Source organism: Oncorhynchus gorbuscha, linkage group LG22 (genome assembly GCF_021184085.1).
Source record: "Oncorhynchus gorbuscha isolate QuinsamMale2020 ecotype Even-year linkage group LG22, OgorEven_v1.0, whole genome shotgun sequence".
In the NCBI taxonomy this organism is placed as follows: domain Eukaryota; kingdom Metazoa; phylum Chordata; class Actinopteri; order Salmoniformes; family Salmonidae; genus Oncorhynchus; species Oncorhynchus gorbuscha.
The window spans coordinates 49,925,854-50,070,032 of NC_060194.1; the positions used below are offsets into that span (position 1 = coordinate 49,925,854).

The 144,179-nt window shown below is 47.4% G+C and overlaps 3 protein-coding genes across 9 annotated transcripts in view; all 3 read right to left on the bottom strand.

Moving 5' to 3' along the window:
• The window catches only part of LOC124009243 (major facilitator superfamily domain-containing protein 12-like), a 53,633-nt gene extending 9,593 nt beyond the window's left edge, over positions 1–44,040 (bottom strand). Inside the window, 11 exon segments of the mRNA XM_046320840.1 lie at positions 2,712–2,780; positions 2,954–3,084; positions 22,340–22,434; positions 23,430–23,600; positions 23,757–23,849; positions 30,461–30,553; positions 33,825–33,926; positions 33,929–34,051; positions 35,634–35,766; positions 38,083–38,293; positions 43,179–44,040. Of these exon segments, the coding sequence (XP_046176796.1) occupies positions 2,712–2,780; positions 2,954–3,084; positions 22,340–22,434; positions 23,430–23,600; positions 23,757–23,849; positions 30,461–30,553; positions 33,825–33,926; positions 33,929–34,051; positions 35,634–35,766; positions 38,083–38,293; positions 43,179–43,449 (1,492 nt within the window). The 5' untranslated portion in view covers positions 43,450–44,040.
• A 6,218-nt stretch (positions 44,041–50,258) lies between these two features.
• LOC124009248 (casein kinase I-like) lies at positions 50,259–117,175 on the bottom strand. Of its 7 annotated transcripts, XM_046320848.1 has the most exons (13): positions 116,996–117,163; positions 95,593–96,420; positions 86,194–86,263; positions 81,401–81,549; positions 69,813–70,047; positions 67,077–67,162; positions 65,468–65,552; positions 64,507–64,655; positions 59,050–59,133; positions 56,005–56,106; positions 52,033–52,139; positions 51,792–51,821; positions 50,259–51,759 (listed from the first exon to the last, which is right to left on the bottom strand). In XM_046320848.1, exons 2-13 carry the CDS (start codon positions 95,821–95,823, stop codon positions 51,738–51,740), a joined length of 1,350 nt encoding a protein of 449 aa, XP_046176804.1. In that variant the 5' UTR covers positions 95,824–96,420; positions 116,996–117,163; the 3' UTR covers positions 50,259–51,737. The 7 variants fall into 7 exon arrangements, with proteins under 7 accessions (XP_046176804.1, XP_046176802.1, XP_046176806.1 ...); XM_046320846.1 differs by having other exon boundaries at positions 50,259–51,821; positions 117,047–117,175; XM_046320850.1 differs by having other exon boundaries at positions 50,259–51,821; positions 64,507–64,652.
• A 14,334-nt stretch (positions 117,176–131,509) lies between these two features.
• Positions 131,510–144,179, bottom strand: part of LOC124009244 (MAP kinase-interacting serine/threonine-protein kinase 2-like) — a 33,766-nt gene continuing 21,096 nt past the window's right edge. The window contains exons 10-12 of the mRNA XM_046320841.1: positions 134,607–134,801; positions 133,475–133,639; positions 131,510–132,775 (exon numbers count right to left, since the gene is read on the bottom strand). Coding sequence (XP_046176797.1) covers positions 132,386–132,775; positions 133,475–133,639; positions 134,607–134,801 — 750 coding nt within the window. The 3' untranslated portion in view covers positions 131,510–132,385. The remainder of the gene's footprint in view (positions 132,776–133,474; positions 133,640–134,606; positions 134,802–144,179) is intronic.

The window sequence follows — 144,179 nt, forward strand, 5'->3', positions numbered from 1 at the left end:
TTATAGTCATTCATTACAGTTCAATCTTATTATTATAGTCATTACAGTTCAATCTTATTATTATTATAGTCATTCATTACAGTTCAATCTTATTATTATTATAGTCATTCATTACAGTTCAATCTTATTATTATTATAGTCATTCATTACAGTTCAATCTTATTATTATAGTCATTACAGTTCAATCTTATTATTATTATAGTCATTCATTACAGTTCAATCTTATTATTATAGTCATTCATTACAGTTCAATCTCATTATTATAGTCATTCATTACAGTTCAATCTTATTATTATTATAGTCATTCATTACAGTTCAATCTCATTATTATAGTCATTCATTACAGTTCAATCTTATTATTATTATAGTCATTCATTACAGTTCAATCTTATTATTATTATAGTCATTCATTACAGTTCAATCTTATTATTATTATAGTCATTCATTACAGTTCAATCTTATTATTATTATAGTCATTCATTACAGTTCAATCTCATTATTATTATTATAGTCATTCATTACAGTTCAATCTTATTATTATTATTATAGTCATTACAGTTCAATCTTATTATTATTATAGTCATTCATTACAGTTCAATCTTATTATTATAGTCATTCATTACAGTTCAATCTTATTATTATAGTCATTCATTACAGTTCAATCTTATTATTATAGTCATTCATTACAGTTCAATCTTATTATTATTATAGTCATTCATTACAGTTCAATCTTATTATTATTATAGTCATTCATTACAGTTCAATCTTATTATTATTATAGTCATTCATTACAGTTCAATCTTATTATTATTATAGTCATTACAGTTCAATCTTATTATTATTATAGTCATTCATTACAGTTCAATCTTATTATTATAGTCATTCATTACAGTTCAATCTTATTATTATAGTCATTCATTACAGTTCTGAGAACCTATATCATCCACCATTTGATTCAATCAAACATACAATCCTACCTCTCACCAATCAAACATACTGATGCTGAATGTAATTGTAAATTGAGAATTTCTTTTATCACTTTTATTTAAATATGATAAGGCCGACACCGGCCCCTCACCGCCAGACCTACCGGCCCCTCACCGCCAGACCTACCGGCCCCTCACCGCCAGACCTACCGGCCCCTCACCGCCAGACCTACCGGCCCCTCACCGCCAGACCTACCGGCCCCTCACCGCCAGACCTACCACTCCCTCACCGCCAGACCTACCACTCCCTGACTGACAGACCTACCACTCCCTCACCGCCAGACCTACCACTCCCTCACCGCCAGACCTACCACTCCCTGACCGACAGACCTACCACTCCCTGACCGACAGACCTACCACTCCCTGACCGACAGACCTACCACTCCCTGACCGACAGACCTACCACTCCCTGACCGACAGACCTACCACTCCCTCACCGACAGACCTACCACTCCCTGACATACAGACAGACCTACCACTCCCTCACCGCCAGACCTACCACTCCCTCACCGCCAGACCTACCACTCCCTGACCGCCAGACCTACCACTCCCTCACCGCCAGACCTACCACTCCCTCACCGCCAGACCTACCACTCCCTGACTGACAGACCTACCACTCCCTGACTGACAGACCTACCACTCCCTCACCGCCAGACCTACCACTCCCTCACCGCCAGACCTACCACTCCCTGACCGACAGACCTACCACTCCCTGACCGACAGACCTACCACTCCCTGACCGCCAGACCTACCACTCCCTCACCGCCAGACCTACCACTCCCTCACCGCCAGACCTACCACTCCCTCACCGCCAGACCTACCACTCCCTCACCGCCAGACCTACCACTCCCTCACCGCCAGACCTACCACTCCCTCACCGCCAGACCTACCACTCCCTCACCGCCAGACCTACCACTCCCTCAGTGGGGGGGGGGGGGGGGGCAACCTTCCACCTCAGTCAGGGGCAACCTGCTACTAACAGGTGTCTGTATGTAGCCTTGCTACTAACAGGTGTCTGTATGTAGCCTTGCTACTAACAGGTGTCTGTATGTAGCCTTGCTACTAACAGGTGTCTGTATGTAGCCTTGCTACTAAGAGGTGTCTGTATGTAGCCTTGCTACTAACAGGTGTCTGTATGTAGCCTTGCTACTAACAGGTGTCTGTATGTAGCCTTGCTACTAACAGGTGTCTGTATAGAGCCTTGCTACTAACAGGTGTCTGTATAGAGCCTTGTTACTCTTTTTTCAAAATGTATTTCTACTGTTGTTTTATTTCTTTACACACACACACACACACACACACACACACACACACACACACACACACACACACACACACACACACACACACACACACACACACACACACACACACACACACACACACACACACACACACACACACACACACACACTTGTTTTTGGCACCATTGGTTAGAGCCTGTAAGTAAGCATTTCACTGTGAGGTCTACTACACCTGTTGTATTCAGCATTTCACTGTAAGGTCTACTACACCTGTTGTAGTCAGCATTTCACTGTGAGGTCTACTACACCTGTTGTATTCAGCATTTCACTGTAAGGTCTACTACACCTGTTGTATTCGGCGGCGCACGTGACAAATAAACTTTGATTTGATTTGAAATTGGATATTTACTTGATTTAGATTTGTTTAGTAAATGTTATAAGGCCCAGCACCAGCACTAACCCCTAACACTAGCACAATCACCCTGCCCCGCTTCCTGAGTGTAGTCAGGGTTGTCTATGTTCTCCTTGTGTTGGTTCTTCTTGCCAGAGTCTGGAAGGAAAAACAGCACCACACCTGAAAGCATTAGGGTTGAAGCCAGGTTTAAAACACATCTACTGACATACTGGACGGACACTAGCCCTTCGTTAGGCTAAAAAGAGATCCTGAAAAACAATAATATCAGAGTTTACTTTATAGTTCTAATGTAGTGTGATGTAACTCACGGCGGACGATCCTGATAGGCCAGACAAGGATGGTACAGAGACTGAGAGCCGCTATAACGGCCACACCCCCTGTTGCTATGACCATGACATAGTGGTAGTACCACACACACGCTGGACAGCAGACCTGAGAACTGATGGACAGAGAGAAAGAGAGAAAAGAAAGAAAGGAGTTTACTACAGAAGAATTTCTATTGATTTCTTAATTTCTATTGATAAACTTGGTGAGTATAGATGTAGTCTAGGGTCTATTCACAACACAGGTGAGTATATATGTAGTCTAGGGTTTATTCACAACACAGGTGAGTATATATGTAGTCTAGGGTTTATTCACAACACAGGTGAGTATATATGTAGTCTAGGGTCTATTCACAACACAGGTGAGTATATATGTAGTCTAGGGTTTATTCACAACACAGGTGAGTATATATGTAGTCTAGGGTCTATTCACAACACAGGTGAGTATATATGTAGTCTAGGGTCTATTCACAACACAGGTGAGTATATATGTAGTCTAGGGTTTATTCACAACACAGGTGAGTATATATGTAGTTTTGGGTCTATTCACAACACAGGTGAGTATATATGTAGTCTATGGTCTATTCACAACACAGGTGAATACATACAGTGCCTTGCGAAAGTATTCGGCCCCCTTGAACTTTGCGACCTTTTGCCACATTTCAGGCTTCAAACATAAATATATAAAACTGTATTTTTTTGTGAAGAATCAACAACAAGTGGGACACAATCATGAAGTGGAACGACATTTATTGGATATTTCAAACTTTTTTAACAAATCAAAAACTGAAAAATTGGGCGTGCAAAATTATTCAGCCCCTTTACATTCAGTGCAGCAAACTCTCTCCAGAAGTTCAGTGAGGATCTCTGAATGATCCAATGTTGACCTAAATGACTAATGATGATAAATACAATCCACCTGTGTGTAATCAAGTCTCCGTATAAATGCACCTGCACTGTGATAGTCTCAGAGGGCCGTTAAAAGCGCAGAGAGCATCGTGAAGAACAAGGAACACACCAGGCAGGTCCGAGATACTGTTGTGAAGAAGTTTAAAGCCGGATTTGGATACAAAATGATTTCCCAAGCTTTAAACATCCCAAGGAGCACTGTGCAAGCGATAATATTGAAATGGAAGGAGTATCAGACCACTGCAAATCTACCAAGACCTGGCCATCCCTCTAAACTTTCAGCTCATACAAGGAGAAGACTGATCAGAGATGAAGCCAAGAGGCCCATGATCACTCTGGATGAACTGCAGAGATCTACAGCTGAGGTGGGAGACTCTGTCCATAGGACAACAATCAGTCGTATATTGTACAAATCTGACCTTTATGGAAGAGTGGCAAGAAGAAAGCCATTTCTTAAAGATATCCATAAAAAGTGTCGTTTAAAGTTTGCCACAAGCCACCTGGGAGACACACCAAACATGTGGAAGAAGGTGCTCTGGTCAGATGAAACCAAAATTGAACTTTTTGGCAACAATGCAAAATGTTATGTTTGGCGTAAAAGCAACACAGCACATCACCCTGAACACACCATCCCCACTGTCAAACATGGTGGTGGCAGCATCATGGTTTGGGCCTGCTTTTCTTCAGCAGGGACAGGGAAGATGGTTAAAATTGATGGGAAGATGGATGGAGCCAAATGCAGGACCATTCTGGAAGAAAACCTGATGGAGTCTGCAAAAGACCTGAGACTGGGACAGAGATTTGTCTTCCAACAAGACAATGATCCAAAACGTAAAGCAAAATCTACAATGGAATGGTTCAAAAATAAACATATCCAGGTGTTAGAATCTCCAAGTCAAAGTCCAGACCTGAATCCAATCGAGAATCTGTGGAAAGAACTAACTGAAAACTGCTGTTCACAAATGCTCTCCATCCAACCTCACTGAGCTCGAGCTGTTTTGCAAGGAGGAATGGGGAAAAATTTCAGTCTCTCGATGTGCAAAACTGATAGAGACATACCCCAAGCGACTTACAGCTGTAATCGCAGCAAAAGGTGGCGCTACAAAGTATTAACTTAAGGGGGCTGAATAATAATAATGTCGTTCCACTTCATGATTGTGTCCCACTTGTTGACTCTTCACAAAAAAATAGTTTTATATCTTTATGTTAGAAGCCTGAAATGTGGCAAAAGGTCGCAAAGTTCAAGGGGGCCGAATACTTTCGCAAGGCACTGTATGTAGTCTAGGGTCTATTCACAACACAGGTGAGTATATATGTAGTCTAGGGTTTATTCACAACACAGGTGAGTATATATGTAGTCTAGGGTTTATTCACAACACAGGTGAGTATATATGTAGTCTAGGGTCTATTCACAACACAGGTGAGTATATATGTAGTCTAGGGTCTATTCACAACACAGGTGAGTATATATGTAGTCTAGGGTCTATTCACAACACAGGTGAGTATATATGTAGTCTAGGGTCTATTCACAACACAGGTGAGTATATATGTAGTCTAGGGTTTATTCACAACACAGGTGAGTATATATGTAGTCTAGGGTCTATTCACAACACAGGTGAGTATATATGTAGTCTAGGGTCTATTCACAACACAGGTGAGTATATATGTAGTCTAGGGTTTATTCACAACACAGGTGAGTATATATGTAGTCTAGGGTTTATTCACAACACAGGTGAGTATATATGTAGTCTAGGGTTTATTCACAACACAGGTGAGTATATATGTAGTCTAGGGTTTATTCACAACACAGGTGAGTATATATGTAGTCTAGGGTTTATTCACAACACAGGTGAGTATATATGTAGTCTAGGGTTTATTCACAACACAGGTGAGTATATATGTAGTCTAGGGTTTATTCACAACACAGAGTATATATGTAGTCTAGGGTCTATTCACAACACAGGTGAGTATATATGTAGTCTAGGGTTTATTCACAACACAGGTGAGTATATATGTAGTCTAGGGTTTATTCACAACACAGGTGAGTATATATGTAGTCTAGGGTCTATTCACAACACAGGTGAGTATATATGTAGTCTAGGGTCTATTCACAACACAGGTGAGTATATATGTAGTCTAGGGTTTATTCACAACACAGGTGAGTATATATGTAGTCTAGGGTCTATTCACAACACAGGTGAGTATATATGTAGTCTAGGGTCTATCCACAACACAGGTGAGTATATATGTAGTCTAGGGTCTATTCACAACACAGGTGAGTATATATGTAGTCTAGGGTCTATTCACAACACAGGTGAGTATATATGTAGTCTAGGGTTTATTCACAACACAGGTGAGTATATATGTAGTCTAGGGTTTATTCACAACACAGGTGAGTATATATGTAGTCTAGGGTTTATTCACAACACAGGTGAGTATATATGTAGTCTAGGGTTTATTCACAACACAGGTGAGTATATATGTAGTCTAGGGTTTATTCACAACACAGGTGAGTATATATGTAGTCTAGGGTCTATTCACAACACAGGTGAGTATATATGTAGTCTAGGGTCTATTCACAACACAGGTGAGTATATATGTAGTCTAGGGTCTATTCACAACACAGGTGAGTATATATGTAGTCTAGGGTCTATTCACAACACAGGTTTATTCACAACACAGGTGAGTATATATGTAGTCTTGGGTCTATTCACAACACAGGTGAGTATATATGTAGTCTAGGGTCTATTCACAACACAGGTGAGTATATATGTAGTCTAGGGTCTATTCACAACACAGGTGAGTATATATGTAGTCTAGGGTTTATTCACAACACAGGTGAGTATATATGTAGTCTAGGGTTTATTCACAACACAGGTGAGTATAGGGAGTGTATGAATGTCCTGAGTTATTGAGCTGGCTGATATCATAAGACATAATCATGTGAGTGGAGCTGAGATGATGCAGCCCAGACTCCCAGGCTAGCAGTGAGTTAGTAGAGCTAACATGATGCAGTCCAGACTCCCAGGCTAGCAGTGGGTTAGTGGAGCTAAGACTCCCAGGCTAGCAGTGGGTTAGTGGAGCTAAGACTCCCAGGCTAGCAGTGGGTTAGTGGGGCTAACATGATGCAGTCCAGACTCCCAGGCTAGCAGTGGGTTAGTGGAGCTAAGACTCCCAGGCTAGCAGTGGGTTAGTGGAGCTAAGACTCCCAGGCTAGCAGTGGGTTAGTGGAGCTAAGACTCCCAGGCTAGCAGTGGGTTAGTGGGGCTAAGACTCCCAGGCTAGCAGTGGGTTAGTGGAGCTAAGACTCCCAGGCTAGCAGTGGGTTAGTGGGGCTAACATGATGCAGTCCAGACTCCCAGGCTAGCAGTGGGTTAGTGGAGCTAAGACTCCCAGGCTAGCAGTGGGTTAGTGGAGCTAAGACTCCCAGGCTAGCAGTGGGTTAGTGGAGCTAAGACTCCCAGGCTAGCAGTGGGTTAGTGGAGCTAAGACTCCCAGGCTAGCAGTGGGTTAGTGGAGCTAAGACTCCCAGGCTAGCAGTGGGTTAGTGGGGCTAACATGATGCAGTCCAGACTCCCAGGCTAGCAGTGGGTTAGTGGAGCTAAGACTCCCAGGCTAGCAGTGGGTTAGTGGAGCTAAGACTCCCAGGCTAGCAGTGGGTTAGTGGAGCTAAGACTCCCAGGCTAGCAGTGGGTTAGTGGAGCTAAGACTCCCAGGCTAGCAGTGGGTTAGTGGGGCTAAGACTCCCAGGCTAGCAGTGGGTTAGTGGGGCTAAGACTCCCAGGCTAGCAGTGGGTTAGTGGGGCTAAGACTCCCAGGCTAGCAGTGGGTTAGTGGAGCTAAGACTCCCAGGCTAGCAGTGAGTTAGTGGGGCTAAGACTCCCAGGCTAGCAGTGAGTTAGTGGAGCTAAGACTCCCAGGCTAGCAGTGAGTTAGTGGGGCTAAGACTCCCAGGCTAGCAGTGAGTTAGTGGAGCTAAGACTCCCAGGCTAGCAGTGGGTTAGTGGGGCTAAGACTCCCAGGCTAGCAGTGGGTTAGTGGAGCTAAGACTCCCAGGCTAGCAGTGGGTTAGTGGGGCTAACATGATGCAGTCCAGACTCCCAGGCTAGCAGTGGGTTAGTGGAGCTAAGACTCCCAGGCTAGCAGTGGGTTAGTGGAGCTAAGACTCCCAGGCTAGCAGTGGGTTAGTGGAGCTAAGACTCCCAGGCTAGCAGTGGGTTAGTGGGGCTAAGACTCCCAGGCTAGCAGTGGGTTAGTGGAGCTAAGACTCCCAGGCTAGCAGTGGGTTAGTGGGGCTAACATGATGCAGTCCAGACTCCCAGGCTAGCAGTGGGTTAGTGGAGCTAAGACTCCCAGGCTAGCAGTGGGTTAGTGGAGCTAAGACTCCCAGGCTAGCAGTGGGTTAGTGGAGCTAAGACTCCCAGGCTAGCAGTGGGTTAGTGGAGCTAAGACTCCCAGGCTAGCAGTGGGTTAGTGGGGCTAAGACTCCCAGGCTAGCAGTGGGTTAGTGGGGCTAAGACTCCCAGGCTAGCAGTGGGTTAGTGGGGCTAAGACTCCCAGGCTAGCAGTGGGTTAGTGGAGCTAAGACTCCCAGGCTAGCAGTGAGTTAGTGGGGCTAAGACTCCCAGGCTAGCAGTGAGTTAGTGGAGCTAAGACTCCCAGGCTAGCAGTGGGTTAGTGGGGCTAAGACTCCCAGGCTAGCAGTGAGTTAGTGGAGCTAAGACTCCCAGGCTAGCAGTGGGTTAGTGGGGCTAAGACTCCCAGGCTAGCAGTGGGTTAGTGGAGCTAAGACTCCCAGGCTAGCAGTGGGTTAGTGGAGCTAAGACTCCCAGGCTAGCAGTGAGTTAGTGGGGCTAAGACTCCCAGGCTAGCAGTGAGTTAGTGGAGCTAAGACTCCCAGGCTAGCAGTGGGTTAGTGGGGCTAAGACTCCCAGGCTAGCAGTGAGTTAGTGGAGCTAAGACTCCCAGGCTAGCAGTGGGTTAGTGGGGCTAAGACTCCCAGGCTAGCAGTGGGTTAGTGGGGCTAAGACTCCCAGGCTAGCAGTGAGTTAGTGGAGCTAAGACTCCCAGGCTAGCAGTGGGTTAGTGGGGCTAAGACTCCCAGGCTAGCAGTGAGTTAGTGGAGCTAAGACTCCCAGGCTAGCAGTGAGTTAGTGGAGCTAAGACTCCCAGGCTAGCAGTGAGTTAGTGGAGCTAAGACTCCCAGGCTAGCAGTGAGTTAGTGGAGCTAAGACTCCCAGGCTAGCAGTGAGTTAGTGGAGCTAAGACTCCCAGGCTAGCAGTGGGTTAGTGGGGCTAAGACTCCCAGGCTAGCAGTGAGTTAGTGGAGCTAAGACTCCCAGGCTAGCAGTGAGTTAGTGGAGCTAAGACTCCCAGGCTAGCAGTGAGTTAGTGGAGCTAAGACTCCCAGGCTAGCAGTGGGTTAGTGGGGCTAAGACTCCCAGGCTAGCAGTGAGTTAGTGGGGCTAAGACTCCCAGGATAGCAGTGAGTTAGTGGGGCTAAGACTCCCAGGCTAGCAGTGGGTTAGTGGGGCTAAGACTCCCAGGCTAGCAGTGAGTTAGTGGGGCTAAGACTCCCAGGCTAGCAGTGGGTTAGTGGGGCTAAGACTCCCAGGCTAGCAGTGGGTTAGTGGAGCTAAGACTCCCAGGCTAGCAGTGGGTTAGTGGGGCTAAGACTCCCAGGCTAGCAGTGGGTTAGTGGAGCTAAGACTCCCAGGCTAGCAGTGGGTTAGTGGAGCTAAGACTCCCAGGCTAGCAGTGGGTTAGTGGAGCTAAGACTCCCAGGCTAGCAGTGGGTTAGTGGAGCTAAGACTCCCAGGCTAGCAGTGAGTTAGTGGAGCTAAGACTCCCAGGCTAGCAGTGGGTTAGTGGAGCTAAGACTCCCAGGCTAGCAGTGGGTTAGTGGGGCTAAGACTCCCAGGCTAGCAGTGGGTTAGTGGGGCTAAGACTCCCAGGCTAGCAGTGGGTTAGTGGAGCTAAGACTCCCAGGCTAGCAGTGGGTTAGTGGAGCTAAGACTCCCAGGCTAGCAGTGGGTTAGTGGAGCTAAGACTCCCAGGCTAGCAGTGGGTTAGTGGGGCTAACATGATGCAGTCCAGACTCCCAGGCTAGCAGTGGGTTAGTGGAGCTAAGACTCCCAGGCTAGCAGTGGGTTAGTGGGGCTAAGACTCCCAGGCTAGCAGTGGGTTAGTGGAGCTAAGACTCCCAGGCTAGCAGTGGGTTAGTGGGGCTAAGACTCCCAGGCTAGCAGTGGGTTAGTGGGGCTAAGACTCCCAGGCTAGCAGTGGGTTAGTGGAGCTAAGACTCCCAGGCTAGCAGTGAGTTAGTGGGGCTAAGACTCCCAGGCTAGCAGTGGGTTAGTGGAGCTAAGACTCCCAGGCTAGCAGTGGGTTAGTGGAGCTAAGACTCCCAGGCTAGCAGTGGGTTAGTGGGGCTAAGACTCCCAGGCTAGCAGTGGGTTAGTGGAGCTAAGACTCCCAGGCTAGCAGTGAGTTAGTGGGGCTAAGACTCCCAGGCTAGCAGTGGGTTAGTGGAGCTAAGACTCCCAGGCTAGCAGTGGGTTAGTGGAGCTAAGACTCCCAGGCTAGCAGTGGGTTAGTGGGGCTAAGACTCCCAGGCTAGCAGTGGGTTAGTGGAGCTAAGACTCCCAGGCTAGCAGTGGGTTAGTGGAGCTAAGACTCCCAGGCTAGCAGTGGGTTAGTGGAGCTAAGACTCCCAGGCTAGCAGTGGGTTAGTGGAGCTAAGACTCCCAGGCTAGCAGTGGGTTAGTGGAGCTAAGACTCCCAGGCTAGCAGTGGGTTAGTGGGGCTAAGACTCCCAGGCTAGCAGTGGGTTAGTGGGGCTAACACTCCCAGGCTAGCAGTGGGTTAGTGGGGCTAACACTCCCAGGCTAGCAGTGGGTTAGTGGGGCTAACACTCCCAGGCTAGCAGTGGGTTAGTGGAGCTAACACTCGCAGGCTAGCAGTGGGTTAGTGGGGCTAACACTCCCAGGCTAGCAGTGGGTTAGTGGGGCTAACATGATGCAGTCCAGACTCCCAGGCTAGCAGTGGGTTAGTGGAGCTAAGACTCCCAGGCTAGCAGTGGGTTAGTGGAGCTAAGACTCCCAGGCTAGCAGTGGGTTAGTGGAGCTAAGACTCCCAGGCTAGCAGTGGGTTAGTGGAGCTAAGACTCCCAGGCTAGCAGTGGGTTAGTGGAGCTAAGACTCCCAGGCTAGCAGTGGGTTAGTGGGGCTAACACTCCCAGGCTAGCAGTGGGTTAGTGGGGCTAACACTCCCAGGCTAGCAGTGGGTTAGTGGAGCTAACACTCCCAGGCTAGCAGTGGGTTAGTGGGGCTAACACTCCCAGGCTAGCAGTGGGTTAGTGGGGCTAACATGATGCAGTCCAGACTCCCAGGCTAGCAGTGGGTTAGTGGAGCTAAGACTCCCAGGCTAGCAGTGGGTTAGTGGAGCTAAGACTCCCAGGCTAGCAGTGGGTTAGTGGAGCTAAGACTCCCAGGCTAGCAGTGAGTTAGTGGAGCTAAGACTCCCAGGCTAGCAGTGGGTTAGTGGAGCTAAGACTCCCAGGCTAGCAGTGAGTTAGTGGAGCTAAGATGATGCAGCCCAGACTCCCAGGCTAGCAGTGAGTTAGTGGAGCTAACATGATACAGCCCAGACTCCCAGGCTAGCAGTGAGTTAGTGGAGCTAACATGATGCAATCCAGACTCCCAGGCTAGCAGTGAGTTAGTGGAGCTAACATGATGCAATCCAGACTCCCAGGCTAGCAGTGGGTTAGTGGGGCTAACATGATGCAATCCAGACTCCCAGGCTAGCAGTGAGTTAGTGGAGCTAACATGATGCAATCCAGACTCCCAGGCTAGCAGTGAGTTAGTGGAGCTAACATGATGCAATCCAGACTCCCAGGCTAGCAGTGAGTTAGTGGAGCTAACATGATGCATCCAGACTCCCAGGCTAACAGTGGGTTAGTGGAGCTAAGATGATGCAGCCCAGACTCCCAGGCTAGCAGTGAGTTAGTGGAGCTAACATGATGCATCCAGACTCCCAGGCTAACAGTGGGTTAGTGGAGCTAAGATGATGCAGCCCAGACTCCCAGGCTAGCAGTGAGTTAGTGGAGCTAAGATGATGCAGCCCAGACTCCCAGGCTAGCAGTGGGTTAGTGGAGCTAAGATGATGCAATCCAGACTCCCAGGCTAGCAGTGGGTTAGTGGAGCTAAGATGATGCAATCCAGACTCCCAGGCTAACAGTGAGTTAGTGGAGCTAAGATGATGCAATCCAGACTCCCAGGCTAGCAGTGGGTTAGTGGGGCTAACATGATGCAGTCCAGACTCCCAGGCTAGCAGTGGGTTAGTGGAGCTAAGACTCCCAGGCTAGCAGTGGGTTAGTGGAGCTAAGACTCCCAGGCTAGCAGTGGGTTAGTGGAGCTAAGACTCCCAGGCTAGCAGTGGGTTAGTGGAGCTAAGACTCCCAGGCTAGCAGTGAGTTAGTGGAGCTAAGACTCCCAGGCTAGCAGTGGGTTAGTGGAGCTAAGACTCCCAGGCTAGCAGTGAGTTAGTGGAGCTAAGATGATGCAGCCCAGACTCCCAGGCTAGCAGTGAGTTAGTGGAGCTAACATGATACAGCCCAGACTCCCAGGCTAGCAGTGAGTTAGTGGAGCTAACATGATGCAATCCAGACTCCCAGGCTAGCAGTGAGTTAGTGGAGCTAACATGATGCAATCCAGACTCCCAGGCTAGCAGTGGGTTAGTGGGGCTAACATGATGCAATCCAGACTCCCAGGCTAGCAGTGAGTTAGTGGAGCTAACATGATGCAATCCAGACTCCCAGGCTAGCAGTGAGTTAGTGGAGCTAACATGATGCAATCCAGACTCCCAGGCTAGCAGTGAGTTAGTGGAGCTAACATGATGCATCCAGACTCCCAGGCTAACAGTGGGTTAGTGGAGCTAAGATGATGCAGCCCAGACTCCCAGGCTAGCAGTGAGTTAGTGGAGCTAACATGATGCATCCAGACTCCCAGGCTAACAGTGGGTTAGTGGAGCTAAGATGATGCAGCCCAGACTCCCAGGCTAGCAGTGAGTTAGTGGAGCTAAGATGATGCAGCCCAGACTCCCAGGCTAGCAGTGGGTTAGTGGAGCTAAGATGATGCAATCCAGACTCCCAGGCTAGCAGTGGGTTAGTGGAGCTAAGATGATGCAATCCAGACTCCCAGGCTAACAGTGAGTTAGTGGAGCTAAGATGATGCAATCCAGACTCCCAGGCTAGCAGTGGGTTAGTGGAGCTAACATGATGCAATCCAGACTCCCAGGCTAGCAGTGGGTTAGTGGAGCTAACATGATGCAATCCAGACTCCCAGGCTAGCAGTGGGTTAGTGGAGCTAACATGATGCAGCCCAGACTCCCAGGCTAGCAGTGAGTTAGTGGAGCTAACATGATGCAGCCCAGACTCCCAGGCTAGCAGTGAGTTAGTGGGGCTAACATGATGCAGCCCAGACTCCCAGGCTAGCAGTGGGTTAGTGGAGCTAACATGATGCAATCCAGACTCCCAGGCTAGCAGTGGGTTAGTGGAGCTAACATGATGCAGCCCAGACTCCCAGGCTAGCAGTGAGTTAGTGGAGCTAACATGATGCAGCCCAGACTCCCAGGCTAGCAGTGAGTTAGTGGGGCTAACATGATGCAGCCCAGACTCCCAGGCTAGCAGTGAGTTAGTGGAGCTAAGATGATGCAGTCCAGACTCCCAGGCTAGCAGTGAGTTAGTGGGGCTAACATGATGCAATCCAGACTCCCAGGCTAGCAGTGAGTTAGTGGGGCTAACATGATGCAATCCAGACTCCCAGGCTAGCAGTGAGTTAGTGGGGCTAACATGATGCAATCCAGACTCCCAGGCTAGCAGTGAGTTAGTGGGGCTAACATGATGCAATCCAGACTCCCAGGCTAGCAGTGGGTTAGTGGAGCTAAGATGATGCAATCCAGACTCCCAGGCTAGCAGTGGGTTAGTGGAGCTAAGATGATGCAATCCAGACTCCCAGGCTAACAGTGAGTTAGTGGAGCTAAGATGATGCAATCCAGACTCCCAGGCTAGCAGTGGGTTAGTGGAGCTAACATGATGCAATCCAGACTCCCAGGCTAGCAGTGGGTTAGTGGAGCTAACATGATGCAATCCAGACTCCCAGGCTAGCAGTGGGTTAGTGGAGCTAACATGATGCAGCCCAGACTCCCAGGCTAGCAGTGAGTTAGTGGAGCTAACATGATGCAGCCCAGACTCCCAGGCTAGCAGTGAGTTAGTGGGGCTAACATGATGCAGCCCAGACTCCCAGGCTAGCAGTGGGTTAGTGGAGCTAACATGATGCAATCCAGACTCCCAGGCTAGCAGTGGGTTAGTGGAGCTAACATGATGCAGCCCAGACTCCCAGGCTAGCAGTGAGTTAGTGGAGCTAACATGATGCAGCCCAGACTCCCAGGCTAGCAGTGAGTTAGTGGGGCTAACATGATGCAGCCCAGACTCCCAGGCTAGCAGTGAGTTAGTGGAGCTAAGATGATGCAGCCCAGACTCCCAGGCTAGCAGTGAGTTAGTGGGGCTAACATGATGCAATCCAGACTCCCAGGCTAGCAGTGAGTTAGTGGGGCTAACATGATGCAATCCAGACTCCCAGGCTAGCAGTGAGTTAGTGGGGCTAACATGATGCAATCCAGACTCCCAGGCTAGCAGTGAGTTAGTGGGGCTAACATGATGCAATCCAGACTCCCAGGCTAGCAGTGAGTTAGTGGGGCTAACATGATGCAATCCAGACTCCCAGGCTAGCAGTGAGTTAGTGGGGCTAACATGATGCAATCCAGACTCCCAGGCTAGCAGTGAGTTAGTGGGGCTAACATGATGCAATCCAGACTCCCAGGCTAGCAGTGAGTTAGTGGGGCTAACATGATGCAATCCAGACTCCCAGGCTAGCAGTGAGTTAGTGGGGCTAACATGATGCAATCCAGACTCCCAGGCTAGCAGTGAGTTAGTGGAGCTAACATGATGCAATCCAGACTCCCAGGCTAGCAGTGAGTTAGTGGGGCTAACATGATGCAATCCAGACTCCCAGGCTAGCAGTGAGTTAGTGGGGCTAACATGATGCAATCCAGACTCCCAGGCTAGCAGTGAGTTAGTGGGGCTAACATGATGCAATCCAGACTCCCAGGCTAGCAGTGAGTTAGTGGGGCTAACATGATGCAATCCAGACTCCCAGGCTAGCAGTGAGTTAGTGGGGCTAACATGATGCAATCCAGACTCCCAGGCTAGCAGTGAGTTAGTGGGGCTAACATGATGCAATCCAGACTCCCAGGCTAGCAGTGAGTTAGTGGGGCTAACATGATGCAATCCAGACTCCCAGGCTAGCAGTGAGTTAGTGGGGCTAACATGATGCAATCCAGACTCCCAGGCTAGCAGTGAGTTAGTGGGGCTAACATGATGCAATCCAGACTCCCAGGCTAGCAGTGAGTTAGTGGGGCTAACATGATGCAATCCAGACTCCCAGGCTAGCAGTGAGTTAGTGGGGCTAACATGATGCAATCCAGACTCCCAGGCTAGCAGTGAGTTAGTGGGGCTAACATGATGCAATCCAGACTCCCAGGCTAGCAGTGAGTTAGTGGAGCTAACATGATGCAATCCAGACTCCCAGGCTAGCAGTGAGTTAGTGGGGCTAACATGATGCAATCCAGACTCCCAGGCTAGCAGTGAGTTAGTGGGGCTAACATGATGCAATCCAGACTCCCAGGCTAGCAGTGAGTTAGTGGGGCTAACATGATGCAATCCAGACTCCCAGGCTAGCAGTGAGTTAGTGGGGCTAACATGATGCAATCCAGACTCCCAGGCTAGCAGTCAGTTAGTGGAGCTAACATGATGCAATCCAGACTCCCAGGCTAGCAGTGAGTTAGTGGGGCTAACATGATGCAATCCAGACTCCCAGGCTAGCAGTGAGTTAGTGGGGCTAACATGATGCAATCCAGACTCCCAGGCTAGCAGTGAGTTAGTGGAGCTAACATGATGCAATCCAGACTCCCAGGCTAGCAGTGAGTTAGTGGGGCTAACATGATGCAATCCAGACTCCCAGGCTAGCAGTGAGTTAGTGGGGCTAACATGATGCAATCCAGACTCCCAGGCTAGCAGTGAGTTAGTGGGGCTAACATGATGCAATCCAGACTCCCAGGCTAGCAGTGAGTTAGTGGGGCTAACATGATGCAATCCAGACTCCCAGGCTAGCAGTGAGTTAGTGGAGCTAACATGATGCAATCCAGACTCCCAGGCTAGCAGTGAGTTAGTGGGGCTAACATGATGCAATCCAGACTCCCAGGCTAGCAGTGAGTTAGTGGGGCTAACATGATGCAATCCAGACTCCCAGGCTAGCAGTGAGTTAGTGGGGCTAACATGATGCAATCCAGACTCCCAGGCTAGCAGTGAGTTAGTGGAGCTAACATGATGCAATCCAGACTCCCAGGCTAGCAGTGAGTTAGTGGAGCTAACATGATGCAATCCAGACTCCCAGGCTAGCAGTGAGTTAGTGGAGCTAACATGATGCAATCCAGACTCCCAGGCTAGCAGTGAGTTAGTGGAGCTAAGATGATGCAGTCCAGACTCCCAGGCTAGCAGTGAGTTAGTGGAGCTAAGATGATGCAGTCCAGACTCCCAGGCTAGCAGTGAGTTAGTGGGGCTAACATGATGCAGTCCAGACTCCCAGGCTAGCAGTGAGTTAGTGGAGCTAACATGATGCAATCCAGACTCCCAGGCTAGCAGTGAGTTAGTGGGGCTAAGATGATGCAATCCAGACTCCCAGGCTAGCAGTGAGTTAGTGGAGCTAACATGATGCAATCCAGACTCCCAGGCTAGCAGTGAGTTAGTGGGGCTAACATGATGCAATCCAGACTCCCAGGCTAGCAGTGAGTTAGTGGAGCTAACATGATGCAATCCAGACTCCCAGGCTAGCAGTGAGTTAGTGGGGCTAACATGATGCAATCCAGACTCCCAGGCTAGCAGTGAGTTAGTGGGGCTAACATGATGCAATCCAGACTCCCAGGCTAGCAGTGAGTTAGTGGGGCTAACATGATGCAATCCAGACTCCCAGGCTAGCAGTGAGTTAGTGGAGCTAACATGATGCAATCCAGACTCCCAGGCTAGCAGTGAGTTAGTGGGGCTAAGATGATGCAATCCAGACTCCCAGGCTAGCAGTGAGTTAGTGGAGCTAAGATGATACAGCCCAGACTCCCAGGCTAGCAGTGAGTTAGTGGAGCTAAGATGATACAGTCCAGACTCCCAGGCTAGCAGTGAGTTAGTGGAGCTAAGATGATACAGTCCAGACTCCCAGGCTAGCAGTGAGTTAGTGGAGCTAAGATGATACAGCCCAGACTCCCAGGCTAGCAGTGAGTTAGTGGGGCTAAGATGATACAGCCCAGACTTCCAGGCTAGCAGTGAGTTAGTGGGGCTAACATGATGCAATCCAGACTCCCAGGCTAGCAGTGAGTTAGTGGGGCTAACATGATGCAATCCAGACTCCCAGGCTAACAGTGAGTTAGTGGGGCTAACATGATGCAGCCCAGACTCCCAGGCTAGCAGTGAGTTAGTGGAGCTAACATGATGCAGTCCAGACTCCCAGGCTAGCAGTGAGTTAGTGGAGCTAACATGATGCAGCCCAGACTCCCAGGCTAGCAGTGAGTTAGTGGGGCTAAGATGATACAGCCCAGACTCCCAGGCTAGCAGTGAGTTAGTGGGGCTAACATGATGCAATCCAGACTCCCAGGCTAGCAGTGAGTTAGTGGAGCTAACATGATGCAATCCAGACTCCCAGGCTAACAGTGAGTTAGTGGAGCTAAGATGATGCAATCCAGACTCCCAGGCTAGCAGTGAGTTAGTGGAGCTAACATGATGCAATCCAGACTTCCAGGCTAGCAGTGAGTTAGTGGGGCTAAGATGATGCAGCCCAGACTCCCAGGCTAGCAGTGAGTTAGTGGGGCTAACATGATGCAGCCCAGACTCCCAGGCTAGCAGTGAGTTAGTGGAGCTAACATGATGCAATCCAGACTCCCAGGCTAGCAGTGAGTTAGTGGAGCTAACATGATGCAATCCAGACTCCCAGGCTAGCAGTGAGTTAGTGGGGCTAACATGATGCAATCCAGACTCCCAGGCTAGCAGTGAGTTAGTGGAGCTAACATGATGCAATCCAGACTCCCAGGCTAGCAGTGAGTTAGTGGAGCTAACATGATGCAGCCCAGACTCCCAGGCTAGCAGTGAGTTAGTGGAGCTAACATGATGCAATCCAGACTCCCAGGCTAGCAGTGAGTTAGTGGAGCTAACATGATGCAATCCAGACTCCCAGGCTAGCAGTGAGTTAGTGGGGCTAAGATGATGCAATCCAGACTCCCAGGCTAGCAGTGAGTTAGTGGAGCTAACATGATGCAATCCAGACTCCCAGGCTAGCAGTGAGTTAGTGGAGCTAACATGATGCAGCCCAGACTCCCAGGCTAGCAGTGAGTTAGTGGAGCTAACATGATGCAATCCAGACTCCCAGGCTAGCAGTGAGTTAGTGGAGCTAACATGATGCAGCCCAGACTCCCAGGCTAGCAGTGAGTTAGTGGGGCTAACATGATGCAATCCAGACTCCCAGGCTAGCAGTGAGTTAGTGGGGCTAACATGATGCAATCCAGACTCCCAGGCTAGCAGTGAGTTAGTGGGGCTAACATGATGCAATCCAGACTCCCAGGCTAGCAGTGAGTTAGTGGGGCTAACATGATGCAATCCAGACTCCCAGGCTAGCAGTGAGTTAGTGGGGCTAACATGATGCAATCCAGACTCCCAGGCTAGCAGTGAGTTAGTGGGGCTAACATGATGCAATCCAGACTCCCAGGCTAGCAGTGAGTTAGTGGAGCTAACATGATGCAATCCAGACTCCCAGGCTAGCAGTGAGTTAGTGGAGCTAACATGATGCAATCCAGACTCCCAGGCTAGCAGTGAGTTAGTGGAGCTAACATGATGCAGCCCAGACTCCCAGGCTAGCAGTGAGTTAGTGGAGCTAACATGATGCAATCCAGACTCCCAGGCTAGCAGTGAGTTAGTGGAGCTAACATGATGCAATCCAGACTCCCAGGCTAGCAGTGAGTTAGTGGGGCTAAGATGATGCAATCCAGACTCCCAGGCTAGCAGTGAGTTAGTGGAGCTAACATGATGCAATCCAGACTCCCAGGCTAGCAGTGAGTTAGTGGAGCTAACATGATGCAATCCAGACTCCCAGGCTAGCAGTGAGTTAGTGGAGCTAACATGATGCAGCCCAGACTCCCAGGCTAGCAGTGAGTTAATGGAGCTAACATGATGCAATCCAGACTCCCAGGCTAGCAGTGAGTTAGTGGAGCTAACATGATGCAGCCCAGACTCCCAGGCTAGCAGTGAGTTAGTGGGGCTAACATGATGCAGTCCAGACTCCCAGGCTAGCAGTGAGTTAGTGGGGCTAACATGATGCAATCCAGACTCCCAGGCTAGCAGTGAGTTAGTGGAGCTAACATGATGCAGCCCAGACTCCCAGTGCAGGATAGCAGTGGGTTAGTGGAGCTAACATGATGCAGCCCAGACTCCCAGGCTAGCAGTGAGTTAGTGGGGCTAACATGATGCAGTCCAGACTCCCAGGCTAGCAGTGAGTTAGTGGAGCTAACATGATGCAGCCCAGACTCCCAGTGCAGGATAGCAGTGGGTTAGTGGAGCTAACATGATGCAGCCCAGACTCCCAGGCTAGCAGTGAGTTAGTGGGGCTAACATGATGCAGTCCAGACTCCCAGGCTAGCAGTGAGTTAGTGGAGCTAACATGATGCAGCCCAGACTCCCAGTGCAGGATAGCAGTGGGTTAGTGGAGCTAACATGATGCAGCCCAGACTCCCAGGCTAGCAGTGAGTTAGTGGGGCTAACATGATGCAGTCCAGACTCCCAGGCTAGCAGTGAGTTAGTGGAGCTAACATGATGCAGCCCAGACTCCCAGTGCAGGATAGCAGTGGGTTAGTGGAGCTAACATGATGCAATCCAGACTCCCAGGCTAGCAGTGAGTTAGTGGAGCTAACATGATGCAGCCCAGACTCCCAGGCTAACAGTGAGTTAGTAGCGCTAACATGATGCAGCCCAGACTTCCAGGCTAGCAGTGAGTTAGTAGAGCTAACATGATGCAGCCCAGACTCCCAGGCTAACAGTGAGTTAGTAGCGCTAACATGATGCAGCCCAGACTTCCAGGCTAGCAGTGAGTTAGTGGAGCTAACATGATGCAGCCCAGACTCCCAGGCTAGCAGTGAGTTAGTGGAGCTACCATGATGCAGCCCAGACTTCCAGGCTAGCAGTGAGTTATTGAAGCTAACATGATGCAGCCCAGACTCCCAGGCTAACAGTGAGTTAGTAGAGCTAACATGATGCAGCCCAGACTTCCAGGCTAGCAGTGAGTTAGTGGAGCTAACATGATGCAGCCCAGACTCCCAGGCTAGCAGTGAGTTAGTGGAGCTAACATGATGCAGTCCAGACTCCCAGGCTAGCAGTGAGTTAGTGGGGCTAACATGATGCAGTCCAGACTCCCAGGCTAGCAGTGAGTTAGTGAAGCTAACATGATGCAGCCCAGACTCCCAGTGCAGGATAGCAGTGGGTTAGTGGAGCTAACATGATGCAATCCAGACTCCCAGGCTAGCAGTGAGTTAGTGGAGACAACATGATGCAGCCAGACTCCCAGGCTAGCAGTGAGTTAGTGGAGCTACCATGATGCAGCCCAGACTTCCAGGCTAGCAGTGAGTTATTGAAGCTAACATGATGCAGCCCAGACTTCCAGGCTAGCAGTGAGTTATTGAAGCTAACATGATGCAGCCCAGACTCCCAGGCTAACAGTGAGTTAGTAGAGCTAACATGATGCAGCCCAGACTTCCAGGCTAGCAGTGAGTTAGTGGAGCTAACATGATGCAGCCCAGACTCCCAGGCTTGCAGTGAGTTAGTGGAGCTAACATGATGCAGCCCAGACTCCCAGTACAGGCTAGCAGTGAGTTAGTGGAGCTAACATGATGCAGCCCAGACTCCCAGTACAGGCTAGCAGTGAGTTAGTGGAGCTAACATGATGCAGCCCAGACTCCCAGTACAGGCTAGCAGTGAGTTAGTGGAGCTAACATGATGCAGCCCAGACTCCCAGTGCAGGATAGCAGTGAGTTAGTGGAGCTAACATGATGCAGCCCAGACTCCCAGTGCAGGATAGCAGTGAGTTAGTAGAGCTAACATGATGCAGCCCAGACTCCCAGGCTAGCAGTGAGTTAGTGGAGCTAACATGATGCAGCCCAGACTCCCAGGCTAGCAGTGAGTTAGTGGAGCTAACATGATGCAATCCAGACTCCCAGGCTAGCAGTGAGTTAGTGGAGCTACCATGATGCAGCCCAGACTTCCAGGCTAGCAGTGAGTTATTGAAGCTAACATGATGCAGCCCAGACTCCCAGGCTAACAGTGAGTTAGTAGAGCTAACATGATGCAGCCCAGACTTCCAGGCTAGCAGTGAGTTAGTGGAGCTAACATGATGCAGCCCAGACTCCCAGGCTAGCAGTGAGTTAGTGGAGCTAACATGATGCAGCCCAGACTCCCAGTACAGGCTAGCAGTGAGTTAGTGGAGCTAACATGATGCAGCCCAGACTCCCAGTACAGGCTAGCAGTGAGTTAGTGGAGCTAACATGATGCAGCCCAGACTCCCAGTGCAGGATAGCAGTGAGTTAGTGGAGCTAACATGATGCAGCCCAGACTCCCAGTGCAGGATAGCAGTGAGTTAGTAGAGCTAACATGATGCAGCCCAGACTCCCAGGCTAGCAGTGAGTTAGTGGAGCTAACATGATGCAGCCCAGACTCCCAGGCTAGCAGTGAGTTAGTGGAGCTAACATGATGCAGCCCAGACTCCCAGGCTAGCAGTGAGTTAGTGGAGCTAACATGATGCAGTCCAGACTCCCAGGCTAGCAGTGAGTTAGTGGAGCTAACATGATGCAGCCCAGACTCCCAGGCTAGCAGTGAGTTAGTGGAGCTAACATGATGCAGTCCAGACTCCCAGGCTAGCAGTGAGTTAGTGGAGCTAACATGATGCAGCCCAGACTCCCAGGCTAGCAGTGAGTTAGTGGAGCTAACATGATGCAGCCCAGACTCCCAGGCTAGCAGTGAGTCAGTGGAGCTAACATGATGCAGTCCAGACTCCCAGGCTAGCAGTGAGTTAGTGGAGCTAACATGATGCAGCCCAGACTCCCAGGCTAGCAGTGAGTTAGTAGAACAGGCACGGTTCTCTATAATAAGGGGCTGGCTGTGCTGAAAGACACATTTGATTTGATCCGTGACACATTTGAAAGAAGTACTGACCTTAACACAAATTTCAGTACCAAACCGTTTTTCATGTTGTAGTATTGAAAAAGTAGAGAAGCGTGGGTATTGCACACAACACTAAGGCAGACACACACACACACACTCACTGGCAGGGGTGTAGAGTCTGTATCATCATAACAGCTACTCCGTTGGCCACCTTGTCAGTGAAGCTCATGGCCCCATAAACAAACGCTCCACTTTGCTGTGAAATACAGGGAAAGTTTCACAAACATGAAAACAAACTCCATCAGTCTCACACATTAACTCATCGGGCCCTAAGATTCTCCTGACCACAAAAAAATACTATAACTAAGGGTCTAGAGTCTAGTTGAAGACGATCGCTACGGGTCTAGTTGAAGACCGTAACTACGGGTCTAGTTGAAGACCGTAACTACGGGTCTAGTTGAAGACCGTAACTACGGGTCTAGTTGAAGACCGTAACTACGGGTCTAGTTGAAGACCGTAACTACGGGTCTAGTTGCTAGTTGAAGACCGTAACTACGGGTCTAGTTGAAGACCGTAACTACGGGTCTAGTTGAAGACCGTAACTACGGGTCTAGTTGAAGACCGTAACTACGGGTCTAGTTGAAGACCGTAACTACGGGTCTAGTTGAAGACCGTAACACTACGGGTCTAGTTGAAGACCGTAACTACGGGTCTAGTTGAAGACCGTAACACTACGGGTCTAGTTGAAGACCGTAACACTAAGGGTCTAGTTGAAGACCGTAACTAAGGGTCTAGTTGAAGACCGTAACTACGGGTCTAGTTGAAGACCGTAACTACGGGTCTAGTTGAAGACCGTAACTACGGGTCTAGTTGAAGACCGTAACTACGGGTCTAGTTGAAGACCGTAACTACGGGTCTAGTTGAAGACCGTAACTACGGGTCTAGTTGAAGACCGTAACTACGGGTCTAGTTGAAGACCGTAACTACGGGTCTAGTTGAAGACCGTAACTACGGGTCTAGTTGAAGACCGTAACTACGGGTCTAGTTGAAGACCGTAACTACGGGTCTAGTTGAAGACCGTAACACTACGGGTCTAGTTGAAGACCGTAACTAAGGGTCTAGTTGAAGACCGTAACTAAGGGTCTAGTTGAAGACCGTAACTAAGGGTCTAGTTGAAGACCGTAACTACGGGTCTAGTTGAAGACCGTAACTAAGGGTCTAGTTGAAGACTGTAACTTTATTAACACCAACCGTCTGGTCCCCGATGAGGTCAGCGGTCATGGAGAGTGACATCACCAGGATGGTAGCTGACCCCACCCCTAGAAGGACGGACGCCCCGTAGATCCGGTCACCCATCTGGTCGTCTATCAACACCCAATAAGAGAAGGCCATGATCAGCAGCAGGCCCACAAAGTAGGTCATCTACCAATCAGAGACCAGCAAGACACAAATATTAGTTCAATAATGTAATGTCAGAGATGTACTGAAAACCTAATCCATAAAATCTACTGTGTTATGTGTATTACAGTTTGAGACAAACTACTGAACAGATCGTAAATAGACCAGACAGACACTCACACATTTGCCGATGAGTTTGCTGATAGACTTCATGATGAAAGAGGAAGCGAAGCCACTGACGTACATCACCAAGGGAATAGTGGCAATGTATTTCTGGAACAGGGGACAGAACGTCTAAGTAACACAGTTTCCTAACAGGTACAGCCAAGGTCCTGGTTCTATATCAATAACAGGTACAGCCAAGGTCCTGGTTCTACATCAATAACAGGTACAGCCAAGGTCCTGGTTCTACATCAATAACAGATACAGCCAAGGTCCTGGTTCTACATCAATAACAGATACAGCCAAGGTCCTGGTTCTACATCAATAACAGATACAGCCAAGGTCCTGGTTCTACATCAATAACAGATACAGCCAAGGTCCTGGTTCTACATCAATAACAGATACAGCCAAGGTCCTGGTTCTATATCAATAACAGATACAGCCAAGGTCCTGGTTCTATATCAATAACAGATACAGCCAAGGTCCTGGTTCTATATCAAGAACAGATACAGGTATAGTTATAATTGTAGGTACAGGTATAGTTATAATTGTAGGTATAGGTATAGTTATAATTGTAGGTATAGGTATAGTTATAATTGTAGGTATAGGTATAATTGTAGGTATAGGTATAATTGTAGGTATAGGTATAATTGTAGGTATAATTGTAGGTATAGGTATAGTTATAATTGTAGGTATAGGTATAATTGTAGGTATAGGTATAATTGTAGGTATAATTGTAGGTATAGGTATAGTTATAATTATAGGTATAGTTATAATTATAGGTATAGTTATAATTATAGGTATAGTTATAATTATAGGTATAGTTATAGGTATAGGTACAGGTATAGGTACAGGTATAGTTATAATTATAGGTATAGTTATAATTATAGGTACAGGTATAGTTATAATTATAGGTACAGGTATAGTTATAATTATAGGTACAGGTATAGTTATAATTGTAGGTACAGGTATAGTTATAATTGTAGGTACAGGTATAGTTATAATTATAGGTACAGGTACAGGTATAGTTATAATTATAGGTATAGGTACAGGTATAGTTATAATTATAGGTATAGGTATAGGTACAGGTATAGTTATAATTATAGGTATAGGTACAGGTATAGTTATAATTATAGGTATAGGTATAGTTATAATTATAGGTACAGGTACAGGTATAGTTATAATTATAGGTATAGGTACAGGTATAGTTATAATTATAGGTATAGGTACAGGTATAGTTATAATTATAGGTATAGGTATAGTTATAATTATAGGTATAGGTACAGGTATAGTTATAATTATAGGTATAGTTATAATTATAGGTATAGTTATAATTATAGGTATAGTTATAATTATAGGTATAGTTATAATTATAGGTATAGTTATAATTACAGGTATAGTTATAATTATAGGTACAGGTATAGTTATAATTATAGGTACAGGTATAGTTATAATTATAGGTACAGGTATAGTTATAATTATAGGTACAGGTATAGTTATAATTATAGGTATAGTTAAAGGCATAGCTAAAGTATCGGTATAATTATTGGTATAGTTATAAGTATAGTTTTTTCCTGAAAGAAATTGATTTAAAAAAATACCCTGGCCCTGATGAACTAGACCCCCGCCTCCTACACCTAGCTGCAGACATCATTGCTCCACACTTCTTTGGGACTGGGGGGCAGTATTGAGTAGCTTGGATAATAAGGTTCCCAGAGTAAACTGCCTGCTACTCAGGCCCAAAAGCTAGAATATGCATATAATTAGTAGATGTGGGTAGAAAACACTCTGAAGTTTCTAAAACTGTTTGAATGATGTATGTGAGTTTAACAGAACTCATATGGCAGGCGGCAAAAACCTGAGAAACAATCCAACCAGGAAGTGGGAAATCTGAGGTTTGTAGTTTTTCAAGTCATTGCCTATTGAATATACAGTGTCTATGGGGTCATATTGCACTTCCTAAGGCTTCCACTAGATGTCAACAGTCTTTAGAACCTTGTTTGAGGCTTCTACTGTGAAGGAGGAGAGAATGAGAGCTTATTGAGTAAGAGGTCCGGCAGAATGAATTTGGATTTGTGAACTAAACACGTGAATAAAAAGGAGGTATTTGGCCATAAATTATAGACTTTATCGAAACAAAACAAACATTTGTGGAACTGGGATTCCTGGGAGTGCATTCTGATGAAGATCATCAAAGGTAAGTGAATATTTATAAAGCTATTTCTGACTTTTCTGACACCTCTCCTTCTTTGGAAAATGCCTGTATGTTTTTCTGTGGCTAGGCGGTGACCTAACATAATCGCAAGGTGTGCTTTCGCCGTAAAGCTTTTTTGAAATCTGACACAGCGGTTGCATTAAGGAGTAGTTTATCTATATTTCCATGCATAACACTTGTATCTTTTATCAATGTTTATGATGAGTATTTCTGTAATTTGATGTGGCTCTCTGCACTTTTACCGGATGTTTGTTTGAGACAATGCATTTCTGAACATAACACACCAATTTCAAATAAGGTTTTTGGACAGAAAGATTAACTTTATCGAACAAAACACACATTTATTATGTAACATTGAGTCCTGGGAGTGCCATCTGATGAAGATCATCAAAGGTTAGTGATGAATTTAATTGCCATTTCTGACATTTGCGAGGGCTCTCCTTGGCTGACCTAACATAAGCGTTTGGTGTGCTTTCTCCGTAAAGCCTATTTGAAATCGGACACTGTGGCTGGATTTACAACAAGTTTATCTTTAAAATGGTGGATAATACTTGTATGTTTGAGGAATTTTAATTATGGGATTTCTGTTGTTTGTATTTGGCGCCCTGCAGTTTCACTGGCTGTTGACAGGTTGGACGCTACCATCCCACATATCCCAGAGAGGTTAACATGTATTTTTAACCTCACGCTTGACGTTCAGGAAATCCCCAAGTTATGGATATCTGCTTTTGAACTGCCTCTCCTGAAAGGTGGAGATCCTTCGCTACTTGACAACTATCAACCCATATCAAAATTGTCTGTACTTGTCAAAGGTACCGGAGTCCTTAGTTAGTAAGCTAAAGGTTTACTTCCAAGAAAACAACATCTTAAATGGAATGCAATCAGGTTTTAGGTCTGGCCACAGCACTGTTTCAGCAACATTGAAGGTTTTAAATGACATCCACTGTGCTCTTGATAAAGAAGCTACATTGTTTTTATTGATTTGTCGACGGCTTTTGACACCATGGACCATGCTGTGTTAGTGCAAAGGTTAAAATGTTGTGGATTTACTGAGATGATTGTAAATCTGGGCCCATAGAGGTGTGCTCAGGTGTTCCACAAGGTTCTATTTTGGGCCCACTGTTGTTCATTTTGTATATCAACAACATTGGGGATCTTATTGAAACTGTGGGTGTTTGTCTTTATGCAGATGATACTGTTCTTTATTCAAGTGGTAGTAGTTTATCCTTAGCTTTTGAAAATGCCAAAAGAGCATTTAATATCATACATCTGTATGATTTAAAGCTGATTCTAAATTCGGTTAAAACAAAAGGCATGGTATTTCCAAATGCCAGTCATGTTACTAATCATGCCATTGCTACATCGGGTGGACATACTATAGAGCAAGTTAAAGTAAAAAATATTTGGGTGTGTGGGTTGATGACAAGCTGAGCTTCACTGTGCATGTAGAGGACTTGATAAGGAAGCTCAAGCTGAAAATAGGGTTTTATTAACGGCATAAGGCTTGTTTTTCTTTTGAGGTCAGGAAGGAGCTGGTACGATGTACATTACTGTCGGTTTTAGATTGTAGTGATGTTATATATATGCAGGCCTCAGCCACGACCCTGAGAGCCCTTGATTCAGTGTATCATACAGCCCTCAGGTTCATTACACATCAGAAACGTCTAACACATCATTGTGATGTCAACAGCGCTGTTGGCTGGTCATCATTGACCTCGCGTAGGCTTAAACACTGGTATGCACTGATTTATAAGGCCATATTGGATAAAATGCCATTTCATCTGAAGTTCTTTTTTAGTCAGGTCAGTAAATAAATATCAATTACGTTCCCATTCTGATTTGCTTCTAACTGTACCAAAAATTACAACAGGTCATGGTAGAAATAGTTTTAGTTACTCAGCTCCGTGGTCCTGGAATTCTCTCCTGAACATTTTAAAATGTGATGATATAGTTTCGTTGTTGGAGTTTAAACACTTGATCGATGTATATATCATAGAAGAGTGTAATTGTCTTTAGGTCAGCTGTTTTTAGTCAAGATGTTTGTGTTTTTAAACATAAAATGTTTTTGTTGTACTGTATGTGTGTTTATAGTTTTGTTTAATGTTGTGTTAGTGTACGTAAGTTGTTTTGTCTGAAACGTTGTTCTCCCTGCTGCTATTGGACCAGGTCTCTATTGGAAAAGAGATGTTATCTCAATGAGAAAACCTGCTGCTATTGGACCAGGTCTCTATTGGAAAAGAGATGTTATCTCAATGAGAAAACCTGCTGCTATTGGACCAGGTCTCTCTTGGAAAAGAGATGTTATCTCAATGAGAAAACCTGCTGCTATTGGACCAGGTCTCTCTTGGAAAAGAGATGTTATCTCAATGAGAAAACCTGCTGCTATTGGACCAGGTCTCTCTTGGAAAAGAGATGTTATCTCAATGAGAAAACCTGCTGCTATTGGACCAGGTCTCTCTTGGAAAAGAGATGTTATCTCAATGAGAAAACCTGCTGCTATTGGACCAGGTCTCTCTTGGAAAAGAGATGTTATCTCAATGAGAAAACCTGCTGCTATTGGACCAGGTCTCTCTTGGAAAAGAGATGTTATCTCAATGAGAAAACCTGCTGCTATTGGACCAGGTCTCTCTTGGAAAAGAGATGTTATCTCAATGAGAAAACCTGCTGCTATTGGACCAGGTCTCTCTTGGAAAAGAGATGTTATCTCAATGAGAAAACCTGCTGCTATTGGACCAGGTCTCTCTCAATGGAAAAGAGATGTTATCTCAATGAGAAAACCTGCTGCTATTGGACCAGGTCTCTCTTGGAAAAGAGATGTTATCTCAATGAGAAAACCTGCTGCTATTGGACCAGGTCTCTCTTGGAAAAGAGATGTTATCTCAATGAGAAAACCTGCTGCTATTGGACCAGGTCTCTCTTGGAAAAGAGATGTTATCTCAATGAGAAAACCTGCTGCTATTGGACCAGGTCTCTCTTGGAAAAGAGATGTTATCTCAATGAGAAAACCTGCTGCTATTGGACCAGGTCTCTCTTGAAAAGAGATGTTATCTCAATGAGAAAACCTGCTGCTATTGGACCAGGTCTCTCTTGGAAAAGAGATGTTATCTCAATGAGAAAACCTGCTGCTATTGGACCAGGTCTCTCTTGGAAAAGAGATGTTATCTCAATGAGAAAACCTGCTGCTATTGGACCAGGTCTCTTGGAAAAGAGATGTTATCTCAATGAGAAAACCTGCTGCTATTGGACCAGGTCTCTCTTGGAAAAGAGATGTTATCTCAATGAGAAAACCTGCTGCTATTGGACCAGGTCTCTCTTGGAAAAGAGATGTTATCTCAATGAGAAAACCTGCTGCTATTGGACCAGGTCTCTCTTGGAAAAGAGATGTTATCTCAATGAGAAAACCTGCTGCTATTGGACCAGGTCTCTCTTAGAAAAGAGATGTTATCTCAATGAGAAAACCTGCTGCTATTGGACCAGGTCTCTCTTAGAAAAGAGATGTTATCTCAATGAGAAAACCTGCTGCTATTGGACCAGGTCTCTCTTGGAAAAGAGATGTTATCTCAATGAGAAAACCTGCTGCTATTGGACCAGGTCTCTCTTGGAAAAGAGATGTTATCTCAATGAGAAAACCTGCTGCTATTGGACCAGGTCTCTCTTGGAAAAGAGATGTTATCTCAATGAGAAAACCTGCTGCTATTGGACCAGGTCTCTCTTGGAAAAGAGATGTTATCTCAATGAGAAAACCTGAGAAAACTGCTATTGGACCAGGTCTCTCTTGGAAAAGAGATGTTATCTCAATGAGAAAACCTGCTGCTATTGGACCAGGTCTCTCTTAGAAAAGAGATGTTATCTCAATGAGAAAACCTGCTGCTATTGGACCAGGTCTCTCTTGGAAAAGAGATGTTATCTCAATGAGAAAACCTGCTGCTATTGGACCAGGTCTCTCTTGGAAAAGAGATGTTATCTCAATGAGAAAACCTGCTGCTATTGGACCAGGTCTCTCTTGGAAAAGAGATGTTATCTCAATGAGAAAACCTGCTGCTATTGGACCAGGTCTCTCTTGGAAAAGAGATGTTATCTCAATGAGAAAACCTGCTGCTATTGGACCAGGTCTCTCTTGGAAAAGAGATGTTATCTCAATGAGAAAACCTGCTGCTATTGGACCAGGTCTCTCTTGGAAAAGAGATGTTATCTCAATGAGAAAACCTGCTGCTATTGGACCAGGTCTCTCTTGGAAAAGAGATGTTATCTCAATGAGAAAACCTGTATAAATAAAGGTCAAATTAAATAATAGTTATCGGTATAGTTACAGGTGTCGGTATAATTAAAGTGATCGGTATAGTTATAGGTATCGTTATCGCTATAGTGGTGTTACCTTTGGCAGCATGAGAGTGTTGGTAAGATACATGATGTTGTCACCTTTGGCAGCATGAGAGTGTTGGTAAGATACATGATGTTGTTACCTTTGGCAACATGAGAGTGTTGGTAAGATACATGATGTTGTTACCTTTGGCAACATGAGAGTGTTGGTAAGATACATGGAGATGTACGTCTGAGACACGTTCACTATCAGCCTGGTGGACATGTAGAGAAACGCTACCTGGACAGGACAGAAGGAAAATACAGGAACGATTAACATGGGCTGAAAACACCACTATTAACATGGGCTGAAAACACCACTATTAACATGGGCTGAAAACACCACTATTAACATGGGCTGAAAACACCACTATTAACATGGGCTGAAAACACCACTATTAACATGGGCTGAAAACACCACTATTAACATGGGCTGAAAACAGAAAAAGCAGTGTTGTTTTGCAAAATGTCAACAAAAATATATTCAGTTTATTTGTCATATGTATATACACAAAAAGCTTTAAGTAGAGCAATCCTACTGCCTGAGATTGAAACAAAACAACCCTGATTGGAAATACACTGAGCATCGAATCCAGAACGGATGCTGAGTATCAGATCAAAATGCTGTTGAATCGGACTTAAAATCTCTCGATTTCAAAATGGCAGGAGTGTGTCAGTGTTACCTGGTAAATGGCAGGTGTGTTTCAGTGTTACCTGGTAAATGGCAGGAGTGTTTCAGTGTTACCTGGTAAATGGCAGGAGTGTTTCAGTGTTACCTGGTAAATGGCAGGAGTGTTTTAGTGTTACCTGGTAAATGGCAGGAGTGTTTCAGTGTTACCTGGTAAATGGCAGGAGTGTTTCAGTGTTACCTGGTAAATGGCAGGAGTGTTTCAGTGTTACCTGGTAAATGGCAGGTGTGTTTCAGTGTTACCTGGTAAATGACAGGCGTGTTTCAGTGCTCCTAGACCTTAGTGCTGCTTTTGATACCATCGATCACCACATTCTTTTGGAGAGATTGGAAACCCAAATTGGTCTACACGGACATGTTCTGGCCTGGTTTAGGTCTTATCTGTCGGAAAGATATCAGTTTGTCTCTGTGAATGGTTTGTCCTCTGACAAATCAACTGTACATTTCGGTGTTCCTCAAGGTTCTGTTTTAGGACCACTATTGTTTTCACTATATATTTTACCTCTTGGGGATGTTATTTGAAAACATAATGTAAACTTTCACTGCTATGCGGATGACACACAGCTGTACATTTCAATGAAACATGGTGAAGCACCAAAATTGCCCTCGCTAGAAGCATGTGTTTCAGACATAAGGAAGTGGATGGCTGCAAACTTTCTACTATTAAACTCGGACAAAACAGAGATGCTTGTTCTAGGTCCCAAGAAACAAAGAGATCTTCTGTTGAATCTGACAATTAATCTTAATGGTTGTACAGTCGTCTCAAATAAAACTGTGAAGGACCTCGGCGTTACTCTGGACCCTGATCTCTCTTTTGAAGAACATATCAAGACCATTTCGAGGACAGCTTTTTTCCATCTACGTAACATTGCAAAAATCAGAAACTTTCTGTCCAAAAATGATGCAGAAAAATTAATCCATGCTTTTGTCACTTCTAGGTTAGACTACTGCAATGCTCTATTTTCCGGCTACCCGGATAAAGCACTAAATAAACTTCAGTTAGTGCTAAATACGGCTGCTAGAATCCTGACTAGAACCAAAAAATTTGATCATATTACTCCAGTGCTAGCCTCTCTACACTGGCTTCCTGTCAAAGCAAGGGCTGATTTCAAGGTTTTACTGCTAACCTACAAAGCATTACATGGGCTTGCTCCTACCTACCTCTCTGATTTGGTCCTGCCGTACATACCTACACGTACGCTACGGTCACAAGACGCAGGCCTCCTAATTGTCCCTAGAATTTCTAAGCAAACAGCTGGAGGCAGGGCTTTCTCCTATAGAGCTCCATTTTTATGGAACGGTCTGCCTACCCATGTCAGAGACGCAAACTCGGTCTCAACCTTTAAGTCTTTACTGAAGACTCATCTCTTCAGTGGGTCATATGATTGAGTGTAGTCTGGCCCAGGAGTGGGAAGGTGAACGGAAAGGCTCTGGAGCAACGAACCGCCCTTGCTGTCTCTGCCTGGCCGGTTCCCCTTTTTCCACTGGGATTCTCTGCCTCTAACCCTGTTACGGGGCTGAGTCACTGGCTTGCTGGGGCTCTCTCGTGCCGTCCCTGGGGGGGATGCGTCACCTGGGGGGTTGATTCACTGTTGTGGTCGGCCTGTCTGGGTTTCCTCCCCCCCCTTGGGTTGTACCGTGTCGGAGATCTTTGTGGGCTATACTCGGCCTTGTCTCAGGATGGTAAGTTGGTGGTTGAAGATTTCCCTCTAGTGGTGTGGGGGCTGTGCTTTGGCAAAGTGGGTGGGGTTATATCCTTCCTGTTTGGCCCTGTCCGGGGTGTCCTCGGATGGGGCCACAGTGTCTCCTGACCCCTCCTGTCTCAGCCTCCAGTATTTATGCTGCAGTAGTTTATGTGTCGGGGGGCTAGGGTCAGTTTGTTTATCTGGAGTACTTCTCCTGTCCTATTCGGTGTCCTGTGTAAATCTAAGTGTGCGTTCTCTAATTCTCTCCTTCTCTCTTTCTTTCTCTCTCTCGGAGGACCTGAGCCCTAGAACCATGCCCCAGGACTACCTGACATGATGACTCCTTGCTGTCCCCAGTCCACCTGGCCATGCTGCTGCTCCAGTTTCAACTGGCCTGGGCCCTAGGACCATGTCCCAGGACTACCTGACATGAGGACTCCTTGCTGTCCCCAGTCCACCTGGCCATGCTCCTGCTCCAGTTTCAACTGTTCTGCCTTACTATTATTCAACCATGCTGGTCATTTATGAACATTTGAACATCTTGGCCACGTTCTGTTATAATCTCCACCCGGCACAGCCAGAAGAGGACTGGCCACCCCACATATGCTCTCTCTAATTCTCTCTTTCTTTCTCTCTCTCGGAGGACCTGAGCCCTAGGACCGTGCCCCAGGACTACCTGACATGATGGCTCCTTGCTGTCCCCAGTCCACCTGACTGTGCTGCTGCTCCAGTTTCAACTGTTCTGCCTTATTATTATTTGACCATGCTGGTCATTTATGAACATTTGAACATCTTGGTCATGTTCTGTTATAATCTCTACCCGGCACAGCCAGAAGAGGACTGGCCACCCCACATAGCCCGGTTCCTCTCTAGGTTTCTTCCTAGGTTTTGGCCTTTCTAGGGAGTTTTTCCTAGCCACCGTGCTTTTACACCTGCATTGTTTGCTGTTTGGGGTTTTAGGCTGGGTTTCTGTACAGCACTTTGAGATATCAGCTGATGTACGAAGGGCTATATAAATAAATTTGATTTGATTTGATTTGATTTACCTGGTAAAAGGCAGGTGTGTTTCAGTGTTACCTGGTAAATGACAGGAGTGTTTCAGTGTTACCTGGTAAATGACAGGAGTGTTTCAGTGTTACCTGGTAAAAGGCAGGCTGTTTCAGCCAGCATTTCCACCTCAGCAGCGACTTGACAGGGGCGACAGCCTGAGGGCGAGGGATAAGGGGCCGGCGCTCTCCTTTTCTTCTTCTTCATCATCCTCCTCTTCCCTCTTCTCTTCCCCTGATCCCCCCTTCTCTTCCCGTGTGCCCAGGTGAAAGAGGACAGAGAAAAGAGCACCGATACCCAGCACGATGAGGCTCAGGTTCTGAAAGAAAAAATAAATAGAGAATGAAAAGTACAAATGGATAGACGTAAATATCTCCTCTTCATCTCCTCCCTGAAGGATAGACGTAAATATCTCCTCTTCATCTCCTCCCTGAAGGATAGACGTAAATATCTCCTCTTCATCTCCTCCCTGAAGGATAGACGTAAATATCTCCTCTTCATCTCCTCCCTGATCTATCTCTCTTCATCTCCTCCCTGAAGGATAGACGTAAATATCTCCTCTTCATCTCCTCCCTGAAGGATAGACGTAAATATCTCCTCTTCATCTCCTCCCTGAAGGATAGACGTAAATATCTCCTCTTCATCTCCTCCCTGAAGGATAGACGTAAATATCTCCTCTTCATCTCCTCCCTGCAGGATAGACGTAAATATCTCCTCTTCATCTCCTCCCTGAAGGATAGACGTAAATATCTCCTCTTCATCTCCTCCCTGAAGGATAGACGTAAATATCTCCTCTTCATCTCCTCTCTGGAGTTGTCTACTATTGGTGTACATGTATTTATTTATAATAACACTGTTCAAATGACATACTGAAGGTCTAGCATGAGCCTACAGTGCATTTCAACAAGCACTTCCTATGACAAACATGAGGAAGAAGATAACATCATCATCTAGATAATGAGTTGTGAATGGTTGTGGTTATAAGCACATTCTTTAAAAAAAAGTTTAAGATAAAATTGTATCATGATTTTGCATGAACTATACAGGAAACAATAGACAATCTGAGGCCAACCCTGATCTACTCATCTATGGGGTAATGTTCACCCTGAATATAGGGATATCTATGAGGTAATGTATGGCTCTGTTCACCCTGAATATAGGGATATCTATGAGGTAATGTATGGCTCTGTTCACCCTGAATATAGGGATATCTATGGGGTAATGTATGGCTCTGTTCACCCTGAATATAGGGATATCTATGAGGTAATGTATGGCTCTACTCACCCTGAATATAGGGATATCTATGAGGTAATGTATGGCTCTGTTCACCCTGAATATAGGGATATCTAAGAGGTAATGTATGGCTCTGAATATAGGGATATCTATGAGGTAATGCATGGCTCTACTCACCCTGAATATAGGGATATCTAAGAGGTAATGTATGGCTCTACTCACCCTGAATATAGGAATATCTAAGAGGTAATGTATGGCTCTGAATATAGGGATATCTATGAGGTAATGCATGGCTCTACTCACCCTGAATATAGGGATATCTAAGAGGTAATGTATGGCTCTGAATATAGGGATATCTATGAGGTAATGTATGGCTCTGAATATAGGGATATCTATGAGGTAATGTATGGCTCTGAATATAGGGATATCTATGAGGTAATGTATGGCTCTGAATATAGGGATATCTATGAGGTAATGTATGGCTCTGAATATAGGGATATCTAAGAGGTAATGTATGGCTCTGAATATAGGGATATCTATGAGGTAATGTATGGCTCTGAATATAGGGATATCTATGAGGTAATGTATGGCTCTGAATATAGGGATATCTATGAGGTAATGTATGGCTCTGAATATAGGGACATCTATGGGGTAATGGCTCTGCTCACCCTGAATATAGGGACATCTATGGGCCCCAGGGTCTCGGTGAGAGAGGGGTCCTCGTCTGATCCGGTCTGGAAGTGGAACAGCAGATAGGCCACAGCGTACACCGTTATATTGGCCATCACTGTAAACGCGTACCTGGGAGAGCAGAACAAGAGACAATATTTTGCCATTTTAAAAAGATCATTTCCTGCAATTCTACACATTTTGCCATGTCTTGTGTGTGTTCATGTGCTATTCCCGAACCGGCTAAATGCCTTTTATCCTCGCTTCGAGGCAAACATGAGAGCACTATTTAACATCGATGGGGCTGGCGTGGAGCGGGTCGAGAGTTTGAAGTTCCTTGCTGTTCACATCAACAAACTATCATGGTCCCAAACACACCAAGTAAGTCGTGATGAGGGAACACCTTTTCCCCCTCAGAAGACTGAAAAGATTTGTCATGGGACCCAAGATCCTCAAGAAGTTATTACAGCTGCACCAACGAGAGCTTCCTGACCGGTTGCATCACTGCCTGGTACGGCAACTGCTCAGCAGCTGACCGTACGGCGCTACAGAGGGTTGTGCGTTGTTAGAGGTTCACCTAGGGGTCATGATAGGGGCTGGACCAAATGTTTGATGTATTAGAATAATTGATTATTCTTATGTTGTATTAATAGAAGGGGAAGGGTTATAAGACCCCTCCCTCACTACATTTATAGGGTCCTGGACTACAGAGTAACAATATATATACAGTATGAGGTTTAATATTGTTCCACAGTACTTTTCTGGTCTTTCTGCCTCTTCTAAAAGAAACGGTCTGAGAAATGTGACTGTAGAGACAGAACTCAGTAAGAGATAAGGGACCAGTCAGACATCCCACTATAAATCAACTTGGACATTATTTACTGCTAAGTATTTAGATAACACTAAAAACCTTGATTATATAGCTGTGTAAGCATGGTTTTGGTCTCATGAGTAGAAGGTAATGATGTAGGCAGTGACATCACTAAGGCTGGACTTCAGGTTTAATAAAAGCAACTTCTATTTTGCAGAACTTACTCGGAAACATGCGTGCTCTGTTCCTGATTATTAATGCAATTGCAGACAGAAATTGACAGAGGTTTTTTAATGATTTAATTAAAGATAGTCATAATGCTAAATTCACCAATGATGATTGACAAGGAACAGGAAACAAACCCTAACAGTGTACAGCCCAGTACATCACTGTGGCCAAGCTTCCTGCCATCCAGGACCTCTATACTAGGTGGTGTCAGAGGAAGGCACAAAAATTGTCAAAGAAAGACTCTAGTCACCCTAGTCATAGACTGTTCTCTCTGCTACCACACGGCAAGAGGTCGGAGCACCAAGTCTAGGACCAAAAGGCTCCTTAACAGCTTCTACCCCCCAAGTCATAAGACTGCAGAGCAACTAATCAAATGGCCACCGGACTATTTGCATCGACACAGCCCCCCTTTGTTTTTACACTGCTGCTACTCGCTGTTTATCTATGCATGGTCGCTTTACCCCTACTTACATGTACAAATCACCTCTAACCTGTACCCCCTGCACACTGACTCTGTACCGGTACCCCCTGTATATATCCTCGTTATTGTTATTGTGTTAATTCTCTTTTTTTTCAACATTTTATTTCGCAAATATTTTAACTCTATTTTCTTAAAACCGCATTGTTGATTAAGGGCTTGTAAGTAAGCATTTCACTGTAAGGTCTACACCTGTTGTATTCGGCACGTGACAAATTTAAATGTGATTTTATCAAATTTGATTGACCATGCAGACTGAATGTGTCTCATGGTCCAGGAACAACACGTGCTCCTTGAGTGACAGGGGGCGGGGCTAGGGCGGGGCTAGGTCTGTGTGGAAAGCGGCATGGAGAGAGAGATGACTGAAGTAGCCAAGTAAACCTTAAAAACGTATGTTACACACAGCGTATCCCCTTTAACAAACCAAACATTATCCCCTAGCTCCATCCTGGTTGTTATTCACCTGTAAACAGTGAGCTCCATCCTGGTTGTTGTTTACCTGTAAGCAGTGAGCTCCATCCTGGTTGTTATTCACCTGTAAACAGTGAGCTCCATCCTGGTTGTTGTTTACCTGTAAGCAGTGAGCTCCATCCTGGTTGTTGTTTACCTGTAAACAGTGAGCTCCATCCTGGTTGTTGTTTACCTGTAAGCAGTGAGCTCCATCCTGGTTGTTGTTTACCTGTAAACAGTGAGCTCCATCCTGGTTGTTATTCACCTGTAAACAGTGAGCTCCATCCTGGTTGTTGTTTACCTGTAAACAGTGAGCTCCATCCTGGTTGTTGTTTACCTGTAAGCAGTGAGCTCCATCCTGGTTGGTATTTACCTGTAAGCAGTGAGCTCCATCCTGGTTGTTATTCACCTGTAAGCAGTGAGCTCCATCCTGGTTGTTATTTACCTGTAAACAGTGAGCTCCATCCTGGTTGTTATTTACCTGTAAGCAGTGAGCTCCACCTTGGCGTGTTCGCAGGACACCAGCTCAGGGATGAGTGACAGGTGTGAGATCTGCGTGGCAGCCCAGCCGAATTGGAAGATGATGATGAATGGGATGAAGTACGTCAGGCTGACCCATTGAGAGGTGTACTGGTCACACCCCAGACACTGATTAAAGATGAATGCAAAGGACATCAGCACACTGACCGTACCTGGAGAGGGGGAGGGGATGTTACTGTTGACGTGTGTGTATATCACTTCACTTTACCAACAGTAGCCCTGTCATTCATGACAATAAAGCTTATTCTTACTCCGAACCGAATCCAATAAATAAAGAGGGGAGCGAGGTTAGCTCTATGAAGACATAACACAGCCCGCACAAAGGGGAATGAGATCACAGCCCAGGCACAGGAAGGGGAATGAGGTCACAGCCCAGGCACAGGAAGGGGAATGAGATCACAGCCCAGGCACAGGAAGGGGAATGAGGTCACAGCCCAGACACAGGAAGGGGAATGAGGTCACAGCCCAGACACAGGAAGGGGAATGAGGTCACAGCCCAGGCACAGGAAGGGGAATGAGTTCACAGGCCAGGCACAGGAAGGGGAATGAGTTCACAGGCCAGGCACAGGAAGGGGAATGAGGTCACAGCCCAGGCACAGGAAGGGGAATGAGGTCACAGGCCAGGCACAGGAAGGGGAATGAGGTCACAGCCCAGGCACAGGAAGGGGAATGAGGTCACAGCCCAGGCACAGGAAGGGGAATGAGGTCACAGCCCAGGCACAGGAAGGGGAATGAGGTCACAGCCCAGACACAGGAAGGGGAATGAGGTCACAGCCCGAATGAGGTCACAGCCCAGGCACAGGAAGGGGAATGAGGTCACAGCCCAGGCACAGGAAGGGGAATGAGGTCACAGCCCAGGCACAGGAAGGGGAATGAGGTCACAGCCCAGGCGCAGGAAGGGGAATGAGGTCACAGCCCAGGCGCAGGAAGGGGAATGAGGTCACAGCCCAGGCGCAGGAAGGGGAATGAGGTCACAGCCCAGGCACAGGAAGGGGAATGAGGTCACAGCCCAGGCGCAGGAAGGGGAATGAGGTCACAGCCCAGGCACAGGAAGGGGAATGAGGTCACAGCCCAGGCGCAGGAAGGGGAATGAGGTCACAGCCCAGACACAGGAAGTGGAATGAGGTCACAGCCCAGACATAGGAAGGGGAATGAGGTCACAGCCCAGGCACAGGAAGGGGAATGAGGTCACAGCCCAGGCGCAGGAAGGGGAATGAGGTCACAGCCCAGGCGCAGGAAGGGGAATGAGGTCACAGCCCAGGCGCAGGAAGGGGAATGAGGTCACAGCCCAGGCACAGGAAGGGGAATGAGGTCACAGCCCAGGCGCAGGAAGGGGAATGAGGTCACAGCCCAGGCGCAGGAAGGGGAATGAGGTCACAGCCCAGGCGCAGGAAGGGGAATGAGGTCACAGCCCAGACACAGGAAGGGGAATGAGGTCACAGCCCAGACACAGGAAGGGGAATGAGGTCACAGCCCAGACATAGGAAGGGGAATGAGGTCACAGCCCAGGCACAGGAAGGGGAATGAGGTCACAGCCCAGACACAGGAAGGGGAATGAGGTCACAGCCCAGACATAGGAAGGGGAATGAGGTCACAGCCCAGGCACAGGAAGGGGAATGAGGTCACAGCCCAGGCACAGGAAGGGGAATGAGGTCACAGCCCAGACACAGGAAGGGGAATGAGGTCACAGCCCAGACACAGGAAGGGGAATGAGGTCACAGCCCAGACATAGGAAGGGGAATGAGGTCACAGCCCAGGCACAGGAAGGGGAATGAGGTCACAGCCCAGACACAGGAAGGGGAATGAGGAAAAGGAAAGAACATGAAGGAGATAAGCATATTGCTCATCCCTGGAGGGAGAGCGAAGGCGTTGTGCAAACATTGATGTGGAGGCGTATATCCCAGCCCAGCACTGACACACCTGATTCAACTAATCTAGGGCTTGATGATTTGTTTTAGCAGCTGTGTTAGTGCTGGGCTAGAACAAAAGCCTGCACACCCAGTGGGTCTCATGCAGGAGCAGGCCTGATCATCACAGCCCACTGATCCCAAGTAGGGTGACCTGTCTAGCTCTGAGCTTCTTCAACCACCTGATAGCACATAGCGGTCTGGTAACCTGATAGCACATAGCGGTCTGGTAACCTGATAGCACATAGCTGTCTGGTAACCTGATAGCACATAGCTGTCTGGTAACCTGATAGCACATAGCTGTCTGGTAACCTGATAGCACATAGCTGTCTGGTAACCTGATAGCACATAGCTGTCTGGTAACCTGATAGCACATAGCGGTCTGGTAACCTGATAGCACATAGCGGTCTGGTAACCTGATAGCACATAGCGGTCTGGTGTCTGGTAACCTCATAGCACATAGCTGTCTGCTGTCTGGTAACCTCATAGCACATAGCTGTCTGCTGTCTGGTAACCTCATAGCACATAGCTGTCTGGTAACCTGATAGCACATAGCTGTCTGGTAACCTGATAGCACATAGCGGTCTGGTAACCTGATAGCACATAGCTGTCTGGTAACCTGATAGCACATAGCTGTCTGGTAACCTCATAGCACATAGCTGTCTGGTAACCTGATAGCACATAGCGGTCTGGTAACCTGATAGCACATAGCGGTCTGGTAACCTGATAGCACATAGCTGTCTGGTAACCTCATAGCACATAGCTGTCTGCTGTCTGGTAACCTGATAGCACATAGCTGTCTGGTAACCTGATAGCACATAGCTGTCTGGTAACCTGATAGCACATAGCTGTCTGGTAACCTCATAGCACATAGCTGTCTGGTAACCTCATAGCACATAGCTGTCTGCTGTCTGGTAACCTGATAGCACATAGCTGTCTGGTAACCTGATAGCACATAGCTGTCTGGTAACCTGATAGCACATAGCTGTCTGGTAACCTGATAGCACATAGCTGTCTGGTAACCTCACCTGAACCTGATAGCACATAGCTGTCTGGTAACCTGATAGCACATAGCGGTCTGGTAACCTGATAGCACATAGCGGTCTGGTAACCTGATAGCACATAGCTGTCTGCTGTCTGGTAACCTGATAACACATAGCTGTCTGGTAACCTCATAGCACATAGCTGTCTGGTAACCTCATAGCACATAGCTGTCTGGTAACCTCATAGCACATAGCTGTCTGGTAACCTCATAGCACATAGCTGTCTGGTAACCTCATAGCACATAGCTGTCTGGTAACCTCATAGCACATAGCTGTCTGGTAACCTCATAGCACATAGCTGTCTGGTAACCTGATAGCACATAGCTGTCTGGTAACCTGATAGCACATAGCTGTCTGGTAACCTGATAGCACATAGCTGTCTGGTAACCTCATAGCACATAGCTGTCTGGTAACCTGATAGCACATAGCTGTCTGGTAACCTGATAGCACATAGCTGTCTGGTAACCTCATAGCACATAGCTGTCTGGTAACCTGATAGCACATAGCTGTCTGGTAACCTCATAGCACATAGCTGTCTGGTAACCTGATAGCACATAGCGGTCTGGTAACCTGATAGCACATAGCGGTCTGGTAACCTGATAGCACATAGCTGTCTGGTAACCTCATAGCACATAGCTGTCTGGTAACCTCATAGCACATAGCTGTCTGCTGTCTGGTAACCTGATAGCACATAGCTGTCTGGTAACCTCATAGCACATAGCTGTCTGCTGTCTGGTAACCTGATAGCACATAGCTGTCTGGTAACCTGATAGCACATAGCTGTCTGGTAACCTGATAGCACATAGCTGTCTGGTAACCTGATAGCACATAGCTGTCTGGTAACCTGATAGCACATAGCTGTCTGGTAACCTGATAGCACATAGCTGTCTGGTAACCTCATAGCACATAGCTGTCTGGTAACCTGATAGCACATAGCTGTCTGGTAACCTCATAGCACATAGCTGTCTGGTAACCTGATAGCACATAGCTGTCTGGTAACCTCATAGCACATAGCTGTCTGGTAACCTGATAGCACATAGCTGTCTGGTAACCTGATAGCACATAGCTGTCTGGTAACCTGATAGCACATAGCTGTCTGGTAACCTGATAGCACATAGCTGTCTGGTAACCTGTCTGGTAACCTGATAGCACATAGCTGTCTGGTAACCTCATAGCACATAGCTGTCTGGTAACCTCATAGCACATAGCTGTCTGGTAACCTCATAGCACATAGCTGTCTGGTAACCTCATAGCACATAGCTGTCTGGTAACCTCATAGCACATAGCTGTCTGGTAACCTCATAGCACATAGCTGTCTGGTAACCTCATAGCACATAGCTGTCTGGTAACCTCACATAGCACATAGCTGTCTGGTAACCTGATAGCACATAGCTGTCTGGTAACCTGATAGCACATAGCTGTCTGGTAACCTGATAGCACATAGCTCTGGTAACCTCATAGCACATAGCTGTCTGGTAACCTCATAGCACATAGCTGTCTGGTAACCTCATAGCACATAGCTGTCTGGTAACCTCATAGCACATAGCTGTCTGGTAACCTGATAGCACATAGCTGTCTGGTAACCTGATAGCACATAGCTGTCTGGTAACCTGATAGCACATAGCTGTCTGGTAACCTGATAGCACATAGCTGTCTGGTAACCTGATAGCACATAGCTGTCTGGTAACCTCATAGCACATAGCTGTCTGGTAACCTGATAGCACATAGCTGTCTGGTAACCTCATAGCACATAGCTGTCTGGTAACCTGAATTGCACAAACTACCAAGGAACGGTCTGGCAGCACCTGGACGCAGGCATGTGGCCTGTGTTGTTTACTCACTTCCTTATGAATGACTCAGCTTAAAGTTTGGTCACAAGACTACAAGTGTTCAGTTCAACACATGTTATTGGCAAGGTAACATAATAGCCTTTCTTGTGCTTTTATTGTGGGCCTAGAATGGTACGGAATACATACATTGGCAATTGTAAGATCCAAAAAGTACATAATTTGACTAATTCATAATTGTATCATAATTACAGTGTAGCAATCAACCAATGCACCTATATGAAACAGGTATTCACTCACCCACTAAATGCCATGTCTTCCTCTTGCCGTATGTCCCACACCCCGGCGTCCGGTCCGACTCGTAGCCGATAAGGGGTGTGCAGACCCCGTCCGCTATCTGCCCCACCAGCAGTAACACACCTGCATAGGTGTTCTGAAAGCCCAGCACGGAGTGGTAGTACACCAGCAGGTAGGTGAACCACATAGACGCACACAGATCGTTCAGAAAGTGTCCCACAGCGTAACTCAGCCGCTGACAAAAAGGCAGAGACCTCTGTGTATAGTCTGACATGATTGTTTCGAGAATATTAGGTTATTTTCTGAAAAATATATCTATTCTAATTATAGTCCAATTGTTGTTGGAATATATTTTGATTACCTAATATGTTCGCCTAAATACGATCAAATATGTTATCTGAATACTCAACAAGCAAAAATAGAATTCCACATTGAAAACAAATATTAGGTCCTACTTGTGTGAGTACAGATCGTTATTCCCCAACATGTCCGTGTCCATCTGATCACACGGTGCCAGTTTCCTTACGATCAAGCTGACTGTTATAAAAGAGAGAAAAAAAAATTCTATATATATTCAGGCACCTAACACCTCAACCAGTGTCCTTGCCTCAGTCAACCCCGTAACCAGATTACGGTTAACTTGTTAAAGTAAAGTAACGCCTCGACACTTCCCCATTCATTACATATGTCACCCGTTTCACAGACATATCTCGGTAGTCGATTTAGAGACAATACGGATTGAATTCCAATGATATTCGCCGGCTCGTTATTCTTTGGAGAAAACATACACTATGATTCTGTTTCATGACAACAACAATGTCCGACAGCGTTCGGATGAAATGAAGGGAAAGACCGGGGCCCCTTTTCCGTTCTGGACCAATAGGAACGCAGGTTTGCGCTCCTCACACGTGATGCTGACAGATGTTTTTCCGGAAGAGGGATGACTTCATTCCTGATACACAAGTTCATTTGCATCTGTAATACATTGTTTCTTCTCAATTAAAAAATCAGATAAAATACATTGTTCAAACTTTTCATGACATTATTTTGTGATTGATTTAAGTTTAGAACTACACGTATAGGCTTTCTGTGCTAGATAATTGAAATACAAGTATGTGTCTAATTGGATACTGAAAGTGATTTCATCACTCAAGTCTAGACTCAGTCCAGTAAACAACTATTTCCCACACAGGGTCAGAGTACATCACATGTTTTACTCTGAAGAGCTTGGTCAGCGTTCCTCATGTTTTTAGTCTGAAATAAAGGTAATGATTATTTTGTCACAAGATGACTGTCCTGTATAACCTTGGCTTACCTACTCATCACTTTTACGAGGAGAATGTCAATATCGTAGGTCTGTGTGGGAAGCGACCATATAGTTGTTTTTTCAATGCAAGTCTGCCTGTCTAGATAATACCAGAGATATTAACAGGTTTTGAGAATGCTTATACATTTTGAAAATTGACAAGATTATGAAAGCCTTAACATGTTTTGTATTTTGAAATGGGACGTATGTATTTTTAAATTTAACCTTTACTTAACTAGGCAAGTCAGTTAAGAACAAATTCTTATTTACAATGACGGCCTACCCCGGGACAAACCTAGAAGACCCTGGGCCAATTGTGTGCCGCCCTATGTGACTCCCAATCACGGCCGGATGTGATGCAGCCTGGATTCGAACCAGGGACTGCAGTGACGCCTCTAGCACTGAGATGCAGTGTCTTAGACCACTGCACCACTTCGGGAGTATTACTTTAATACCTCTACAGGGACAGTGTCCCTCCACCGGGACAGTTGAGCTCACGTGCACTAATGTGACGAGCATGACAGTTGTAAGTAACAACAAACTTAGACATGTCTTATATGGGCAGAAAGCTTACATTATTGTTAATCTAACTGTACTGTCCAATTTACAGTAGCTATTACAGTGAAAAAATAGCATGGTATTGTTTGAGGAGAGTGCACAACAGCAAATCCTTTGTCACAGCAACTGGGTTGATACATTCACCTCTGAAGGTAAATCATGTACTTACGTTCAGGAATCTGGCTCTGTTTTGTCATCCTGAGGGTCTCGGAGATAAAAATGTAGTAACTGGGTTCTCCAGTTTGAACCCCTGCTGTGTCTGGCTCCACACCCACCCTGCCCAGCCATCTAGATGTGGGAATGTTTGTGTATACGCTAATGATCCATCATGTTTGACATTCCTGGTAGTGTGTAAACTTAAATGTATTTCCATAGCATTTTTGTATGTTCTCTATAGTTATGTACTTGAAAATGTATCAATTGACCAATTCGGCACATAATATTGTCCAGTGTTGCCTTCAGAGACACTAGTGAAGAAGAGGCACAAACTTTAAACTGGCACAAACTAAAACTTGCAGGTAACTGATTTGAACAAGCAACATAAAACCCAAACACATAGGTGTCTGTCCCAAATGGCACCACAAATGGCATCCACTATTCCCTTTATAGTACACTACTTTTGACCAGGGACCATAGTACTCTGCTCAAAAGTAAATTATCCCAGTATTCCATGTTTTCTTTATTTCTCCAAAGTGCAATTTTAAAGAAGAAATTAAATATCTGTTTCTCTCAATCCATCCTCAGTACCTGAGACCAGCCACTGTCAGACACCACATCCATCCTCAGTACCTGAGACCAGCCACTGTCAGACACCACATCCATCCTCAGTACCTGAGACCAGCCACCACATCCATCCTCAGTACCTGAGACCAGACACCACATCCATCCTCAGTACCTGAGACCAGCCACCACATCCATCCTCAGTACCTGAGACCAGCCACTGTCAGACACCACATCTGTCCTCAGTACCTGAGACCAGCCACTGTCAGACACCACATCCATCCTCAGTACCTGAGACCAGACACCACATCCATCCTCAGTACCTGAGACCAGCCACTGTCAGACACCACATCCATCCTCAGTACCTGAGACCAGACACCACATCCATCCTCAGTACCTGAGACCAGCCACTGTCAGACACCACATCTGTCCTCAGTACCTGAGACCAGACACCACATCCATCCTCAGTACCTGAGACCAGCCACCACATCCATCCTCAGTACCTGAGACCAGCCACTACATCCATCCTCAGTACCTGAGACCAGCCACCACATCCATCCTCAGTACCTGAGACCAGCCACTACATCCATCCTCAGTACCTGAGACCAGCCACTACATCCCATCCTCAGTACCTGAGACCAGACACCACATCCATCCTCAGTACCTGAGACCAGCCACTGTCAGACACCACATCTGTCCTCAGTACCTGAGACCAGCCACTGTCAGACACCACATCCATCCTCAGTACCTGAGACCAGACACCACATCCATCCTCAGTACCTGAGACCAGCCACTGTCAGACACCACATCCATCCCCAGTACCTGAGACCAGCCACTGTCAGACACCACATCCATCCTCAGTACCTGAGACCAGCCACCACGTCCATCCTCAGTACCTGAGACCAGCCACCACATCCATCCTCAGTACCTGAGACCAGACACCACATCCATCCTCAGTACCTGAGACCAGCCACTGTCAGACACCACATCCGTCCTCAGTACCTGAGACCAGCCACTGTCAGACACCACATCCGTCCTCAGTACCTGAGACCAGCCACCACATCCATCCTCAGTACCTGAGACCAGCCACTGTCAGACACCACATCTGTCCTCAGTACCTGAGACCAGCCACTGTCAGACACCACATCCATCCTCAGTACCTGAGACCAGCCACCACATCCATCCTCAGTACCTGAGACCAGACACCACATCCATCCTCAGTACCTGAGACCAGCCACTGTCAGACACCACATCCGTCCTCAGTACCTGAGACCAGCCACCACATCCATCCTCAGTACCTGAGACCAGACACCACATCCATCCTCAGTACCTGAGACCAGACACTGTCAGACACCACATCCATCCTCAGTACCTGAGACCAGCCACCACATCCATCCTCAGTACCTGAGACCAGCCACTGTCAGACACCACATCCATCCTCAGTACCTGAGACCAGCCACCACATCCATCCTCAGTACCTGAGACCAGCCACCACATCCACATCCATCCTCAGTACCTGAGACCAGCCACCACATCCATCCTCAGTATCCTGAGACCAGACACCACATCCATCCTCAGTACCTGAGACCAGCCACTGTCAGACACCACATCCATCCTCAGTACCTGAGACCAGCCACCACATCCATCCTCAGTACCTGAGACCAGCCACTGTCAGACACCACATCCATCCTCAGTACCTGAGACCAGCCACCACATCCATCCTCAGTACCTGAGACCAGCCACCACATCCATCCTCAGTACCTGAGACCAGACACCACATCCATCCTCAGTACCTGAGACCAGCCACTGTCAGACACCACATCCATCCTCAGTACCTGAGACCAGACACCACATCCATCCTCAGTACCTGAGACCAGCCACTGTCCTGAGACCAGACCCTGAGACCAGCCACCATCCATCCTCAGTACCTGAGACCAGCCACCACATCCATCCTCAGTACCTGAGACAGCCACATCCATCCTCAGTACCTGAGACCAGCCACCACATCCATCCTCAGTACCTGAGACCAGACACCACATCCATCCTCAGTACCTGAGACCAGACACTGTCAGACACCACATCCATCCTCAGTACCTGAGACCAGCCACCACATCCATCCTCAGTACCTGAGACCAGCCACTCCATCCTCAGTCAGACACCACATCCATCCTCAGTCCTCATCCATCCTCAGTAGACCAGCCACCACATCCATCCTCAGTACCTGAGACCAGCCACCACATCCATCCTCAGTACCTGAGACCAGCCACTCCATCCTCAGTACCTGAGACCAGCCACACATCCATCCTCAGTACCTGAGACCAGCCACCATCCTCAGTACCTGAGACAGCCACCACATCCATCCTCAGTACCTGAGACCAGACACCACATCCATCCTCAGTACCTGAGACCAGACACTCCATCCTCAGTCCTGAGACAGCCACATCCATCCTCAGTACCTGAGACCAGCCACCACATCCATCCTCAGTACCTGAGACCAGCCACTGTCAGACACCACATCCATCCTCAGTACCTGAGACCAGCCACATCCATCCATCCTCCAGTACCTGAGACCAGCCTGTCAGACACCACATCCATCCTCAGTACCTGAGACCAGCCACCACATCCATCCTCAGTACCTGAGACCAGACACCACATCCATCCTCAGTACCTGAGACCAGACACTGTCAGACACCACATCCATCCTCAGTACCTGAGACCAGCCACCACATCCATCCTCAGTACCTGAGACCAGTCCATCCTCAGTACCTGAGACCAGCCACTGTCAGACACCACATCCATCCTCAGTACCTGAGACCAGCCACAGACACCACATCCATCCTCAGTACCTGAGACCAGCCACCACATCCATCCTCAGTACCTGAGACCAGACCACATCCATCCTCATCCATCCTCAGTACCTGAGACCAGACCAGCCACCCATCCTCAGTACCTGAGACCAGCCACCACATCCATCCTCAGTACCTGAGACCAGCCACACCACATCCATCCTCAGTACCTGAGACCAGACACCACATCCATCCTCAGTACCTGAGACCAGCCACTCCATCCTCAGTACACCAGCCACACCCATCCATCCTCAGTACCTGAGACCAGCCACCACATCCATCCTCAGTACCTGAGACCAGCCACTGTCAGACACCACATCCATCCTCAGTACCTGAGACCAGCCACCACATCCATCCTCAGTACCTGAGACCAGCCACCACATCCATCCTCAGTACCTGAGACCAGCCACCACATCCATCCTCAGTACCTGAGACCAGACCAGCCATCCTCAGTACCGGAGACCAGACCACAGACACATCCATCCTCAGTACCTGAGACCAGCCACCACATCCATCCTCAGTACCTGAGACCAGCCACTGTCAGACACCACATCCATCCTCAGTACCTGAGACCAGCCACCACATCCATCCTCAGTACCTGAGACCAGCCACTGTCACATCCATCCTCAGTACCTGAGACCAGCCACCACATCCATCCTCATCCATCCTCAGTACCTGAGACCAGACACCACATCCATCCTCAGTACCTGAGACCAGCCACTGTCAGACACCACATCCATCCTCAGTACCTGAGACCAGACACCACATCCATCCTCAGTACCTGAGACCAGCCACTGTCAGACACCACATCCATCCTCAGTACCTGAGACCAGACACCACATCCATCCTCAGTACCTGAGACCAGCCACTGTCAGACACCACATCCATCCTCAGTACCTGAGACCAGACACCACATCCATCCTCAGTACCTGAGACCAGCCACTGTCAGACACCACATCCATCCTCAGTACCTGAGACCAGACACCACATCCATCCTCAGTACCTGAGACCAGCCACTGTCAGACACCACATCCATCCTCAGTATTTCTGTATTTCTTTCCTGTCTGTATGACACACTGTTATTCTGGAGTTCCTGTCTGTATGACACACTGTTATTCTGGAGTTCCTGTCTGTATGACACACTGTTATTCTGGAGTTCCTTCTAGGCTCTTAATGTTGATCCCACAAATAAAAACGACTTTGTAAATGGAGCACATTGTTGTGTTACAGTTTAGTCTGTCCTCTGTCAATGTTCAACACGTTAAAATGGAACACAGACAACAGTTTGATCTCTGTCCGTTTTAATAGTCTCTTATTTATGATTTCTCAGGTCGTTCCTGGCTCTCTTCATTCATTTATCCATTCATCCACCCATCATGAGCTCATCTTCAGGCCTTGTCCATCCATCCACCATCCATCCATCCATCCATCCATCCATCCACCATCCATCCACCCATCCATCCACCCATCCATCCATCCACCATCCATCCACCCACCCACCCATCCATCCATCCATCCATCCATCCACCCATCCATCCATCCATCCATCCATCCATCCATCCATCCATCCATCCATCCATCCATCCACCATCCATCCATCCACCCATCCATCCATCCATCCATCCATCCATCCATCCATCCATCCATCCATCCATCCATCCATCCATCCATCCCTCATAGAAATATACACATTTATTCATTACAATCTTCTTCTTCAGGTTTAGAATATAAAACGGGTCCAAGCACAGACAGTCATGGTTCTGTCCCATTGTGTCCTGTCCGTCTGTAGCGGCAAGTCATCAGTCTGTTGTAGTACTGCAGGAGGGTCAACAGGGGGCGCTCTAACTGAACACATACAGAGTGAGACAGACAGAGAGAAGGGTGTAGAGTACTGGGCTCAGCTCAGTTTCAGTACTGCTTCCTTCCCTCTGTCAGTCTGTCAGTGTGGTTTCCAACAACTCCTTCTCCTCCTCTTCTTCTTCACTAGTGTCTCTGAAGGCCTTTCCTCTTCTTCACTAGTGTTTCTGAAGGCCTTTCCTCTTCTTCACTGGAGGCCTTTCCTCTTCTTCACTAGTGTCTCTGAAGGCCTTTCCTCTTCTTCACTAGTGTCTCTGGAGGCCTTTCCTCTTCTTCACTAGTGTCTCTGAAGGCCTTTCCTCTTCTTCACTAGTGTTTCTGAAGGCCTTTCCTCTTCGTCACTGGAGGCCTTTCCTCTTCGTCACTGGAGGCCTTTCCTCTTCGTCACTGGAGGCCTTTCCTCTTCTTCACTAGTGTCTCTGAAGGCCTTTCCTCTTCTTCACTAGTGTTTCTGAAGGCCTTTCCTCTTCTTCACTGGAGGCCTTTCCTCTTCGTCACTGGAGGCCTTTCCTCTTCGTCACTGGAGGCCTTTCCTCTTCGTCACTGGAGGCCTTTCCTCTTCGTCACTGGAGGCCTTTCCTCTTCTTCACTAGTGTCTCTGAAGGCCTTTCCTCTTCTTCACTAGTGTCTCTGAAGGCCTTTCCTCTTCTTCACTAGTGTCTCTGAAGGCCTTTCCTCTTCGTCACTGGAGGCCTTTCCTCTTCTTCACTAGTGTTTCTGAAGGCCTTTCCTCTTCTTCACTAGTGTTTCTGAAGGCCTTTCCTCTTCTTCACTGGAGGCCTTTCCTCTTCTTCACTAGTGTCTCTGAAGGCCTTTCCTCTTCTTCACTAGTGTCTCTGAAGGCCTTTCCTCTTCTTCACTAGTGTCTCTGAAGGCCTTTCCTCTTCTTCACTAGTGTCTCTGGAGGCCTTTCCTCTTCTTCACTAGTGTCTCTGAAGGCCTTTCCTCTTCTTCACTAGTGTCTCTGGAGGCCTTTCCTCTTCTTCACTAGTGTCTCTGAAGGCCTTTCCTCTTCTTCACTAGTGTTTCTGAAGGCCTTTCCTCTTCTTCACTAGTGTCTCTGAAGGCCTTTCCTCTTCTTCACTAGTGTCTCTGAAGGCCTTTCCTCTTCTTCACTAGTGTCTCTGAAGGCCTTTCCTCTTCTTCACTAGTGTCTCTGAAGGCCTTTCCTCTTCTTCACTAGTGTCTCTGGAGGCCTTTCCTCTTCTTCACTAGTGTCTCTGAAGGCCTTTCCTCTTCTTCACTAGTGTCTCTGAAGGCCTTTCCTCTTCTTCACTAGTGTCTCTGAAGGCCTTTCCTCTTCTTCACTAGTGTCTCTGAAGGCCTTTCCTCTTCCTCCTCGTAAAGAAACAGCAGCACCTGAAACAGAACAAAGGAACAACAATAGGATGAGATTATAAAATTGAAAAAACTAAATACAAAGACCCACCCCCAATTCTAAATCGACCCCTCACCCCTAGTGCCCTGTCTGAGAGGACATACTATACTAGGAGTAAGCAAGGGTAGGAGGGCAGGGGGAAGGGGGGTAGAGAGAAGGGAGGAGGTAGAGAGAGAGGGGCATCCATCTCACTTAGTGTCGTCGGCCACCTCCACCTCGGCCGGGGCAGTGATGGGTGCATTGGAGTGGCCCGCCGTCGCGTCGTCTGTATTCAGCTCCCCATTGGTTGAACTCAACACCTGAAGGGGAGCATCATGGGAGTATCATAAACCACCAGATAATGGTGGCTTATTATGGTCCAAAATATCTACGGTCACTTATTATGAGACTTCTGAATGTTGTAGATCGAAATGTAATGAATAGAGCCAACACAATTCCCTATTCTACATGATAGAAATGTAATGAATGGAGCCGACATGATTCCCTATTCTACATGATAGAAATGTAATGAATAGAGCCGACACGATTCCCTATTGTACATGATAGAAATGTAATGAATAGAGCCAACACAATTCCCTATTCTACATGATAGAAATGTAATGAATAGAGCAGACATGATTCCCTATTCTACATGACAGACAATCGTATCTTCTACTCAACACATTCAGAAGTCTCACTCTCAGCTCACAAGCTCGGTCATAATCATTTGTAATGTTGCCTAATGTTATGAGATGAAGACTGGTTTCCTCAAGATGGTTGTGTGATTCCAGAAACATCAGAAGTTTCCACTGTTCTGTTATAGAAATGATGTGATCAGACTGCATGTTCAGCTGGCTACTTGATCCCTCTTACAGTGACTTAATGCTCCAGCCAACAATGGCCCCTTCTGAGATGGTCCCATATGCCCTATATAGCAAACTACTGTTGACCAGGGCCCATGTGGCTCTGGTCAAAAGTAGTGCACTACACATAGGGCATTTGGGATGCAAACAAATGACACTGAACACTACCCACACTAGATGGTCTTACATTGATTAAATCCATCTATATAAAACTTGCGACCAACCACAAGGTGACCTCAGTTCTAGATGATGAAACATTCTAATAGCACAAGTTTTCCTTTAGTCACTGTCTCTCCCACAGTTAGTCCCTCGCCACAGTAGCATTATTAGTCCCTCGCCCCAGTAGCATTATTAGTCCCTCGACCCAAGTAGGATAGAGTTAGACCCTCGGCCCAGTAGAATTATTAGTCCCTCGGCCCAGTAGCATTATTTGTCCCTCGGCCCAGTAGCATTATTAGTCCCTCGGCCCAGTAGCATTATTTGTCCCTCGGCCCAGTAGCATTATTAGTCCCTCGGCCCAGTAACATTATTAGTCCCTCGGGCCAGTAGCATTATTAGTCCCTCGGCCCAGTAGCATTATTAGTCCCTCGGCCCAGTAGCATTATTAGTCCCTCGACCCCGGTAAAATACAGTTTGTTAGTGCCTCGGCCCAGTAGCATTATTAGTCCCTCGGCCCAGTAGCATTATTAGTCCCTCGGCCCAGTAGCATTATTAGTCCCTCGGTCCCGGTAGCATTATTAGTCCCTCTGCCCCGGTAGCATTATTAGTCCCTCGGCCCCGGTAGCATTATTAGTCCCTCGGCCCCGGTAGCATTATTAGTCCCTCGCCCCAGTAGCATTTTTAGTCCCTCGGCCCCGGTAGAATACAGTTAGTTAGTCCCTCGGCCCAGTAGCATTATTAGTCCCTCGGCCCGGTAGCATTATTAGTCCCTCGGCCCCGGTAGCATTATTAGTCCCTCGACCCCGGTAGCATTAGTCCCTTGCCCCAGTAGCATTATTAGTCCCTTGCCCCAGTAGCATTATTAGTCCCTCGGCCCCGGTAGGATACCGTTAGTTAGTCCCTCGGCCCAGTAGCATTACTAGTCCCCCGACCCTGGTAGGATACAGTCAGTCCCTCGGCCCCGGTAGGATAGTTAGTCAGTCTCTCGGCCACGGTAGCATTATTAGTCCCTCGGCCGCGGTAGGATACAGTTAGTCCCTCGGCCCCAGTAACATTATTAGTCCCTCGGCCACGGTAGGATACAGTCAGTCCCTCGGCCCCGTAACATTATTAGTCCCTCGGCCCAGTAACATTATTAGTCCCTCGGCCCAGTAGCATTTATTAGTCCCTCGGCCCCAGTAACATTAGTTAGTCCCTCGGCCCCAGTAACATTATTAGTCCCTCGGCCCAGTAGCATTATTAGTCCCTCGGCCCCGGTAGGATACAGTCAGTCCCTCGGCCCCGGTAGGATACAGTCAGTCCCTCGGCCCCGGTAGGATACAGTCAGTCCCTCGGCCCCGGTAGGATACAGTCAGTCCCTCGGCCCCGGTAGGATACAGGATGTCATAAGGTGAATGCACCAATTTGTAAGTCGCTCTGGATAAGAGCGTCTGCTAAATGACTTAAATGTAATGTAAATGTCAGTCCCTCGGCCCGGTAGGATACAGTTAGTCCCTAGGCCCCGGTAGGATACAGTCAGTCCCTCGGCCCCGGTAGGATACAGTTAGTCCCTCGGCCCCGGTAGGATACAGTTAGTCCCTCGGCCCCGTAGGATACAGTTAGTCCCTCGGCCCCGGTAGGATACAGTCAGTCCCTAGGCCCCGGTAGGATACAGTTAGTCCCTCGGCCCGGTAGGATACAGTTAGTCCCTCGGCCCCGGTAGGATACAGTCAGTCCCTCGGCCCCGGTAGGATACAGTCAGTCCCTCGGCCCCGTAGGATACAGTTAGTCCCTCGGCCCCAGTAACATTATTAGTCCCTTGGCCCCGGTAGGATACAGTCAGTCCCTCGGCTCCGGTAGGATACAGTCAGTCCCTCGGCCCCGGTAGGATACAGTCAGTCCCTCGGCCCCGGTAGGATACAGTCAGTCCCTCGGCCCCGGTAGGATACAGTCCCTCGACCCCGGTAGGATACAGTCAGTCCCACTGCCCCGTAGGATAGAGTCAGTCCCTCGGCCCCGGTAGGATACAGTCAGTCCCACTGCCCCGTAGGATAGAGTCAGTCCCTCGGCCCCGTAGGATAGAGTCAGTCCCTCGGCCCCGTAGGATAGAGTCAGTCCCTCGGCCCCGTAGGATACAGTCAGTCCCTCGGCCCCGTAGGATACAGTCAGTCCCTAGGCCCCGGTAGGATACAGTTAGTCCCTAGGCCCCGGTAGGATACAGTTAGTCCCTCGGCCCCGTAGGATACAGTCAAGTCCCTCGGCCCCGGTAGGATACAGTCAGTCCCTCGGCCCCGGTAGGATACAGTCAGTCCCTCGGCCCCCGTAGGATACAGTCAGTCCCACTGCCCCGTAGGATACAGTCAGTCCCACTGCCCCGTAGGATACAGTCAGTCCCTCGACCCCGGTAGGATACAGTCAGTCCCTCGGCCCCGGTAGGATACAGTCAGTCCCACTGCCCCGTAGGATAGAGTCAGTCCCTCGGCCCCGTAGGATAGAGTCAGTCCCTCGGCCCTGTAGGATACAGTCAGTCCCTTGGCCCCGGTAGGATACAGTCAGTCCCTAGGCCCCGGTAGGATACAGTCAGTCCCTCGGCCCCGTAGGATACAGTCAGTCCCTCGGCCCCGTAGGATACAGTCAGTCCCTCGACCCCGTAGGATACAGTCAGTCCCTCGACCCCGTAGGATACAGTCAGTCCCTCGACCCCATAGGATACAGTCAGTCCCTTGGCCCCGGTAGGATACAGTCAGTCCCTAGGCCCCGGTAGGATACAGTCAGTCCCTCGGCCCCGGTAGGATACAGTCAGTCCCTCGGCCCCGGTAGGATACAGTCAGTCCCTCGGCCCCGGTAGGATACAGTCAGTCCCTCGCACCAGTAGGATACAGTCAGTCCCTCGGCCCCGGTAGGATACAGTCAGTCCCTAGGCCTCGGTAGGATACAGTCAGTCCCTAGGCCCCGGTAGGATACAGTCAGTCCCTCGGCCCCGGTAGGATATAAGCCTAGTATGAAGTGTGCACAATGTGAGGGGAAAAGTGGGTAAGGAGAATGAGTTGGAGAAAGAAAAACGTGAGCAGAGACTAGTGCTGCAGAAAGAGAGCTAGGAGGAAAAACAAGGAGAAAGAGAAAGAAAGCAAGAGACAAGAGGCAGAGTGTTGAACATTGCGGGGCGACGCCCACAGCCCAGTACCTGGACAGAGCCCCCCAGCCTATCAGCTGTTAGATGGGACCCCAGCAGCTCCCTATTGGTCACTGGAGTGGGCTGGGAATCACTTCCTTTGGGTTCTGGCGACTGGCACGACAGCAAAGGAGGAAGTAGAGGGAGGAGATGGTGAAGGAGGAGATGGTGAGGGAGAAAGTAGAGGGATGAGATGGTGAGGGAGGACGTAGAGGGAGGACGTAGAGGGAGGACGTAGAGGGAGGACGTAGAGGGAGGACGTAGAGGGAAGACGTAGAGGGAGGAGATGGTGAAGGAGGAGATAGTGAGGAAGTAGAGGGAGGAGATGGTGAAGGAGGAGATGGTGAGGGAGGACGTAGAGGGAGGAGATGGTGAAGGAGGAGATGGTGAAGGAGGAGATGGTGAGGGAGGAGATGGTGAGGAGGAGATGGTGAGGGAGGAGATGGTGAAGGAGGAGATGGTGAGGGAGGAGATGGTGAGGGAGGAGATGGTGAGGGAGGAAGTAGAGGGAGGAGGTGGTGAAGGAGGATATGGTGAGGGAGGAGATGGTGAGGGAGGAGATGGTGAGGGAGGAAGTAGAGGGAGGAGATGGTGAGGGAGGAGATGGTGAGGGAGGAAGTAGAGGGAGGAGGTGGTGAAGGAGGATATGGTGAGGGAGGAAGTAGAGGGGGAGATGGTGAGGGAGGAGATGGTGAGGGAGGAAGTGGTGAGGATGGTGAGGGAGGACGAGGGAGGAGATGGTGAGGGAGGAAGTAGAGGGGAGGGTGAGATGGTGAGGGAGGAAGTAGAGGGAGGAGATGGTGAGGGAGGAGATGGTGAGGGAGGAGATGGTGAGGGAGGAAGTAGAGGAGGAGATGGTGAAAGGAGGAGAGATGGTGAGGAGGAAGTAGGGGAAATGGTGAGGGAGGAGATGGTGAGGGAGGAGATGGTGAGGGAGGAAGTAGAGGGAGGAGATGGTGAGGGAGGACGTAGAGGGAGGAGATGGTGAGGGAGGAAGTAGAGGGAGGAGATGGTGAGGGAGGAAGTAGAGGGAGGAGATGGTAAAGAGGAGATGGTGAGGGAGGAAATGGTGAGGGAGGGATGGTGTGGGAGGAAGTAGAGGGAGGAGATGGTGAGGGAGGAAGTAGAGGGAGGAGATGGTGAGGGAGGAGATGGTGAGGGAGGGAGGAGATGGTGAGGGAGGAAGTAGAGGGAGGAGATGGTGAGGGAGGAAGTAGAGGGAGGAGATGGTGAGGGAGGAAGTAGAGGGAGGAGATGGTGAGGGAGGAGATGGTGAGGGAGGAAGTAGAGGGAGGAGATGGTGAGGGAGGAGATGGTGAGGGAGGAGATGGTAAGGGAGGAGATGGTGAGGGAGGAGATGGTGGGAGATGGGGGAGAGATGGTGAGGAGATGGAGTGGGAGGAAGTAGAGGGAGGAGATGGTGAGGGAGGAAGTAGAGGGAGGAGATGGTGAGGGAGGAAGTAGAGGGAGGAGATGGTGAGGAAGGAGATGGTGAGGGAGGTAGTAGAGGGAGGAGATGGTGAGGGAGGAAGTAGAGGGAGGAGATGTTGAGGGAGGAGATGGTGAAGGAGTAGATGGTGAGGGAGGAAGTAGAGGGAGGAGATGGTGAAGGAGGAGATGGTGGAGGAGGAGATGGTGAGGGAGGATGTAGAGGGAGGAGATGGTGAGGGAGGACGTAGAGGGAGGAGATGGTGAGGGAGGACGTAGAGGGAGGAGATGGTGAGGGAGGAGTTGGTGAGGGAGGAAGTAGAGGGAGGAGATGGTGAGGGAGGAAGTAGAGGGAGGAGATGGTGAGGGAGGAAGTAGAGGGAGGAGATGGTGAGGGAGGAGATGGTGAGGGAGGAAGTAGAGGGAGGAGATGGTGAGGGAGGAGATGGTGAGGAGGGAGATGGTGAGGGAGGAGATGGTGAGGGAGGAGATGAGGAGGGAGGAGATGGTGAGGGAGGAAGTAGAGGGAGGAGATGGTGAGGGAGGAGATGGTGAGGGAGGAAGTAGGAGATGGTGAGGGAGGAAGTAGAGGGAGGAGATGGTGAGGGAGGAAGTAGAGGGAGGAGATGGTGAAGGAGGAGATGGTGAGGGAGGAGATGGTGAGGGAGGAAGTAGAGGGAGGAGATGGTGAAGGAGGAGATGGTGAGGGAGGAAGTAGAGGGAGGAGATGGTGAAGGAGGAGATGGTGAGGGAGGAAGTAGAGGGAGGAGATGGTGGAGGAGGAAAGAAACAGAAAAACAGCATTTAAAGAATCTCTCTCCCGGTCAGCAGTTAGGCAGCTACTTAGACTCTGCTCTACCGGAGGACAGACAGACCTGAGGGGCGGTGCGGTGACGGGGGAAGAAAAGAGTGCACGTGAGGAGGAGTGCATGACAGAAGACTACTCGTGTGACATGAAGAAACACAAGCGGCTGTAGAAGCCACTGGTGTGAGCTGAGACTGAACAAGCTGCTATGAGACTGGCTTCGGTTGGTGGGTCTGGTGCTGCTGTTATGAGACTGGCTTCGGTTGGTGGGTCTGGTGGCATTGTCAGTGGCAATCTGTGGTTTGATGAGTAAGGCCAGTTATACAGTTAGTTTAGCCTGGATACCAGTCTGTTTCTAGTTTCTTTAATAGAGCCCGGATACCTGTCTGTCAGATCTGGGACCCAGGCTACAGATCTGGGACCCAGGCTACAGATCTGGGACCCAGGCTACAGATCTGGGACCCAGGCTACAGATCTGGGACCCAGGCTACAGATCTGGGACCCAGGCTACAGATCTGGGACCCAGATCTGGGACCCAGGCTACAGATCTGGGACCCAGGCTATCTGGGACCCAGGCTACAGATCTGGGACCCAGGCTACAGATCTGGGACCAGGCTACAGATCTGGGACCAGGCTACAGATCTGGGACCAGGCTACAGATCTGGGACCAGGCTACAGTTAGTTAGTAAGAAGCTGCCAAATTGGAACATTGTAAATTGAAAATTCTGCTAATGCGGAATGACATTTGTGAAATGTGTGTGTAAAGTGTATGTTTGTGTGTGTGTTCAGTGTATGTTTGTGTGTGTGTTCAGTGTGTGTCCTACCTGGTTTTTGGTCTGCTGCACTGCCTTGTCTCTGCTGCTGGACTGTAGGAGGGGCTCACCGGGGACTGGACCAATAGGAGTGGGCTGAGGACAGAGGTTAAAGGTCATCATTAACTAAAGGGCCAATAGGAGTGGGCTGAGGAGGAGTCACAGGTTAAAAGTGAACAGAACATGTTATTTTTCTGAAAGCAATATCCTACATCAAGCTGTTCATCAGAGCCATATCCTACATCAAGCTGTTTATCAGAGCCATATCCTACATCAAGCTGTTCATCAGAGCCATATCCTACATCAAGCCGTTCATTAGAGCCATATCCTACATCAAGCTGTTCATCAGAACCATATCCTACATCAAGCTGTTCAGAGCTATATCCTACATCAAGCCGTTCATTAGAGCCATATCCTACATCAAGCTGTTCATCAGAGCCATATCCTACATCAAGCTGTTCATCAGAAACATATCCTACATCAAGCTGTTCAGAGCTATATCCTACATCAAGCTGTTCATCAGAACCATATCCTACATCAAGCTGTTCATCAGAGCCATATCCTACATCAAGCTGTTCAGAGCCATATCCTACATCAAGCTGTTCATCAGAACCATATCCTACATCAAGCTGTTCATCAGAGCCATATCCTACATCAAGCTGTTCATCAGAACCATATCCTACATCAAGCTGTTCATCAGAGCCATATCCTACATCAAGCTGTTCAGAGCCATGTCCTACATCAAGCTGTTCATCAGAACCATATCCTACATCAAGCTGTTCATCAGAGCCATATCCTACATCAAGCTGTTCAGAGCCATGTTCATCAAGAGAGCCATATCCTACATCAAGCTGTTCATCAGAACCATATCCTACATCAAGCTGTTCATCAGAGCCATATCCTACATCAAGCTGTTCATCAGAGCCATGTCCTACATCAAGCTGTTCAGAGCCATGTCCTACATCAAGCTGTTCAGAGCCATATCCTACATCAAGCTGTTCATCAGAACCATATCCTACATCAAGCTGTTCAGAGCCATGTCCTACATCAAGATGTTCAGAGCCATATCCTACATCAAGCTGTTCATCAGAACCATATCCTACATCAAGCTGTTCATCAGAGCCATATCCTACATCAAGCTGTTCATCAGAGCCATATCCTACATCAAGCTGTTCATCAGAGCCATATCCTACATCAAGCTGTTCAGAGCCATATCCTACATCAAGCTGTTCATCAGAACCATATCCTACATCAAGCTGTTCAGAGCCATGTCCTACATCAAGCTGTTCAGAGCCATATCCTACATCAAGCTGTTCATCAGAACCATATCCTACATCAAGCTGTTCATCAGAGCCATATCCTACATCAAGCTGTTCAGAGCCATATCCTACATCAAGCTGTTCATCAGAACCATATCCTACATCAAGCTGTTCATCAGAGCCATATCCTACATCAAGCTGTTCATCAGAGCCATATTCTACATCAAGCTGTTCATCAGAGCCATATCCTACATCAAGCTGTTCATCAGAGCCATGTCCTACATCAAGCTGTTCATCAGAGCCATGTCCTACATCAAGCTGTTCAGAGCCATCACATCAAGCTGTTCATCAGAACCATATCAGAGCCATACATCAAGCTGTTCATCAGAGCCATATCCTACATCAAGCTGTTCATCAGAGCCATATCCTACATCAAGCTGTTCATCAGAACCATATCCTACATCAAGCTGTTCATCAGAGCCATATCCTACATCAAGCTGTTCATCAGAGCCATATCCTACATCAAGCTGTTCATCAGAGCCATATCCTACATCAAGCTGTTCATCAGAGCCATATCCTACATCAAGCTGTTCATCAGAGCCATATCCTACATCAAGCTGTTCATCAGAGCCATATCCTACATCAAGCTGTTCATCAGAGCCATATCCTGTTCACATCAAGCTGTTCATCAGAGCCATATCCTACATCAAGCTGTTCATCAAGCCATGTTCATCAAGAGCCATATCCTACATCAAGCTGTTCATCAGAGCCATATCCTACATCAAGCTGTTCAGAGCCATATCCTACATCAAGCTGTTCATCAGAACCATATCCTACATCAAGCTGTTCATCAGAGCCATATCCTACATCAAGCTGTTCATCAGAACCATATCCTACATCAAGCTGTTCATCAGAGCCATATCCCAAATGGAACCCTGTAATTTCCTACACATAGTGCACTACTATTGGCTAAAGTTACAAATAGATAAAATAGATAAATAAATCGAACTCACTCAACCATATACATCAAATCTAAACTTCATCAGAGCCATATCCTGAATACACTGAGGGTTCATCAGGGTTAAATGGAACCCTGAGGGGCTAAAGGATAAAATAGATAAATAAATAGAACTCACTCAACCATATACATCAAATCTAAACTCCAGTAATACTGAGGGGCTAGGGTTAGGACTGAGGGGCTAGGGTTAGGACTGAGGGGCTAGGGTTAGGACTGAGGGGCTAGGGTTAGGACTGGGGGCTAGGGTTAGGACTGAGGGGCTAGGGTTAGGACTGAGGGGCTAGGGTTAGGACTGAGGGGCTAGGGTTAGGACTGAGGGGCTAGGGTTAGGACTGAGGGGCTAGGGTTAGGACTGAGGGGCTAGGGTTAGGACTGAGGGGCTAGGGTTAGGACTGAGGGGCTAGGGTTAGGACTGAGGGGCTAGGGTTAGGACTGAGGGGTAATACTAGGGTTAGAACTGAGGGGCTAGGGTTAGGACTGAGGGGCTAGGGTTAGAACTGAGGGGCTAGGGTTAGAACTGAGGGGCTAGGGTTAGAACTGAGGGGCTAGGGTTAGAACTGAGGGGTTAGGGTTAGAACTGAGGGGTTAGGGTTAGAACTGAGGGGTTAGGGTTAGAACTGAGGGGCTAGGGTTAGGACTGAGGGGCTAGGGTTAGAACTGAGGGGCTAGGGTTAGGACTGAGGGGCTAGGGTTAGAACTGAGGGGCTAGGGTTAGGACTGAGGGGCTAGGGTTAGAACTGAGGGGCTAGGGTTAGAACTGAGGGGCTAGGGTTAGAACTGAGTGGTTAGGGTTAGGACTGAGGGGCTAGGGTTAGAACTGAGGGGCTAGGATTAGGACTGAGGGGCTAGGGTTAGAACTGAGGGGCTAGGGTTAGAACTGAGAGGTTAACCACTCAGTCCTAACCCTAGTCCCTCAGTGCTAACCCTAGCCCCTCAGTGCTAACCCTAGCCCCTCTGGTTAGGGTTAGAACTGAGGGGCTATGGTTAGAACTGAGGGGCTAGGGTTAGGACTGAGGGGTTAGGGTTAGGACTGAGGGGCTAGGGTTAGAACTGAGGAGCTAGGGTTAGAACTGAGGGGCTAGGGTTAGGACTGAGGGGTTAGGGTTAGGACTGAGGGGCTAGGGTTAGAACTGAGGGGCTAGGGTTAGGACTGAGGGGCTAGGGTTAGGACTGAGGGGTAATACTAGGGTTAGGACTGAGGGGTAATACTAGGGTTAGGACTGAGGGGTAATACCAGGGTTAGGACTGAGGGGTAATACCAGGGTTAGGACTGAGGGGTAATACCAGGGTTAGGACTGAGGGGTAATACTAGGGTTAGGACTGAGGGGTAATACCAGGGTTAGGACTGAGGGTAATGCTAGGGTTAGGACTGAGGGGTAATACCAGGGTTAGAACAGATGGGTTAAACTAGGGTTAGAACTGAGGGGTAATACCAGGGTTAGGACTGAGGGGTTATACTAGGGTTAGGACTGAGGGGTTAGGGTTAGGACTGAGGGGCTAGGGTTAGGACTGAGGGGTAATACTAGGGTTAGGACTGAGGGGCTAAGGTTAGGACTGAGGTGCTAGGGTTAGAACTGAGGGGCTAGGGCTAGAACTGAGGGGCTAGGGTTAGAACTGAGGGGTTAGGGTTAGGACTGAGGGGCTAGGGTTAGGACTGAGGGGCTAGGGTTAGGACTGAGGGGCTAGGGTTAGGACTGAGGGGTTAGGGTTAGGACTGAGGGGCTAGGGTTAGGACTGAGGGGCTAGGGTTAGGACTGAGGGGCTAGGGTTAGAACTGAGGGGCTAGGGTTAGAACTGAGGGGCTAGGGTTAGAACTGAGGGGCTAGGGTTAGAACTGAGTGGTTAGGGTTAGGACTGAGGGGCTAGGGTTAGAACTGAGGGGCTAGGGTTAGGACTGAGGGGCTAGGGTTAGGACTGAGGGGTAATACTAGGGTTAGGACTGAGGGGTAATACTAGGGTTAGGACTGAGGGGTAATACTAGGGATAGGACTGAGGGGTAATACCAGGGTTAGGACTGAGGGGTAATACCAGGGTTAGGACTGAGGGGTAATACTAGGGTTAGGACTGAGGGGTAATTCCAGGGTTAGGACTGAGGGGTAATACCAGGGTTAGGACTGAGGGGTAATACTAGGGTTAGGACTGAGGGGTAATACCAGGGTTAGGACTGAGGGGTAATGCTAGGGTTAGGACTGAGGGGTAATACCAGGGTTAGAACGGATGGGTTAAACTAGGGTTAGGACTGAGGGGTAATACCAGGGTTAGAACTGAGGGGTAATACCAGGGTTAGGACTGAGGGGTTAGGGTTAGGACTGAGGGGTTAGGGTTAGGACTGAGGGGTTAGGGTTAGACCTGAGGGGTAATACCAGGGTTAGACCTGAGGGGTAATACCAGGGTTAGGACTGAGGGGTAATACTAGGGTTAGAACTGAGGGGTAATACTAGGGTTAGAACTGAGGGGTAATACTAGGGTTAGGACTGAGGGGTAATACCAGGGTTAGAACTGAGGGGTAATCTTAGGGTTAGGACTGAGGGGTAATACCAGGGTTAGAACTGAGGGGTAATACCAGGGTTAGAACTGAGGGGTTATATTAGGGTTAGGACTGAGGGGTAATACTAGGGTTAGAACTGAGGGGTTAGGGTTAGAACTGAGGGGTTAGGGTTAGAACTGAGGGGTAATACCAGGGTTAGGACTGAGGGGTAATACTAGGGTTAGGACTGAGGGGTTAGGGTTAGAACTGAGGGGTAATACCAGGGTTAGGACTGAGGGGTTAGGGTTAGGACTGAGGGGTAATACCAGGGTTAGACCTGAGGGGTAATACTAGGGTTAGAACTGAGGGGTAATACTAGGGTTAGGACTGAGGGGTAATACTAGGGTTAGGACTGAGGGGTAATACCAGGGTTAGAACTGAGGGGTAATACCAGGGTTAGGGGTAATACTAGGGTTAGGACTGAGGGGTAATACCAGGGTTAGAACTGAGGGGTAATACCAGGGTTAGAACTGAGGGGTAATACTAGGGTTAGGACTGAGGGGTAATACCAGGGTTAGAACTGAGGGGTAATACCAGGGTTAGGACTGAGGGGTTAGGGTTAGGACTGAGGGGTAATACTAGGGTTAGGACTGAGGGGTAATACCAGGGTTAGAACTGAGGGGTAATACCAGGGTTAGAACTGAGGGGTAATACCAGGGACTGACCAGTGGCTTGCCGACCCAGTCGTACTCGTAATCAAAGACGTAGCCGTTCCTATCGAAGAGGTCGGTGAAGAGTTTGCGTAAGTAGTCGTAGTCCGGCTTCTCAAAGAAATCCAGGCGGCGCACATAACGCAGGTAGGTGGCCATCTCTTCTACAGGGAGACACACACGTTACATTCAGGTAGGATCACACCTGTTCTATTCACTCAGATAGGAAAGAAAACACCTAGTTGTCATGGTGATGAAAGGCCTTCTGGTTCAGGTTAGTCTGTAGAGCTAGTGTTCACTCATTCCAAATCATTTCCACATGTTGGGAGCAGGTAAAAAAAAAAAAAAGGAAGGCTGACCTCCTGGGCTTCTCACACGCGACATCGTCTAGGGTTTATAGAGAATAGTGCAACAAACAAACAAACCTCCAGTCAGCGGCAGTCTTGTGGGCGAAAACATCTTCGTTGACGAGAGGTTGAAGGGGAATGGCTCATGCTAACAGGCTGGCCACAAACAGGAGAATACACACCACAGTACAACCGTGGTGTGCAGAACAGCTTCTCCAACAGAACTGTCTGATCCTTGTCATGGATATGATAAGACAGCAGACGACCACACCGGGTTCCAGTCCGATCATAACGAGAAGACTCGGCTCCAGTGGACAACGCCATCACCAACCCTGGACAATTCAGGAGTGGAAAAACATGGCCTGGTCTAACGAATCCTGGTTCCTGTTGGGTCATGCTGATGGCAGAGTCAGGATTTGGCATCAGGAGGATGACTCCATGTCCCCGTTCTGCCTGGTGTCAACGGGTACAGGCTTGTGGCGGTGGTGTAACGGTGTGGGGAATGTTTTCCTGGCACACGTTAGGTCCCTTGATACCAACTGAACAACGTCTAGAGGCAAAGGGGGTTCTGATCCTGTACTAGATGGGTGTACCTAACTGTTGTATTTCAGGAAGACAGATACACAGACCTGGGAAGCTCTCACATAGCACCTCGATGGGCGTGGCTCTCTTGGTGTCACCTATCTTCTGATAGCGCTCCTTCAGAGTGTCTGCCTGGGGGGGCAGGGAGAGAGAGACACACAAAGAGAGAGACCGAGAGAGAGAGAGAGACAGAGACAGAGAGAGGGGGAGAGAGAGACAGAGAGAGACAGAGAGACAGAGACAGAGACAGAGAGAGAGAGAGACAGAGACAGAGACACACAAAGAGAGAGACCGAGAGAGAGAGAGACAGAGAGAGAGACACACAGAAAGAGAGACAGAGAGACAGACTTCATTGCCTGTCCAGAATGTTTAATTCTGGAATGAAATACCAGAAGTGTTAAAGGGTAAACGGACCAATCAGGGAATTGTGATGGCTAACTTTGATATAGGTTTCACACAACAGACAACTTTCTCTCTGAACAATGTCATGTGAAGTACGACGGTCAGCGTGTTCAGTTAGTGATGTGCATAGAGACATGTGACTGACGGCTGTGTGTCTGTCTGAACTGATAAAGGCAGACTAGATGGACCTTTAAATCAACAGTAATGAGCTGGACATTTAATCAACTGAACAACAGTAACTAGCTGGACCTTTAATCAACTGAACAACAGTAACTAGCTGGACCTTTAAATCAACAGTAACTAGCTGGACCTTTAAATCAACAGTAACTAGCTGGACCTTTGATCAACAGTAACTAGCTGGACCTTTGATCAACTGAACAATAGTAACTAGCTGGATCTTTGATCAACAGTAACTAGCTGGACCTTTGATCAACAGTAACTAGCTGGACCTTTGATCAACTGAACAATAGTAACTAGCTGGATCTTTGATCAACTGAACAGTAACTAGCTGGATCTTTGATCAACAGTAACTAGCTGGATCTTTGATCAACAGTAACTAGCTGGACCTTTGATCAACAGTAACTAGCTGGACCTTTGATCAACAGTAACTAGCTGGACCTTTGATCAACAGTAACTAGCTGGACCTTTGATCAACAGTAACTAGCTGGACCTTTAATCAACAGTAACTAGCTGGACCTTTAATCAACAGTAACTAGCTGGACCTTTAATCAACAGTAACTAGCTGGACCTTTAATCAACAGTAACGAGCTGGACCTTTAATCAACAGTAACGAGCTGGACCTTTAATCAACAGTAACGAGCTGGACCTTTAATCAACAGTAACGAGCTGGACCTTTAATCAACAGTAACGAGCTGGACCTTTAATCAACAGTAACGAGCTGGACCTTTAATCAACAGTAACGAGCTGGACCTTTGATCAACAGTAACTAGCTGGACCTTTAATCAACAGTAACGAGCTGGACCTTTAATCAACAGTAACTAGCTGTACCTTTGATCAACAGTAACTAGCTGGACCTTTGATTAACAGTAACTAGCTGGACCTTTAATCAACAGTAACTAGCTGGACCTTTGATCAACAGTAACTAGCTGGACCTTTGATTAACAGTAACTAGCTGGACCTTTGATCAACAGTAACTAGCTGGACCTTTAATCAACTAATAACATATGGGAATTGTTTAGTGTAGTGTGTGTGACATTACATTAGTTCCTAACCTTAAGGTGTGTTTGTTCCTACCTTCAGGCCTTGCCAGGGCAGACTGCCTCGCAGAAAGTACATGAACATGTGACCTAGAGCTTCCAGGTCATCTCTCCTGCTTTGTTCTGCAGAGAGACAGGAAACAAAACACAGTTTCAGAGACACACACACAAGCCCATTTCAAACACAGGAACAAATGCGTTCTAACTAAGAGAAAATCACAGAATTGTTTTATTTTTCTATATATTTCACCTTTATTTAACCAGGTAGGCCAGTTGAGAACACCTTTATTTAACCAGGTAGGCCAGTTGAGAACACCTTTATTTAACCAGGTAGGCTAGTTGAGAACACCTTTATTTAACCAGGTAGGCTAGTTGAGAACACCTTTATTTAACCAGGTAGGCCAGTTGAGAACAAGTTCTCATTTACAACTGCGACCTGGCCAAGATAAAGCAAAGCAGTGCGACACAACAACAGAGTTACACATGGAGTAAACAAACGTACAGTCAACAACACAATAGAAGAAAAATAAAGTCTCTATACAGTGTGTGCAAATGGCGTGAGGAGGTAAGGCAATAAATAGGCCAATAGTAGCAAAGTAACTACAATTTAGCAGATTAACACTGGAGTGATAGATGAGCAGATGATGATGTGTAAGTAGAGATACTGGTGTGCGAAAGAGCAGCAAAGTAAATAAAAACAATATGAGGATGAGGTAGGTAAGATTAGATGGACTATGTACAGCTGCAGCGATCGGTTAGCTGTTCTGATAGCGGATGCTGACCAATCCCACCTGTTGAAGCAGATGGACTAATCCAGAAAACAGCTCCATAGCTATCCACCCCGAGTCAAAAGACTGGTGTAGCAAAACGCATGACAGCTGTTATCTCAGGGTTCTCCCTGGACTAGCAGCACTTTGGATGGACTTCCTGTCACCTCCAACAGTAACATGACAGACTAATACGGGATTGGATTGGAGAACAGGACAAATGAATTCAGGCTTAAAGGGACACCTTCATATCCTCTCCAGCACCGCCCCAACATCAACATGTGAAAATGGAGCATTTCTATTTTTTTTGTAGTGAAATATATTTCAGGAAGATAAGTGTTTCCAATGACATTGTCTACCAATCAGAAGGCAATGCCTCCTCATAATTGTTTTTTTTTTTTATCACATGATGCACACTAATGATGTCATCGGAAACACTCCTCTTCCTCCATCTTTGTCATGTGTCTTTTTGGGTCTTTCTGGTCAACTATATTTTATCAATGGGATCACCTGGATCATACAGAGTTCATCAAATCAGGCTACGTACCTTTGCCCAGGTGAGTATTGATGCTCATGTAGGGTGTGGTGCCCGTCAGGTGAGTATTGATGCTCATGTAGGGGGTGTGGTGCCTGTCAGGCTGTTTACCTCTGCCCAGGTGAGTATTGATGCTCATGTAGGGTGTGGTGCCCGTCAGGTGAGTATTGATGCTCATGTAGGGGGTGTGGTGCCTGTCAGGCTGTTTACCTCTGCCCAGGTGAGTATTGATGCTCATGTAGGGTGTGGTGCCTGTCAGGTGAGTATTGATGCTCATGTAGGGTGTGGTGCCCGTCAGGTGAGTATTGATGCTCATGTAGGGTGTGGTGCCCGTCAGGTGAGTATTGATGCTCATGTAGGGTGTGGTGCCTGTCAGGCTGTTTACCTCTGCCCAGGTGAGTATTGATGCTCATGTAGGGTGTGGTGCCCGTCAGGTGAGTATTGATGCTCATGTAGGGTGTGGTGCCTGTCAGGTGAGTATTGATGCTCATGTAGGGTGTGGTGCCCGTCAGGTGAGTATTGATGCTCATGTAGGGTGTGGTGCCCGTCAGGTGAGTATTGATGCTCATGTAGGGTGTGGTGCCCGTCAGGTGAGTATTGATGCTCATGTAGGGTGTGGTGCCCGTCAGGTGAGTATTGATGCTCATGTAGGGTGTGGTGCCCGTCAGGTGAGTATTGATGCTCATGTAGGGTGTGGTGCCCGTCAGGTGAGTATTGATGCTCATGTAGGGTGTGGTGCCTGTCAGGCTGTTTACCTTTGCCCCTGGTGAGTATTGATGCTCATGTAGGGTGTGGTGCCCGTCAGGTGAGTATTGATGCTCATGTAGGGTGTGGTGCCTGTCAGGTGAGTATTGATGCTCATGTAGGGTGTGGTGCCCGTCAGGTGAGTATTGATGCTCATGTAGGGTGTGGTGCCCGTCAGGTGAGTATTGATGCTCATGTAGGGTGTGGTGCCCGTCAGGTGAGTATTGATGCTCATGTAGGGTGTGGTGCCCGTCAGGCTGTATTGATGCTCATGTAGGGTGTGGTGCCCGTCAGGTGAGTATTGATGCTCATGTAGGGTGTGGTGCCCGTCAGGTGAGTATTGATGCTCATGTAGGGTGTGGTGCCCGTCAGGTGAGTATTGATGCTCATGTAGGGTGTGGTGCCCGTCAGGTGAGTATTGATGCTCATGTAGGGTGTGGTGCCCGTCAGGTGAGTATTGATGCTCATGTAGGGTGTGGTGCCCGTCAGGTGAGTATTGATGCTCATGTAGGGTGTGGTGCCCGTCAGGTGAGTATTGATGCTCATGTAGGGTGTGGTGCCCGTCAGGTGAGTATTGATGCTCATGTAGGGTGTGGTGCCTGTCAGGCTGTTTACCTTTGCCCCTGGTGAGTATTGATGCTCATGTAGGGTGTGGTGCCTGTCAGGCTGTTTACCTTTGCCCAGGTGAGTATTGATGCTCATGTAGGGGGTCTGTCAGGCTGTTTACCTTTGCCCAGGTGAGTATTGACGCTCATGTAACGTGCGGTGCCCGTCAGGCTCTTGTGCTCCCTGTAAGGGATGTGTTTCTTGGTCTCAGGGTCGATGTACTCTTTGGCCAGGCCGAAGTCGATGATGTGGATGGTGTGCTGCCGCTTGCTGCCGGGCCGGCCAACCAGGAAGTTCTCTGGCTTCACGTCCCGGTAGATCAGACTTCTGGTGTGGACGAACTCCATCCGCGTGATCTGGGAGAAGGGGGAGAGAAAGAGGTCCTCTTTGCAACATGAAATCATTATCAGTTGGCATGTGGAACATTCAGGGCCTAAACTCATCAACCTTTGGACTGACGAGTTTGGCACTAGAGGTCAACAAACATCTGAAAGATGTTGACATCATCATTCTGCAGGAGACATGGTGTAAGGCTGATATTGTCACTCACTGTCCCACAGTACAGACATCAATCTATCAGTACAAAACATTAACTATATATTCAGGCAAACAGCAAAAGAAGCACAACTGAAATTGATTTAAAAAACAAAACGAAAAAGACCACAAATGACAACTGGTTTGATGCAGATTGTAAAATTATAAGGAATAAACTTAGAACACTGTCGACCCAAATAATGGTGAATTACTCCTTCATTACTGTGAGACATTAAAACTGTAGAAACGTAACACTCAGAACCAAACAAGCACATTACAACAGCAAGCAGCTGACACTAATTGAGGAATCCATAAACACAAACAACGCTCAACAACACCGTTCAAATGGACACAAACGCAGAACAACGCCAAACTTCATGAGAAGTTGAATAGATTAGAAAAGGCTATAAAGGACAAACAACATCCACTGGACTCACCAGTTACTGACCAGGAGCTCTATAAGAAACTAAACTACTACTGACCAGGAGCTCTATAAGAAACTAAACTATTACTGACCAGGAGCTCTATAAGAAACTAAACTATTACTGACCAGGAGCTCTATAAGAAACTAAACTATTACTGACCAGGAGCTCTATAAGAAACTAAACTATTACTGACCAGGAGCTCTATAAGAAACTAAACTATTACTGACCAGGAGCTCTATAAGAAACTAAACTATTACTGACCAGGAGCTCTATAAGAAACTAAACTATTACTGACCAGGAGCTCTATAAGAAACTGAACTATTACTGACCAGGAGCTCTATAAGAAACTAAACTATTACTGACCAGGGGCTCTATAAGAAACTAAACTATTACTGACCAGGAGCTCTATAAGAAACTAAACTATTACTGACCAGGAGCTCTATAAGAAACTTCATGCCCTCAGATTTTAAAAAGCAATGCGGACCTGATGGCATCCTAAATGAGATGCTCAAATTCACTAGTGCAACATCTCAATTGGCTGTATTAAAACTGTTTAATTTGATCCTGAGTGTAGGTTATTTCCCTGACATCTCGAATCAAGGACTCATAACCCCAAATCTTTAAGAACGGAGACAAATTTGACCCTAACAATTACAGAGGCATTTGTGTGAACAGTAACCTGGGGAAGGTTTTCTGTAGTATTATGAATGTAAAACTTCTAAACTTCCTTAATAAGCACAATGTCTTGAGTAAAAGCCTAATTGGATTTATACCAAAACGTTGCACAATATTTACACCCTACACACTCTTATAGATAAACATGTCCACCAAAATAATATCAAAATGTACGCTTGCTTTATCGATTTCCAAAAAGCATTTGATTCTATTTGGCATGCAGGACTGTCCTACAAAAGTTATTGAAAGTGGTGTAGGGGGTAAAACATATGACATAATTAAATCAATGTATACTGGCAATACGTTCAGCATTAAAATTGGCAAGAAAATAACAGATTTTTTTTTAACCAGGGGCAGGGCCTTCGCCAGGGTTGCAATCTGAGCCCTGCACTCTTCAATATTTACATCAACGAATTGGCCACTATTCTAGAAAAATGCTCATCCCCTGGTGTTAGTCTCCACAATTCAGAGTTTAAATGCCTTCTCTTCACAGATGACCTATGCCTACTGTCGCCCACAGCACACGGCCTACAGCAGAGCCTGGACCTGCTAGAGCAGTACTGCCAGACCTGGGCCCTGGCAGTAAAACCCCAAAAAGACTCAAATAATGATTTTTTCAGAGAAGATCCAGATCTCAGGGAATTAGACCAAAGTTCTCAATTGGTACAAAATATATAGAGTACTGCACACACTACAATTACTGAGGTTTAAAATAAGCTCAACTGGACACCTTAATGAGGCAGTGAATGAGCTGAGAGATAAAGCACGCAGGGCATTCTACACCATTAAAAAACTAATTCAAATTGAAATACCTATTCAAATTTAGCTATATCTAATTGAATGTGTCATTGAACCAATTGCACTTAATTTCAGCGAGGTGTGGGGTCCACTTGCAAAACAAGATTTAATCAAATGGGACAAACACCCCGTTGAAACCCTGCATGCAGAGTTCTGTAAGATTATCCTACATGTCCAGAGGAACTACAAACAACACATGCAGGGCAGAATTAGGCCAATATCCACTAATAATACAAAATTAAAAAAGACAAAATAAGTTTTGGAAACATCTAAAATACAGTGACCCCCTCTCATATCATTACCAAGCCCTGCAATGCACAAGAGCTGAGCAAAGAAAAAAATAGTCCCCTCATCCAGCTGGGGCTGAATTCACAACCCTGTTCTACTAACACACTGAAGCCTCAGTCCCCTCATCCAGCTGGTCCTGAGTTCACTAACCTGTTCTACTAACACACTGAAACCTCAGTCCCCTCATCCAGCTGGTCCTGGGGCTGAGTTCACAACCCTGTTCTACTAACACACTGAAGCCTCAGTCCCCTCATCCAGCTGGTCCTGAGTTCACTAACCCGTTCTACTAACACACTGAAGCCTCAGTCCCCTCATCCAGCTGGTCCTGGGGCTGAGTTCACAACCCTGTTCTACTAACACACTGAAGCCTCAGTCTCCTCATCCAGCTGGTCCTGGGGCTGAGTTCACTAACCTGTTCTACTAACACACTGAAGCCTCAGTCCCCTCATCCAGCTGGTCCTGGGGCTGAGTTCACTAACCTGTTCTACTAACACACTGAAGCCTCAGTCCCCTCATCCAGCTGGTCCTGGGGCTGAGTTCACTAACCTGTTCTACTAAAACACTGAAGCCTCAGTCCCCTCATCCAGCTGGTCCTGGGGCTGAGTTCACTAACCTGTTCTACTAACACACTGAAGCCTCAGTCCCCTCATCCAGCTGGTCCTGAGTTCACTAACCTGTTCTACTAACACACTGAAGCATCAGTCCCCTCATCCAGCTGGTCCTGAGTTCACTAACCTGTTCTACTAAAACACTGAAGCCTCAGTCCCCTCATCCAGCTGGTCCTGAGTTCACTAAACTGTTCTACTAAAACACTGAAGCCTCAGTCCCCCCATCCAGCTGGTCCTGAGTTCACTAACCTGTTCTAACGCACTGAAGCCTCAGTCCCCTCAGTCCCCTCATCCAGCTAGTCCTGGGGCTGAGTTCACTAACCTGTTTTACTAACACACTGAAGCCTCAGTCCCCTCATCCAGCTGGTCCTGAGTTCACTAACCTGTTCTACTAAAAAACTGAAGCCTCAGTCCCGTCATCCAGCTAGTCCTGGGGCTGAGTTCACTAACCTGTTCTACTAACACACCGAAGCCTCAGTCCCCTCATCCAGCTGGTCCTGGTCCTGAGTTCACTAACCTGTTCTACTAACACACTGAAGCCTCAGTCCCCTCATCCAGCTGGTCCTGAGTTCACTAACCTGTTCTACTAACACACTGAAGCCTCAGTCCCCTCATCCAGGTGGTCCTGAGTTCACTAACCTGTTCTACTAACACATTGAAGCCTCAGTCCCCTCATCCAGCTGGTCCTGGGGCTGAGTTCACAAACATGTTCTACTAACACACTGAAGCCTCAGTCCCCTCATCCAGCTAGTCCTGGGGCTGAGTTCACTAACCTGTTCTACTAACACACTGAAGCCTCAGTCCCCTCATCCAGCTGGTCCTGGGGCTGAGTTCACTAACCTGTTCTACTAACACACTGAAGCCTCAGTCCCCTCATCCAGCTGGTCCTGGGGCTGAGTTCACTAACCTGTTCTACTAACTGAAGCCTCAGTCCCCTCATCCAGCTGGTCCTGGGGCTGAGTTCTCTAACCTGTTCTACTAACACACTGAAGCCTCAGTCCCCTCATCCAGCTGGTCCTGGTCCTGAGTTCACTAACCTGTTCTACTAACACACTGAAGCCACAGGACCAGAACATCCAATCAATCAGAATAAACCAAATTACAACACAGTCAAAACTAAACTACATTGCTCATTGGGAAAATGCAGTGCTATCTGGCCCTAAATCGACAGTACACCGTGGCAAACTATTTGACCATGGTTACTGATCAAAACCTTAGAACAACCTTGATAAAGTACAGGCTCAGTGAGCACAGCCTTGCCATTGAGAAGGGTAGACACAGGAAAACCTGGCTCCCTGTAGAGGAAAGGCTGTGTAACCACTGAACAACAGCAGAACCTGGCTCCCTGTAGAGGAAAGGCTGTACAACCACTACACCACAGCAGAACCTGAGACAGAGCTGCATTTCCTGACTAAATGTAAAAAATATAAAACAATTAGAGTGAGACAGATAATGAAAGACCGATTCAGAGACAGAACGAGAGACACCGATTCAGAGACAGAACGGGAGACACCGATTCAGAGACAGAACGAGAGACACCGATTCAGAGAGAGAACGAGAGACACCGATTCAGAGAGAGAACGAGAGACACCGATTCAGAGACCGAACGAGAGACACCGATTCAGAGAGAGAGAGACACCGATTCAGAGAGAGAACGAGAGACACCGATTCAGAGAGTGAGAGAGAGAGACCGATTCAGAGAGAGAGACACCGATTCAGAGAGAGAACGAGAGACCGATTCAGAGAGAGAACGAGAGACACTGATTCAGAGAGAGAACGAGAGACACTGATTCAGAGAGAACGAGAGACACTGATTCAGAGAGAGAACGAGAGACACCGATTCAGAGAGTGAGAGAGAGAGAGACCGATTCAGAGAGAGAGAGACGGATTCAGAGAGAGAGAGAGAGAGAGAGAGAGAGAGACACCGATTCAGAGAGAGAGAGAGAGACACCGATTCAGAGACAGAACGAGAGACACCGATTCAGAGAGAGAGAGAGAGACACGGATTCAGAGAGAGAGAGAGAGACACGGATTCAGAGACAGAACGAGAGACAACGATTCAGAGACAGAACGAGAGACACCGATTCAGAGAGAGAGAGAGAGAGAGACACCGATTCAGAGAGAGAGAGAGAGAGAGAGAGAGACACCGATTCAGAGAGAGAGAGACACCGATTCAGAGAGAGAGAGAGAGAGAGAGAGAGAGAGACACCGATACAGAGAGAGAGAGAGACATTGGGTGGAGTTGTTCCCCCTCCGCAAAGCCACTGCATCAGCCATTGCTCTAATTCTGCGAAGGGAGGTCTTTACCAGATTCGGTATTCCAGACCAAATCCTCTCTGACCGAGGTCCGCAGTTCATATCAGGAACCTACAAAGAGCTCTGTACCTACTGGGGTGTAATTGCCAAGTTGACCACAGCCTATCATCCTCAGACCAACCTGACCGAGAGGGTAAACCGAACCCTGAAGGGGATGATTGCTTCATTCGTGGGGGATCAGCACACAAGGTGGGATCAGCATCTCCCTGAATTTCGCTTTGCACTGAACTCTGCCGTGCAGGAGACTTCTGGGGTCACTCCCGCCGAACTCCACCTGGGAAGACCACTAAAAGGTCCGATGGACAGAGTCTTGCAAAGTTCCAATGTTTCACCTGACTGCCCAGCGTTTGATACCCTACAACACCACCACACCTTGCTAGCCAGAGTGGAGGCCAGCAAAACCAAAGCCAAACAACGACAGCTGAGAAACTATGACAAACATAGACGAGACGTGTGTTTTCCACCCCAGTCTCGTGTCTGGGTACGTTCACATCATCTGTCAAAGGCGTCTAAGAAGTTCACTGCCAAGCTAGCTTCGAGATGGAAAGGTCCATACCGTGTAGTGCAGCAGTTGGGACCAGTGAACTACTTGGTCTGTTTGGAGGACACTGGGGAAGATGTCCGGACAGTGCATGTTGTTGACCTAAAGCCCTGCTACCCTACGGCAGAAGAGCTGGATCGCAGGCAAAAGCAACACCTGCAGGACCTCTTCGTGGAGGATTCTGATAAGGACTTCCCTGGTTTTGTGTAGCGGGAACATGAACCTGTCAAAGCCTGCATCCTCTCTGTTTCTACAGGCTTTGTTTTTTCATGGGGGGAGGAGTGTGGCAAAATCTGCACAGAGCCTTCACCGTGCACTGCCACTTTAAGAGCGCATCAGCAGTACGGAAGGAGGAAATAAAGACAGCTCTTTCAGCTCTTTGGGGAGGGGCTCTTGGGGTGGCGCGACAGTTTGATTGTGTGTGCTATGCTGCAGAAGTTTGGTTTATTTTCAGCATGTGTAGTTTATAAAGTATTTAATTCAATCATCGGTGTGACCGCTCTAGGTCGAGGTTGTTATCGTTTGGGACCGTGCCGGTTATGGATCGCATGGGTTAGTAGCAACATTGTTGCGAAGCTTTGACATACAAACCAACAAACCATCAGACGGTCAGACAGTACACCGGTACGCCTGAAGACCACAGCTAAGATCTCTCTTTTTCTCTCTCTTTCTCTTCTTCCAGGGCTTTACCCTGCACAGACCCTCTATCGTTCCAGGGCTTTACCCTGCAACAGACCCTCTATCGTTCCAGGGCTTTACCCTGCAACAGACCCTCTATCGTTCCAGGGCTTTACCCTGCAACAGACCCTCTATCGTTCCAGGGCTTTACCCTGCAACAGATCCTCTATCGTTCCAGGGCTTTACCCTGCACAGACCCTCTATCGTTCCAGGGCTTTACCCTGCAACAGACCCTCTATCGTTCCAGGGCTTTACCCTGCACAGACCCTCTATCGTTCCAGGGCTTTACCCTGCAACAGACCCTCTATCGTTCCAGGGCTTTACCCTGCAACAGACCCTCTATCGTTCCAGTGCTTTACCCTGCAACAGACCCTCTATCGTTCCAGGGCTTTACCCTGCAACAGACCCTCTATCGTTCCAGGGCTTTACCCTGCAACAGACCCTCTATCGTTCCAGGGCTTTACCCTGCAACAGACCCTCTATCGTTCCAGGGCTTTACCCTGCAACAGACCCTCTATCGTTCCAGGGCTTTACCCTGCAACAGACCCTCTATCGTTCCAGGGCTTTACCCTGCAACAGACCCTCTATCGTTCCAGGGCTTTACCCTGCAACAGACCCTCTATCGTTCCAGGGCTTTACCCTGCAACAGACCCTCTATCGTTCCAGGGCTTTACCCTGCAACAGACCCTCTATCGTTCCAGGGCTTTACCCTGCAACAGACCCTCTATCGTTCCAGTGCTTCACCCTGCAACAGACCCTCTATCGTTCCAGTGCTTTACCCTGCAACAGACCCTCTATCGTTCCAGGGCTTTACCCTGCACAGACCCTCTATCGTTCCAGGGCTTTACCCTGCAACAGACCCTCTATCGTTCCAGTGCTTTACCCTGCAACAGACCCTTATCGTTCCAGTGCAACAGACCCTCTATCGTTCCAGGGCTTTACCCTGCAACAGACCCTCTATCGTTCCAGGGCTTTACCCTGCAACAGACCCTCTATCGTTTCAGGGCTTTACCCTGCAACAGACCCTCTATCGTTCCAGGGCTTTACCCTGCAACAGACCCTCTATCGTTCCAGGGCTTTACCCTGCAACAGACCCTCTATCGTTCCAGTGCTTTACCCTGCAACAGACCCTCTATCGTTCCAGGGCTTTACCCTGCACAGACCCTCTATCGTTCCAGGGCTTTACCCTGCAACAGACCCTCTATCGTTCCAGGGCTTTACCCTGCAACAGACCCTCTATCGTTCCAGGGCTTTACCCTGCAACAGACCCTCTATCGTTCCAGTGCTTTACCCTGCAACAGACCCTCTATCGTTCCAGGGCTTTACCCTGCAACAGACCCTCTATCGTTCCAGGGCTTTACCCTGCAACAGACCCTCTATCGTTCCAGGGCTTTACCCTGCAACAGATCCTCTATCGTTCCAGGGCTTTACCCTGCACAGACCCTCTATCGTTCCAGGGCTTTACCCTGCAACAGACCCTCTATCGTTCCAGGGCTTTACCCTGCAACAGACCCTCTATCGTTCCAGGGCTTTACCCTGCAACAGACCCTCTATCGTTCCAGGGCTTTACCCTGCAACAGACCCTCTATCGTTCCAGTGCTTTACCCTGCAACAGACCCTCTATCATTCCAGGGCTTTACCCTGCAACAGACCCTCTATCGTTCCAGGGCTTTACCCTGCAACAGACCCTCTATCGTTCCAGTGCTTTACCCTGCAACAGACTATTTTTCCAAAGCACTTCCCATTGAAGTTCATTTAGAGCTGGACTATTATTTCCCTGCCAGAAGATTTTTGATGGACATTTTAGTTAAAAGGGAGGTCGCTTGCAAGTTGTGTATTGTTATGTGAACTGTATTGAGGTGAGGTGTACTAATGACATGTGGCCGAGAAGATTGTGGACATTTTTAAGGCCTTGCACATTCCCTTTGTGTCTATGAACACCCCCCACATTCCCTCTGTGTCTATGAACACCCCCCACATTCCCTCTGTGTCTATGAACACCCCCCACATTCCCTCTGTGTCTATAAACACCCCCCCACATTCCCTCTGTGTCTATAAACACCCCCACATTCCCTCTGTGTCTATAAACACCCCCCATTCCCTCTGTGTCTATGAACACCCCCACATTCCCTCTGTGTCTATGAACACCCCCACATTCCCTCTGTGTCTATGAACACCCCCACATTCCCTCTGTGTCTATGAACACCCCCACATTCCCTCTGTGTCTAAACACCCCCACATTCCCTCTGAACACCCCCACATCCCTCTGAACACCCCCCCACATTCCCTCTGAACACCCCCCACATTCCCTCCCTCTGAACACCCCCACATTCCCTCTGTGTCTATGAACACCCCCACATTCCCTCTGTGTCTATGAACACCCCTCACATTCCCTCTGAACACCCCCATTCCCTCTGACATTCCCTCTGAACACCTCCCACATTCCCTCTGAACACCTCCCACATTCCCTCTGTGTCTATGAACACCCCCACATTCCCTCTGTGTCCATGAACACCCCCACATTCCCTCTGAACACCTCCCACATTCCCTCTGTGTCTATGAACACCCCCACATTCCCTCTGAACACCTCCCACATTCCCTCTGTGTCTATGAACACCCCCACATTCCCTCTGAACACCTCCCACATTCCCTCTGTGTCTATGAACACCCCCACATTCCCTCTGTGTCCATGAACACCCCCACATTCCCTCTGTGTCCATGAACACCCCCACATTCCCTCTGTGTCCATGAACACCCCCACATTCCCTCTGTGTCTATGAACACCCCCACATTCCCTCTGTGTCTATGAACACCCCCCACATTCCCTCTGTGTCTATGAACACCCCCCACATTCCCTCTGTGTCTATGAAATCCTCTGTTGATGACTGGGTTCTTTCTTGTATGAAGTTGCTGTTCAATTGCTCTGCCATTATTGTTATTATTATTATTATTACTACTATTATTATTATTGTATGAGGTATTCTGGGTGGGTTACCCCTGTGCTGATGAGGTAGTCTGGGTGGGTTACCCCTGTGCTGATGAGGTAGTCTGGGTGGGTTACCCCTGTGCTGCTGAGGTATTCTGGGTGGGTTACCCTGTGCTGCTGAGGTATTCTGTGTAGGGTTACCCCTGTGCTGCTGAGGTATTCTGGGTGGGGTTACCCCTGTGCTGCTGAGGTATTCTGGGTGGGGTTACCCTGTGCTGCTGAGGTATTCTGGGTGGGGTTACCCCTGTGCTGCTGAGGTATTCTAGGTGGGGTTACCCTGTGCTGCTGAGGTATTCTGGGTGGGGTTACCCCTGTGCTGATGAGGTATTCTGGGTCGGGTTACCCCTGTGCTGATGAGGTATTCTGGGTGGGGTTACCCCTGTGCTGATGAGGTATTCTTGGTGGGGTTACCCCTGTGCTGATGAGGTAGTCTGGGTGGGGTTACCCCTGTGCTGATGAGGTAGTCTGGGTGGGTTACCCCTGTGCTGCTGAGGTATTCTGTGTAGGGTTACCCCTGTGCTGCTGAGGTATTCTGGGTGGGGTTACCCCTGTGCTGCTGAGGTATTCTGTGTAGGGTTACCCCTGTGCTGCTGAGGTATTCTGGGTGGGGTTACCCCTGTGCTGCTGAGGTATTCTGGGTGGGGTTACCCCTGTGCTGATGAGGTAGTCTGGGTGGGTTACCCCTGTGCTGCTGAGGTATTCTGGGTGGGGTTACCCCTGTGCTGCTGAGGTATTCTGTGTAGGGTTACCCCTGTGCTGCTGAGGTATTCTGGGTGGGGTTACCCCTGTGCTGCTGAGGTATTCTGGGTGGGGTTACCCTGTGCTGCTGAGGTATTCTGGGTGGGGTTACCCCTGTGCTGCTGAGGTATTCTGGGTGGGGTTACCCCTGTGCTGCTGAGGTATTCTGGGTGGGGTTACCCCTGTGCTGATGAGGTATTCTGGGTGGGGTTACCCCTGTGCTGATGAGGTATTCTGGGTGGGGTTACCCCTGTGCTGCTGAGGTATTCTGGGTGGGGTTACCCCTGTGCTGATGAGGTATTCTGGGTGGGGTTACCCCTGTGCTGCTGAGGTATTCTGGGTGGGGTTACCCCTGTGCTGATGAGGTATTCTGGGTAGGGTTACCCCTGTGCTGCTGAGGTATTCTGGGTGGGGTTACCCCTGTGCTGCTGAGGTATTCTGGGTCGGGTTACCCCTGTGCTGCTGAGGTATTCTGGGTGGGATTACTACTGTGCTGATGAGGTATTCTGGGTGGGGTTACCCCTGTGCTGCTGAGGTATTCTGGGTCGGGTTACCCCTGTGCTGCTGAGGTATTCTGGGTGGGATTACTACTGTGCTGATGAGGTATTCTGGGTGGGGTTACCCCTGTGCTGTGATGTGGGTTTTATAGGGTGTGTATTCTCTTTTCTCTCCACTGGCTATCTGGTAAACAGGCTACACTCTAGTCTCTTCTGCTGATGTGTGTGGGTCTGGTAGTGGTACTCTCTCTATTCTACTCTTCTCCTTTCGGTTAATACCTGCCTGGCGCCCGAACACAATCTTAATCTTTACACCTCTAATAATTACCACTACAAAGTGAAATAAAGAGTGTGCATTTGTACCAGCTGAATGGTGAGAGAGAGATTAGCGTGAGAGAGAGAGAGAGAGAGAGAGAGAGAGAGAGAGAGAGAGAGAGAGAGAGAGAGAGAGAGAGAGAGAGAGAGAGAGAGAGAGAGAGAGAAACATGGATCAGAGAGAGAACACTGAGAGACACCCCGAGAGAGAGAGAGAGAGGCACCGAGAGAGAGTGAGAGATCTGAGAGAGAGAGAGAAGAGAGAGAGAGAGAGAGAGAGAGGAGACCTCTCACAGTGAGAGTTTCCTACCAGCTGAATAGCGATCATGAGGACGGTCTTGAGGGAGAAGGTTCTGTCACACAGATCAAACAGGTCTTCCAGACTGGGTCCCAGCAGCTCCAGAACCATGGCATTATACTTCCCACAGGGCCCGAAGTAGAATACCTGGGGGACGCCCTCTGCAAAGACAAAGTGAATGGTTTCACAAACACACTGAAGATGCAAGAAAAACAACAGTGTGTGATTACAATAAGACATTGTTTAATTTTTTTTTTTTTAAACAGTAAAACAAAGCTTCAATTGCAACTTAGAATCAAGTGAGTGCTGGTCTCATTTCATTAGGTCAATAGACTGCTATTGCACTTTAAAGCCAACACCAGTCCTCTTGGTGCCAACGGGGCTATACATTTGGATGAGCCCCCCCCCCCTCTTGCCTGAGTAGCCTCGTGTCTTAGGTCAGTTAGAATCACCACTTTATTTTAAGAACGTGAAATGTCAGAATAACAGTAGAGAGAATGATTTATTTCAGCTTTTATTTATTTCATCATATTCCCAGTGGGTCAGAAGTTTACATACACTCAATTAGTATTTGGTAGTATTGCCTTTAAACTGTTTAACTTGGGTCACATGTTTCGGGTAGCCTTCCACAAGCTTCCCACAATAAGTTGGGTGAATTTTGGCCCATTCCTCCTGACAGAGCTGGTGTAACTGAGTCAGGTTTGTAAGCCTCCTTGCTCGCACACACTTTTTCAGTTCTGCCCACAAATGTTCTATAGGATTGAGGTCAGGGCTTTGTGATGGCCACTCCAATACCTTGGCTTTGTTGTCCTTAAGCCATTTCCCCACAACTTTGGAAGTATCGTTGGGGTCATTGTCCATTTGGAAGACCCATTTGCGACCAAGCTTTAACTTCCTGACTGATGTCTTGAGATGTTGCTTCAATCTATCCACATAATTTCCCTCCCTCATGATGCCATCTATTTTGTGAAGTGCACCAGTCCCTCCTGCAGCAAAGCACCCCCATAACATGATGCTGCCACCCCCGTGCACGGCTGGGATGGTGTTCTTTGGCTTGCAAGCATCCCCCTTTCTCCTCCAAACATAACAATGGTCATTATGGTCCAACAGTTATATTTTTGTTTCATCAGACCAGAGGACATTTCTCCAAAAAGTATGATCTTTGTCCCCATGTGCAGTTGCAAACCGTAGTCTGGCTTTTTTTACGGTGGTTTTGGAGCAGTGGCTTCTTCCTTGCTGAGCGGCCTTTCAGATTATGTCGATATAGGACTTGTTTTACTGTGGATATAGATGCTTTTGTACCTGTTTCCTCCAGCATCTTCACAAGGTCCTTTGCTGTTGTTCTGGGATTGATTGGCACTTTTCGCACCAAAGTACATTAATCTCTAGGAGACAGAACGTGTCTCCTACCTGAGCGGTATGACGGCTGATTTCTTTTGATTTTCTCATGATGTCAAGCAAAGAGGCAATGAGTTTGAAGGTAGGCCTTGAAATACATCCACAGGTATGTAAAGTCAGCATTTCGGCGCATGTGACAAAATTTGAATTGATTTGAATCCACCAATGTAATGGAAGTTTAATATCAGAAAAACTGTTATAGTGGAGAGCACTTGGTGACTGGTGACTAGCTCAGCCTGTTATAGTGGAGAGCACCTGGTGACTGGTGACTAGCTCAGCCTGTTATAGTGGAGAGCACCTGGTGACTGGTGACTAGCTCAGCCTGTTACAGTGGAGAGCACCTGGTGACTGGTGACTAGCTCAGCCTGTTATAGTGGAGAGCACCTGGTGACTGTACCTCAGCCTGTTATAGTGGAGAGCACCTGGTGACTAGCTCAGCCTGTTATAGTGGAGAGCACCTGGTGACTAGCTCAGCCTGTTATAGTGGAGAGCACCTGGTGACTGGTGACTAGCTCAGCCTGTTATAGTGGAGAGCACCTGGTGACTGGTGACTAGCTCAGCCTGTTATAGTGGAGAGCACCTGGTGACTGGCTCAGCCTGCTATAGTGGAGAGCACCTGGTGACTAGCTCAGCCTGTTATAGTGGAGAGCACCTGGTGACTAGCTCAGCCTGTTATAGTGGAGAGCACCTGGTAACTGGTGACTAGCTCAGCCTGTTATAGTGGAGAGCACCTGGTGACTAGCTCAGCCTCTTATAGTGGAGAGCACCTGGTGACTGGTGACTAGCTCAGCCTGTTATAGTGGAGAGCACCTGGTGACTGGTGACTAGCTCAGCCTGTTATAGTGGAGAGCACCTGGTGACTAGCTCAGCCTGTTATAGTGGAGAGCACCTGGTGACTAGCTCAGCCTGTTATAGTGGAGAGCACCTGGTGACTGGTGACTAGCTCAGCCTGTTATAGTGGAGAGCACCTGGTGACTGTACCTCAGCCTGTTATAGTGGAGAGCACCTGGTGACTGGTGACTAGCTCAGCCTGTTATAGTGGAGAGCACCTGGTGACTGGTGACTAGCTCAGCCTGTTATAGTGGAGAGCACCTGGTGACTAGCTCAGCCTGTTATAGTGGAGAGCACCTGGTGACTAGCTCAGCCTGTTATAGTGGAGAGCACCTGGTGACTAGCTCAGCCTGTTATAGTGGAGAGCACCTGGTGACTAGCTCAGCCTGTTATAGTGGAGAGCACCTGGTGACTAGCTCAGCCTGTTATAGTGGAGAGCACCTGGTGACTGGTGACTAGCTCAGCCTGTTATAGTGGAGAGCACCTGGTGACTGGTGACTAGCTCAGCCTGTTATAGTGGAGAGCACCTGGTGACTAGCTCAGCCTGTTATAGTGGAGCACCTGGTGACTGGTGACTAGCTCAGCCTGTTATAGTGGAGAGCACCTGGTGACTAGCTCAGCCTGCTATAGTGGAGAGCACCTGGTGACTGTGCCTCAGCCTGTTATAGTGGAGAGCACCTGGTGACTAGCTCAGCCTGTTATAGTGGAGAGCACCTGGTGACTGGTGACTAGCTCAGCCTGTTATAGTGGAGAGCACCTGGTGAATGGTGACTAGCTCAGCCTGTTATAGTGGAGAGCACCTGGTGACTAGCTCAGCCTGTTATAGTGGAGAGCACCTGGTGACTAGCTCAGCCTGTTATAGTGGAGAGCACCTGGTGACTGTGCCTCAGCCTGTTATATCAATATCAAATCAAATGTTATTTACAAGCCCTTAATCAACAATGCAGTTTTAAGAAAAACAATAAAAAAATCATATTGAAATATAACAAGTAAAGAGCAGCAGTAAAATAACAATAGCGACACTATAAACAAGGGGGCACCGGTACAGAGTCAATGTGCTGGGGCACCGGTACAGAGTCAATGTGCTGGGGCACCGGTACAGAGTCAATGTGCTGGGGCACCGGTACAGGGTCAATGTGCTGGGGCACCGGTGCAGGGTCAATGTGCTGGGGCACCGGTGCAGAGTCAATGTGCTGGGGCACCGGTACAGAGTCAATGTGCTGGGGCACCGGTACAGAGTCAATGTGCTGGGGCACCGGTTAGTGGAGGTAGTTGAGGTAATATGTACATGTAGATAGAGGTGACTGGATGTATGTATGGATAATAAACAGAGTAGCAGCAGCGTCAAAATGGAGGATATGGTGGGTACAATGCAAATAGTCCAGGTAGCCATTTGATTAAGTGTTCAAGAGTCTCATGGCTTGAGGATAGAAGCTGTTAAGAAGCCCTTTGGGTCCTAGATCAGTGGTTCCCAGACTGGTTATATTCCCGTACCCCTTCAAACATTCAACCTCCAGCTGTACCCCCTCTAGCACCAGGGTCAGCTGTACCCCCTCTAGCACCAGGGTCAGCTGTACCCCCTCTAGCACCAGGGTCAGCTGTACCCCCTCTAGCACCAGGGTCAGCTGTACCCCCTCTAGCACCAGGGTCAGCTGTACCCCTCTAGCACCACGGGTCAGCTGTACCCCCTCTAGCACCACGGTCAGCTGTACCCCCTCTAGCACCACGGTCAGCTGTACCCCCTCTAGCACCAGGGTCAGCTGTACCCCCTCTAGCACCACGGTCAGCTGTACCCCCTCTAGCACCACGGTCAGCTGTACCCCCTCTAGCACCACGGTCAGCTGTACCCCCTCTAGCACCAGGGTCAGCTGTACCCCCTCTAGCACCAGGGTCAGCTGTACCCCCTCTAGCACCAGGGTCAGCTGTACCCCCTCTAGCACCAGGGTCAGCTGTACCCCCTCTAGCACCAGGGTCAGCTGTACCCCCTCTAGCACCAGGGTCAGCTGTACCCCCTCTAGCACCAGGGTCAGCACACTCTCAAATGTTGTTTTTTGACATCACTGTAAGCCTGCCACACACACACTGTCAATGTGGAGACAATATACAGGGGATATCAGTACCGAGTCAATGTGGAGACAATATACAGGGGATATCAGTACCAAGTCAATGTGGAGACAATATACAGGGGATATCAGTACCGAGTCAATGTGGAGACAATATACAGGGGATATCAGTACCGAGTCAATGTGGAGACAATATACAGGGGATATCAGTACCGAGTCAATGTGGAGACAATATACAGGGGATATCAGTACCGAGTCAATGTGGAGACAATATACAGGGGATATCAGTACCGAGTCAATGTGGAGACAATATACAGGGGATATCAGTACCGAGTCAATGTGCCCCGGGGGGTACAGGTTAGTTGAAGATATATTTAATTGTTTCCCTAATAATAAACATCCATTATATTGGTGGATTCAATACTAAATTTAACAGTTTTCCTGATAATAAACTTCCATGACATTGGTGTTCATGACCACAGAGAATCAATATAATTCTGTGATGTTTCTCACCTGAACTCCCCAGCTGTTTATAGAACCTGTACTCCAGGTGGAGCTGTGGGGCCCGGGACTTGATGGCCTCCTGGAAATGAGATAAACACCATGAGAGTTAGAGGTAAAATGATGAGGGTTAGAGGTCAAACACCATGAGGGTTAGAGGTCAAACAACATGAGGGTTAGTGGTGAAACATGATGAGGGTTAGAGGTCAAATGATGAGGGTTAGAGGTCAAACATGATGAGGGTTAGAGGTCAAACATGATGACGGTTCGAGGTCAAACAATGGGGATAGCTCATAACCTCATCATAGGAAAGAGACTGTGAATCAATCAATCCCAATAACTCAGTTGGTGGGTGAACGTGTGTCCCCGACTAAGCACGGGTGGTGGGGTTCAGGACCACAGGGGGTTGAGTCATTCATGACACTCAGTGCGCAAGCAAACCACAGACGAGAGGGCTTTCTGAGCAAGTGTGTGTAAAACCAAACCAACAAGCCAAACAGAAACAGATTGCATTTAAACCCACATGATGTTCTGAACAACTAACCTTACAACAGCTTTAGAACTACATACATGCTGCAGGACTACAACAGCTTTAGGACTACATACATGCTGCAGGACTACAACAGCTTTAGAACTACAACAGCTTTAGGACTACATACATGCTGCAGGACTACAACAGCTTTAGGACTACAACAGCTTTAGAACTACATACATGCTGCAGGACTACAACAGCTTTAGGACTACATACATGCTCCAGGACTACAACAGCTTTAGAACTACATACATGCTGCAGTACTACAACAGCTTTAGATCTACATACATACTGCAGGACTACAACAGCTTTAGAACTACAACGGCTTTAGAACTACATACATGCTGCAGTACTACAACAGCTTTAGAACTACACCGGCTTTAGGACTACAACAGCTTTAGAACTACAACAGCTTTAGGACTACATACATGCTGCAGTACTACAACAGCTTTAGAACTACAACGGCTTTAGGATGACAACAGCTTTAGAACTACAACAGCTTTAGAACTACATACATGCTGCAGTACTACAACAGCTTTAGAACTACAACAGCTTTAGAACTACATATATGCTGCAGGAATACAACAGCTTTAGAACTACATACATGCTGCAGGAATACAACAGCTTTAGGATTACATACATGCTGCAGTACTACAACAGCTTTAGGACTACATACATGCTGCAGGACTACAACAGCTTTAGGACTACATACATGCTGCAGTACTACAACAGCTTTAGAACTACAACAGCTTTAGGACTACAACAGCTTTAGGACTACAACAGCTTTAGGACTACATACATGCTGCAGTACTACAACAGCTTTAGGACTACATACATGCTGCAGTACTACAACAGCTTTAGATCTACATACATGCTGCAGTACTACAACAGCTTTAGGACTACATACATGCTGCAGTACTACAACAGCTTTAGGACTACAACAGCTTTAGGACTACATACATGCTGCAGTACTACAACAGCTTTAGGACTACTTACATGCTGCAGGACTACAACAGCTTTAGGACTACTTACATGCTGCAGGACTACAACAGCTCTAGAGGTCGACCGATGAATCGGAATGACCGATAAATTAGGGCCGGTTTCAAGTTTTCATAACAATTGGGAATTGGTATTTTTGGACACCGATTTGGCCATTTTCTTTATTTAATCTTTATTTAACTAGGCAAGTCAGTTAAGAACACATTCTTATTTTCAATGACTGCCTAGGAACAGTGGGTTAACTGCCTTGTTCAGGGGCAGAAGGACAGATTTGTACCTTGTCAGCTCGATGATTAGTTTTTGCAACCTTCTGGCTACTAGTCCAACACTCCAACCACCTGCCTTACATTGCACTCCACGAGGAGACTGCGTGGCAGGCTGACTACCTGTTACGCAAGGGCAGCTAGTCCAACGCTCTAACCACCTGCCTTACATTGCACTCCACGGGGAGCCTGCGTGGCAGGCTGACTACCTGTTACGCAAGGGCAGCAAGAAGCCAAGGTAAGCATTAAACTTATAAAAAACTAAAAATCTTCACATAATCACGAGTTAACTACACATGGTTGATGATATTACTAATTTATCTAGCGTGTCCTGCGTTGCACATAATCAATGCGGTGCCTGTTAATTTACCATCGAATCACAGCCTACTTCGACTTCGCCAAACGGGTGATGATTTAGCACTGTCATTGCACCAAACCATAAACATCTATGCCTTTCTTAAAATCAATACACAAGTATATATTCTTAAACCTGCATATTTAGTTAATATTGCCTGTTAACATTATTTTATTTTAACTAGGGAAATTGTGTCACTTCTCTTGCGTACTGTGCAAGCAGTCAGGGTATATGCAGCAGTTTGGGCCTCCTGGCTCGTTGTGAACTGTGTGAAGACCATTTCTTCCAAACAAAGACAGTAATTAATTTGTCAGAATTGTACATAATTATGTCATAACATTGAAGGTTGTATAATGTAACAACAATATTTAGACTTAGGGATGCCACCCGTTAGATAAAATACGGAACGGTTCCGTATTTCACTGAAAGAATAAACATTTTGTTTTCTAAAAGGATAGTTTCCGGATTTGACCAAAATGACCTAAGGCTCGTATTTCTGTGTGTTATTATGTTATAATTAAGTCTACGATTTGATATTTGATAGAGCAGTCTGACTGAGCGGTGGTAGGCAGCAGCAGGCTCGTAAACATTCATTCAAACAGCACTTTCATGCGCTTGACAGCAGCTCTTCGCTGTGCTTCAAGCATTGAGCTGTTTATGACTTCAAGCCTATCAACTCCCGAGATTAGGCTGGTGTAACCGATGTGAAATGGCTAGCTAGTTAGCGAGGTGCACGCTAATAGCGTTTCAATCGGTGACGTCACTTGCTCTGAGACTTGGAGTAGTTGTTCCCCTTGCTCTGCAAGGGCCGAGGCTTTTGTGGAGCGATGGGTAACGCTGCTTCGAGGATGGCTGTTGTTGATGTGTTCCTGGTTCGAGCCCAGGTAGGGGCGAGGAGAGGGACGGAAGCTATACTGTTACACTGGCAGTACTAAAGTGCCTATAAGAACATCCAATAGTCAAAGGTATATGAAATACAAATGGTATAGAGAGAAATAGTCCTATAATTCCTATAATAACTACAACTTCTTACAAGGGAATATTGAAGACTCATGTTAAAAGGAACCAACAGCTTTCATATGTTCTCATGTTCTGAACAAGGAACTGAAACTTTGTTTTTGCATTATTTAAACCAAATTGAACATGTTTCATTATTTATTTTAGGCTAAATGTATATTATTGATGTGTAATATTAAGGTAAAATAAATGTGTTCATTCAGTATTGTTGTAATTGTCATTATTACAAATTTAAAAATTAAAAATTGGTTTTGGTTGGCCAATAATCGGTATCGGCGTTGAAAAATCATAATCGGTCGACCTCTAATATCTACCAGGAATAATGAATCATAACCAGTAAATGTGCAAGTCAATCCCAGAACAACAGCAAAGGACCTTGTGAAGATGCTGGAGGAAACAGGTACAAAAGTATCTATATCCACAGTAAAACGAGTCCTATATCGACATAACCTGAAAGGCCACTCAGCAAGGATGAAGCCACTGCTCCAAAACTGCCATAAAAAAGCAAGACTACAGTTTGCAACTGCAAATGGGGACAAAGATCGTACTTTTTGGAGAAATGTCCTCTGGTCTGATGAAACAAAAATAGAACTGTTTGGCCATAATGACCATCGTTATGTTTGGAGGAGAAAGGGGGATGCTTGCAATCCAAAGAACACCATCCAACCATGAAGCACGGGGGTGGCAGTATCATGTTGTGGGGGTGCTTTACTGCAGGAGGGACTGGTGCACTTCACAAAATAGATGGCATCATGAGACTGGAAAATTATGTGGATATATTGAAGCAACATCTCAAGACATCAGTCAGGAAGTTAAAGCTTGGTCGCAAATGGGTCTTACAAATGGACAATGACCCCAAACATACTTCCAAAGTTGTGGCAAAATGGCTTAAGGACAACAAAGTCAAGGTATTGGAGTGGCCATCACAAAGCCCTGACCTCAACCCTATAGAATATTTGTGGGCAGAACTGAAAAAGCGTGTGCGAGCAAGGAGGCCTACAAACCTGACTCAGTTACACCAGCTCTGTCAGGAGGAATGGGCCAAAATTCACCCAACTTATTGTGGGAAGCATGTGGAAGGCTACCCGAAACATTTGACCCAAGTTAAACAGTTTAAAGGCAATATACCCAATACTAATTGAGTATATGTAAACTTCTGACCCACTGTGAATGTGATGAAAGAAATAAAAGCTGAAATAAATAATTCTGTCTACTATTATTCTGACATTTCACATTCTTAAAATAAAGTGGTGATCCTAACTGACCTAAGACAGGGAATTATTACTAGGACTAAATGTCAGGAATTGTGCAAAACTGAGTTTAAATGTATTTGGCCAAGGTGTATGTAAACTTCAGACTTCAACTGTATCCTAATATGTGACAGGGTTGAGCATCGCAAATGGCTGCAACAAGCCTACACACAGAGTAGAATTCACAAATACACCAGTCATAATGACTAATATAAGGCCTACAGTCCCAAATACTGGGAAAAGTGTGATTCATTTGATGACATGATCACCACATTAGCCCCACGCGGCTATAAAAATAAACGATGCAATTAAATGACACACAACAGGATGGCATATTTAGATAATAAGCCTAGCTTAAATCAGATTTACTTCTCTTTTGCAGCTCAGGCGGTTATTCTTGACAAGGCTCTTCTGGGTCTTCATCACTCTCACATGAGTCATTTGCTGAAGGCCCAAGCCTTTACTACGCCATCTACTGGTATAACGTCGTTATTGAATGCAGGTCGAAAACAAGCTCTCGACTTCTTTTTTGAAAAAGAAACCAGAACCTGCAAAGCAACTCCAACGTCTGGGCTGGAGTTGCTTGATTGACGAGCTAATTTCAACTAGCTACGTTCGGTTTATGTCCTTTAGTTGCTTGATTGACGAGCTAATTTCAACTAGCTACGTTCGGTTTATGTCCTTTAGTTGCTTGATTGACGAGCTAATTTCAACTAGCTACCTTCGGTTTATGTCCTTTAGTTGCTTGATTGACGAGCTAATTTCAACTAGCTACCTTCGGTTTATGTCCTTTAGTTGCTTGATTGACGAGCTAATTTCAACTAGCTACGTTCGGTTTATGTCCTTTAGTTGCTTGATTGACGAGCTAATTTCAACTAGCTACATTCGGTTTATGTCCTTTAGTTGCTTGATTGACGAGCTAATTTCAACTAGCTACCTTCGGTTTATGTCCTTTAGTTGCTTGATTGACGAGCTAATTTCAACTAGCTACGTTCGGTTTATGTCCTTTAGTTGCTTGATTGACGAGCTAATTTCAACTAGCTACGTTCGGTTTATGTCCTTTAGTTGCTTGATTGACGAGCTAATTTCAACTAGCTACCTTCGGTTTATGTCCTTTAGTTGCTTGATTGACGAGCTAATTTCAACTAGCTACCTTCGGTTTATGTCCTTTAGTTGCTTGATTGACGAGCTAATTTCAACTAGCTACGTTCGGTTTATGTCCTTTAGTTGCTTGATTGACGAGCTAATTTCAACTAGCTACATTCGGTTTATGTCCTTTAGTTGCTTGATTGACGAGCTAATTTCAACTAGCTACCTTCGGTTTATGTCCTTTAGTTGCTTGATTGACGAGCTAATTTCAACTAGCTACGTTCGGTTTATGTCCTTTAGTTGCTTGATTGACGAGCTAATTTCAACTAGCTACGTTCGGTTTATGTCCTTTAGTTGCTTGATTGACTAGCTAATTTCAACTAGCTACGTTCGGTTTATGTCCTTTGCAGATACAAACTTTTGTCAGTAATGTGGCATCTATAAAAAATATCTGTAACCGAGTAAAGGGAGACGTAAAGTAAGAATTGAACATGTAAATGTCCATTCATAGTCGTAACAGAGTTTGTACGTTTAAAGATCTATTTGAACGTTTATGTTTCATGTTTCATTGCATTGACGCTTTTCAACTATCCTAACGGTTTATGTCCTTTAGTTGCATTGACCTTTTCAGCTAGTTTAGTTAAAGTCCTTTGCAGATACAAACTTTTGTCAGATCACATCTATAAAAAATATCTGTAACTGAAAGCACAGAATAAACTTTTTTTTACCGCATTGTTGGTTAAGGAATTGTAAGTAAGCATTTGACATGTTTCATGTTTCATGGTCTACGATCCTAACGGTACTGACTAGTAGTTTATGGTACTGACTAGAGGATGGTACTGATTCAGATCTAGAGGATGGTACTGACTGTTGGTTAGGATGGTACTGACTAGAGGATGGTACTGACTAGAGGATGGTACTGACTAGAGGATGGTACTGACTAGAGGATGGTACTGACTAGAGGATGGTACTGACTAGAGGATGGTACTCTACTGGTACTGACTAGAGGATGGTACTGACTAGAGGATGGTACTGACTAGAGGATGGTACTGACTAGAGGATGGTACTGACTAGAGGATGGTACTCTACTGGTACTGACTAGAGGATGGTACTGACTAGAGGATGGTACTGACTAGAGGATGGTACTGACTAGAGGATGGTACTTTACTGGTACTGACTAGAGGATGGTACTGACTAGAGGATGGTACTGACTAGAGAATGGTACTCTACTGGTACTGACTAGAGGATGGTACTCTACTGGTACTGACTAGAGGATGGTACTCTACTGGTACTGACTAGAGGATGGTACTGACTAGAGGATGGTACTGACTAGAGGATGGTACTGAACAGAGGATGGTACTGAACAGAGGATGGTACTCTACTGGTACTGACTAGAGGATGGTACTGACTAGAGGATGGTACTGGCTAGAGGATGGTACTTTACTGGTACTGACTAGAGGATGGTACTGACTAGAGGATGGTACTGGCTAGAGGATGGTACTGGCTAGAGGATGGTACTTTACTGGTACTGATTTGAGGATGGTACTGGCTAGAGGATGGTACTCTACTTCCACCACTCTGTAGGCTACTGACCAACTCAAAGCTCCCCTTAGGTCTGAATACTTATGTAAATGTGATATTTCCTTTAAAACCTTTTTTTTTACAAATTTGCAAGCATTTCTAAAAACCTGTTTTTGCTTTGTCATTATGGGGTATTGTGAGTACAGTGCCTTGCAAAAGTATTCATCCCCCTTGGTGTTTTTCCTACTTTGTTGCATTACAACCTTGGAATTTGGATTTCATGTGATGGACATACACAAAACAGCCCAAATTGGTGAAGTGAAATGAAAAAAATTACTTGTTTCAAAAAATTATTTTTAAAAAACCCAGAAAAGTGGTCACATGATCTCAGTATATATACACCTGTTCTGAAAGGCCCCAGAGTCTGCAACACCACTAAGCAAGAGGCACCACCAAGCAAGAAGCGCCATGAAGACCAAGGAGCTCTCCAAACAGGTCAGGGACAAAGTTGTGGAGAAGTCCAGATCAGGGTTGGGTTATAAAAAAATAACTGAAACTTTGAACATCCCACGGAGCACCATTAAATATATTATTAAAAAATGGAAAGAATATGGCACCACAACAAACCTGCCAAGTGAAGGCCACCCACCAAAACTCACAGATGAGGCAAGGAGGGCATTAATCAGAGAGGCAACAAAGAGAGCAAAGATAACCCTGAAGGAGCTGCAAAAGCTCCACAGCGGAGATTGGAATATCTGTCCATAGAACCACTTTAAGCCGTACACTACACAGAGCTGGGCTTTACGGAAGAGTGACCAGAAATAAATAAGCACGTGAGAGACTCCCCAAACATGGAAGGTACTCTGGTCAGATGAGACTAAAATGGAGCTTTTTGGCAATCAAGGAAAACGCAATGTCTGTCACAAACCAAACACCTCTCATCACCCCGAGAAAACCATCCCACCATCAACACCATCATGCTGTGGGAATGTTTTTCCATCGGCAGGGACTGGGAAACTGGTCAGAATTGAAGGAATGATGGATGGTGCTAAATACTGGGAAATTCTTGAGGGAAACCTGTTTCAGTGTTCCAGAGATTTGAGACTGGGACAGAGGTTCACCTTCCAGCAGGACAATGACCCTAAGCATACTGCTAAAGCAACACTCAAGTGGTTTAAGGGGAAACATTTAAATGTCTTGGAAAGACATAATCAAAGCCCAGATCTCAATCCAATTGAGAATCTGTGGTATGACTTAAAGATTGCTGTACACCAGCAGAACCCATCCAACTTGAAGGAGCTGGAGCAGTTTTGCCTTGAAGAATGGGCAAAAATCCCAATGGCTGGATGTGCCAAGCTTATAGAGACATACCCCAAGAGACTTACAGCTGTAATTGCTGCAAAAGGTGGCTCTACAAAGTATTGACTTTGGGGGGGATGAATGTTATACGCACTCAAGTTTTCAATTTTTTTGTTTTATTTCTTGTTTGTTTCCCAATAAAACTTCAAAGTGGTAAGCATATTGTGTGAATCAAATGATACACCCCCCCCCCAAAAAAAATCTAATTTAATTCCAGGTTGTAAGGTAACAAAATAGGAAAAATGCCAAGGGGATGAATACTTTCACAACCCACTGTAGATTGAGGGGAAAAAATAATTTCATAAAATTTTGAATAAGCCTGTAACATAACAAAATGTTTTAAAAAGTCAAGGGTCGGAATACTTTCCAAATGCACTGTATGGTTCAACCTCATGTTTATATAATATAACTAAGGTATAGTCTAAATCCAAATCGTTTCCCTCTCAGAGTTCAGAGCGCACACTGGACTCTGGCCGAGGACTAGGGTTGATCCGAGCATTCTGGCCTCACAATGGCAGTCAAGCACCCAAGCTAACAGGCTAAGGTTGGCTAGCTTGCTAGCTACTTCAAATCCAATTTTATTTGTCACATGCACCAAATACAACAGGTGTAGACCTTACTGTGAAATGCTTACTTACAAGCCCTTAACCAACAATTCCGTTTTAAGAAAATCCCCCCTAAAAAGTAAGAGATATGAAAAACAAATGATTAAAGAGCAGCAGTAAATAACAATAGCGGGGCTATACAGTCAATGTGTCAATGTGCGGGGGGTACCGGTGTCGAGGTAATTATGTACATGTAGGTAGAGTTATTAACGTGGCTATGCATAGAGTAGCTGGGCATAAAATAAGGGATGGGGGGCAATGCAAATAGTCTGGGTACCCATTTGTTTATATGTTTAGGAGTCTTATGGCTTGGTCCTAGACTTGGCGCTCCGGGACCACTTGCCGTGCGGCAGCAGAGAGAACAGTCCCAAGGTTCAACCTCCATGTTCATATAATATGTTATAGCATTAGGTCCACTCACCAGTTTGATGGCCACATATTCATTAGTGTACAGGTTCTTCCCCAGGCGAAGCTCTCCAAAGTTCCCACAGCCGATCTTCTTCCCGACCCGGAAGTTAGGGCCCACCATGAGCACCCCGGAGTTGCTCCCCGAGCTGCGACTGCCGTGCCCCGACCGGCTCCCTCCCGTCTTTGACATCCTCTTCCCTTCCTCTGCCTCTCCCTTTCCTCCTCCTCTCTTGTCAAAGTCCATAAGTTTGTGGTACCCTGGCCTCTCCACGATTACGCCACTGCCATGCAGTCCTCAGAGCTGCCAAAACATCCACCAGACCGGCAGGGGGCGTGGAGGGGAATGGAGAGGTGGAGGGAGCCAAGTCACCACACAGTGTAGGACTAGTACTGAATGTGTGAGTGTGAATATACTCTACGGCTGATAACTACTAATCAAGTTAGCAACAGTGAGGGTAGAGATCAGGTGAACTGATGAGCCATCCTCTTCTGTGAGTCTCTCTCTCTCTCTCTCTCTCTCTAAATCACCACCAGCATCAAAGCTGCATCTAAACCTAGGACTGGACTCACACCAGCTAACTAAGGAAGGAAGGTGCTCCTAGCTAAAGGAAGGAAGGTGCTCCTAGCTAAAGGAAGGAAGGTGCTCCTAGCTAAAGTAAGAAAGGCTATCCTAGCTAAAAGGAAGAAATGTGCTCCTAGCTCCTGGCTGTGTGATTGATGTGGGCGTCGTCCTCCAGGGCCCACTCCTGGTGAGGTTGTGAAGGTGCAGTCATTCCCAGCGGTCTGATACACCTGGTGGAGCGGTTGGTTGGACAGACGGGCTAACACAACAGCTCTACACCTGGGGGAAGAGACAGAACGTCAACTGTTATAATCAGGGAATACTCCATTAATCTACAACATAGCAATTCAAATGGATCTCATATACACACAAACAGCTAGGTAGCTATAGCATGCTGTAATTCAACAATATGTTTAAATCAATCGGTGAGGATGCCAGCTTTCCACTGCTTTCTCATCGAACCACCTTTTTCCATTTCCACAAGTGCCAAGTACAGACATTTCCATTTCTCCAAACTCTGTCTCTAGAGCGTGGTGTCTAGCCACCGTGTTTCTAGGGCGTGGTGTCTGGCGCACCGTGTTTCTAGGGCGACACAGTGTTTCAAAAGCGGCACCATGTTTCGAGAGCGTGGTGTCTGGCGCACCGTGTTTCTAGAGCGTGGTGTCTGGCCCACCGTGTTTCTAGAGCGTGTTGTCTGGCCCACCGTGTTTCTAGGGTGTGGTGTCTGGCGCACCGTGTTTCTAGAGCGTGGTGTCTGGCCCACCGTGTTTCTAGAGCGTGGTGTCTGGCGCACCGTGTTTCTAGAGCGTGGTGTCTGGCCCACCGTGTTTCTAGAGCGTGGTGTCTGGCGCACCGTGTTTCTAGAGCGTGGTGTCTGGCCCACCGTGTTTCTAGAGCGTGGTGTCTGGCCCACCGTGTTTCTAGAGCGTGGTGTCTGGCCCACCGTGTTTCTAGAGCGTGGTGTCTGGCCCACCGTGTTTCTAGAGCGTGGTGTCTGGCCCACCGTGTTTCTAGAGCGTGGTGTCTGGCCCACCGTGTTTCTAGAGCGTGGTGTCTGGCCCACCGTGTTTCTAGAGCGTGGTGTCTGGCCCACCGTGTTTCTAGAGCGTGGTGTCTGGTCCACCGTGTTTCTAGAGCGTGGTGTCTGGCCCACCGTGTTTCTAGGGCGTGGTGTCTGGCCCACCGTGTTTCTAGGGCGTGGTGTCTGGCCCACCGTGTTTCTAGGGCGTGGTGTCTGGCCCACCGTGTTTCTAGGGCGTGGTGTCTGGCCCACCGTGTTTCTAGGGCGTGGTGTCTGGCCCACCGTGTTTCTAGGGCGTGGTGTCTGGCCCACCGTGTTTCTAGGGCGTGGTGTCTGGCCCACCGTGTTTCTAGGGCGTGGTGTCTGGCCCACCGTGTTTCTAGAGCGTGGTGTCTGGCCCACCGTGTTTCTAGGGCGTGGTGTCTGGCCCACCGTGTTTCTAGGGCGTGGTGTCTGGCCCACCGTGTTTCTAGGGCGTGGTGTCTGGCCCACCGTGTTTCTAGAGCGTGGTGTCTGGCCCACCGTGTTTCTAGAGCGTGGTGTCTGGCCCACCGTGTTTCTAGGGCGTGGTGTCTGGCCCACCGTGTTTCTAGGGCGTGGTGTCTGGTCCACCGTGTTTCTAGGGCGTGGTGTCTGGCCCACCGTGTTTCTAGAGCGTGGTGTCTGGCCCACCGTGTTTCTAGGGCGTGGTGTCTGGCCCACCGTGTTTCTAGAGCGTGGTGTCTGGCCCACCGTGTTTCTAGAGCGTGGTGTCTGGCCCACCGTGTTTCTAGAGCGTGGTGTCTGGCCCACCGTGTTTCTAGGGCGTGGTGTCTGGCCCACCGTGTTTCTAGGGCGTGGTGTCTGGCCCACCGTGTTTCTAGGGCGTGGTGTCTGGCCCACCGTGTTTCTAGGGCGTGGTGTCTGGCCCACCGTGTTTCTAGGGCGTGGTGTCTGGCCCACCGTGTTTCTAGGCGTGGTGTCTGGCCCACCGTGTTTCTAGAGCGTGGTGTCTGGCCCACCGTGTTTCTAGAGCGTGGTGTCTGGCCCACCGTGTTTCTAGAGCGTGGTGTCTGGCCCACCGTGTTTCTAGGGCGTGGTGTCTGGCCCACCGTGTTTCTAGGGCGTGGTGTCTGGCCCACCGTGTTTCTAGGGCGTGGTGTCTGGCCCACCGTGTTTCTAGGGCGTGGTGTCTGGCCCACCGTGTTTCTAGAGCGTGGTGTCTGGCCCACCGTGTTTCTAGAGCGTGGTGTCTGGCCCACCGTGTTTCTAGAGCGTGGTGTCTGGCCCACCGTGTTTCTAGAGCGTGGTGTCTGGCCCACCGTGTTTCTAGAGCGTGGTGTCTGGCCCACCGTGTTTCTAGAGCGTGGTGTCTGGCCCACCGTGTTTCTAGGGCGTGGTGTCTGGCCCACCGTGTTTCTAGAGCGTGGTGTCTGGCCCACCGTGTTTCTAGAGCGTGGTGTCTGGCCCACCGTGTTTCTAGAGCGTGGTGTCTGGCCCACCGTGTTTCTAGGGCGTGGTGTCTGGCCCACCGTGTTTCTAGGGCGTGGTGTCTGGCCCACCGTGTTTCTAGGGCGTGGTGTCTGGTCCACCGTGTTTCTAGGGCGTGGTGTCTGGCCCACCGTGTTTCTAGAGCGTGGTGTCTGGTCCACCGTGTTTCTAGGGCGTGGTGTCTGGCCCACCGTGTTTCTAGAGCGTGGTGTCTGGCCCACCGTGTTTCTAGGGCGTGGTGTCTGGCCCACCGTGTTTCTAGGGCGTGGTGTCTGGTCCACCGTGTTTCTAGGGCGTGGTGTCTGGTCCACCGTGTTTCTAGGGCGTGGTGTCTGGTCCGTGTTTCTAGGGCGTGGTGTCTGGTCCGTGTTTCTAGGGCGTGGTGTCTGGTCCACCGTGTTTCTAGAGCGTGGTGTCTGGCCCACCGTGTTTCTAGGGCGTGGGGTCTGGTCCACCGTGTTTCTAGGGCGTGGTGTCTGGTCCACCGTGTTTCTAGGGCGTGGTGTCTGGTCCACCGTGTTTCTAGGGCGTGGTGTCTGGCCCACCGTGTTTCTAGGGCGTGGTGTCTGGCCCACCGTGTTTCTAGGGCGTGGTGTCTGGTCCACCGTGTTTCTAGGGCGTGGTGTCTGGTCCACCGTGTTTCTAGGGCGTGGTGTCTGGCCCACCGTGTTTCTAGGGCATGGTATCGGGCACACAATCCTTCGAGGCCGCGCAGTGTTCCTAGAGTGTGCGCACCTCCCACCTACCTCTATATCACGCAAGTTGATTGCTTATTCAGTCACTATAGCAGCTATAGGCCTGTATGTCGCCATAGGCCTGTATGTGCACTGCCGGTAAAACGTTTTAGAACACCTACTCATTCAAGGGTTTTTCTTTATTTTTACTATTTTCTACATTGTAGAAAAATAGTGAAGGCAACAAAACTATGAAACTACACATGTAATCATGTAGTAACCCCAAAAAAGGTAAATCAAAATAGATTTTATATTTAAGGTTATTCAAATAGCCACCCTTTGCCTTTAAGACAGCTTGGCACACTATTGGCACTCTCAACCAGCTTCATCTGGAATGCTTTTCCAACAGTCTTGAAGGAGTTCCCACATATGCTGAGCACTTGTTGGCTGCTTTTACTTCACTCAATAAAGTGCGCATTGGTCCGGTTTCTCCTAATTGAATGTGCCGGTTGCTGTGAGTATATATACCCGTTCTTTGTCAATCGAGAGGACTGTTGTGAAGGTAACTTGTTACTTAGGTCTACAACTAATTCTCAGTGGTGAGAGTATGAACAGCCTGCTAAAGGTTTACAGGCGTTTAGCCTTTTGTAGCCGTTTGGTTGCTTCTTTACTACTGTTTATTGTTTTGACGTTTTGTCCATTTGTGTCAATTAAATACCAGAACATTATTGTCCATGTGTCGAACTAAATACCTAAACGTTGTCTCTTTGTGTCAAATACCAGGTTATCGTCCCTTTGTGTCCAATACCAGAAGGTTATCGTCCCTTTGTGTCCAATACCAGAAGGTTATCGTCCCTTTGTGTCCAATACCAGGTTATCGTCCCTTTGTGTTAATACCAGAAGGTTATCGTCCCTTTGTCTCAATACCAGAAGGTTATCGTCCCTTTGTGTCAATACCAGAAGGTTATCGTCCCTTTGTGTCAATACCAGAAGGTTATCGTCCCTTTGTGTCAATACCAGAAGGTTATCGTCCCTTTGTGTCAAATACCAGGTTATCGTCCCTTTGTGTCAATACCAGAAGGTTATCGTCCCTTTGTGTCAAATACCAGGTTATCGTCCCTTTGTGTCAAATACCAGGTTATCGTCCCTTTGTGTTAATACCAGAAGGTTATTGTCCCTTTGTGTCAAATACCAGAAGGTTATCGTCCCTTTGTGTCAATACCAGAAGGTTATCGTCCCTTTGTGACAATACCAGAAGGTTATCGTCCCTTTGTGTCAAATACCAGAAGGTTATCGTCCCTTTGTCCCCTTTGTGTCCAATACCAGAAGGTTATCGTCCCTTTGTGTCAATACCAGAAGGTTATCGTCCCTTTGTGTCAATACCAGAAGGTTATCGTCCCTTTGTGTCAATACCAGAAGGTTATCGTCCCTTTGTGTCAAATACCAGAAGGTTATCGTCCCTTTGTCCAATACCAGAAGGTTATCGTCCCTTTGTGTCAATACCAGAAGGTTATCGTCCCTTTGTGTCCAATACCAGAAGGTTATTTTTTATTCATCTGGTACCATCTCTTCACCTGCTCTCCGTTTAGTTTTCCAGGTTCCGTTTTTCCCCCAGTTTTCAGTCTCAAAAATCACACTTCTTATAGAAAAACAAAATTTGATGTTGTTATTCCACAACAATGCTTAAACCACTTGAGGTCAGGGGGGGAGAATCGAAGAAATGTTGATTTTTGGTAAGCATATCGGAATCGGCGGATATTTGTGGCAAATCGGGCCAGAAGGTTAGGTACAAAACCAATGTCAAATTGCCGTGTCCAATACCAGAAGATGATGACGCCCCATGAAAAGTACAGCAATAACACAGCATTCCTAACCTGGTTATCGTCCCTTTGTGGATCTATACCAGAAGGTTATTTCCCCTTTGTGTCCAATACCAGGAAGATCTGGTAAAGGCCATCTCTTCAACCTGGCCCACAACGTCTGCTGTGTGGATCTATTTTAACGTTTCAAAAGGAAGATAAAGGCCATCAACACAGCATTCCTTTCCCCCAACGTTTGTGTGGATCATTTTAACGTTTCAAAAAAGATAAAGGCCATGTGCAACACAGCATTCCTAACCTGGCCCAAAACAAAACGTTTCAAAGGAAGATAAAGGCCATTGCAACACAGCATTCAACCTGGCTTAAACCACTTGTGGTCTGGGAAGATAAAGGCCATGTGCAACACAGCATTCCTAACCTGGCCCAAACGTGTTGATTTTTAACGTTTCAAAGGAAGATAAGCCATAACACAGCATTCGGAATCGGCCCACAACATCTGCTGTGGATCTATTTTAACGTTTCAAAAGGAAGATAAAGGCCATGTGCAACACAGCATTCCTGACCTGGCCCACAACGTGCTGTCTGGATCTATTAACGTACAAAAAGATAAAGGCCAATGTCAAATTCTGCCTGGCCATAACGTCTGCTGTCTGGATCTATTTTAACGTTTCAAAGGAAGATAAAGATGTGCAACACAGCATTCAACCTGGCCCACAACATCTGCTGTGTGGATCTATTTTAACGCAAAAGGAAGATAAAGGCCATGTGCAACACAGCATTCCTAACCTGGCCCACAACGTCTGCTGTGTGGATCTATTTTAACGTTTCAAAGGAAGATAAAGGCCATGTGCAACACAGCATTCCTAACCTGGCCCACAACGTCTGCTGTCTGGATCTATTTTAACGTTTCAAAGGAAGATAAAGGCCATGTGCAACACAGCATTCCTAACCTGGCCCACAACATCTGCTGTGTGGATCTATTTTAACGTTTCAAAAGGAAGATAAAGGCCATGTGCAACACAGCATTCCTAACCTGGCCCACAACGTCTGCTGTGTGGATCTATTTTAACGTTTCAAAGGAAGATAAAGGCCATGTGCAACACAGCATTCCTAACCTGGCCCACAACGTCTGCTGTGTGGATCCATTTTAACGTTTCAAAAGGAAGATAAGGGCCATGTGCAACACAGCATTCCTAACCTGGCCCACAACATCTGCTGTGTGGATCTATTTTAACGTTTCAAAAGGAAGATAAAGGCCATGTGCAACACAGCATTCCTAACCTGGCCCACAACGTCTGCTGTGTGGATCTATTTTAACGTTTCAAAGGAAGATAAAGGCCATGTGCAACACAGCATTCCTAACCTGGCCCACAACGTCTGCTGTGTGGATCCATTTTAACGTTTCAAAAGGAAGATAAGGGCCATGTGCAACACAGCATTCCTAACCTGGCCCACAACATCTGCTGTGTGGATCTATTTTAACGTTTCAAAAGGAAGATAAAGGCCATGTGCAACACAGCATTCCTGACCTGGCCCACAACGTCTGCTGTCTGGATCTATTAACGTTTCAAAGGAAGATAAAGGCCATGTGCAACACAGCATTCTTAACCTGGCCAACAACGTCTGCTGTCTGGATCTATTTTAACGTTTCAAAGGAAGGTAAAGGCCATGTGCAACACAGCATTCCTAACCTGGCCCACAACATCTGCTGTGTGGATCTATTTTAACGTTTCAAAAGGAAGATAAAGGCCATGTGCAACACAGCATTCCTAACCTGGCCCACAACGTCTGCTGTCTGGATCTATTTTAACGTTTCAAAAGGAAGATAAAAGCCATATGCAACACAGCATTCCTAACCTGGCCCACAACGTCTGCTGTCTGGATCTATTTTAACGTTTCAAAGGAAGATAAAGGCCATGTGCAACACAGCATTCCTAACCTGGCCCACAACGTCTGCTGTCTGGATCTATTTTAACGTTTCAAATGAAGATAAAGGCCATATGCAACACAGCATTCCTAACCTGGCCCACAACGTCTGCTGTCTGGATCTATTTTAACGTTTCAAAGGAAGGTAAAGGCCATGTGCAACACAGCATTCCTAACCTGGCCCACAACGTCTGCTGTCTGGATCTATTTTAACGTTTCAAAGGAAGGTACAGGCCATGTGCTACACAGCATTCCTAACCTGGCCCACAACGTCTGCTGTGTGGATCTATTTTAACGTTTCAAGGCCATATGCACCATTTGTGCTGCTACTATTTCCCGAGGAGGGGAGAAAGTGACATTTTTCAATACCACAAACCTAACTACTCATTAGAAAGTGCATCACCCCCAGACGTTCAGCAACTACTTAGAGCAAAAGAAGAAAAAAAACTAAACACACACTTACAATAACCAAACCAGATCAAGTCGAGCAGTCATTTGAAACTGAAAAAGGCTAAATCCATTAATGCCAAGATAATGGAATTCATTGCCCTTGACGATCAACCGTTCTCTGTCGTGGATGATGTTGGCTTTCGCCGACTGGTCGAGCACTTCGAGCTCCGGTACACACTACCAAGTAGGCACTATTTTTACAGATGTTGCCCTACCGGAGTTACACAGTATTTCTGAAATGCACATCCACGAGCTACTTGCTATGGGTGTCACTGTTATTAGCTTCAATAGCACCATGAGCATGCTGAGTCTGACAGAACAGTGGGTCGATGAGGATTTCGTACTGAGGAAAGCCGTATTTCTCAAGAATGGGCTGGTTCTCATACCGCTGCTGCCATTTCAACGGCATTTGAGAACATGTTTGAAACTTGAAACATGAACACACTCCTAACGCCATTCAAACAACTGACTCAAGAAATCATTTTCAATGCACCGGCAGAACAGAAAAGCTACGTCTGCTAAGACGAGGGTTTGGAGTGCGTGTCTTTTTGTCAATAACAGCTGGTGCGCGATGTCTAATATTAAAGAAGTCTCAAGGTATTGCTCGCCTGAAGTAGAGTACCTTATGATAAGCTGTAGACCACACTATCTACCAAGGGAGTTCTTATCTACATTATTTGTAGCCGTCTACACAGACCGACACTGGCACTAAGAGCGCACTCAACCAACTCTATAAGCCATAAGCAAACAAGAAAATGCTCTCCCAGAAGTGGCGCCCCTAGTGGCCGGGGACTTTAATGCAGGGAAACTTAAATCAGTTTTACCTAATTCCTATCAGCATGTCACATGTGCAACCAGAGGGGGAAAAAAATCCTAGACCACCTTTACTACGCAACCAAAGCTCTCCCCCGACCTCCATTTGGTAAATCCAACCATTTTTCTATCCTCCTGATTCCTGCTTACAAGAAAAAAATAAAAGCAGGAAGTACCAGTGACTCGCTCAATACAGAAGTGGTCAGGTGGCGCGGATGCTATGCTACAGGACTGTTTTGCTAGCACAGACTGGAACATGTTCCGGGATTCACCCAATGGCAATGAGATGTATACCACATCAGTCACCTGCTTCATCAATAAGTGCATCGACGACGTCGTCCCTTCAGTGACCGTACGTACATATCCCAACCAGAATAGCCATGCTGATCCTCAACACTGGGGCCCCTTAGGGGTGTGGACTTAGTCCCCTCCTGTACTCCCTGTTCACCCACGACTGCGTGGCCAAACAACTCCAACCCCATCATTAAGTTTGCTGACGACACAACAGTGGTAGGCCTGATCACCGACAACGATGTGACAGCCTATAGGGAGGTCAGAGAACTGGCAGTGTGGTGCCAGGACAACAACCTCTCCCTCAATGTGAGCAAGACAAAAGGACCTGATCGTGGACTACAGGAAAAGGTGGGCAGAACAGGCTCCCATTAAAATCAACGGGACTGTAGTGGACCGGGTCGAGAGTTTCAAGTTCCTTGGTGTCCACATCACCAACGATCTATCATGGTCCAAACACACCAAGCAAGACAGTCGTGAAGAGGGGACGACAAACCCCCCCCCCCCCCAGGAAACTAAAAAGCTTTGGCATGGTTCCCCAGATCCTCAAAAAGTTTGACAGCTGCACCATCGAGAGCATCCTGACCGGTTGCAACACCGCCTGGTATGGGAACTGCTCGGCATCTGACCGCAAGGCGCTACAGAGGGTAGAGCGTACGGCTCAGTACTCCACTGGGGCCAAGCTTCCTGCAATTGCCTACATCCCAAACTGCCCCCTATTGCCTAAGGGTGAAATGGCCCCTCTGAATAACAGGCCATGGTTTTGGCTTAACTGTGTTGTGAAAAAAAACGCCACCTAGATAGCACAGCAGGACATATCTGGAAACCAATCATAACTTTTCATTACATGTTAGTAATAACAAAATTAGACCATTATTTTAGTGTTAACCATTTTAATAAGGTCAAGGACATGACAAACTAAAACAAAGTATTAGAATGTGCAGAATTGTCTCTGACATTAGTCAGCTACTATGTGTTACAATATACAGCTGTATGTGCATTTAGAAATGTTGCATAGTGCTCTGGGCGCTATAAGAATATATTATTATTAATAATTTATGCCATTTAGCAGACGCTTTTATCCAAAGCGACTTACAGTCATGTGTGCATACATTCTACGTATGGGTGGTCCCGGGGATCGAACCCACTACCCTGGCGTTACAAGCGCCATGCTCTACCAACTGAGCTACAGACATCCATTTTTCCTCTGATCGTCAAACAGAACTATAAGGTCGAGGGGGAGAGGGGAATTATCCAGGACAGAAAGTAGAATGGAAGTCGTGTTGAAAGCTGTATGTCATTTACTGCAGCTGCCTGCTCAGCGTCTGACTGACGGAGTTAGAAACCAGAGCCATCCTACAGTACAGCTACTGGTCAGGTCCAGAAACCAGAGCCCCTCTCATCCCACAGTACAGCTACTGGTCAGGTCCAGAAACCAGAATCCCTCTCATCCTACAGTACAGCTACTGGTCAGGTCCAGAAACCAGAGCCCACCTCATCCTACAGTACAGCTACTGGTCAGGTCCAGAAACCAGAGCCCCTCCCATCCTACAGTACAGCTACTGATCAGGTCCAGAAACCAGAGCCCCTCTCATCCTACAGTACAGCTACTGGTCAGGTCCAGAAACCAGAGCCCCTCCCATCCTACAGTACAGCTACTGATCAGGTCCAGAAACCAGAGCCCCTCCCATCCTACAGTACAGCTACTGATCAGGTCCAGAAACCAGAGCCCCTCTCATCCTACAGTACAGCTACTGGTCAGGTCCAGAAACCAGAGCCCCTCCCATCCTACAGTACAGCTACTGATCAGGTCCAGAAACCAGAGCCCCTCCCATCCTACAGTACAGCTACTGATCAGGTCCAGAAACCAGAGCCCCTCTCATCCTACAGTACAGCTACTGGTCAGGTCCAGAAACCAGAGCCCACCTCATCCTACAGTACAGCCACTGGTCAGGTCCAGAAACCAGAGCCCCTCTCATCCTACAGTACAGCTACTGGTCAGGTCCAGAAACCAGAGCCCCTCCCATCCTACAGTACAGCTACTGGTCAGGTCCAGAAACCAGAGCCCACCTCATCCTACAGTACAGCTACTGGTCAGGTCCAGAAACCAGAGCCCCTCCCATCCCACAGTACAGCTACTGGTCAGGTCCAGAAACCAGAGCCCCTCTCATCCCACAGTACAGCTACTGGTCAGGTCCAGAAACCAGAGCCCACCTCATCCTACAGTACAGCTACTGGTCAGGTCCAGAAACCAGAGCCCACCTCATCCTACAGTACAGCTACTGGTCAGGTCCAGAAACCAGAGCCCCTCTCATCCTACAGTACAGCTACTGGTCAGATCCAGAAACCAGAGCCCCTCTCATCCTACAGTACAGCCACTGGTCAGGTCCAGAAACCAGAGCCCCTCCCATCCTACAGTACAGCTACTGGTCAGGTCCAGAAACCAGAGCCCCTCTCATCCTACAGTACAGCTACTGGTCAGGTCCAGAAACCAGAGCCCCTCTCATCCTACAGTACAGCTACTGGTCAGGTCCAGAAACCAGAGCCACTCCCATCCTACAGTACAGCTACTGGTCAGGTCCAGGCAGGAAGTGTTATCTAGTGTTTGAGTACCAGCTCTAAAAATACACTCCTCTCTCTCTCTTTCCCCAGCCAAGCTTTCTCTCTAGTGCTCTTTGCCACTCTGTCCTATCACCCCCCTGTCTCTCTCTTTCTTTCCCCAGCCAAGCTTTCTCTCTAGTGCTCTTTGCCACTCTGTCCTATCACCCCCCTGTCTCTCTCTTTCTTTCCCCAGCCAAGCTTTCTCTCTAGTGCTCGTTGCCACTCTGTCCTATCACCCCTCCCTCTCCAGCCCAGCTCTCTGCTTAGAGGAACAGACCTCCCACTCTCATGTCAGCTGTTGTGAACAGACAGAACGACAACTTTGAGGAGTCGCCAAGAGTGTCTGTACAATAAAGACATCAAGGACACTTGTCTTACTGGGGGAATAAAAGACATCAAGGACGTTTTACTACATATTATGAGGCATGTTTAACCTTGCTTCAAAGTAGCCTAGGCAAAAATCTGACCATATCAGTGGAAGCAATTATTTAATAGACTTCCATATATAAAGATCATCAAGGACATGATCAAAGCTGGGACCGAGAGACTGAAAAACAGCTTCTATCTAAAGGCCATCAGGCTGTTAAAGTAACCACCCGGTTACTCAACCCTGCACCTTAGAGGCTGCTGCCCTATATCCATAGAATCACTCACCTGGTTACTCAACCCTGCACCTTAGAGGCTGCTGCCCTATATCCATAGACATAGAATCACTCACCTGGTTACTCAACCCTGCACCTTAGAGGCTGCTGCCCCATATACATAGAATCACTCACCTGGTTACTCAACCCTGCACCTTAGAGGCTGCTGCCCCATATACATAGACTTGAAATCACTTTAATGTTTACATACTATCCTATCCTGTATCCTGTATTCAACTGTATTCTAGTCAATGACACCCCGACATTGCTCCTCCTAATATTCATACATTTCTTAATTTTATTATTTTAATTTGAGATGTGTGTATATTTATTTATTCAACCTTTATTTAACAAAGCAAGTCAGTTAAGAACAAATTCTTATTTACAATGGCGGCCTACCCCAGGCCAAACCCAGACGACGCTGGACCAATTGGGCGCCGCTCTATGGGACTCCCAATCACAGCCGGTTGTGATACAGCCTGGAATCGAACCAGGGTCTGTAGTGACGCCTCTAGCACTGAGATGCAGTGCCTGAGACCGCTGCGCCACTCCGGAGCCCCTTGTGTATTGTTAGATATTACTGCACTGTTGGAGATAGGAACACAAGCATTTCCCTACACCCACAATAACATCTGTTAAGTACGTTTAGGTGACCAATATATTCTGATTTACCATTTGAAACCATTAGCCTGTTCCATTGGTTTTCAAATCAAACTTTATTTGTCACAGTGGCTTATTTCTGCATGTTATTGATACCATGTGGTGTTTTGAGGCATTTTGATTTCATGTCAATGCAAATAAAGCTAAAATTCGCCAGCTAGCTAACCACCAACCGTTGTATTTGGAACAACACGTGGTCAATATTAAGAAGTGTTCATTATCAGTAGAGCACAGCGCATGGAACAAAGCAGTGAGACATGCAACATCGCGTTGTTTTTGCTACATGTTCCTGCAAGCATGCGAGGCCAAGAGTGCGGGGCCACGCAGGAATCAAATCCCACCCCCTCCGGAGTCTTCAGGGCTGAGACCCGGATGTTCTGAATGTCTAGTGATGTCCCTGGTTAGGGGATAAAGAACATTATTATGTAGCTTACAGTAGTTCCCAGTCACGTGGTGTTTGTTTATAAAAACACACAACGACCAGAGACCGGAGCCGTGTGATTCACTCAGTTGTTCAACACGCGCCAGGTGACCTAGTTACAGTACGGAATTCACAACTAAATCTTTGCCTGCTAGATATCTTATAACTATTAAGTTAACTGTCTAAAATATGCTAAATGCTCTGCAGTTGTGCTTTTGGTTTGCTAATTTAGTAGCTGGTTAGCTATCTAATTATGTGGTTAGGGTCTACCAAAATCAAGCATTCGCTTGGTAACAGCAGAGAAATCCCCTCCTGGCTGAGATTTGTTTTGTGAGTACAGCAAACTGTGTAGCCTTTGAGTTACTTGTATAGTTTAGGTCAGAAACTGTACAAAATGTTCGCAATGAACTTGTTAGCATTTAGTAAGCATATTCTAATGGATTTTACATGTACTTGTTAGCATTGCTAACCTTCGGATTATAGAGTATCAGTGAGGTTAGAAAACAGCGCCCCTTGTGTTCAGTGCTGGTATTATCAAATATTTGGGTATGGCATAAGGTCGGTATGATGGTATGACAATCTTAATACCGCCCAAGCCCACTTATAAGACACTACTTGATGTAGCGAAATAAAACAATCAGGCTATGGAATCAGGCTATGGAACCCTGAGCTGTTCACTGGACGTGCTACCTGTCCCAGACCTGCTGTTTTCAACTCTCCAGAGACAGCAGGAGAGGTAGAAAGACTCGCAATGATCGGCTATGAAAAGCCAAATGACATTTACTATTGAGGTGCTGACGTGTTGCACCCTCTACAACCACTGTGATTAATATTATTTGACCCTGCTGGTCATCTATGAACATTTGAACATCTTGGCCATGTTCTGTTATAGTCTCCACCCGGCACAGCCAGAAGAGGACAAGCCACCCCTCATAGCCTGGTTCCTCTCTAGGTTTCTTCCTAGGTTCTGGCCTTTCTAGGGAATTTTTCCTAGCTACCATGCTTCTAAACCTGCAATGCTTGCTGTTTGGGGATTTTGCTGGGTTTTTGTACAGCACTTTGTGACATCAGCTAATGTAAGAAGACTGATTCATAACAATTTGATTTATATACGAACACAGAGCTGACCCCATTTACTTGACTAGTCAATTGTTTGGTCGTATACAGCACAAAACTCAGCTCAGGTGCATCCCATTTCCATTGATCATCCATGAGATGTTTCTACAACTTGATTGGAGTCCACCTGTGGTAAATTCAATTGATTTGACATGATTTGGAAAGGCACACAACTGTCTATATACGGTCCCTCAGTTGACAGTGCATGTCAGAGCAAAAACCAAGCCATGAAATTGTCCGTAGAGCTCCGAGTGTGGACAGAATGGCTGTAATAGATACTAGGTTGCCAGTTGGGACACAGTGTGGACAGAATGGCTGTAATAGATACTAGGTTGCCAGTTGGGACACAGTGTGGACAGAATGGCTGTAATAGATACTAGTTTGCCAGTTGGGACACAGTGTGGACAGAATGGCTGTAATAGATACTAGGTTGCCAGTTGGGACACAGTGTGGACAGAATGGCTGTAATAGATACTAGTTTGCCAGTTGGGACACAGTGTGGACAGAATGGCTGTAATAGATACTAGTTTGCCAGTTGGGACACAGTGTGGACAGAATGGCTGTAATAGATACTAGTTTGCCAGTTGGGACACAGTGTGGACAGAATGGCTGTAATAGATACTAGGTTGCCAGTTGGGACACAATGTGGACAGAATGGCTGTAATAGATACTAGGTTGCCAGTTGGGACACAGTGTAGACAGAATGGCTGTAATAGATACTAGTTTGCCAGTTGGGACACAGTGTGGACAGAATGGCTGTAATAGATACTAGGTTGCCAGTTGGGACACAGTGTGGACATAACATGACTTAGGCTGTCTTTACACTGACAAAATAAAGTAAGATAAGCCAAAGAGAAAGTGGTTTCAAACTATATGATACATGGTAACCTACCATGGTAATATGGCCCAAGGATGACTTGCAGTGCGTGTACAAACATACAGTAGAGATATCTGGGTTGAACACGCAGCAGACAGGAGTACGCTGATCTCAACAGGCCTGGTATTATTAGCCATCTATGCAGGTCAGCAATCTAGAGGGGTTTTGTCTCTGGTTGAAGTGTCACAGACATTTCATCTAAGATTAGACTCCATCTCTCCGTCTTATAAAGAGCCTTTTGGTAGGCAATAGGTTCATTTGGTCCAGATAGTCCCACACAAATCTTACAGATTAACAGATCTTTAAAATGTCTGGAAAAGTGGTATACCATTTTTTAAAATCGCATCAACATCATGCTATAGCTAGACCTAGTAGGAATACATCAACAACATGCTATAGCTAGACCTAGCAGGAATCCATCAACATCATGCTATAGCTAGACCTAGCAGGAATCCATCAACAACATGCTATAGCTAGACCTAGCAGGAATACATCAACATCATGCTATAGCTAGACCTAGCATGAATACATCAACATCATGCTATAGCTAGACCTAGCATGAATACATCAACATCATGCTATAGCTAGACCTAGCAGGAATACATCAACAACATGCTATAGCTAGACCTAGTAGGAATACATCAACAACATGCTATAGCTAGACCTAACAGGAATACATCAACATCATGCTATAGCTAGACCTAGCAGGAATACATCAACAACATGCTATAGCTAGACCTAGCAGGAATCCATCAACAACATGCTATAGCTAGACCTAGCAGGAATCCATCAACAACATGCTATAGCTAGACCTAGTAGGAATACATCAACAACATGCTATAGCTAGACCTAGTAGGAATACATCAACATCATGCTATAGCTAGACCTAGCAGGAATCCATCAACAACATGCTATAGCTAGACCTAGCAGGAATCCATCAACAACATGCTATAGCTAGACCTAGCAGGAATCCATCAACAACATGCTATAGCTAGACCTAGCAGGAATCCATCAACAACATGCTATAGCTAGACCTAGTAGGAATCCATCAACAACATGCTATAGCTAGACCTAGCAGGAATCCATCAACAACATGCTATAGCTAGACCTAGTAGGAATACATCAACATCATGCTATAGCTAGACCTAGTAGGAATACATCAACAACATGCTATAGCTAGACCTAGTAGGAATACATCAACAACATGCTATAGCTAGACCTAGTAGGAATACATCAACATCATGCTATAGCTAGACCTAGCAGGAATCCATCAACAACATGCTATAGCTAGACCTAGTAGGAATCCATCAACAACATGCTATAGCTAGACCTAGCAGGAATCCATCAACAACATGCTATAGCTAGACCTAGTAGGAATACATCAACATCATGCTATAGCTAGACCTAGCAGGAATCCATCAACAACATGCTATAGCTAGACCTAGTAGGAATCCATCAACAACATGCTATAGCTAGACCTAGTAGGAATAAGTCAACATCATGCTATAGCTAGACCTAGTAGGAATCCATCAACAACATGCTATAGCTAGACCTAGTAGGAATACATCAACATCATGCTATAGCTAGACCTAGCAGGAATCCATCAACAACATGCAATAGCTAGACCTAGCAGGAATCCATCAACAACATGCTATAGCTAGACCTAGTAGGAATACATCAACATCATGCTATAGCTAGACCTAGCAGGAATCCATCAACAACATGCTATAGCTAGACCTAGCAGGAATACATCAACATCATGCTATAGCTAGACCTAGCAGGAATACATCAACATCATGCTATAGCTAGACCTAGCAGGAATCTTAAGCAAGAAAGAAAATGTGTAGGCTGTGGAACATCCCCCTACTGTATTTTACTGTGTGGGTTGTAGTGTACAAAACATTAGGAACACCTGCTCTTTCTATGACAGACGAACCAGGCGAACGATATTTAGTTATTTTTTCCCCAACTTTATTTAACCAGGTAGGCCAGTTGAGAACAAGTTCTCATTTACAACTGCGACCTGGCCAAGATAAAGCAGCGCAACCCAAAGGTCATCCAGCCAACTTGACACAACTGTGGGAAGCATTGAAGTCAACATGGGCCAGCATCCCTGTGGACACCTTGCAGAGTCCATGCACAGATTAATTGAGGCTGTTCTGAGGGCAAAAGGGGGTGCAACTAAATATTAGGAAAGTGTTGCTAATGTTTTGTACACACACACACACACACACACACACACACACACACACACACACACACACACACACACACACACACACACACACACACACACACACACACACACACACACACACAGGGGGTATTGTTTGTTGCTGGTGATGTATAGGCCTATACCTCTCCAGCTTCCATTGGGGGTCAGGTTACAGAGAGACCAGCCTATACCTCTCCGGCTTCCATTGGGGGTCAGGTTACAGAAAGACCAGCAAGGCCACATGGCATCCTAATGGATACCTACCTATACCCCAATCTATCACTAGTAACCTAGCCTGTTCTCAGATCTGTTTGTATTGTATAGCAGCCAACTCCTATCGTGGATTAAAAATAATAATACAAAGATCTGGGACCAGGCTAAACTATCAGTCTGTCTTCATAACTATCAGTCTGTCTTCATAACTATCAGTCTGTCTTCATAACTATCAGTCTGTCTTCATAACTAGAACAGCAGAGAGACTGTGAACCAGACTGGTCTGTCTTCATAACTAGAACAGCAGAGTGACTGTGAACCAGACTGGTCTGTCTTCATAACTAGAACAGCAGAGTGACTGTGAACCAGACTGGTCTGTCTTCATAACTAGAACAGCAGAGAGACTGTGAACCAGACTGGTCTGTCTTCATAACTAGAACAGCAGAGTGACTGTGAACCAGACTGGTCTGTCTTCATAACTAGAACAGTAGAGTGACTGTGAACCAGACTGGTCTGTCTTCATAACTAGAACAGTAGAGTGACTGTGAACCAGACTGGTCTGTCTTCATAACTAGAACAGCAGAGTGACTGTGAACCAGACTGGTCTGTCTTCATAACTAGAACAGCAGAGAGACTGTCAACCAGGCTAGTCTGTCTAAATATCTAGCACAGCAGAGAGACTGTGAACCAGACTGGTCTGTCTTCATAACTAGCACAGCAGAGAGACTGTCAACCAGGCTAGTCTGTCTAAATATCTAGCACAGCAGAGAGACTGTGAACCAGACTGGTCTGTCTTCATAACTAGCACAGCAGAGAGACTGTGAACCAGGCTAGTCTGTCTAAATAACTAGCACAGCAGAGAGACTGTCAACCGGGCTAGTCTGTCTTGATAACTAGCACAAAAGAGAGACTGTCAACCAGGCTAGTCTGTCTTGATAACTAGCACAGCAAAGAGACTGTCAACCAGGCTAGTCTGTCTTGATAACTAGCACAGCAGAGAGACTGTCAGTCATGAACAGGAACTGCCATGTATTTATGGGATTATCTGTTATTCTCAACGAACCAGTTTCACAGCCCCAGACAGACAGAGACAGGCGGAACAACAAGGTCTCTATCCATTGAAGCGTCCCAAATGGCTCCCTTTTCCCTATATAGTGCCCTTGGGCTGTGGTCATAAGGGTGCCATTTGGGAGGAATACCACGTAACCTCTTGCTCCTGACATATGCATCTGATCAGTTATGACTGAGACTATCATCACAACACCACACAATATGACCTTAAATTCAGACCCTCCTACATGTGCAGCTGATTTCTGTGGTGTGCAGCAAAGCCACAAATATCGACATCCACATCCAGCCGGGTAGGCCTTACTCTGGTTACTTAATCTCTAGCTTTTACAGTTTCGCTGCTGTGCTGATGACACATTTCAAAGACTGTTTAGTGGTAGCTTGTGTTGTGATGAATTTCTACAAATGACACAGTTGTCTCACTTCATAATAAACAAGAGGATATGTTTGTAAACACAGCCAGGGGAATCCATTGTCTCGTTCAAAATGTGATGGCTGGGTGGTTTTAGGAACAAGACTCCTTAGTAATTCATCTTAAGTGATACTGCCAGTTGGATAACAGCAACAAAAAAAACAAAAAGGCTTTCGTTTTGGGTTTGTTTGGTTTATGGCGTGGCAAGGGGCAAAGATCCTGGGAGAACATCAGTACGTAGCGAGCAAGAATATACTCCAAACACAGACAGCAACTAACCAAGTAGCTAGCAAGAATATACTCCAAACACAGACAGCAACTAAACAAGTATCTAGCAAGAATATACTCCAAACACAGACAGCAACTAAACAAGTATCTAGCAAGAATATACTCCAAACACAGACAGCAACTAAACAAGTATCTAGCAAGAATATACTCCAAACACAGACAGCAACTAAACAAGTATCTAGCAAGAATATACTCCAAACATAGACAGCAACTAAACAAGTATCTAGCAAGAATATACTCCAAATACAGACAGCAACTAACCAAGTACCTAGACATGTAAAGTCAACGTACTACTACTACTAGCTCGTTAAGTTAGTCATAAGTTATGCTTGCAATACAGCCATTGACAAGATCAATGCAAAGATAGATAGGTTGGCTTGATTTTCAGTAGAGTCGATCTCGTCAGGTATCTGGAAAACTTACGCCTGACCTACTGTAAAAATATTTGGTTAGCTAATCGAGTTAGGCCCAAGCTCGCTAACTAGTTATAGGCTGCCTGGATAGGTAGCTGACTGTTAGCCTAGTTAGTGTGAACAGGGTTTTGTGTGTATCCGTTTAGGTTGGTCGACGAACCAATGTAGGTAATACACTAACTAGTTGACGTTACTCATTTTTTACATTGTACGTGACGTTGATGTTTTTACACAGCTTGAACACATTAATCACGGGGGATTAGTTAGCTAGGCCTGAAACATTTACCTGTTGTCCTAGCTTGCTACACATCGATATGCTAGCTAACATTAGCTAGTTGTCTTCCTGGCGTTTGTCGTCGTAGTTGACAATCGATTATGAACTATAACATTTGCATTATAAAGCGAACACAAGTTAGCGAGATGTCTAACTAACATATTCAGTTGCGGTTTTAGATAGCACGCTAACTGGTGTCGCAGCTAGTCGCCTAGCTAACGTTAGCTAGAGCAGGCAGATTCACCGGCGTCGGCTAGCTGTAGGCTTTTACCTCAACCAATTACCTAACGCGGTTAATGCCAGGTGATATCTGGTGAGTTAGATAATCAATCAAAATGCACCTATTGTAATATGTACATTTAGCTAGCTTTGCTAACCAGCTAATTTGCCTAACAGGAAGTTACTGTACCTAGCTAGCTTTGCTAACCAGCTAATTTGCCTAACAGGAAGTTACTGTACCTAGCTAGCTTTGCTAACCAGCTAATTTGCCTAACAGGAAGTTACTGTACCTAGCTAGCTTTGCTAACCGTCAGTTGATTTGTTGCTAACTGGCAGTTGATTTGTTGCTAACTGGCAGTTGATTTGTTGCTAACTGGCAGTTGATTTGTTGCTAACTGGCAGTTGATTTGTTGCTAACTGGCAGTTGATTTGTTAACTGGCAGTTGATTTGTTGCTAACTGGCAGTTGATTTGTTGCTAACTGGCAGTTGATTTGCTAACTGGCAGTTGATTTGTTGCTAACTGGCAGTTGATTTGTTGCAACTGGCAGTTGATTTGTTGCTAACTGGCAGTTGATTTGTTGCTAACTGGCAGTTGATTTGTTGCTAACTGGCAGTTGATTTGTTGCTAACTGGCAGTTGATTTGTTGCTAACTGGCAGTTGATTTGTTGCTAACTGGCAGTTGATTTGTTGCTAACTGGCAGTTGATTTGTTGCTATGGCCTAGCGATGGAACTTCACTACGATATATTGTCGTTGGTTTTCAAAAGACATTCAAAGTTGTAAATACAAAAGTAGAGTTGATAACGTTATAGCTATACGTTTACAGATGAACAAAAAAACAATCCGTTTGTTGACATTTCCCGAATAATAAATATAATTACGACAACAAAAAAAAACAGGGCAACTCCTTAATCCGTAACTGTTACTGTCGAGATTGATGCACATTTCTTTCAATTCATTTTTCACTAACCTATTGGTGAAAAACAAACACACGATGAACGAAGGGAGGGAAAGCGTGTACCTTCTCCGGTTGGTTTAAGACACGGTAATTCCAACATTGTGTTTTTTGTTTAATGTAATTTTCTTCATTCCGTGTTCCTCCTCTCTCTCTCTCTCCTGTGGATGTTGTCTCTGTAAACTCAACCTCGCCAGTCAGGTAACGAACGAGCGTAACATTTTTTTTTTCTTCTGCCGCTGCGCAGTTCCCTGCTCCAGATAAGTTGTTAAACTAGCGTAACTTGGTTTGGAGAATAGCTCGTCACAGGCCGTGTTCGAGAGCATCAAAACGACTGACTGGTCTTCAAATCAAATGGATTTGTCTGCTGCGCCGAATACAACAGGTGTAGGTAGACCTTACAGTAAAATGCTGACTTACAAATCCTTAATCAAAAATGCCGTTTTAAGAAAAACATGCGTTAAGTTAAAAAAATTGATAAGTAAAAAATGTAAAAAAACAAATAATTACAGAGCTGCAGTAAAATAACAGTAGTGAGGCTATATACAGGGGGTACCGGTACAGAGTCAATGTGCTTTGGGCACAGGTTAGTCGAGGTAATTGAGGTAATACATACTTACTTGCCACACTTTCAACCCTTACACAAAAACATTCACCCAAAATGTAGGTAGAGTTAAAGTCACTATGCATAGATAATAAACAGAGGGGGGGGGGGGGAGGGGCAATGCAAATAGTCTAGGTATCCATTTGATTAGCTGTTCAGGAGTCTTATGGCTTGAGGGTTTGGACCTAGACTTGGTGCTCCGGTACCGCTTGCCGTGCGGTAGCTGAGAGAACAGTCTATGGCTTGTGTGGCTGGAGTCATTGACAATTTTTAGGGCCTTCCTCTGACACTTCCTGGTATAGAGGTCCTGGATGGCAGGAAGCTTGGCCCCAGTAATGTACTGGGCTGTACGCACTACCCTCTGTAGTGCCTTGCGGTTGGAGACCACGCTCTCGATGGTGCAGCTGTAGAACCTTTTGAGGATGAGGACCCGGGTCCAATCTTTTCAGTCTCCTGAATAGGCTTTGTCGTGCCCTCTTCACGACTGTCTTGGTGTATTTGGTCCATGGTAGTTTGTTGGTGATGTGGATACTGTTGTGACTTTACTTTCATTAATCTGATGGCTGTTATTTATTTAATCCACTAACTAGGTTTAATTGTTACCAGATTAAATTAATCATGTAGGATTTAACTCATTAGGATTTGGGGAAGAAGTTGTTAACAAGTTACTATCTCCAGAATTAAACGCTATAAGGTCTATATCTATTTAATCGATAAACAGTCATCTTATTAATCATTCCCTCTTATCATATCGTCATTCTGACCAGTCATAACCTTCTTGGATCTGAAAAACCCCCAGCCTGGCTCATTATTCAGTACTACACAAATTGGTTTAAATCATTTATCTACTAGCTAACTAAATAATAATACAGAATATTCACACACTTACATGAGACAAAAGTCCCTAGTGGACTGACAAGATATGACAGCATGTTACAAAATAGATGGAGGGGGGTGAGTAAAAGGGACACATTATACACATTATATAACTATTCTCCCATCTACTGTATCTTGCCTATGACGCTCTGTACCATCACTCATTGATATATCTTTATGTACATATTCTTTATCCCTTTACACTTGTGTCTATAAGGTAGTAGTTTTGGAATTGTTAGCTAGATTACTTGTTGGTTATTACTGCATTGTCGGAACTAGAAGCACAAGCATTTCGCTACACTCGCATTAACATCTGCTAACCATGTGTATGTGACAAATAAAATTTGATTTGATTTGATTTAAACCATAAGTATATGGTTTATAAGAGAATAGTTATAATGTTCCCCTTTTATCCCTTTCCCATCTTCTACTGTTGTTCACTCTGGAAGATAACCAGCCATGCGGACGATTCCCATTGATGAGTATAGTAGGATTGTCTCACTTAGCTTTTCTCGATATCTGACATAAGACAGCTAATCAGCTGTACCAGTGATTGACTGAGAGGGGGAGTTTATCGCCTCTTCCTCCTCGTGTTAGTATTCAGGATTCGGACCACGATGGACATGAGCTGCAGCTCTTCGTCTCTCTGGCCTAAAGGAAGGTGAGTTAATTTCTTCACCTCGTTGAGGTTCAAAGTTTCAACCATTTCCAACAGGAAGCTACCACTCTATACTTTTCTGGTCTCAAGTTAATTTCGTTACCAAGGCTTTTTATGCACTCTGGCCAAAGGGGACGGCTCTGTCCGTCTGACACGCTCTTCTGACCTCACTCAGGGAGTGGCTACTTAATGTGCAAAGGATATGATTAGAACTTCTCCTACGACTCCTAAAATCACATTTGTATCTTAACAAAAACACTTACATACTCCTGCTTAATTTACGACCGGGCATGGCGGTGTCAAAAACCCCCACAGTTTCCTCCTCCTCCCCCCTTTTCGGGTGGGAGAGGGTCTGGTTATTGTCAGCCATTGCCAAGCTGATCTGACCCATTGTGATCCTCACTGGACAGTCATGACAAATCCAAGGAACTTTAAGCTCTCAACCTGCTCCACTATAGCCCCGTCGATGAGAATGGGGGCGTGCTCGGTCCTCCTTTTCCTGTAGTCCACAATCATCTCCTTTGTTTTTATTTTTATTTTTTAATTTTACCTTTATTTAACCAGGCAAGTCAGTTAAGAACACATTCTTATTTTCAATGACGGCCTGGGAACAGTGGGTTAACTGTTCAGGGGCAGAACGACAGATTTGTACCTTGTCAGCTCGGGGGTTTGAACTCAGAACCTTCCGGTTACTAGTCCAACGCTCTAACCACTAGGCTACCACTGTTGAGTCGTCGGCAAACTTAATGATGGTGTTGGAGTTGTGCCACACAGTCATGGGTGAACAGTGAGTACAGGAGGGGACTGAGGGCGCACCCCTGAGGGGCCCCGTGTTGAGGATCAGCACAGCAGATGTGTTGTTACCTACCCTTACCTTACCACCCTTACCACCTGGGGACAGCCAGTCAGGAAGTCTAGGATCCAGTTGCAGAGGGAGGTGTTCAGTCCCAGGGTCCTTAGCTTATTGTGTTGAGCTGTAGTCAATTAATAGCATTTTCACGTAGGTGTTCCAGTGGTGTCAGGAAAATACCCTCTCCCTCAACAAAACGAAGGAGCTGATCATGGACTACAAGAGACAGCAGTGAGAGTACGCCCACATCAACATCGATAGGGCCGCAGTGGAGGGTCAAAAGCTTCAAGTTCCTCGGGGTGCACATCATTGACAACCTGAAATGGTCCCTTCACACAGACAGCAAGGTGAAGAAGACCTCTTCAGCCTACACAATATACCCCATCTGTAAACTCTCCTTCCAGACTCACATCAAACATCTCCAATCCAAAGTTAAATCTAGAATTGGCTTCCTATTTCGCAACAAAGCATCCTTCACTCATGCTGCCAAACATACCCTTGTAAAACTGACCATCCTACTGATCTCCTGAATCCTGCTCTGGATGGTCCTCCTCCAGCTTCAGCTCTGACTCCTGCTCTGGGTGGTCCTCTTCCAGCTTCAGCTCTGACTCCTGCTCTGGGTGGTCCTCCTCCAGCTTCAGCTCTGACTCCTGCTCTGGGTGGTCCTCCTCCAGCTTCAGCTCTGACTCCTGCTCTGGGTGGTCCTCCTCCAGCTTCAGCTCTGACTCCTGCTCTGGGTGGTCCTCCTCCAGCTTCAGCTCTGACTCCTGCTCTGGGTGGTCCTCCTCCAGCTTCAGCTCTGACTCCTGCTCTGGGTGGTCCTCCTCCAGCTTCAGCTCTGACTCCTGCTCTGGGTGGTCCTCCTCCAGCTTCAGCTTTGACTGCTCCAGAACATCTTAGAGAACCAAATCACATTCTAGAACACATTCTAACAAACTGCAGAGACAGCAGACAGGTTTCACCGCCCCCAGGTGGTGAAGGTAGGAAACAACATCTCCACTTCGCTGACCCTCAACACTGGGGCCCCACAAGGGTGCATGCTCAGCCTCCTCCTATACTCCCTGTTCACCCATGACTGCCTGGCCACGCACGCCTCCAATTCAATAATCAAGTTTGCAGATGACACAACAGTTGTGGGCTTGATTACCAACAACAATGAGACAACCTACAAAACAACATCAACAAAACAAAGGAGATGATCGTAGATTTCAGGAGCACACCCCTATCCACATCGAAGGGACAGTAGTGGAGAAGGTGGAAAGTTTTAAATTCCTCGATGTACACATCACAGACAAAATGAAATGGTCCATCCACACAGATAGTGTGGTGAAGAAGATGCAACAGTACCTCTTCAACCTCAGCAGGCTGAAAAAATGTGTCTTGTCACCGAAAACCCTGACAAACTTTTATGCACAATTGAGAGCATCCTGTCGTGTTGTATGCTACGGCAACTGCACCATCTCAACCGCAAGGCTCTCCAGAGGGTGGTGCGGTCTGCACAAACTTTAGATCACCAGTTTGTGAATTCAATTTGGGAAATGGTTAATGCTTTGTTTTTGTATTCTTATGATTGGGACCTACTGGCTTATTATGTCTGAGTTTATGTACTGGCTACATGTAGTGCTCTGTTTATGGTAGGGCTCTGGATAAATGTACTGCTGTTTATGGCAGGGTTCTGGATAAATGTACTGCTGTTTATGGCAGGGTTCTGGATAATTGTAGTGCTGCTTATGGCAGGGTTCTGGATAATTGTAGTGCTGCTTATGGCAGGGTTCTGGATAAATGTAGTGCTGTTTATGGCAGGGTTCTGGATAAATGTAGTGCTGTTTATGGCAGGGTTCTGGATAAATGTACTGCTGTTTATGGCAGGGTTCTGGATAAATGTACTGCTGTTTATGGCAGGGTTCTGGTTAATTGTAGTGCTGTTTATGGCAGGGTTCTGGATAAATGTAGTGCTGTTTATGGCAGGGTTCTGGATAAATGTACTGCTGTTTATGGCAGGGTTCTGGATAAATGGGTTCTGTTTAAATGTACTGCTGTTCTGGCAGGGTTCTGGATAAATGTAGTGCTGTTTATGGCAGGGTTCTGGATAAATGTAGTGCTGTTTATGGCAGGGTTCTGGATAAATGTAGTGCTGTTTATGGCAGGGTTCTGGATAAATGTACTGCTGTTTATGGCAGGGTTCTGGATAAATGTACTGCTGTTTATGGCAGGGTTCTGGATAAGGCAGGGTTCTGTATAAATGTACTGCTGTTTATGGCAGGGTTCTGGATAAGGCAGGGTTCTGGATAAATGTAGTGCTGTTTATGGCAGGGTTCTGGATAAATGTAGTGCTGTTTATGGCAGGGTTCTGGATAAATGTACTGCTGTTTATGGCAGGGTTCTGGATAAATGTAGTGCTGTTTATGGCAGGGTTCTGGATAAATGTACTGCTGTTTATGGCAGGGTTCTGGATAAGGCAGGGTTCTGTATAAATGTACTGCTGTTTATGGCAGGGTTCTGGATAAGGCAGGGTTCTGGATAAATGTAGTGCTGTTTATGGCAGGGTTCTGGATAAATGTAGTGCTGTTTATGGCAGGGTTCTGGATAAATGTAGTGCTGTTTATGGCAGGGTTCTGGATAAATGTAGTGCTGTTTATGGCAGGGTTCTGGATAATTGTAGTGCTGTTTATGGCAGGGTTCTGGATAAATGTAGTGCTGTTTATGGCAGGGTTCTGGATAAATGTAGTGCTGTTTATGGCAGGGTTCTGGATAATTGTAGTGCTGCTTATGGCAGGGTTCTGGATAAATGTAGTGCTGTTTATGGCAGGGTTCTGGATAAATGTAGTGCTGTTTATGGCAGGGTTCTGGATAATTGTAGTGCTGCTTATGGCAGGGTTCTGGATAAATGTAGTGCTGTTTATGGCAGGGTTCTGGATAAATGTAGTGCTGTTTATGGCAGGGTTCTGGATAAGGCAGGGTTCTGGATAAATGTAGTGCTGTTTATGGCAGGGTTCTGGATAAATGTAGTGCTGTGGTTCTGGTTCCTCAGCTGGCGGCCTGCTGGTGCTGTTACAGTCTAACGCAGTGTTTGGGGACCCCTGGTCTAACACTTCCTCAGTCTCCATCATCCAATAAATCTACATGGATTATTCAGAATTTAATTCATTTCTTTACCAAAATAAATAGTTTTGCATTTCATATGGGTTGACTAAGACTTGATCTCGTAATCTAGACAAAATATTAGTTTTTAAAAAGGTATCAACGTATCCAAAGGTATAATAATGGATTAGAAATATTTTTTTGCTAGTAACATGTAAAACGTAACTGTTAGGAGAAAGTTCTACTGGTTGAAAACACATAGTTGGTGCAGAATCACATTGTGAACACCAGAGGGCGCCAGAGCCTAACAGTCAGCCACCATGAAGTGCTGAACAGCCAGACGGAGCAACCGAACCTACAGACATATTTACTGATCACTGAGTGAGGACAACATGGGAAGCATCACAGACACAGGATTCCATCGTAGCTCAGTGGATACACACAGGGAGCATCGGAGATGGCATCCTATTCCCTCTGTAGTCCTATAGCACCCTATTCCCTCTATAGCACCCTATTCCCTCTATAGCACCCTATTCCCTCTATAGCACCCTATTCCCTCTATAGCACCCTATTCCCTCTATAGCACCCTATTCCCTCTATAGCACCCTATTCCCTCTATAGCACCCTATTCCCTCTATAGCACCCTATTCCCTCTATAGCACCCTATTCCCTCTATAACACCCTATTCCCCCTTTATAGCACCCTATTCCCTCTATAGCACCCTATTCCCTCTATAGCACCCTATTCCCTAGATGTAGAGAAGAAGCCCAGTGGCCGGCAGTGGGAGAAGAGGAAGAGAGATTTTGGCCGCCTTTCTGGTCATTTTGTCATCAATTTATTAAATGTATATTTTCTTCGATCTTGTCTCATCACTGCAACTCCCCAATGGGCTCGGGAGGCGAAGGTCGAGTCATGCGTCCTCCAAAACACCAAACCGCACTTCTTAACACCCACCCCCTTAACCCGGAAGCCAGCTGCACCAATGTGTCAGAGGAAACACCGTTCACCTGACGACCGAGGTCAGGCGCCCGGCCCGTCACAAGGAGTGTCTAGAGCGCAATGACCCAAGCAAAGCCCCCCCGGCCAAACCCTCCCCTGACCCGGCCTCCATACAATTCTGTTCCCATAACTACACTGAACAAAAATATCAAACGCAACACCCAACAATTTCAAAGACTTTACTGAGTTACAGTTCATATAAGGAAATCAGTCAATTTAAATTAATGCATTATGTATTTCACATGACTGAGAATACAGATCTGCATCTGTTAGTCACAGATACCTTAATAAAGAGGTAGGGAAGTGGATCAGAACCAGTCAGTATCTGGTGTGGATCAGAACCAGTCAGTATCTGGTGTGACCACCATTTGCCTCATGCAGCATGACACATCTCCTTCACATGGAGTTGATCAGGCTGTTGATTGTGGCTTGTGGAATGTTGTCCCACTCCTCTTCAATGACTGTGTGAAGCTGCTGGAACATGCTGACGTACACGCGGATCCAGAGCATCCCAAACATGCTCGATTTGTGATGTGTGAGGAAGGGTGAGGAAGGATGAGGAGAGGAGTGAGGAGAGGGGTGAGGAAGGGTGAGGAGAGGGGTGAGGAATGGTGAGGAAGGGTGAGGAAGGATGAGGAGAGGGGTGAGGAAGGGTGAGGAGATGGGGCCCTGAATAACCATGATTACTCTGTATTTCTGTCATCACTATTCTAATGGATGAAAGGATGCATGGTCAGTAATTCTCCAGGACCAGAGTTGGAGCCCTACGTTGTTATTTAATACACTAAAACCCAAATCAATTCCCTATGAGGCTACACACTACAATACTGCAGTGCACATTAAATGATAAAGCCGTGTGCCGGCAGTTGAAAAAGAGCAGTTGGCTACATCTGGTACAGCACATCTTAACCACCATGCGTTTCTGTTGTACCTGGATAAATAAACTCAACTCTGTAAGAAAGGTTAGTTCACACTCATTAAGATGACAATAATAGATATGGATAGGTTTGCTCAGCATTTGATATCGTCGAAGAGCAGTGGCACATCACGTTATGCTTCCAACAGTTTCCAGGTGGAGGACTGGGCTGGAGTTACTCGTCAATCAGATGAACCGCTCAAACCTCCACGTCTGATAAGGAGCACGAGACAATATGAGTCAGCAACAACGATGATCCAGTAGGAAGGTACGTGATTGATCAATGATGGAGCACAAGGAGGCTGTGGTGCAGCTGATTGAACAGGAGACACGAGGAAGAGGCTGGTTAGAAGGGTGGGTGACAGGACATCAGTAGCTACCTGCTGCTCCATGAACGGCATGCATGGGAAGCAGTGGTAATTACCAGATGTAGTTCTTACTATTCAGAGACACGTGAAGCCGGGCCAGCTGGCAGACAGGAATTGACTGACAGCGGGAGACAAAGATGAGCGTTTGAGAGTTCTGAAGGCTGACATGTGAGTTGCAGGAAGTGAATTTCAGAGTCAAAGGACGACAGAACAAGACAATCTTTCTTTCTGTGGATTCAATTTATTTCATTTTTTTTTCCCAAAAAAAGAATTGTACAATACAAAATTGTTTTTGCAACAGCATGGAGAAAATGGTTTGAGTTGAGGTCTGTCATGACAAAGTGCTTTTTGACATCCATTGTTCTGCTGTTTTGCAGTTCGATTTTCATTCCCTCCCCACATGCGTCTACAGGCTGCTGAGTGAACCAAGCACACAGTGGACCAAACAGAAAGATCAAAATGACTGACTGATGAGCCCCAGAACAGACTGGGGGGCCACGACAACTGAACTGAACGTTACTGAACATCATAACCAGAACAGACTGGGGGCCACAACAACTGAACGTTAGTGAGGGTCATAACCAGAACAGACTGGGGGCCACGACAACTGAACGTTAGTGAGGGTCATAACCAGAACAGACTGGGGGCCACGACAACTGAACATCATAACCAGAACAGACTGGGGGCCACGACAACTGAACGTTAGTGAGGGTCATAACTAAAAATGCATTGTGCCAAAAGAAAGTAAAGGAGACATCTGGATAGATCTGCTAGTTCCATTTTCAGATGGAAAAAATGATTCAGGTTCAATTGAATCAAGGCGTTTAATTTTTCAGGGACTTTTTCAAAACTAAAAACCTAATTTAAAAGTGTTTCACGGTCATTATGACAATATTTGTGTTTTTGAACGGTTTCCAACAGGCTGACCGACACGTAGCCTGAAATCCAGCAATCTTTGTGCTAACATTCCACTCCTTGCCAATCCTCGTCATGCCAAACAGTGGCAAGGAGTGGAATGTTAACACACCCTGGATTCCAGGCTACCCATCAGGCAGGCTGACAGAACAGTGAGGGTGTATCTTAGCAACGAGGGAACATGAACTGAATTATACCATTTTATTACTAAAAACAAAAGGCTTCATCACGTTTCATCTGAAAACAGGCTTTACATGTTAGAAAAATAGAGTTGCAGTTAGGAATATGATGTATATCATAGCAAAAATATACGTGGACCTCTCTCTGTGTGGGGCGGCAGGGTAGCCTAGTGTTTAGCGCGTTGAGCTAGTCACCGAAAGTTTACAAGTTGAAATCCCTGAGCTGACAAGGTACAAATCCCACTGTTCCCCGGTAGGCCGTCATTGAAAATAAGAATTTGTTCTTAACTGACCTTGTTAAACAAAGGTAATAAAATAAAATAAAGGGTCCTATGTCTCAGGGCTCAGACCTACTTCTCAGGGCTCAAGAGGTCAGACCTACTTCTCAGGGCTCAGTCCTACTTCTCAGGGTCAACATACTGCCATCTATCCTGACAGGCTCTGTCCAACACACAGCATACCGCCATCTATCCTGACAGGCTCTGTCCAACACACAACATACTGCCATCTATCCTGACAGGCTCTGTCCAACACACAGCATACCGCCATCTATCCTGACAGGCTCTGTCCAACACACAACATACTGCCATCTATCCTGACAGGATCTGTCCAACACACAACATACTGCCATCTATCCTGACAGGCTCTGTCCAACACACAACATACTGCCATCTATCCTGACAGGCTCTGTCCAACACACAGAGGGTCAACATACTGCCATCTATCCTGACAGGCTCTGTCCAACACACAACATACTGCCATCTATCCTGACAGGCTCTGTCCAACACACAACATACTGCCATCTATCCTGACAGGCTCTGTCCAACACACAACATACTGCCATCTATCCTGACAGGCTCTGTCCAACACACAACATACTGCCATCTATCCTGACAGGCTCTGTCCAACACACAACATACTGCCATCTATCCTGACAGGCTCTGTCCAACACACAACATACTGCCATCTATCCTGACAGGCTCTGTCCAACACACAACATACTGCCATCTATCCTGACAGGCTCTGTCCACACAACATACTGCCATCTATCCTGACAGGATCTGTCCAACACACAACATACTGCCATCTATCCTGACAGGCTCTGTCCAACACACAACATACTGCCATCTATCCTGACAGGCTCTGTCCAACACACAGAGGGTCAACATACTGCCATCTATCCTGACAGGCTCTGTCCAACACACAACATACTGCCATCTATCCTGACAGGATCTGTCCAACACTCAACATACTGCCATCTATCCTGACAGGCTCTGTCCAACACACAGAGGGTCAACATACTGCCATCTATCCTGACAGGCTCTGTCCAACACACAACATACTGCCATCTATCCTGACAGGCTCTGTCCAACACACAACATACTGCCATCTATCCTGACAGGATCTGTCCAACACACAACATACTGCCATCTATCCTGACAGGATCTGTCCAACACACAACATACTGCCATCTATCCTGACAGGATCTGTCCATCACACAGAGGGTCAACATACTGCCATCTATCCTGACAGGCTCTGTCCAACACACAGAGGGGTGTTGTTTTTCTACTGCTTATGAAGCTGGTGACTGGTTGTAGCCTTGGATTCTACATGAAATGCTTCACTTAGGCTAGACTGGTCTATGTTAGAGCAGGAACTGTGTGGCTGTGTCTATTAGGGTCTTCCCAGACATACTGTAGTAGATTCCTTTTGTGGTCCACATTCAGGATTAAACAAACGGATGGATCTGGCTTAAGACGGCCCTACGCTAGATTTCTGAGACACACAATTACTCAACGCCGTTACCAGCACAAAGAACAACTATAAAACAAACGGTTTGTAGTTTGATCTGAACAAGAGACAAACACTGAAGTTAAATAACCATATTCATCTCATTTAGCGCTCCCTGCTCAACATACTATTCCATCAACCAGAGAGTTCAATAACAGAACTATTCTCTGGACCGGGACACAGAAACACTCTGTCTGTTCCATCAACCAGAGTTCAATAACAGAACTATTCTCTGGACCGGGACACAGAACCACTGTCTGTTCCATCAACCAGAGTTCAATAACAGAACTATTCTCTGGACCGGGACACAGAACCACTCTGTCTGTTCCATCAACCAGAGTTCAATAATAGAACTATTCTCTGGACCGGGACACAGAACCACTCTGTCTGTTCCATCAACCAGAGAGTTCAATAATAGAACTATTCTCTGGACCGGAACACAGAACCACTGTCTGTTCCATCAACAATGTAGAAACTTTAAAACAACAGTAAAACAGAAGCTTAACAGCCGGAGAAACAGCAGCCTGGCACAGTATAGTAGAGAACCGTCCCAAACCGTACCCTATTCCCTGTATAGTGCCCAATGGGCCCTGGTCTGAAGTAGTGCACTATATAGGGAATAGGGTTCCATAGGGCTCTAGTCTAAAGTAGTGCACTATATAGGGAATAGGGTTCCATAGGGCTCTAGTCTAAATAGGGAATAGGGTTCCATAGGGCTCTAGTCTAAATAGGGAATAGGGTTCCATAGGGCTCTAGTCTAAAGTAGTGCACTATATAGGGAATAGGGTTCCATAGGGCTCTAGTCTAAAGTAGTGCACTACATAGGGAATAGGGTGCCTTTGGGACACAACCCTAGGAGTTCTTGGGAGTGAACCCACCTAAAATAAAAACGTATGAGTTTATCATTCACATCTGCTTCATATCCTTTAAGATCTGTTGTTTGGAATGCTTTCCCTCATTGGCCCCAAAATTAATCATTTAGATTTTGAGAAAGACTGAGAACTTCAAATAACATATCGTTGTTGCTTTAGGTCATGCAGTAGTAACCTTTATTTTATAGCGACATGTGACATTCCTATACACAAGATAAGCAGAGCTACGCTGATCTGGGCAGCTGGTTATAGCCACAGTACTAGACTGATCTGGGCAGCTGGTTATAACCACAGTACTAGACTGATCTGGGCAGCTGGTTATAACCACAGTACTAGACTGATCTGGGCAGCTGGTTATAACCACAGTACTAGACTGATCTGGGCAGCTGGTTATAACCACAGTACTAGACTGATCTGGGCGGGCAGCTGGTTATAACCACAGTACTAGACTGATCTGGGCGGGCAGCTGGTTATAACCACAGTACTAGACTGATCTGGGCAGCTGGTTATAACCACAGTACTAGACTGATCTGGGCAGCTGGTTATAACCACAGTACTAGACTGATCTGGGCAGCTGGTTATAACCACAGTACTAGACTGATCTGGGCAGCTGGTTATAACCACAGTACTAGACTGATCTGGGCAGCTGGTTATAACCACAGTACAAGCCTGATATGGGACGAAAGCACATGGCCCTGGGCATTCGTTCTACAACTGGTTAATTTAGTTTTCTTGGAATCCCACCAGCCAGCTAGCCATGCTGGAGCCTCGTCTGGACACACTGAAAAGGCAGTCAACCAAGGCCTTGATTATACATTAACCGACTTGTCCTCAACATGACAGATTATGACCATTGTCAGGTGTTACCAAGGCCTTTAAAACTTCTGCTCTTAGAATGTAGATCGTTTGATCGTGTGATTTGAAGAAAAGAAACTGAGGATCTCTCCCCTCGTCTTTCTTTGACTGCTCTTGATACCTGGAGAGTCAATAACAGTTGTATTGATACCTGGTGAAGCCTCCCCCCCCCAAGCTCTCTCTATATATTTCTCGGTCCTGAGGTATCTGCTGGAAAATAGGTTGTGTTAAAGTTTTAAGTATCTTGGTTGCTGGGACTCTCTTGGGTTCAGACCAATTTAAGGCCGGTTTCCCAGACACAGATAATTAAGCCTAGTCCTGGACTAAGAAACATGACTAAAGGATTCTCCATTGAAAGTAATCTTTAGTCCAGGTCTAGGCTAAGCTTAACTTCAGCTCAGGCTACTTCGGCAGTGTCCATGTCTCCCTATTACAGCCGGCAACAATGACTGCATCAAACTGCACCCTATTCCCTATATGCCAGTCAGTGGCCACAACATGTCAATCAGAACGGCTCAGATCTCAGATAATGGATCGATAGTACCACCACAACAGCAGTGGTTCAAGGGGCAGAAATAATGATAACAGGTGAGATGTTGTTTGGACTTTGTTAAATCCCAGCAATGAGGAGGTACTAGATAGTCAGAGTTGGCTAGCCTAGCGGCCTCGTAAAGAGTTGGCTAGCCTAGCGGCCTCGTAAAGAGTTGGCTAGCCTAGCGGCCTCGTAAAGAGTTGGCTAGCCTAGCGGCCTCGTAAAGAGTTGGCTAGCCTAGCGGCCTCGTAAAGAGTTGGCTAGCCTAGCGGCCTCGTAAAGAGTTGGCTAGCCTAGGGCCTCGTAAAGTTGGCTAGCCTAGCGGCCTCGTGAGTTGGCTAGCCTAGCGGCCTCGTAAAGAGTTGGCTAGCCTAGCGGCCTCGTAAAGAGTTGGCTAGCCTAGCGGCCTCGTAAAGAGCCTTGGCTGGCCTAGCCTAGCGGCCTCGTAAAGAGTTGGCTAGCCTAGCGGCCTCGTAAAGAGTTGGCTAGCCTAGCGGCCTCGTAAAGAGTTGGCTAGCCTAGCGGCCTCGTAAAGAGTTGGCTAGCCTAGCGGCCTCGTAAAGAGTTGGCTAGCCTAGCGGCCTCGTAAAGAGTTGGCTAGCCTAGCGGCCTCGTAAAGAGTTGGCTAGCCTAGCGGCCTCGTAAAGAGTTGGCTAGCCTAGCGGCCTCGTAAAGAGTTGGCTAGCCTAGCTGCCTCGTAAAGAGTTAGCTAGCCTAGCTGCCTCGTAAAGAGTTAGCTAGCCTAGCTGCCTAGCGGCCTCGTAAAGAGTTGGCTAGCCTAGCCCTCGTAAAGAGTTAGCTAGCCTAGCTGCCTCGTAAAGAGTTAGCTAGCCTAGCTGCCTCGTAAAGAGTTAGCTAGCCTAGCTGCCTCGTAAAGAGTTAGCTAGCCTAGCTGCCTCGTAAAGAGTTAGCTAGCCTAGCTGCCTCGTAAAGAGTTAGCTAGCCTAGCTGCCTCGTAAAGAGTTAGCTAGCCTAGCCTGCCTCGTAAAGAGTTAGCTAGCCTAGCTGCCTCGTAAAGAGTTAGCTAGCCTAGCTGCCTCGTAAAGTTAGTTAGCTAGCCTAGCTGCCTCGTAAAGAGTTAGCTAGCCTAGCTGCCTCGTAAAGAGTTAGCTAGCCTAGCTGCCTCGTAAAGAGTTAGCTAGCCTAGCTGCCTCGTAAAGAGTTAGCTAGCCTATCGGCCGGGCCCGGGTATCAGGCCACCTGAGCTCCCACTACAACAAGCAGGAAGGGTTTGAGTGAGCCACTCCGCTAGCTGGACAGCTGGGCCATCCTGCTGCTAGCTGGACAGCTGGGCCATCCTGCTGCTAGCTGGACAGCTGGGCCATCCTCGTAGACTGAAGTAGAGGGAAGGTCCTGAGGGGTATACTATAAAGGAGTTAGCCAGCTAACGTGCCTACATATTCTGATACGTTTTATTTTGTAGAAAGATAAACTTGAAAAACGGCATGTCGAATTGATTTAACAAACAAACAAAAACATATCCAAGTTTAGCTTTTTTTTTTATATTAACAATAAAATCAATGTCTATTTCGACTTGTTATCTAGCCAACTCATTGAACCCACTTGGCCTCTAGTATATCTGATGAAGCTGGTTGATGAAGTTTTCAATTCAGAGCGGGATGACCCACTCTTCAAAATCCCTTTCCCCTCCCTCCCTCCCCTACCCCAAGAGTAGAAGAGTCTTCAAATTAGGCAGAGGGTCAATGTGCTTCTTTAAGTGCTGCGATGACCACATCCCCATCATCATCCAAGCCACTGAGGTATTGCAGGTGTGGCTTAGTGATGAGAAAGATGATGGGAGGGGGTAGAGAGGAAAAGAGGTGGGAGGAGGAGATGAGCAGTGAATTTTCAGGAGCATTATCAGGTTAGGTTTGCAGTTGGTCGGTCAGTTTAACGGTTATTAGAGGTTTCAGGCACAGTCCTCCATGATGACCAGGGGTGCAAGGAGCTGCCGGAGCTCCGAGGCACACACTGGCCCTGTGTGGGGGGGCCCTCTCCTCTTTTGCCGGGCCAGCCGAGAGGATGAGGGGGAGAGGGGGCGCAGGGAGCTCTGGGGGCTGAGGCTGCAGCTAGCAGTGGTGCTGGTAGCCATGTGGTGGGGCGAGGGGGACAGAGAGAGGGACCCCAACGACCCTTCTTCCTCAGAATCTTCGTTGCGGTCCTCTCTCTCCTGACGGTCGCTCTCGTCCTGCTCAGCTAGCTGGCGGGTGACGGCCACAGCCTGGCCAGCGAAGAAGGTCAGGTCCTGGGCTCTGCTGCCTCTGTGGTTCAGCCTGGAGGGCACGGTGTTGGGAGCACACTGAGGGAAGAGACGGATGAATGATTAGGTCATGAATTCTAGGCAGCTACCTTTTGTCCCTTCCATTGGAAGTCAAAGTTGCTCCATCTTATAGTTAAAAACCAGAGAGCTGAACTGAGAGACCAAAACAAAGATTGAGACAGACAAGTGAGAGAAAGAGAGCCAGACAGAATGAGAGCCTTCAAACAGTCAAAGCGGCAATACATTACTAAGCTCAAATCCTACTACGCTGGCTCTGACGCTCCTTGGATGTGGCAGGGCTTTGCAAACTATCATGGCTTTGCAACAAAGGGAAACCCAGCCACAAGCTGCACAGTGCCTACCAGATGAGCTAAATTCGAGGCAAGCAACACTGAACCATGCATTTGAGCACCAGCTGTTCCAGACGACTGATCTTGCTCTCCATAGCAGATGTGAGTAAGACCTTTAATAAACAGGTCAACATTCACAAGGCACAGCGGCCAGATGGATTATCAGGACACCTACTTAGAGCATGCCCCAATCAGCTGACAAGTGTCTTCACTAACATTTCTCCCTGACCCAGTGTGTAATACCTACGTGTTTCATACAGACCACCATAGTCCCTGTGCCCAAGAACAGAGAGAGACAGAGAGAGAGAGAGAGACAGACAGACACAGAGACAGAGACAGAGACAGAGACAGAGACAGAGAGAGAGAGACAAACAGATAAGAACCGTACCCCTTGGACCCAGGGGTGCTGCAGGACCTGAGCAGCACTGAGGCGGTTCTTGGCGTCTCTGACCAGAAGCCTGGTGATGAGGTCTTTAGCTCCAGAGGAGATCTGCTTCCAGTCCTTCTCAGGGAACTCGTACTTCCCCTCCTGGATGCTCTCAAACAGCATGTTCTGGAGAGAAGCCAAGAGAGAGACTGGGTTTGGGGACAGTTCTGGATTTAAGAAGATGCTCTCCAACAGCATGTTCTGGAGATTGTTCTTGTTGGTTGTTTTGGTCTGGCCAAACTGGCTTTAAGATCACTAACTGACTGGCAGGATGTAAGATCACTAACTGACTGGCAGGATATAAGATCACTAACTGACTGGCAGGATGTAAGATCCCTAACTGACTGGCAGGATGTAAGATCCCTAACTGACTGGCAGGATGTAAGATCCCTAACTGACTGGCAGGATATAAGATCACTAACTGACTGGCAGGATGTAAGATCACTAACTGACTGGCAGGATATAAGATCACTAACTGACTGGCAGGATGTAAGATCCCTAACTGACTGGCAGGATGTAAGATCCCTAACTGACTGGCAGGATATAAGATCACTAACTGACTGGCAGGATATAAGATCCCTAACTGACTGGCAGGATGTAAGATCCCTAACTGACTGGCAGGATGTAAGATCACTACTACTAGTAGCAGTAGTAGTGGTATTAGTGTGCTGTAGTAGTAGTAGTAGTAGTGGTATTAGTGTGCTGTAGTAGCAGTAGTAGTGGTATTAGTGTGTTGTAGTAGCAGTAGTAGTGGTATTAGTGTGCTGTAGTAGTAGTAGTAGTAGTGGTATTAGTGTGCTGTAGTAGTAGTAGTAGTGGTATTAGTGTGCTGTAGTAGTAGTAGTAGTGGTATTAGTGTGTTGTAGTAGCAGTAGTAGTGGTATTAGTGTGCTGTAGTAGTAGTAGTAGTGGTATTAGTGTGCTGTAGTAGTAGTAGTAGTGGTATTAGTGTGTTGTAGTAGCAGTAGTAGTGGTATTAGTGTGCTGTAGTAGTAGTAGTAGTGGTATTAGTGTGTTGTAGTAGCAGTAGTAGTCGTAGCAGTGATATTAGTGTGTTGTAGTAGACAACTGTTTGTGGTAGCTCGTATCTTACCTGGCATTCCTGGCAGGGCTCTCCCCAGTCCCAGCCACAGTTGGTGCCACAGCGCCCTACGAAGGGAGGGTACCCACTCAGCATAATGTACAGGATGACCCCCAGACTCCACAGGTCACAGCGCTTATCATAGATCGTAGCCTCCTCACTGAAGGCCTCCACCACCTCCGGAGCCATGTACTCTGCTGAACCACACTGGGGAGAGACCAGAGACAGATGTCTGCATTTACACATGCAGCCCAACTGGGGCCTTTTTTACATTAGTCTTTTCACAACAGATCAGGAGACGAGACGGGGTGAGGAGAAGAGGTGAGGGGTGAGGAGAAGAGGTGAGGGGTGAGGAGAAGAGGCGAGGTGAAGAGGTGAGGGGGCGAGGTGAAGAGGCGAGGTGAAGAGGTGAGGGGGCGAGGTGAGGGGGCGAGGTGAGGAGGGCGAGGTGAAGGGGCGAGGTGAAGGGGCGAGGAGAAGGGAGGAGAAGGGCGAGAAAGGGCGAGGAGAAGGGGCGAGGAGAAGGGGCGAGGAGAAGGGCGAGAGAGAAGGGGCGAGGAGAAGGGGCGAGGAGAAGGGGCGAGAGAAGGGGCGAGGAGAAGGGGCGAGGAGAAGGAGGAGAAGCGAGGAGAAGAGGAGAAGGGCGAGAGAAGGGGAGGAGAAGGGGCGAAGAGAAGGGGCGAAGAAGGCGAGAGAGAGAAGGGGCGAGAGAAGGGGCGAGGAGAAGGGGCGAGAAAGAAGGGGCGAGGAGAAGGGGCGAGGAGAAGGGGCGAGGAAGAAGGGGCGAGGAGAAGGGGCGAGGAGAAAGCGAGAGAAGGGCGAGGAGAAGGGGCGAGGAGAAGGGGCGAGGAAGGGGGCGAGGAGAAGGGGCGAGGCGAAGGGGCGAGGAGAAGGGCGAGGGGGCGAAGGGGCGCGAGGGGGCGAAGGGGCGAGGGGCGAAGGGGCGAAGGGGCGAAGGGGCGAAGGGGCGAGGAGGCGAAGGGCGAGGAAGAAGGGGCGAGAGGGGCGAGAGAAGGGGGCGAGGAGAAGGGGCGAGGAGAAGGGGCGAGGAGAAGGGGCGAGGAGAAGGGGCGAGGAGAAGGGGCGAGGAGAAGGGGCGAGGAGAAGGGGCGAGGAGAAGGCGAGGAGAAGGGGCGAGAGAAGGGGCGAGGAGAAGAAGGGGCGAGGAGAAGGGGCGAGGAGAAGGGGCGAGGAGAAGGGGCGAGAGAAGGGGGCGAGAGAAGGGCGAGGAGAAGGGGCGAGGAGAAGGGGCGAGGAGAAGGGGCGAGGAGAAGGGCGAGAGAAGGGGCGAGGAGAAGGGGCGAGAGAAGGGGCGAGGAGAAGGGGCGAGGAGAAGGGGCGAGGAGAAGGAGGAGAAGGCGAGGAGAAGGGGCGAGAGAAGGAAGGGAGGAGAAGGGGCGAGGAGAAGGGGCGAGGAGAAGGGGCGAGGAGAAGGGCGAGGAGAAGGGGCGAAGCGAGAGAAGGGCGAGGAGAAAGGGCGAGGAGAAGGGGCGAGGAGAAGGGGCGAGGAGAAGGGGCGAGGAGAAGGGGCGAGGAGAAGGGGCGAGGAGAAGGGGCGAGAGAAGGCGAGGAGAAGGGGCGAGAGAAGGGGCGAGGAGAAGGGGCGAGGAGAAGGGCGAGGAGAAGGGGCGAGGAGAAGGGGCGAGGAGAAGGGGCGAGGAGAAGGGGCGAGGAGAAGGGGCGAGAGAAGGGGCGAGAGAAGGGGCGAGGAGAAGAAGGGGCGAGGAGAAGGGGCGAGGAGAAGAAGGGGCGAGGAGAAGGGGAGAGGAGAAGGGGCGAGGAGAAGGGGCGAGGAGAAGGGGCGAGAGAAGGAGGAGGAGAAGAAGGGGCGAGGAGAAGGGGCGAGGAGAAGGGGCGAGGAGAAGGGGCGAGAGAAGGGGCGAGAAGGGGCGAGGAGAAGGGGCGAGAAGGGGGGCGAGGAGAAGGGGCGAGGAAGGCGCGAGGAGAAGGGGCGAGGAGAAGAAGGCGAGGAGAAGGGGCGAGGAGAAGGGGCGAGAGAAAGGGGCGAGGAGAAGGGGCGAGGAGAAGGGGCGAGGAGAAGGGGCGAGGAGAAGAAGGCGAGGAGAAGGCGAGGAGAAGGGGCGAGGAGAAGGGGCGAGAGAAGAAGGGGAGAAGGGGCGAGGAGAAGGGGCGAGGAGAAGGGGCGAGAAGGGGCGAGGAGAAGGGGCGAGGAGAAGGGGAGAAAGGGGCGAGGAGAAGGGGCGAGAGAGAGAAGGGGCGAGGAGAAGGGGCGAGAGAAGGGGCGAGGAGAAGGGGCGAGGAGAAGGGGCGAGGAGAAGGGGCGAGGAGAAGGGGCGAGAGAAGGGGCGAGGAGAAGGGGCGAGGAGAAGGGGGAGAAGGAGAGAGGGGCGAGGAGAAGGGGCGAGGCGAGGAGAAGGGGCGAGGAGGGGCGAAGAAGGGGAGGAGAAGGGGCGAGGGGGCGAGGAGAAGGGGCGAGGAGAAGGGGCGAGGAGAAGGGGCGAGGAGAAGGGGCGAGGAGAAGGGGGGCGAGGAGAAGGGGCGAGGAGAAGGGGCGAGGAGAAGGGGCGAGGAGAAGGGGCGAGCGAGAGAAGGGGCGAGCGAGGAGAAGGGGCGAGGAGAAGGGGGCGAGAGGAGAAGGGCGAGGAGAAGGGGCGAGGAGAAGGGGCGAGGAGAAGGGGCGAGGAGAAGGGGCGAGGAGAAGGGGCGAGGAGAAGGGGCGAGAGAAGGGGCGAGAGAAGGGGCGAGGAGAAGGGGCGAGGGCGAGAGAAGGGGCGAGGAGAAGGGGCGAGGAGAAGGGGCGAGAGAGAAGGGGCGAGGAGAAGGGCGAGGAGAAGGGGCGAGGAGAAGGGGCGAGGAGAAGGGGCGAGGGGCGAAGGGGCGAGGAGGGGCGAGGGGGCGAAGGGGCGAGGGGGCGAAGGGGCGAGGGGGCGAGGGGGCGAGGGGCGAGGGGGCGAGGGGCGAGGGGGCGAAGGGGCGAGGGGGCGAGGGGCGAAGGGGCGAAGGGGCGAAGGGTGAGGGGTGAGGGGAAGAGGTGAGGAGAAGAGGTGAGGAGAAGAGGTGAGGAGAAGAGGTGAGGAGAAGAGATAATCCTAGTCATATTAGCATCCCATGCTAGTTGTTGATAATCCTAGTCATAATAGCATCCCATGCTAGTTGATGATAATCCTAGTCATATTAGCAACTCATGCTAGTTGATGATAATCCTAGTCATATTAGCAACCCATGCTAGTTGATAATCCTAGTCATAATAGCATCCCATGCTAGTTGATGATAATCCTAGCCATATTAGCATCCCATGCTAGTTGTAGCATATTAGATCTCTTTCCTGCTGTTCGTTGCCGGTCTTGTTGACTAGTGATTGTGCTGTTCGTTACTGGTCTTGTTGGCTAGTGATTCTGTGGTCACATCAGTGATTCTGTGGTCACATCACATTGCAATGCTACCAAATACTAAGTGTATGTAAACTTCTGACCCACTGGGAATGTGATGAAAGAAATAAAAGCTGAAATCATTCTCTACTATTATTCTGACATTTCACATTCTTAAAATAAAGTGGTGATCCTAACTGACCACAGAGGGAATTTTTACGACAATTAAATGCCAGGAATTGTGAAAAACTGAGTTTAAATGTACACTGCTCAAAAAAATAAAGGGAACACTAAAATATCACATCCTAGATCTGAATGAATGAAATATTCTTATTAAATATTTTTTCTTTAAATAGTTGAATGCGCCGACAACAAAATCACACAAAATGTATCAATGGAAATCAAATTTATCAACCCATGGAGGTCTGGGTTGATACATTTCCTCATGTCAGCATCAGTCTGGATATGATGAGGCTGTAGCCACTGTCAGTCTGTCATCATACTGTTGAACTGGTCCACCTGAATAAGTCAGTCTGTCATCATACTGTTGAACTGGTCCACCTGAATAAGTCAGTCTGTCATCATACTGTTGAACTGGTCCACCTGAATAAGTCAGTCTGTCATCATACTGTTGAACTGGTCCACCTGAATAAGTCAGTCTGTCATCATACTGTTGAACTGGTCCACCTGAATAAGTCAGTCTGTCATCATACTGTTGAACTGGTCCACCTGAATAAGTCAGTCTGTCATCATACTGTTGAACTGGTCCACCTGAATAAGTCAGTCTGTCATCATACTGTTGAACTGGTCCACCTGAAAATAAGTAAGTCAAAATCTTGGTTGGAGGATTCCTGGAATCAGGAGGGAATAAGCTCCCACAACAACCAGTAACCACTAGCAGTGGGCTGAAGGGAGGAGTAGATTCTAGCTAGCTACTACCCCCAGGGCCCACAACAACCAGAAACCACTAGCAGTGGGCTGAAGGGAGGAGTAGATTCTAGCTAGCTACTACCCCCAGGGCCCACAACAACCAGAAACTACTAGCAGTGGGCTGAAGGGAGGAGTAGATTCTAGCTAGCTACTACCCCCAGGGCCCACAACAACCAGAAACCACTAGCAGTGGGCTGAAGGGAGGAGTAGATTCTAGCTAGCTACTACCCCCAGGGCCCACAACAACCAGAAACTACTAGCAGTGGGCTGAAGGGAGGAGTAGATTCTAGCTAGCTACTACCCCCAGGGCCCATAACAACCAGAAACCACTAGCAGTGGGCTGAAGGGAGGAGTAGATTCTAGCTAGCTACTACCCCCAGGGCCCACAACAACCAGAAACCACTAGCAGTGGGCTGAAGGGAGGAGTAGATTCTAGCTAGCTACTACCCCCAGGGCCCACAACAACCAGAAACCACTAGCAGTGGGCTGAAGGGAAGAGTAGATTCTAGCTAGCTACTACCCCCAGGGCCCACAACAACCAGAAACCACTAGCAGTGGGCTGAAGGGAGGAGTAGATTCTAGCTAGCTACTACCCCCAGGGCCCAGAACATGAAGCTAGACACCACAAACCACTTTTAAAAAACAACGACAGCAGAAACTAAGCCAGTCTCTGTTGTCATGATACTAATCCCCCTTGGCTTTGCTGGAACATGGTGGAATGCCTGGCACACTGTGTGTGTGTGTGTGTGTGTGTGTGTGTGTGTGTGTGTGTGTGTGTGTGTGTGTGTGTGTGTGTGTGTGTGTGTGTGTGTGTGTGTGTGTGTGTGTGTGTGTGTGTGTGTGTGTGTGTGTGTGTGTGTGTGTGTGTGTGTGTGTGTGTGTGTGTGTCAAGAAAGTTCTGGAACCCCTGTGATAGTTCTAGGATGAGATGAAAAATACCATAGCTTTGGTGCGGGTATAGCTGACCTGGGCTAGCTAGCGCCACCTAGAGTAAAAACCTCCCTTTTAATAGATACTTGAGTCAAATAGCAATACATCGTCAAAAAATGAAGTTGAGTTCTATTAGCTGCAGGCATCAACTTTGTCCAACAGTAATAACCTGCCTGTACACTACACACTAGAATCCACAACAGTAATAACCTGCTTGTACACTACACTCTAGAATCCACAACAGTCTACCAGTAATAACCTGCCTGTACACTACACTAGAATCCATAACAGTAATAACCTGCCTGTACACTACACACTAGAATCCACAACAGTAATAACCTGTCTGTACACTACACTCTAGAATCCACAACAGTCCAACAGTAATAACCTGCCTGTACACTACACACTAGAATCCACAACAGTAATAACCTGCCTGTACACTACACTCTAGAATCCACAACAGTCCACCAGTAATAACCTGCCTGTACACTACACTAGAATCCATAACAGTAATAACCTGCCTGTACACTACACTCTAGAATCCACAACAGTAATAACCTGCCTGTACACTACACTCTAGAATCCACAACAGTAATAACCTGCCTGTACACTACACTCTAGAATCCACAACAGTCCACCAGTAATAACCTGCCTGTACACTACACTCTAGAATCCACAACAGTAATAACCTGTCTGTACACTACACTCTAGAATCCACAACAGTAATAACCTGCCTGTACACTACACTCTAGAATCCACAACAGTAATAACCTGCCTGTACACTACACTCTAGAATCCACAACAGTAATAACCTGCCTGTACACTACACTCTAGAATCCACAACAGTAATAACCTGCCTGTACACTACACTCTAGAATCCACAACAGTAATAACCTGTCTGTACACTACACTCTAGAATCCACAACAGTAATAACCTACCTGTACACTACACTCTAGAATCCACAACAGTAATAACCTACCTGTACACTACACTCTAGAATCCACAACAGTAATAACCTGTCTGTACACTACACTCTAGAATCCACAACAGTAATAACCTACCTGTACACTACACTCTAGAATCCACAACAGTAATAACCTGTCTGTACACAACACTCTAGAATCCACAAACATCAGTAGTGTCCTGTGACTGGATTCGTCCCAAAGGGAACCTTAAATAATGCACAACTTTTGACCAGGGCCTATAGTGAATAGGGTGTAATTTGGAACACAGCTTCTGAACCGAATCCATCTGGTAAAAAAATAAATCATTAGAGATCAGCTGACACGCCCACTCCCTCCCGCTGGCCCAGCCAATCAAAATGTGGTTTCTACATTAAGGTAGGGGCCTTGGAATGAAGCCCAGAACTGGTTTTGTAACAGCAGGAGAAATAAAATATGGATTCTGCTCAAATAAAGGAAGGAGAGAGGGACAGAAGAGAGGAGGGGGTGGAGGGTGGTTCGCTAGATGTAACCCCCATGCCAGAGTGAATCCACAGTTTTTGGTATCTAGTGGGAAAAAAATTATAATAATATCCAGCACGCTTGCTTTCTCTGGGAACATTCTTCAAGTCTCCAGGCGATAGGGAAGGAACAGTTTAATTTAGATGTGGTGAAAAAAATACCTCCCTCTCCTCCAGGCTTAGACAGAGGTTATATCTCCCTCTCCTCCAGGCTTAGACAGAGGTGTGCACTACAATTCTGGCCTCGATTTAGCTGTCTCAGACAAGTTTGAGATGAGACAAATTCCCCATGACGTTGCTTACTCTGGGATAGCGGCCCTCACGACACTAGTTTAACGTGAGCAGGACAGAGACACAAACCGAGGGCTACCGATCCAGCCTGAGCCATCCCAATATTTTCAAACGATTTAAAAAATCTGCACAAAATCTGCAAGACTTAGTGTAGTGCCATCCGGGCATTAGGGGCCCAGTCAGAAACGTGTAGTGTCACCAGGAATTAGAGGGTTACAGGGGTAGAGGCCCGGCCACGTCACAGGGAAAGCCTAGAGGCCCGGCCACGTCACAGGGAAAGCCTAGAGGCCCGGCCACGTCACAGGGAAAGCCTGGAGACCCAGCCATGTCACAGGGAAAGCCTAGAGGCCCGGCCATGTCACAGGGAAAGCCTAGAGGCCCAGCCATGTCACAGGGAAAGCCTAGAGACCCGGCCATGTCACAGGGAAAGCCTGGAGACCCGGCCATGTCACAGGGAAAGCCTAGAGACCCGGCCATGTCACAGGGAAAGCCTAGAGACCCGGCCATGTCACAGGGAAAGCCTAGAGACCCGGCCATGTCACAGGGAAAGCCTAGAGACCCGGCCATGTCACAGGGAAAGCCTAGAGACCCGGCCATGTCACAGGGAAAGCCTAGAGACCCGGCCATGTCACAGGGAAAGCCTAGAGACCCGGCCATGTCACAGGGAAAGCCTAGAGACCCGGCCATGTCACAGGGAAAGCCTAGAGACCCGGCCATGTCACAGGGAAAGCCTAGAGACCCGGCCATGTCACAGGGAAAGCCTAGAGACACGTCCATGTTACAGGGAAAGCCTAGGCTGGTTGTTACATATAGATACAGAATGACTCACACAGAACTGCGTGGTCTGAAAACATATTGTATATTATTAGGGGCCCAGAGGTCAGGCTGCTGTGGAGGAGAATCTAGGCTTTAGAACACCTAAAAAGCTGAGCTGTCCACATCTAAAAAGCTGAGCTAGTGTTCCTGTATGTGTAGCAGAGGAGGAGAATGCAGGAGCTGATTGATAAATATAGACATGACTCACTTTGGTCTGAAAACATATTGTATATTATTAGGGGCCCAGAGGTCAGGCTGCTGTGGAGGAGAATCTAGGCTTTAGAACACCTAAAAAGCTGAGCTGTCCACATCTAAAAAGCTGAGCTAGTGTTCCTGTATGTGTAGCAGAGGAGGAGAATGCAGGAGCTGATTGATAAATATAGACATGACTCACTTAAACAACATTGCTGCATGTTTTATTTATGGCACTTCAATGCTGGCTTGATACGACAACTGATAGGCCTTTAAAAAGCCATTTAGACCCCGAAAGAAAAACACTGAGGCTGATTTATAAATCGACACGATCGCGGCTGGCCCTCAGCCCCAAATCGACACGATCGCGGCTGGCCCTCAGCCCCAAATCGACACGATCGCGGCTGGCCCTCAGCCCCAAATCGACACGATCGCGGCTGGCCCTCAGCCCCAAATCGACACGATCGCGGCTGGCCCTCAGCCCCAAATCGACACGACCGCGGCTGGCCCTCAGCCCCAAATCGACACGACCGCGGCTGGCCCTCAGCCCTAAGACAAGTGATGAGCAAGGAGAGGATATCTGTTCCCTTTCTGAAACACACTCAGCTGTTTCCAAGTTTTAAAATAAGTTTTCCTGAGGCATTTACTGACTATAGCCATAACTACAGATGTAATTCATACCAACACATATCACATTCTCCGTGCCTACGAGGGAAAACCCAATGAGGTAAGGAGCAAGCTGGTCCACAAATTAGCCTGAAAGCTAAACAGCTACCTAGTGGACTGCTGTGGTTAGCTAAAAATAAATATTTATATTAAACAATACGAAAACATACATGACATCACACCTGCCCAGAACTACCTGCTCTGCCCCTCCCTCCCCCAATGACATCACACCTGCCCAGAACTACCTGCTCTGCCCCTCCCTCCCCCAATGACATCACACCTGCCCAGAACTACCTGCTCTGCCCCTCCCTCCCCCAATGACATCACACCTGCCCAGAACTACCTGCTCTGCCCCTCCCTCCCCCCCCCATGACATCACACCTGCCCAGAACTACCTGCTCTGCCCCTCCCTCCCCCAATGACATCACACCTGCCCAGAACTACCTGCTCTGCCCCTCCCTCCCCCAATGACATCACACCTGCCCAGACCTACCTGCTCTGCCCCCCTCCCACCATGACATCACACCTGCCCAGAACTACCTGCTCTGCCCCCCTTCCCCCCATGACATCACACCTGCCCAGACCTACCTGCTCTGCCCCCCCCCATGACATCACACCTGCCCAGACCTACCTGCCCTGCCCCCCCCCCCATGACATCACACCTGCCCAGGCCTACCTGCTCTGCCCCCTCCCCCCATGACATCACACCTGCCCAGACCTACCTGCTCTGCCCCCCCCCCCCCATGACATCACACCTGCCCAGAACTACCTGCTCTGCCCCCCTCCCTCCCTGTGTATATATCTACCCCAATTACATTGTTGAGAATGACCCGTTAGTTAGTATTTCAACTGTTAGTCTACACCTGTTGTTACCAAGCATTTCACTGTTAGTCTACACCTGTTGTTACCAAGCATTACACTGTTAGTCTACACCTGTTGTTACCAAGCATTTCACTGTTAGCCTACAC

Coding starts and splice junctions, on each gene's coding strand:
- LOC124009248 (XM_046320846.1), bottom strand. CDS start 95,823: ATGGACTTTGACAAGAGAGGAGGAGGAAAGGGAGAGGCAGAGGAAGGG. Junction 81,550..86,193: donor TAAACAGCTGGGGAGTTCAG/GTGAGAAACATC, acceptor TTGTCTTTGCAG/AGGGCGTCCCCCAGGTATTC. Junction 56,107..59,049: donor TGCAGCAGACCAAAAACCAG/GTAGGACACACA, acceptor CTGTCGTGCCAG/TCGCCAGAACCCAAAGGAAG.